General features: G+C 37.9%; 13 protein-coding genes and 4 pseudogenes across 22 annotated transcripts in view; 11 read left to right on the top strand and 6 right to left on the bottom strand.

Annotated features, from left to right (window-relative positions):
- Positions 1–1,147: 1,147 nt before the first annotated feature.
- Positions 1,148–11,572, top strand: LOC113686214 (ribosomal protein S6 kinase alpha-5). 2 transcript variants are annotated; one of them, XM_027203811.2, is made up of 17 exons: positions 1,148–1,311; positions 1,430–1,504; positions 1,640–1,858; positions 2,200–2,315; positions 2,689–2,799; positions 2,883–2,966; positions 3,554–3,657; positions 4,407–4,551; positions 5,169–5,330; positions 5,821–5,946; positions 6,292–6,362; positions 6,782–6,838; positions 7,078–7,165; positions 7,473–7,643; positions 8,225–8,425; positions 9,267–9,417; positions 10,268–11,572. In XM_027203811.2, the coding sequence occupies exons 1-17, from the start codon at positions 1,257–1,259 to the stop codon at positions 10,603–10,605; spliced, it is 2,274 nt and encodes a 757-aa protein (XP_027059612.2). In that variant the 5' UTR covers positions 1,148–1,256; the 3' UTR covers positions 10,606–11,572. The 2 variants fall into 2 exon arrangements, with proteins under 2 accessions (XP_027059612.2, XP_027059611.2); XM_027203810.2 differs by having other exon boundaries at positions 4,407–4,557.
- A 2,466-nt stretch (positions 11,573–14,038) lies between these two features.
- LOC113686216 (prolyl-tRNA synthetase associated domain-containing protein 1) lies at positions 14,039–15,711 on the bottom strand. The gene is made up of 2 exons (XM_089211383.1): positions 15,582–15,711; positions 14,039–15,490 (listed from the first exon to the last, which is right to left on the bottom strand). The coding sequence occupies exon 2, from the start codon at positions 15,421–15,423 to the stop codon at positions 14,923–14,925; it is 501 nt and encodes a 166-aa protein (XP_089067509.1). The 5' UTR covers positions 15,424–15,490; positions 15,582–15,711; the 3' UTR covers positions 14,039–14,922.
- Positions 15,712–15,733: 22 nt separating this feature from the next.
- LOC113686211 (translation initiation factor IF-2, mitochondrial) lies at positions 15,734–26,929 on the top strand. The gene is made up of 18 exons (XM_027203805.2): positions 15,734–15,883; positions 16,320–16,433; positions 16,630–16,698; positions 17,466–17,532; positions 17,866–17,925; positions 18,329–18,410; positions 18,686–18,831; positions 19,668–19,847; positions 20,865–20,914; positions 21,856–21,945; positions 22,464–22,588; positions 22,821–22,899; positions 23,212–23,337; positions 23,819–23,996; positions 24,545–24,682; positions 25,122–25,237; positions 25,683–25,869; positions 26,441–26,929. Exons 1-18 carry the CDS (start codon positions 15,848–15,850, stop codon positions 26,608–26,610), a joined length of 2,013 nt encoding a protein of 670 aa, XP_027059606.2. The 5' UTR covers positions 15,734–15,847; the 3' UTR covers positions 26,611–26,929.
- A 687-nt stretch (positions 26,930–27,616) lies between these two features.
- On the bottom strand, positions 27,617–32,252 carry LOC113686209 (CUB domain-containing protein 2). Its single transcript, XM_027203803.2, has one exon. The coding sequence runs from the start codon at positions 31,939–31,941 to the stop codon at positions 30,001–30,003; it is 1,941 nt and encodes a 646-aa protein (XP_027059604.2). The 5' UTR covers positions 31,942–32,252; the 3' UTR covers positions 27,617–30,000.
- Positions 32,253–35,116: 2,864 nt separating this feature from the next.
- On the top strand, positions 35,117–42,102 carry LOC113686210 (uncharacterized). The gene is made up of 6 exons (XM_089211354.1): positions 35,117–35,364; positions 36,596–36,849; positions 38,503–38,640; positions 39,048–39,389; positions 40,645–40,956; positions 41,247–42,102. Exons 1-6 carry the CDS (start codon positions 35,157–35,159, stop codon positions 41,547–41,549), a joined length of 1,557 nt encoding a protein of 518 aa, XP_089067480.1. The 5' UTR covers positions 35,117–35,156; the 3' UTR covers positions 41,550–42,102.
- Positions 42,103–48,070: 5,968 nt separating this feature from the next.
- LOC113686207 (uncharacterized) lies at positions 48,071–51,961 on the top strand. Its single transcript, XM_027203801.2, has 2 exons — positions 48,071–48,295; positions 51,424–51,961. Exons 1-2 carry the CDS (start codon positions 48,287–48,289, stop codon positions 51,760–51,762), a joined length of 348 nt encoding a protein of 115 aa, XP_027059602.2. The 5' UTR covers positions 48,071–48,286; the 3' UTR covers positions 51,763–51,961.
- Positions 51,962–53,763: 1,802 nt separating this feature from the next.
- On the top strand, positions 53,764–58,448 carry LOC113670580 (uncharacterized). The gene is made up of 6 exons (XM_027186745.2): positions 53,764–54,223; positions 54,923–54,967; positions 55,449–55,624; positions 56,309–56,645; positions 58,226–58,270; positions 58,370–58,448. Exons 1-5 carry the CDS (start codon positions 53,884–53,886, stop codon positions 58,267–58,269), a joined length of 942 nt encoding a protein of 313 aa, XP_027042546.2. The 5' UTR covers positions 53,764–53,883; the 3' UTR covers position 58,270; positions 58,370–58,448.
- A 3,012-nt stretch (positions 58,449–61,460) lies between these two features.
- LOC149043131 (uncharacterized) lies at positions 61,461–62,950 on the top strand. Of its 2 annotated transcripts, none has more exons than XM_089211376.1 (2): positions 61,461–61,815; positions 61,978–62,950. In XM_089211376.1, the coding sequence occupies exons 1-2, from the start codon at positions 61,590–61,592 to the stop codon at positions 62,307–62,309; spliced, it is 558 nt and encodes a 185-aa protein (XP_089067502.1). In that variant the 5' UTR covers positions 61,461–61,589; the 3' UTR covers positions 62,310–62,950. The 2 variants fall into 2 exon arrangements, with proteins under 2 accessions (XP_089067502.1, XP_089067501.1); XM_089211375.1 differs by having other exon boundaries at positions 61,942–62,950.
- A 1,303-nt stretch (positions 62,951–64,253) lies between these two features.
- On the top strand, positions 64,254–91,328 carry LOC149043128 (uncharacterized). 2 transcript variants are annotated; one of them, XM_089211364.1, is made up of 7 exons: positions 64,254–64,559; positions 65,302–65,612; positions 70,058–70,102; positions 70,715–70,890; positions 71,197–71,521; positions 72,688–72,732; positions 91,125–91,328. In XM_089211364.1, the coding sequence occupies exons 2-6, from the start codon at positions 65,315–65,317 to the stop codon at positions 72,729–72,731; spliced, it is 888 nt and encodes a 295-aa protein (XP_089067490.1). In that variant the 5' UTR covers positions 64,254–64,559; positions 65,302–65,314; the 3' UTR covers position 72,732; positions 91,125–91,328. The 2 variants fall into 2 exon arrangements, with proteins under 2 accessions (XP_089067490.1, XP_089067489.1); XM_089211363.1 differs by lacking the exon at positions 91,125–91,328 and adding an exon at positions 73,707–73,910.
- LOC149043130 (translin-associated protein X-like) lies at positions 72,677–75,978 on the bottom strand (annotated as a pseudogene). Its single transcript, XR_016188156.1, has 2 exons — positions 75,135–75,978; positions 72,677–72,770 (listed from the first exon to the last, which is right to left on the bottom strand). The product of XR_016188156.1 is annotated as a translin-associated protein X-like (transcript).
- LOC113682824 (DNA helicase MCM8) overlaps positions 76,073–106,126 on the top strand; it is an 80,021-nt gene continuing 49,967 nt past the window's right edge. For 3 of the 5 annotated variants that reach the window (XR_016188154.1, XM_089211341.1, XM_089211342.1), the window contains exons 1-4: positions 104,248–104,492; positions 104,577–104,699; positions 105,140–105,222; positions 105,538–105,598. Coding sequence is in view for 4 of the 5 variants with exons in the window: in XM_089211341.1 (XP_089067467.1) it covers positions 104,396–104,492; positions 104,577–104,699; positions 105,140–105,222; positions 105,538–105,598 (364 nt within the window). In the remaining variant the exon portion in view is untranslated. Of the gene's footprint in view, positions 76,309–76,392; positions 76,516–76,958; positions 77,042–77,326; positions 77,388–104,247; positions 104,493–104,576; positions 104,700–105,139; positions 105,223–105,537; positions 105,599–106,126 lie in introns of those variants that run through there. The other 2 variants (XM_089211344.1, XM_089211343.1) reach the window with 1 other exon arrangement.
- Positions 77,413–78,169, top strand: LOC149043129 (translin-associated protein X pseudogene; annotated as a pseudogene).
- On the bottom strand, positions 79,338–84,916 carry LOC113682825 (uncharacterized). The gene is made up of 7 exons (XM_089211360.1): positions 84,616–84,916; positions 83,555–83,871; positions 82,799–82,843; positions 82,010–82,185; positions 81,383–81,707; positions 80,083–80,127; positions 79,338–79,541 (listed from the first exon to the last, which is right to left on the bottom strand). Exons 2-6 carry the CDS (start codon positions 83,856–83,858, stop codon positions 80,084–80,086), a joined length of 894 nt encoding a protein of 297 aa, XP_089067486.1. The 5' UTR covers positions 83,859–83,871; positions 84,616–84,916; the 3' UTR covers positions 79,338–79,541; position 80,083.
- Positions 85,944–91,328, top strand: LOC149043127 (uncharacterized). The gene is made up of 7 exons (XM_089211361.1): positions 85,944–86,050; positions 86,795–87,111; positions 87,823–87,867; positions 88,481–88,656; positions 88,959–89,283; positions 90,539–90,583; positions 91,125–91,328. The coding sequence occupies exons 2-6, from the start codon at positions 86,808–86,810 to the stop codon at positions 90,580–90,582; spliced, it is 894 nt and encodes a 297-aa protein (XP_089067487.1). The 5' UTR covers positions 85,944–86,050; positions 86,795–86,807; the 3' UTR covers position 90,583; positions 91,125–91,328.
- LOC149043126 (translin-associated protein X pseudogene) lies at positions 93,025–93,992 on the bottom strand (annotated as a pseudogene).
- On the top strand, positions 96,317–102,095 carry LOC149043125 (uncharacterized). Its single transcript, XM_089211359.1, has 7 exons — positions 96,317–96,446; positions 97,202–97,518; positions 98,236–98,280; positions 98,886–99,061; positions 99,368–99,692; positions 100,869–100,913; positions 101,896–102,095. Exons 2-6 carry the CDS (start codon positions 97,215–97,217, stop codon positions 100,910–100,912), a joined length of 894 nt encoding a protein of 297 aa, XP_089067485.1. The 5' UTR covers positions 96,317–96,446; positions 97,202–97,214; the 3' UTR covers position 100,913; positions 101,896–102,095.
- On the bottom strand, positions 102,960–104,183 carry LOC149043124 (translin-associated protein X pseudogene; annotated as a pseudogene). Its single transcript, XR_016188157.1, has one exon. The product of XR_016188157.1 is annotated as a translin-associated protein X pseudogene (transcript).

Below are 106,126 nucleotides of genomic sequence, written 5' to 3'. Positions count from 1 at the left end.
TTCCCTTTCACTGTTCACCGTTCACCGTTCCCTCTTCAGTGAACTGAAAGTATGGTATTTTGCGGCTTGCTCGCAAAAAGAATCGCAAAAACCGGACACTTGTGTCCAAAATAAAAAGGAGAGCACACGCCTGTCTGCATTTTTTGAAGTTTTTTTAGTCAACATTACAAACAAGATCATTTGTATTCATTATGCTAGTAGCATGTCTCTGTTGTTCGTAATTCTTCGCTCCCACAAATACACATTTATCATTCATCGCTGATTTAAATATTTTATTCGTTATCCATTTTTTAGCATCTACGACGAGACAGGGTCAGTACTTAATCGGATCGATCTAGACGTAAGCTCTGCTTCTTTTAACAATCATCAAAACATAGTTGTGGAATAAATACTTAGAAAAGATAGTAAAGTTGTGGTTGTAATCGTTGTATTTATTTTTCATCGTGGCTTCATGTAGTACTTCTGACAGCCCGATAAAGTCACTCATCATGACTTCTTCGAAACATTTTCTTTTGATTAGAAATTCAGCAGACTTTCCGCGATTAAAAAATGAAACAAAAAGAAGGATGGTACGGGAAACTACCCTGTAATGTGTTTATTTTTAGTAATAAGGCAAAAATAGAGATAGACATTTTGCGCACCATCTCACAACATTAAGTTGTGACTCATGAACATCTCGATCAAGCGTAGAAGTGTTCTGAGGTTAATTTTCTCTTGAGATAGTAACAAATGAAAATAAGTTGGTTTTTGCCAGAGTTTCAAATTTGCATCATCGTAATAGTTTTAGCTACTTGAAAATTCGTGAAGAAGAATCATTACTTCAGACCGGAAACCAAACAGCTCCAAGTTCCGTGTTCATTTACGCTTCCGTAAGACTTCAGTAGTAAGAACATTCCAGCAATTTGTTACTAAAAGTTGTTTATCATTTCCATGTTTTGTTTTTGTTTTCTGCTGTTCTTTTCTCCTTCGGTAATTTGACGATTTGAATTGAATTATTTTCTCTTAGCAATTGAGATTTGATTTAATTTGTAAAAAGAGAGAAATTTAGCGAAAATGACCGGAAGTAGTTGTGAAATTTGGGGAAAGGGGGAAATTATTTTGTCACGTGAGCCAAATATATTACAATTGGTAAACCAATCAGAGGGTCGGAAATAAGATTCGGGGATTGCTACCGAAACCGTCTATGTCGGGCGAACTTTGTGTAATTTCTGCTTTTTCGCTGTTGAAAGCCTTTTAGGCTTCAAAGCGCGGCAAAAATGGTGGAAAATGGCTATGAGAACACGAAACTGATTCACCACGAGCTGAAAAACGGTACAGATTTCGTACAGTTGCTGTAGCGAAGTTAAAATAGTCGGGCATTTTGGTGGTCTGAACATAAACAATTTACTGGTGACGATCAGTTCTGCATAACTTTTTGTTTTTCCCGTAGCTAATTTGACAGCTCATGAAGACGAAAAGGTTGGACTGGAGAATTTTGAGCTTCTCAAAGTTCTTGGAACGGGAGGTAAGGAACACCCGATTTAGTTTCATTCTTTGAGGGATCCTGTTCTGCGCAAAACCTGCGTAAACTCAACTTGCTTGAGTTTTCGTGCTCAACCCCTCGAGGAAATGTTGACTCAATTTTTTTTCTCACGTACAGCATATGGAAAAGTTTTTCTCGTTCGTAAAAGAGGTGGCTACTTCACCGGGAACCTATACGCCATGAAAGTGCTGAAAAAGGCTACGATCGTTCAGAAAGCGAAGACAGCTGAACATACTCGCACTGAGCGACAAGTCCTGGAAGCAGTTCGCCGGTGTCCATTTCTTGTCACATTACACTGGGCTTTTCAAACAGAATCAAAACTACATTTGATAATGGGTAAGTTTAATGTCATTTGTGTAAGTTTCTCTTCGCTTTTTTATAAGTCTGAAGAAACCCTTCATATCGAGCAAGCGAAATCACGACTTGAGGAATCATTTCCGTCAGGTTTAGAATTTCGTACAATCTTCAAATCGTGTTTTTTTATTTAGCAATGTCACGTTTCTAGAATGGTTCGTGAGTTTGGCGTATTTCTCTACGAAACTTCCGTGCTTTAGGTTTCGTTTTTAAATAGGCCTTGTAAAGACTTGATTCAATATCGAAATATTAGTAAGCTCAAATCTTCTTCTAAGTTTCATTTAATACAATCATGATATTTGTTATTATTGTGAATCCCGCAGATTATGTGAATGGAGGCGAACTTTTCACCCACTTGTATCAACGAGAGAAGTTCACAGAAGACGAAGTTAGAATATACATTGGAGAAATTATTATTGCTATCGAACATCTTCATAGGGTGAGTAAAACGTTTTATTTAGACTCTTTTTGTCCGGTTTTCGACAAAACCTGTCGGATTTTACGCCTAATTAGATCTCCTCAGCTTCATTGGTCAGAGTTTACAAGGGATGTAAATAAAAATAAACAAGGTCCAAAATTGGTGACTATAATCGTGTATTTTTACGTCCATATTCTTCAAATTTGGTTGTTTGTGTGGGGCATTTTTATTCAGGAGAGTAAACATTGAACGTACACTCTCTGAAAACTCTGACAGATTGCGCAATGTTTCTCTTTCTGCATTATTTTATTGCACGCAATCTATCTAAACAGTAGTTTAGGAAGGTGACCATGCAAACAACTCGTTGACGAGACAAACTAATTTTTGCTTTCAGCTCGGTATAATTTACCGTGATATCAAATTAGAGAACATCCTATTGGACTCTGATGGGCATGTGGTGATCACAGACTTTGGGCTGAGCAAGGAGTTTTCAGCGCCTAACTCGGTAAGCACGACGTTTTTGGTGTGTAGCAGTTTTCTACCAGTCAAGTAACTTTGTAAATCGAATTTTTTATTAATTGTTTTTAGGGCGAGAGAGCTTATTCATTCTGTGGAACAATTGAGTACATGGCCCCTGAAGTTGTCAAAGGTGGTAGTAGAGGGCATGATAAGGTACAACACAGATCGAATAAAATATTGAAATAAATGTTGTTTTTTTTTGTCGAAGTGAGCAATTTAGATTAAAAAGATGGAGTTGATTCTGGTGGGCAGATGTATGTTTTGGGCCCAATTTAGCCTGCAAATTTGTCACAATGTGTGATAAAGTGATGATAAATGTTATTCAAATTGTGGTGGATATGAAATATTTTAAATTAAAAAAAGCTTCAATCAGCACAAAAATCCTATTTGCACTTCCTTTGTCCTTAGTGCTCTGCTTGCAAATTGTGTCACAATGTGTGACAAAGTGATCAAAACAATAATTTGAAATATGGTAGACATGAAATATTACTGTAGATTACAAAAAAGTTTCAATCAGGACAAAAATCCCTCTATCACTTACTTGGTCCTCCGTGTTGTGCTTGTGAATCTCATCATCACACTCACTACCTCAAAGGAAATAGAGGTCAATGTAAACAGTGCATTTACAGAGTCCTTAATCTTCTCCATTACTCTACTCTCTTTTGAAGAGTAATATAATTAAAAAATAACTTTATTTGCTCTTAAATATTACCCATTTTTTCTTTTCTTTATCCTTACAGGCAGTGGACTGGTGGAGTCTGGGTGTTCTCATGTATGAATTGCTCACGGGAGCCTCACCTTTTACTGTTGATGGCGAGAAAAATAGTCAGTCTGAGATTTCTAAGTAAGTATAATATGTGGCTGACTGTATCAATTGATGCTTCAAATTATGATTCAGTTACACAAAGAAATGATCTCCTGGTAACCACAGCATATTAGTGTCAATGTTTGCTCCAAAATATGGGAGGAGGAGGGGGGAGGGGGTGGGTAGAACTCTTTGAGGCTTGCTTTACCCATTTCACTCCAAATTCTCCTTACTGACTGCTGTACAATTCTTATGATTTTAGTTGTGATAATTTGTCACTGGATCAACTGATAATTGCCTAATTGATATTTCTTGTTATTCTCATCACTTGTCTGCTTGAAATTGTATGGATATTGTAGGGAGAAATTCTGTCCTGGTCAATCAATGCGTGAAAGGGTTAAGTATACTGGAGTGCCTAATCCAAATCCCCTATTGCTCCAAAAATTAACCCTATGTATTCTAACATCAGTATGCATTTTCTCTCTACTGTTCTGTACACATTCCCTAAGGTACTGACAAGAAGAATATCTGTAAGAATCAAGAGCTCCTGTTTTTGGTGATCATTTCCTTTATTCTTGTGACCTTAATTTGTGATGTAGGGGTGATATTGTAAGGAGAAATTAGATGCTAGTTACTCTCAGGGATCATATCATGATTTGATCTGATCAAAGGGTTTACAAAGCTGCGGCAAATGTGCTGTGTAACTAACTAAGTGAGAAAAAGCCACATGGTACTCCCATGTGAGATGAGACTAGATTTTTTAACTCTAGAATTTCTTTACTCTGTAGACGAATTCTGTATAACAACCCGCCCATGCCAGCAGACATTTCAAGAGAAGTTGTGGATTTACTTCTAAAGCTTTTGCAGAAAGATCCAAAAGTGCGACTCGGAGCAAAGGGAGCCCAAGACATAAAGGATCATCCTTTCTTCAAGGTTGATGTAATGCAAAATATTTTCCGTAAATGTTTTGTTATAGCTTCGATTAATTTGTTAAGAGGTTTCCAAAAAGGTTCCTGGCAACCAATCATTTGAATCATTTATTATGGGACCTTTCCCCTGACTAACTCTGTCACCAAAGCAACATGACAAGCTCATTGACAGTCACTTCTCCATGCCTGTAACTCTACAGTAAACTCATTTATTTCATTCCTTTCAAATTAGCTGCCTGGACAGTGGCACCATTATGAGAAAAAAAAATTGTGCATGAGTTATGCCAATTAAAAACAGTGGTTAGTGATGAAAGTACTTTCTGATTGGCTGCTCAAACTTTACATATCCTTTGCTTTTCACCTCTGAGCAATGTGCACATGATTTGTGCCTGAAAATGTTGTAATTGTAAATCAGTTAAAATCATCTTTTTGTGCTGTATTAATATTATCTCACTGTCTAAGTATTTACTAAAAACAATTGTTCACCTCAGTGTTGGTGGCCAGTGGCAGATATATTTACCTTGCTGCTTTGCAGCTTGGGAAATATCCACTTTTAGCCACCTCAACTTTACTGAAAAGTTCTTAATTATTTACTTGCTTTCATCATTGAATTAATTTAAGGCAATTGATTGGGGGCTGTTGGCTGAGAGGAAGATTGCTGCTCCCTTTAAACCTCGCATTGGATTTGAAACTGATGTGAGTAACTTTGCAGAAGAATTCACAGACATGGTCCCCACATATTCACCAGCAGCCATACCCAAGACTGCGGATAGAATTTTCAAGGTAAGACAGATAGCAAGGCTGACACAAAGTATTGAAGCAGCCATTGAATAGGAAATAACCTGTGTAACTTTGTAATACATGCCCAGGTGTAACTAAACAGTGATTGACCTCTTCACTCACAACATCAAGGATACTCAGCTGTAACAGGTGTTACAGCTCACAGCCCTTAGTGATAGCCCTGGATAGGTCACTATTTGGACAGTTTTAAATTGTATGGTCTGTCTTTTAATATGCCTTCGATGATTTAAAAACGGTCAATTTTAAAATGTAATTCCATAAATTAGGTATAAAAATTTGGGATACTTTCTTGCCAATAAAGATAACAATTTTTTTTTCAATCTGTGTCAGAGTTTTCCATTGGTGGTTTTTGTAGTTAATATCTTGGTGTACTTTGTAGAAGATTATCAACATTACACTACACTGTGGCAAAATTGCACAAAACAAGTAAAATTCTATTGTTACATTCTACTTTTAATATTTTTTTGTCCAGGGTTATTCATTTGTAGCACCCTCAATAATATTTGGAGAAAATGAATTTACCAAGCATCTGGTGGCAAACAAACCCTCAGAGCACAGGCCAGCTCCAGGTGCTGTAGATTATGCAGCTTTATTTGAGGTAACAATTCATTTGTATAATCATGTAGATTAAAATGATTTTAGACAGTTTATTTTCAGTAATTGGTTCTCCCAGGAGAGAAATATTCATGATTTAACAGTGTCATAATTGGGCAAACTGATCTCTCTATCAAATCACTAAGAATACTCTTTCATTTAATGAGAGTGTTTTTACTGGTTATTGCAGACTTGGTTTCCATGGATGTAGAACTTTATGCTCCGATTTGCATCTCATGGCACTATCATCATCTAATTTTGATAAATTTTTCAATGATTTTTTTGTAACTTTTGAAATAATGTCACAGTGGTTCTCATTTGAAAATTTTATGGTCATTCTTTTCTTCAGGATTCTCCTTTTTTTCGAAACTATGCTATTAGTGATGAAGTTCTTGGTGATGGAAGCTTTTCAACTTGTAGGTAATGTCACACTGGGTTCCTTGCTACATTGATTGCAATCTTTGAAAAGAAAAGCCTGAGCATGGGGCTCCAAGCTCAACTAATTTCAAGCTGCCATTTAACAACCCAAAGTGACAAAATTAAAAAGTACTCATTGGCCACCGTTTTTGTTCTGCAATTGAGAAATATAGCTGTCAAGTTTTCTTCCGACCAGAAACATGAAGTAACAGATCTAATCTAATTTTACTTTTATCCAAAAGATTTAGCAAACTAGACAATTAAGTGTGAAAAATGTTATATTCTGAGCTCATATGGAAATCGTGCCTTTCAGTTTAAAATGGTGGGCCATAAAAAATAGTAAAAATATGATATGATAAAAAATATAAAAATGGAAATTACACGTATGTTAGGTTAATGTTAGTCAGTTTTTTTTTTTTTAGAAAATGTGTCCACATTAGAACTAGGGTTGCATATGCAGTGAAAGTTGTGAGCAGAAGGTGAGTAAAATCTGGTACTTTTCACAGTGTGTTAGACTCACCTTTATGCTTTACTTTTTGGTGATTAATAAAGTTATTATTGTTATTATTATTATTATTATATTTGGCATCAGTGATGGCACAGTAGCTGTGTAGATTGATTATTATGCAAAAGTGTATTTTCCTGTTGTGAAACACGTTGATTAGAGAAACAAGGCTCTTATGAGGAATTCACATCTTAATTTACTGTGTTTTTGCAGGCGTGATCATATCCGGGAAGAACAGTCTCTAAGAATCTGTCAAGGGCATCCTAATATTGTGCGACTGCAGGAGGTGTTTCAGGATGATGTAAGTGCACTCATTTAAACTTTGAACTACAAGGATGTGATTCATACTTTTCCCTATTAACTGTTATACATTTCCAGATCAAGTAATATACAGAATTTGGTCATTCTTTGGTGGACAGATTTGTCCATCCTCATCATGAGTTTTCTACGGCAAACTGGCCACATATGATTTTGTAAGAGAAGTTAGCATACAATGAAATGTGAAACTACTTCCTTATGTTTTTAGCAGCAAAACTTTTAACTTGATTTTGTCATCTATGTGTAAAACAATTTTTTTTTTCATTTGGATTATTTTCTTTAATTTGCAGTTCCATACCTATTTAGTTTTGGAATTACTTGGAGGTGGAGAGCTCTTGGAAAGAATACGGAAAAAGAAAAATTTTTGTGAAGTGGAAGCAAGCAACATAATTAGGAAATTAGCCTCTGCTGTGGAATTCATGCATGGCCGAGGAGTTGTACATAGAGATTTAAAACCTGAGGTGTGTGCTTGAACCCTTCAATCCCTAAGAGTGACAAGGTTCTAGTTTTGCCTCGCAATATCACCCTGGAATCAATGTTTTAAGTTACAAGAATAAAGGAAATGATCCGCAACTGACAAAGTTCTTGATGGATTTACAAATTCTCCCTGTTAGAACCTAGGTATAGTATAGAGAACAGTATGGAGAATATGCATAAAGATGTTAGGGTGTAAAGGGTGAACTACATCTCATTCTGTGTGTGGTGTTTATGAATAAACAGTAGCTTCTACTTGGTGCAAAAATATACTCAGATATTTGTCTTCAGACTTTATTCTTTGATCCTACCTCCAGCTTTTAAACTAGTTATGAGAATTTGGGGAAAGATCAAGATAATAACATCTACTTGATTAGTTTGAGTATTCTCATTACCTGTACACTGGATAACTTGATACAGTATTGGATGTAACAGGGAGAAGTTTCGTGATAATCACTCCTGGGAGTTGAGAGGTTAAAAGGAAATTTCAAAGCAGAAAAACTGTGAAGAGAGTCATAAATTTAGTTGTTACTAACAATGATTTTGTTTCTGCACTTGCTTTCTTCAGAACTTACTGTTTGTAGATAATTCAGAGGATGCTGAACTAAAAATTGTGGACTTTGGCTTTGCAAGACTTAAGCCAGAAAATCAACCCTTAAGGACGCCTTGCTTCACAGCGGCTTATGCTGCACCTGAAGTAATCAGCCAAACTATGAACAGAAGTGGCTATGATGAATCATGCGACTTATGGAGTCTTGGAGTTATAATGGTGAGCAGAAGAGAAATTGCTCCTGTCAGGTCTTTTGACTGATAAAAAGTTTTTTTTTTTCCAGACAGGGTGTCCTGAAGAATCCTTTTTAATATTTAATAAATAATTATGATTATAAAGTTTTACAGGAAAGACAAATTTTTAGCTGGTAACCCTTTAACTCCCATGAGTGACCAAGACAGAATTTCTCTAATACATTATATATATACAATATCAACCAGATAAGTGATGAGAATAAAGAAAAATATCAATTTGGGGATAATTAGTTGATCCAATACTAAATTCTCTGAAATAAGATTATAAGAATTGTATGGTTGACAGTAAAGAGAATTTGAAATTTGATCTGGGAGTCAAACAGTTAAGCTGCAAATTTGGTACTGAGTTTTCATGACCAGAGTTAGTGTAGATTGGGTGAAGGTTGATGTCATCTCATTAAATGGGCTTTTAGCCACAATCTACGATTCCTAAAAGTGTACTTTAACCCTTTCACCTCCAAGATCTTGTTTAGTAATTCTCCTTACATTAATGCAGGGCTAGTGCTCAAAACATCAGCTTAGAAACTCTTTACGTTGGCTAATTTATGTAAACTGATCTACTCAGTTGATGATACCAGATTACCTTGTACTTCTCCTTACCCTCTGCCATACTATTTTTACGATGCTCATTGGTATTGGATCAACCAATAACCCCCTAATTAGTATTTTTCTTAATTCTAATAATTTGTTTGTATCTCGGTCACTCATGGGAGTTAAAGGGTAAATAAAAGTCGTAACTATTGTTATCACATTGTGTCTGATTTATGAATGAAGTTATAAGATACTTTTCATGTTTTTCACCACAGTACACCATGTTGTCTGGTCAGGTACCATTCCAAAGCAGTCGTAGCTTTAGATCTTCAGATTTCATCATGCAAAGAATAACACATGGTGACATCAGATTTGAAGGGCAGCAGTGGGAGTCAATATCACCAGCTGCAAAAGACCTCATCAAAGGTTTGTTGTCAGAGTTTATCAGTTCATTGAAGCTTGATCCTCCTATGCAAGTCATAATATTTTTATTCAGTTTCTTAGGTAGTCATTTATGTAAATAATAGTACTAATTATATCTATCAACTAGCTAGTGAATGTATTTTGATTGGTCAATTTAGTGTGCCGCATTTCCCTGTTTGCTCCACTCGTTTTCTCTGTCTGTACTGTTAGTTATGGAACCTCGTTTTTTTTCAATCAGTCGGTAAACCACAGTATATAACTCAAACTTACTTTAAGTAAGAGTTATTTATTAACTGAGTTGGCCATGGGGTACTAGACAGGAATTATTTTTCTTGAAGTCATGAAGTACAGACTGATTGCAGGGTAGCGAAGGTACACCTGCCAAATGTTTTCTTCTCCAGCCACACCTGCAACTGTAACTTAGTCAACTTAACAAACAAATTCCAAGTTGCCATGCATCTGTTCAGTAATAAATCACAGATGACGTCAATATGGGGTAAGAACAAAAAAGTGGCACATGAGGTGCAGCCGAGTGTGTCACTGATGTTCTTACCACATTTTGACATCCTCTGTGATCTATTACTGAACAGACGCACGGCAACTTGGAATCTATTTGTTTTATATAATAAAGAATTAAAAAAAGTTTTAATGATGACGTCATCTATATGTCTGTCCTCCAATAGATCATAAGTGAGAACCAATCAGAATGTGTGCGTAACTGAGCTTATTATATAAAAGTATTTTGACTCATGACTACTTCTCTTTTTGTTTTTTGTCTGGCATTTTTCTATCCAATCATAATACTATAGTTAGCTAAATTTAATGTGTGTGTGTGTCTCTCTCTCCTCTTCAGGGCTTTTAACAGTGGATCCAAGCAAGAGATTAAAAATTAGAGAAGTTGTGAACCACGAGTGGCTTAGGGGTGGTACATGTCTGCCCCATACCCCTCTCATGACCCCAGGAATTTTGGGCAAAGGACATAAAAGGACTTACGTGGAGTCTGCATTAAATGTAACATATGATGCTTTTAACAGAGCACATAAGGAGGGATTTACCTTAATGGATGTGCAACAAGCACCACTTGCCAAGAGACGGAAAAAGAACAAGACAACGTCAACAGAGAGTAGGTCTACCACAAGTAGTGATCTAAGCAACAGTGGAGGAACATCCCCCTTATTAAATCCAAGATGACACTGGTCACTCAAATGGTAAATTTTTTTTGAATAATTTCGAACTTGTTACAAATGGAGAAAAACTGTAGATATGGCACACTGTGAGTGATGCAAATACCGTGTAAGAATGAATGAATTGCAGTTTGTATGACTGATAGTATAATTTGTTAATAAAATATTTTAAGAATAATAGCAATATTAAGTTCACTTGGAAATGTAGTTTGAAGGTGGATGTTAAACAATTTGCTGTTGTGGTGAGAATGAAATTTTATAATTTATTGTGTGATATGAGTTTTTGTAGTGCACAAGGTTGCATTTTAACAATTTTTTTTTAGAAAACACACTCAAATAATTTGCGATACATAATGACAAGATTTTGGGGTACTTTATAATTACTAGTCAAGATTGGTTGGGGACACAAATTTCTTAAAATTGTAGTGTATATAACAGTAAGTTATTATTTCTTGTAATAGGACTGAAAGTAATGTTACAATGGCATCCATTGGAATCCTCATTATAATAGTTATTAGTAATACTTGTTCTTATGACTATGCTGTATGTCCATATAAAAGCTCTTGTCAAAATTTTTTTTTCAAATAAATGTTTGGGCACACAGTAGAGCAAAAAATTATATAGAGGTATTGTAGATGACCTGAAAGTTATGACTCACCAACTGGTAGAAATTGCTAGCCTTTTCCCTCTCTTCAGAAGTTCTTGAAATGGAATTCTTTCCCTTTCCTGCCCAAGGGAAATGCCAAATTTTTTCTAAAATGAGAGTAATGAACCACTAGATATAGACCATGTATAATATATCATTTTATAGGTTTTTTTGGGGTGCATGCTATAAAGGACACCAACAGATGTAGAGGAGGTAACTGAAAGACTGTCTGAGAAGTGTCCAGAGTGTAGAATAAATAACCTTGAAATTTTATGTTTGCCTTGTACATGTAGTGTATACCAATAAACTATAGGCTAAATTGCAACCCTCAGAGCATTGATTGTGGTGAGATATCACCTGAACCAAAACAGTGCAAAGACAAAAAGTTCCAAAAGTTGCAGGAGTGGTAAACCAAGTCTTATATTGGAGGGGGCCATGATTTTATGCCTTCAATGTGCAGATCTTTCAATGACCTTTTGGTTGCAAAAGTTTCAGAAAAAATGAATAAATATTTAGCATGTAATGGCATCCTGTGCTATATGGTACTCTTGAGCTGGAAAGGGTTAAGAAACTGAACTGATGTTAAAATAATTGGCATTCATAGATACCCATCTGACTGTACAGTGATCATAAAAAATTTCTTTTTTCAACACATCCTTCTCTCTTTAACTCCTAAGATCTGATTGTTAATTCTCCCTTCTAGCCACCACATATTTCTTTGTGAATTAGTTACGAGAATTTGATTTTAGATCCAAGTAACAACTTAAGCCTAAGCCTAAGTTTCAGTATATTTATTTCCTGTTTGCAAAATGATGTTTGAATATCATGAGAAGTCACATTAATTTTTAATGACTTTTGGGAGTCAAAGGGTTAAAAAAGCCCTAATTTTATAGCATGCAATTTTGAATTTTTTTTTTATTTTAAGCTTACTTTCCTAATAAGCCATTTTACAGTTGTGTTCTTAATTGCCAAGCCTTTGATTTGGAGTGAGGCTGAAGGTGACCTTGTGATAGAGACCAATATCTAGTAAGCATGATAACAAAGTAATTTACATTTGAAAAGCAGCAACATTTTTATCCCAACAAGGTCAATCTTAGCAGCCTCACTTCTGTTCAAAGGCATGGCAGACAAGTTGGCAACTGTTAAATGGATTATTATTAATAATGTCTGCAGTCAATTTTTGTAATGAAAATGTTTCTCTCTTCTGGAGCACCAAGTAGCCAGGGTTTTAGATATATTTGGGTAACCCTACTTTGTTAGTTTTTCTGATCACCAAAGTGTTCTTTTTTTATTTGGTAAGGAATTTGACTTCAAGAAAGTTTCACAGGGAGTTTCACTTTGAGGTGATAATGGGTAATATTGACCTGTTTACTTACCTTGTGCTAACAAACAAAGATCTGTTTTCACAATCAGTGTCTGTAAAATAAATGCTTGCACTCAGTATTAATTGCAAAACTTGAAATAGGTCTACTGTACTGTAATTAAACAATGGTAGTGGTTAAAATTTTTGTCATTAAGAACACTAATAGTAAGTAACACAAGCTTTTTTACAAACCACATGAATTGCGAATTTTGTTTTGTTTTGTTTTGTTTTTCATTATGAGCCTGAGAAGTCTTCCAGATCTTCAGGAAAATTGTTTGAAAGGCTGAAAATCAAGGCAACATTATGTCGCATCACTAGTAAATATTAACTGTTATCGACAATACATAATGGTCTGCATTTTTATGCCAAACGCATGTTTTTTCCTTTTTGTCTGAAGTGTAGCTATTTTCAAGGAGTGAGAACAGACAATGTAAGTATGAGGAAAGACAAGTAAGGTTGGAAAGATAATCGATTAATGTAATTACAGGTAGCACAAGTTGACCAGATTAAATAATAAATGAGGCTTTTAAAAAGTTTCAAAATGTAGACAGAATTTCACTGATTGTTTCCAGACTGATGTTAATTTAACGATTAAGTTGGATGAGCTTGGGTCCTGTTGTACAGAGTAGGAAATGTTATCCAGAATTAGGATAATATTTTAATTCTATTAGTTACATACACTGCAAGACACTTTTGGAATAAAATTTTAACTCTCTCATAACAGCGTTACTTTACAACACTATTCATCTTATTTCAAATCTTTGCAAAAGCAGACTTTAATTTCATCTTACAAACTCCATAAATCTGTGCAGGAAGAGTAGCCACCATCTTGTGTACATATTTCATGGAATTCCAACCACTGACCTACATTCCCACAGACAGACAACAAAAACATGGATTCTCTACGTAATGGGGGCAAAAAGCTGCTAATGGTAAACAAAGCCCCACATAACCTGGGGAGAAGGAAAGAGGAATGAGGGGTGAGGAGTGAGTACTGTAATTTCCGTTCATTTACCCGTATGGCAGATTACCCGCATCGGTCAATTTTTGCAATAACGAGAAAAAAGTTTCAACAGATTACCCGCACTGGCAGATAACCCGCACCCAAAAACAAGAGGAAATCGTCGACTCGCACAAAGTTCCTTCATTGATTTTGCTAACATACCTTTAGCGTGCAACTAATAAATTTTCACACTTTTTGTCTTTGCTTTTTCATTGAGAATGATACCACTTGTAAAAATCTGTTCTAAAAAAATCGATATCTCAAGATCTATAAGTCGAATAAATCCCTTGAAACGGGAAATTAGTCTTTCACTCAAGGCAATGCCAGCCAAGAAATTTCACTTGTGCGTCAAAAATTATCTCGCGTCATTAATTATGCGGCGCCACGAAATGAACATGTCGCATCATTTTCCGTGTGAATTGCTCAAATTTTCACAATTAAAGTCTTTTAATATCAAGTTCGCTTCCCGTGTAAGTGAGAATTGTTTTTTGAAATTAAAGAAGAAACAAGTTGTGAAATTGACAAGGTAAGAAAGTAAGAGTACAAACAAGATAAAACTTTGAATCGAGTTTTGTATGTTTTCGATTTGCATCAGCTTTCATCGAGAGTATTAAAGTCTCTTGTTGTAACGTGCAATCTGCACGAAATAAACGAGTTATTACAGAGGTTTTTTAAAGAGTATCTTTAGCGCATCTTATCATCTCTGGTTTTTTCCTGCTTATAGTTTTAAGACTTATAAGCTTTAAAAATTATCGTATTACCCGCACCTTCCTATAACCTGCACTAACAACTGTTTGTGGAAAAATTAACAGATTACCCGCGGGTAATCGGCCTGAAATTGCAGTATTTACTTTGACTAGTGCACTAAGTACATGACAAAGTAGTCTTCTTTCTGGATTTCAACTAAGAATCAAAATGCTACCATAATTTTGACGATGTTTATACATGTCTGTAATACAAGGACTGATTTACAAATAGATTATTTGAAATCCCTCTTTCCCAGTATAACCTTTGGAGTAAGTCACTAGTTCAGCAGTCATCTGCGAAATTATCATTATTATAGTCTAAGAAAGATTCCCAGTTAGTGTCACATTTGTTCACGTGCCTCACTCCTCTAAGGCACGGTTTTTTGCAAAGAAACTGCCTTTTGCCAATTTTATGACCCCATGCTGAGGATTGCGCTGAAAGAGAGGGACTGCCTCATGGTTCAGATACACAAGTAATCCTAAATAATACTTTGATGACGTCACTTTTGTGTACACGTAACAGATTTCAAACACATTTTGTAACAACGTTCCCACAAACAGTGATTCTAGAAGTGCACAATGATTGGTTCATGCCCAGTTGCTTTGACAAATTTCATGAAATCTTCGGGTTTCATGCTTGTTGTTGCTTCGTTAGTCATCGGATGGAAATGCACTTTCTCGTGATTATCCTCCACAAAACTTGCGTCTAGTAAGAACGTGACTTCTTGATGGGTGTCGTTGAACAGAGATAGGGGTGTCACGCAACCCTGTCCGACACCAAGTTTTTCCAACATAACTGCTTCATCTGCAAACCGAAATCCTCCACTTGCTCCGACTTTTTTGGCAAGATCGTTCAAGTTGATCTCGCGAGTCGCCAAAGCCGTGAAGAGCCATAAGCGTTTTTTCTTCTTGTCCTTCAAGAAAAGATTCTTGCTGTGCGCTCCTGGGAGATGGCCGATATACGGCATCATGGCTTCCACGGTGAAAACTGCGGGATGTTCCACCGTTTCTGAAGTGATTCCCAAGTTTTCAAGGTATTCCATGAGTTCTTTCCGTCCACCGGCCATTTCAAAATGTTCAAAATGTTCCAAATGGAAATGCGAAGGCAAGACGTGCAGAGAAGCAAACTTACCCCTACGTCGTGTAAAACAACATTTTGTGTATTATTGGAACTGACAACCATTTCAAGAAGCGGTTTTAGACAAACAAATGAAACAAAAATTACCAAAATGCACTTATATCTTTAGATCCTCTTCAATACGTGTACTAGGCACGTTCAAAATCTTCTGCAATCATTATTTAAAAACCGCCAACGCCGTTCCCAGCATACAAGGACATTTTGTTTCACTAGATATGTCGTGGTGTAATACCGCTGACCTATTAAAGTCCATATCATGGCGCATGAAACAGACGAGAGAAATCTTTGCAATTTCCAAATGACCTCTCTAGCGCGTCACGCTTAATTGTGTGATATTATGACGCCCCTTTACAATGAATAGGACTTTAAGAGTTTCTCTAAGGAGCCAGGTAAGAGAAAAAATCGGTGTAGCCGGTACTTTTGTCATTTGCTTCAGCGCCGGTGGTGGCGAGGACTGCTCTTGGCAACTTGTCACAGTTGAGATCACGACGAGTTCCACGTGAAGTATTTTGTTTACGGTGTTCCACTAGATAGATGAAAGCTAGGTCGCATCATGTGAACTCTCTACTGTAAGGGTGATTTGAATGTTTGAACTCTTTGTCGAGTACATTTGACTGACAATATGATAGAAGCCGGTGAAGCAATATTGTCTTCAGAAAATAATTATGTAACATACTTTCAGTTAAAAAACTCATAGTGGTTATGTCGATTACCTGAGTTCCTCTTGAAAAATAACTCCCTGAATCTTTGTTGAGGAAAAACACCTAAACTTTGTACTGAGAGAAAACTGCAGTTTTAAATGGATGAGGAATGTTTGCTTTTCAGATCATCCACCACATTTGTGGCAAGTACTCCTTGCAGTTCACAAGGCCAGTTACTTGTGTATGGAAGCATATTGAAAAAAGATGTAAACATCAAGATTCTTCAAATGCCTTTAAGGTACCTTTTCTTAATTTTCTGATTTGATAAAACTTTGTCTTTTAACTCCTTCAAACCCATTGCCACATCTTGGAGATCCAGTAGTCTTGCTTTTTTCAGGAAATTAGGGTGGTATTTGTATTTTTACTGAACAGTATTTGTTTTAATCTAATTTTTAATATTCATATCCTGTTCCTTTTTCTTTTTTTTATGACAGTTTCTGGGCCATGCAAGGACAGCACTCCACAGATGGCAGCATTCCTTACCACAGAAACCTGGTTCACAGGTACACTGTAATTTTTTTTAAGACCACCCAAAAATTTTGTCACATATTATATACCTGTCACTTGTTATCTGAAATGCAACATTTGCCGCACAGCCCAGCAATTAAAGGTTCCCAGCATTGCACATATAGTTAACAGAATTGTGTTGTTTAACCCTTGAACTCCTGTGAATGACCAAGACAGAATTTCTCTTTACCATATCAATACAATATCAAGCAAACAAGTGATGAGAATAAAGAAATTATCAATTAGGGGACTATTATTTGATTTCACTATCAAATTCTCCATACTAACATCATATGATTTGTATGACAGAGAGTAAGGAGAATTACTAATGAGATCTTGGGGGTGAAAGCTAGGGTTAAGGTTTGGAAAGAAACTTTTGGGGAATGTGGTTAACATGGAGTAGAGGTCATGCAGCTCTCAAAAGGGTTATCCACCATCTGAAAATAGTTACATTTATTTGGATTGTGGGACATTTTACTTCTTATGACAAAATCCATAATATTACACAATTATGACTCCAGTAACTCAATGTTTCATTTGAAAGTGGTGTCTAAAGAGAAGTACATGATAACAGGATTATCCATGGATGGTTTGATATTGTTAAGTAAACACAAAAGTTTAAGAAAAAGACAATCTTTTACCTTGGATTTCAAATTTAAAATATTGGTGAAAGTTTCATGAAGCCATGCAGTTGAACACCAATTATATGTTTATTGATGTGTTCCGAAGTAAATTTTTTTTCACTCTCGTCTTGATTTTTCAGTTATATATTGCATTAAGACCAGGTATGACCATTAGACAGCTTGCTGCTGAGATGAGTTGTGATCCAGGTAATGTGCAAATAAAATTTTATGTTATTAGTAACCAGTAAATCATTGTCTTCAGATGATTTCAAAATCACATGTTGAATATTACTAAAATTTAACCCTTTAACTCTCATGAGTGGCCAGGACAGAATTTCTCCTTGCAACATCAATATGATATCACACAGTCAAGTGATGAGAATAAAGAAAAATATCAGTTAAGCTACCAGTTTATTAGTTGATCCAATGGCAAATTCTCTGAACTAACATTATAAGAATTGTATGGCAGACAGTATGGAGAATTTACAGGGATTTTGGGAGTGAAAAGGTTAATCCAAATTAATTTGAATGCTTAAACAGGTTCTCTAGCTGACATACTGGTTGAACTTGGCGAAGAATTGCCCAATGGTCTGCTCACAGGTACATGGAAATGTCTTTTCATTGTAGAAAACAGTGAAATATTTTAGAATCATGTTTTTGTGTATTTTTTGTTTTATTATTAGTAATTACTTGAAAATTCCAAAACTTAGCTCGTGAAAGAGACAGATTTACTGAACCCTCCAATCCTTAAAAGTGACCAGCATCTAATTTCTCCTTACAGTTGTACACTATAAGTGCAGTATGAATAATTCCCACCGATCGTGGGAGTATTTAGGAAGGGATCACCATACTGAGAAGCTTTGATTGTTAACCAAATTCTTCTTGTAAGTACCAGGGAGAATGTACAGCAAAGAGTACAGAGAACACAGATCTGCATTAGGGTGTAATGGGTTATTTAAAGAGACTGAAAAAAGTTCATGTTCTGTGGTATTTTTATGCACAGTGCTTTCACCAGACCAAGCCGAGCTGTTGGTGATGGAACACAACATGACTCCTGTTCACCGAGATCTCAAAACAGAAACAAGGTGTGAAAAATGGTTGAAAATATGATTCTTGATAGTTAATGATAATAAATAATATCAAGGATCTCAAGTTCCCTTATATTCAAGTTCATCATTTTGACAAGATCCAGTTGTCTTTAGAATTTATATTTACACTGTCAATTGAGTGTATTATGTGCTCAATGCATGTAAAGTGCTTTGTATAAATTTATGTTGATTGTAAGTAAAACTTAATATTACTTTCTGTAATGACTGATAATGTTTTTTTCATTTTTGCTTCACTTGAAAAAAAAAAAAAGCCATTCCCTTGAATCAAGGCCTCCTGTAGTGACAATTATGGGTCATGTTGACCATGGCAAAACCACTCTACTTGACACACTGAGAAGAACATCAGTAGTGGCCGGGGAGGCTGGAGGAATCACACAACATATTGGCGCTTTCTCAGGTAATAAAAAAAGACTAAATTGGTGTGCGTAGTTATAGAATTTCTCTTCGAGTGTTGAATTAGGTATCTTGCAGGTGAGGGCAGGAAACAAGTAAGTTATTAAGGTGAACTATCTACAAGTAACCATGCATTATTTTGTTTATGACATAGACACCATGGGCCTATTCTGACAAAAAAAGTTGACTTTATTTGCGACAGGTATGGGAAAGATCAGTGACTTGTCAGTAGCTGATTGGCATAATCAAACACATATAAAGAATTATGGTAGTTTTACTAATGTGCAGTGATGGCTTTTCTCAGGGCTGGAAATCCTTGTAAAACACTGCAGTTAATATCAATAATAGCAAAAAGTAGTTTTTATCACTCCTAGTCCTCCTTAAATTGGTCTCTTTAAGCTGTCAGGCTAGCTTCATTCCTATATTAATCCTTTAACTCCCAAAGATCTGATTGTTAATTCTCCCCTCTAGCTGCTACACATTTCCTTGAAAATTAGTTTTGAGATCTTGGTGCTATATCAAGATAGCAGCGTCTACCTGATAAGGTTGAATATTCTCATTACCTGTTTTCTGAAGAATGTGTGGATATTGTAGGGAGAAGTTTTATGTTAATCACTGCTGGGAGTTAAAGGGTTTAAAGAAGCATATATACAAATAAAAGTAATGTTGCCGGGATATCAAAACAAGGCAGTGATCACCAGAGTTTTGCTGGCTACTTGATAGCATGTCACTGGTTACTCTGGTCAAAATAAATACCTTTTGGCCCTGAATGAACTTTTCACAGCTTTTGCAGAGTCTACTGCAAAACATTTTGAAACCCTTGTTGTCTTCCTTTTGCAGTTAGCATTAAAGGAACAGACAAGACAATTACATTCATTGATACACCCGGCCATGCTGCATTTGAAACAATGAGGGCCAGGGGGGCTAATGTGACAGACATTGTTGTACTTGTTGTGGCAGCAGATGAAGGTGTGAAGCAGCAGACAGTAGAGTCCATAAGACATGCCACCAGAGCAAAAGGTATGATGTCAATCAATATTATTGTATAAGACTGTGTGCATGTTGCCATCAGATTTTACTTGCTGGTAAAAATATTTCTAGTTACAGTAGGCTGAATTTTATTATTTCTTGATACCTCCTAGCCCCTCTTAGAAGGAATCTAACCCTGTACCTGCTAACCCTTTAATTCACATGACTGACCAAGAAAAAGTTTCTCCCTTTACTATCAAATTATCAAATACAACATCAAGCAGACAAGTTATGAGAATAAAGAAAAATGTCAGTTAAAGGATTATTACTTGATCCAATCAACTTATAGCAATAAGAATTGCATGGCAGGCAGTAAGAAGAATTACTAAATGAGATGTACTGGTCAAAATGCAACGAAGACTTTCATTCATTTGTAAAACTGAACAATTTGGCTGAAATTCATGAAGTCCATGCCTTGAAGTCCTCTGAGACTAGCCACAGGCCAGAGCAACTAAATGCAGATCACCTTTCTTGGTGTACATGTAGTTTCTATAAATAACTCTTAGCAGTCAAGTTTGCTTTCTGTGTTGCTAAGATACACACCAAGTTTTTTCCACTTGGATAAATGGCCCATGCTCTATTGAGCATGTGGGCCTTAAATCTGAGCTGAAACAACATGGTTCTGTAACTTGCAGTACAAAGTAAGGAAACGAGGGTAGTAAGATATGTATTATGATTAAATGTGCGGGTTCAGATAGAGGGGGGAAGATTTTAATCCAGACAAGTCAAAGCAACTTCTAAATTTAGCAGGCTGTATGATGAAATATAGCCCATTCAGTTGACCAATCATAGCGCAGTACATGCTAACTCAAACTGAGAGATGTGATGATATAATGTATTTCAAGAACTAGATTTGATTTGATTGATTTGCATTCCATTTGGTCACTGTTCTGAAGAAGAATCCAACATATACCTTTGGTTCATTTCAAAATTATTGAAATGCAAAATGTGAAATTGTAATTATTGTTTTTAATTTAACATGCTAATGCTGATGTTTCTCACCTGCAGTTCCAATAATTGTTGCACTCAATAAAATAGACAAGCCCAGAGTTAATGTGGTATGTTTTTTCTTATTTTTTATGTAAAATTGTCTAATCTTTCAGTTGCTGCAAATTAATTAACTAAACCCTTAGCCTCTAAGAGTGACAAGCATCTAATTTCTCCTCACAGTATCATTGCTAAATCAAACATAAAATTCTTGAGAATTAAGGACCAAAGTGATCATCATTTTAAGAAATTGATCCTTTGTTGTCAAACAAATTCTCCCCTTCAGTGCCATTGGAAATATATAGAGAATGGTGTGGAGAAGATGCATATTGATCTTAAGGGTATAGGGTTAAAATGAATGGTTACCGCTATACTAGCATTAATATTGTGGACTGCAGATATTTAACTTACTTCTAATGGTATTTGTTTCCAAAAGAAAATTACTGACAAGCAGATTCAGATTGGGTTTACTTTTAATTACTTGTTATCAGTAGTTTCCTGTCTAACTTTTGGTGAAAGTTCTACAGACAAACCACAGAGAATAGAATAACCAGGACAATTAATCCCCAATTACCTTAAAGTGGGTCACTCAATCGACATTAGCCCTACAGTGTAGCACTGACATGTTAGAATGAGAGGGATTTATAGAAAACAGTTTAGAAAGCAGTGTGGCTGAATGCTTTGGCTGTTAGACTTCAAATCTGGTTTTCCCAGGTTCCAACAGGTTCCTTCTCACTTAATTTTTGTTCTTGGCTGCCCAGCAATGTCAACTTCTTGGCTACACTTTTTATATAGCCAACTGGTCAGTCTCCTGCCAGTCAGGATTTTTAAACACTGTTTTATTTACAATGTTTCCAATTTGTTTGTATTGGGCCTGAAAATCCCCACTGGCAGAGTAGTCAAGTAAGTGTACATGACACATGTACACAGTAAATTACAAATTATGATGAGTTCTTTGTTATCAAATCTGACAGAGTCTTTGTTCTATTACTGTTTAAATAATTTTATGCAGGAGCAAGTCAAAAAACAGCTTCTGCAATATGGAATTCAACTAGAGGAGTTTGGAGGGGACATCCAAGCTGTAGCAGTGTCTGCCTTAAATGTATGAATGATTAGTCAGTCAAAATGATAACTAAAAGAATCATTCTACATGCAATGAGTGCATTCTGACCCATAGCACAATACCTAATGGTCAAGTTATTAATATTTATTAACTTTTATTTAAAAGATAAAGTTTCTTTTAAGGGAGAAGTGCAAATGGAAGGGTAATTCATGAGAAAGAAAAGAAGAAAAAAAAATATTTTGGCCAAAATCCTTGGACCCCTGAGAGTGACCAGCATCTAATTTCAGTTGATACAATATCACCCCTGAATCACACATAGTCACACATGGTCATGAGCATAAAGGAAATGGTTACCAACTAAAGAAGCTCTTTACTTTAACTATAAACAAATTCTCCTTGTCAGCACCTTAGGAAATATGTAGAGATCAGTATGGAGAATATGCATACTGATGTAACTGTGAAAAGGGTTGAAATGAAACCTTAAATTTTAATGATCTATGATCACAGCTTATTTGAATAACGCTTTTGTAAGGAAAGTAATCTCTCTCATGTTGAAGGGAACCAATTTTGATGAACTGCTGGAGGCAATCCACACTCTTGCAGAGTTACAAGATCTAAAAGCCAAAGTAGATGGGCCAGTGGAAGCAATTGTCCTAGAGTCAGGCAAAGACAAAGGAAGGGGGTATGTCTAATTGTTCTTAAAAGTATTTGCAGTAGTTATATTTTATCCTAGTTGACAATTTTCACTATAGTGTAAAACAGTCATGTCTGGAACACCCTTAATTGACTTCAAATAGACTAATTATGAATGTCTTGGGGAGATTTTGTGTGTCATATATGGCTATCTGTACAGTTGATTATGGGTGATGAAGGTAGACTCGTTTTAATTTAATCATGGACAAATTTTATTTCAGCTCCATTGCAACTGTTCTTGTGAATAGTGGAACACTGAGGATAGGTGATATTCTGCTTTGTAATCAAGTATTTGCAAAGGTAAACTTCTTGCTGACTTGAGGTTGTTAAAACCTTTCTCTAAATTAAACACATTTGAATAAATGGACTGGAAGGGTATAGAGAATAAGTAAATTGCCCAGAAAATTGAAAAATTTTGTTTACAGCAAAAATTTTGGTCATCTCAGAGTATAAGAGTTTCTTCCTACTAAATACAAATAGATACAACAAGATTTTTAGCCTACAAAATTCCCATGGTACAAAGTGTTCCCAGTTCAGCCATCATTATGGGTTAGAAATTGTAACTGTAATTTGATGATATCATAATGGAGTTTGATTATTTTGGACCTCAAGGTGCGTCTCATTCTTAATGACCATGGTCAAACTGTGACAGAGGCCATGCCCTCAACTCCAGTGGAAGTAGTGGGTTGGAGGGACACTCCTTCTGCAGGAGATGAGGTTATCCAAGTTGAAACAGAGGTAAATTCTACAGATTTATTAGTTAACTTAACTCTTTCACTCCTGCAGTCTCATTAGTAATTCTCCTTACTGTCTGCTGTACAATTCTGTTGGTGTAAGTTTGGAGAATTTGGTATTAGATCAACTAATAAACCCCTCATTGATATTTTTCTCTATTCTCATCACCTGTTTGCTTGATATTGTGTTGATTTGGTAAGGAGAAATTCTGTCTTGGTCACTTGTAAGAGGTAAAGGATCAGTTAGCAATAATTCAAAAAGTGGATAGAGCAACAGACAAATTACTAGATTAAAGTAGTTTACTTTTACACAGTGTAAGACAACAATTATTTTTAAATACTACTTCTTCTGTTAAATCTAAAAGTATAACTTGTTTCAAAGTTAGACACGCCATCTTCATTTTTCATAGCTGGAGCTACACCATTCTTGAAACTGTCCTTGGAAATCAATCATTCAACATCCTTCTTACAAAATATGTTTGTAGGAAGAAGCTAGGGATGCTGTAGAGAAGAGAAAGGCAGTATTACGGCAAAGGAAACTACTTTCAGAAGATGTGCATAATGCCCTACTGGATGTAGAGCTGAGCTACAGAAAGGAACCAGCTCCCAAGCAGCCTAGCAGTGAATATGACTGTAAAGACAAATTAAATATTATCATTAAAGGTTTGTGCAAAATGATACAGTTGTTAGAATTCAAGGTTAAATGGGCCTGCTAAACATTTTCTCCTTGTTAGCACCTTTAGAAAAGCAAAGAATGTTAGGGGTAAACAGTTAGGATCTCCTAAAAATGATCTGACTGAACTCTTTCCTAATCAGAGATCTAGCTATTCTGCTCTTCATTGTTGTGATGCTGTAAATTGATGTGACTGATCATGATATGCATTAATTTAGAGGTCACTGAAAGAAGCGATTCCTTACAACACAAATGTTATTCACAAAATTTGAAATTTATTTTCTTCACAACCTGTAAAACTATATAAATTTACCATCAACAACATAACTTGTTTGTGAGTACTATGGCCTCACACTTATACTTTTATAGTTTATCATATCATCAAATAAAGTTAACTGTCTCAGGTGTAAATACACTATATATACATCATAACAATCAATTTGAGGTCTCTTCTTGAGTAATTGAGAGTGAAGCTGTTGTGGTCAAATTTGAATGTGGGTGCAGAGTTGTTGACTTTTCTTCAATCCTTGCCAAACAGGTGATGTTGATGGTTCCTTAGAAGCAATCAGCGACGCTTTAAAGACATACAAATCAAAGATGGTGAAGTTGACAGTTCTATCCAGCCAAGTTGGAACTGTCACTGAAAGTGACATCAAGCTTGCAGAGACTTTTCATGGTAAGAAAACTGAAATCTATTTTCTTTTCTCTGAACTGCAAATGTTTATTCACACTCTACCTATGTACAAGTCTGTTCACAATTATTCTGGATCATCAAAATTGTTGCAATTGGTGCTGTTGTTGTTGTTGTTTCTGTCATTGTCAATTTACCATCATTGTCATCATTACTGTCACTATCTTTCCTTTCCACCTCATGCCAACTACGTCAAATAGGTAGCAGATGTCCTTCCCCATTCCAGTTCTTAAAAATGTCAATTACAGCACCACATAAATACCTTTCAGACTAAGATTTAGTTGAGATGAACTTATGCTCCAACCAACTACATTACAGTAACTTACACCCAGGAGCAAATGCCATAAATTAAAGGAATAGTAATTTTAACCTGATGATGATTTCAGAATCTTTTATTTCCCTCTGTACTTGCAATTAATTACAGGTATAATTTTGGGCTTCAATGTGAAGATTACAAAACAGATGTTGTCTTTGGCTAGACAGCGTGGTGTGGATGTGAAACAGCACAGAATAATTTACAAGCTTTTGGAAGATGTTAAGGTATATCGAATTAGTATGTCGTCTCAACTTTCCAGCCAGATTATTATTCTGAAAAGGTTAATATGTAAATGAAATTATCTCATCTGCTATGTTCCACCAGTTTTATTAACTCAACTTGGTCCTGGTCTCCCTCTCTCTTTCACTCTGACGTTAGTATTGTGCCATTTACTATTTTGCTTCATTTTAATGTAGTGAACACCTGGAACAAGCCACCTATAGCACATGTCTACTGGGTGCAGAACGAATTATAATGCATCTTAAATCACAGTAGCAAAGCAAACAACCTTAAAATTTTAATAGAGAGCACTAAAAAGCTCATAGTATTTTTATTAGAACCCTAAATTCTCTGATGCTGTTAGGTAACTATTTTTGTGCCATTTGTTTTGTTATGGATTTATTGGGTCATTAATCTTACAGTTGTAATTATCTTGCATTGCACTTGCAGGCTGAACTAAACAAGAGAATCACTCCTATTCATGAAGAAAGCGTTACTGGTGAGGCAGCAGTTCTTAAAGTGTTTAAACTTACTGGCCGACGGAAGGCCACAGTAGCTGGTTGTCAGGTCAAGACTGGGACACTTGATCGCAAGAGTTTGTACAGAATAACAAGGAATAAGGAAGTTGTATATGAAGGTGATGTCTTGTTTAATTTGATTTGGGTTGATAAAAATAATCCTGTTTTTATGTATTTGTCTGTATTTTTTGATGATAAAACTGGAAAGGCTCTGATTTCACTTATTTTTCAGCTAGCATACTTATTCCTACTTATATCCTGTCCACAACTTTCAATGCTGTTTCCCCTCTTGAAAAGGGTGAGACTTGATGCAAGCAATGCTTTTTCATAAAATCATTTCACCCTAGGATAGCAACTTAATGATGAATATGTAACTTGCTGTAGTTGACACCGTTGATGTCAAGCAGCAGAGAACAATTAGACAAAAGAATGATAAAATCAATGAAAGAGATTTTGGCAGTTGGTTTTCTCTTGCCACATGTTCTGTGTTTTCTCCACAAAAGAGCTGTAACTTTCTCCTGCAATTTCAAAGCTTGTCAAGAGACTGGAGAGGGGATTTGTTTTTCTTATTTTTTACTTTGATGACTTCCCCTTAGAGCTATTGGTTAAAAAGTCCAAAAATAAAGACTGAATCAAATTTGTTTGGCTGTCTTGGTAACTAAATGTTTCTAAACTGACTTTTTTTACCAGGACGACTGGCCTCCATGAAGCATGGTGTTGATGATATAAGCCAGGCTAAAAGGGAAACAGAGTGTGGCTTGTCATTTGAGAAGTTCTTGGATGTCCAAGAAGGAGATGTGGTTCAATGTTACACTGTGAATGTCATTAAACCAGAAATTGATTGGGATTGGGGTTTCTGATATATCACAAAAAAAAGATAATCTCTTCATGTAAAATACTTATAAATTAATCTTGTCTTGGGCTTTTTAATATCAATGATAGGTGGACTTTACAATGTAATAGGTGGTTAGCTTCAAATTTTATCAAAAATAATGCATCAAGGTTGTATATGATCATTGCGCTTAAGCTGTCTTCCCATTTGTAAAAAAAAAATGGAAAACATTTGAGGAATTGTATCTATCAAGAGAAATAAAGCAAGTAAACTTTGAAATTATTATTTAACTTTATTTGTTCCCCCTAAAAACAATTTTAATAAAAAAATTTTGATCATGGTGAAAATGGTACAGTTGTCATCTCTCATGTTTTTATCTAACACTAGTGCAGTTCTGTTACCTCAAATTTTAAAAATAAAGGTAATACCCTCAGGTTTTTTCATGATAATTATTATCTAGTGGTATTGCACATTATTTACCCCTTTCCAAATGTTTTGTTACATGCAGAAATCATTAGGTCAACTTTTCACCTTAGTCAGAAAAGCTCTTTCTTGTCAAAACGTCACAAAGGTGGATGTGTTGTGAAATTTTGTTTTTCTTTATGTTTTCAGGGGTATTTAGGCCGAAAAGTTGGTCTTTTGTACTTTAACACATAAGAGGTTGATGAGCATCTGCAGAAGAAAAATCAATAGTTCAAAGACTTTTCAGTTTAAAATTTTATAACTCTTCATGGACCTTGATGTATGTACAAGAAATGAAACTGGTCAGGGATGCAATGAGTTTGTGGGCTCTATCACTGCACTCGCACTTCAGTCTTTTCCATTCTTTGGTGTTCATACATCAGACCAAACTTATAGTTAATATTGCAAAGAGTGTTGAAAATAACAGGATACTACTACTTATAAGTATAATCAAAATTTTACTTGTTTCAAGGTTGCTCACTAATTTGATTCAATCAAAATTTGTAGCTGTGAATTTAATTTAGAGGTCACTTACAGATTGAGTAATTACAACAAAAACGTTATCCACAAAATTTGAAATTGAATTCAATTTTATTTCCTTCACAACCTGTAAAACTATATTTACCATCAACAACACAACTTGTGTGCAAATACTTCATGACCTTGCACCCAAACTTTTATAATTTACCATATCAAATAAAGTTAACTGTCTCAGACATAAATACACTATACATTGTAATGGTCTATAAGAGTTGAACATGGTAATAACCAAGACTTCAAGAGGTGACCTTAGTTTTGACACTATAAATCAAACTGATCAGTTCAATAGTCATGATAATCACAAAATGTTTGAATTGTGAACTTCATGAAAAGGGATAATGTGAAAAAACTAATGAACCGACAAAACATATATAAAAGGAATCAACAAGGAAAACTCTCTTTTGAAATCATAAACCTCTAATTAAATAATGGCATATCAGCTACTTCCAAACAGTGTTTAAATTCAACTAAACACGACAATCAAATAGAGTAATATTATACATCAATGTTTTAAATAATTGCAAGACCACTGACTTACTTATTGTCACATGTAAATATGATAAATACCACTTAAAAATAATATAATTTATACGTTTTCAACCTGACTAGACTTAATTTATTACTTAAACCTAAAAATACAATATCAATAAAAATGAAATTGCTGAGTTTTGTATGAGCACACACACGCTTACCCCCCATTCCCCCCCCCCCATTAAGGGTTCAACATATACTATTTAATCTCATTTCTCTCTATGCAAAGGGAAAGAGGATGCATGTAGCATGTAGCAGTAGGTTTCTAATTCTCCTAAAACAGCAGAGATTGTATCAATCTCCTTATGAGAAAGTTAACCTTTAAAGCCCTAAGAGTGACAAGCATCTATTTCTCCTTACAATGTCACCCCTGAATCAAACATTAGGATCACGAGTCAGAATAAAAGAAATGATGACTTATTCAATTGTAGAAGCTCTTGATTGTTGAACAAACTATCTGTGTTAGCACCTTAGGAAATGAGTACAGAACAGTATGGAGAATATGCATACTGGTGTTAGCTTGTAAAGGCTTTTAAAAGTAAATTTGGTGTTGAGTTAAAATAGAGACCTCTAGCCAAGCTAAACTTCTAAACCCTAAGACTGACCAGCATCTTCTTTCTCCTTACAGTAATACTGCTGAATCATTCATTAAGATCATGAGAATAAAAAAACTGATCACAAACCTACAAAGCTGTGATTGTTTAGCCAATTGTCTTTTTCAGTGGAGAAAAGAGTAGGAAAGACTATGCAAAATATTAATATTGATGTTAGAGTATAAAGGATTCAGCTCATATATACACAATCCTATCACCTTTGAGCAAGTTGAGGAGAAATTCCAAAAAGCCTGACATTAATATTTGACTGGCAAAACAATAACAGAACAACAATTTTTCTAAGGTGCACTGTAGTTAAATATGTATATTCTGTCCATCTTCTATGTAAATAATTATATAACAAATTTACAAATCCTTTTTTTTTGTCATTAACTAGAATTAAATAATAGTAATAGTCACCAGTTCTAACCTTAAAAAACTTGCTGCTCTGTTTGTAATGGTTTTTTGTTATATATTAATTATCTTTTGATTTCAATCTTCCACCACATTTTCTGATTCTTTGAAACCTTTTTTGTACCAGGCAAATGTCCATAATTATCATTAGTGTTGAGTAGCCTCCCAGACTTTGGATCAAATTTTTTCATTTAGAGGGAGGCAAGTAAAAAATTATGATTAACCCTTTAACTCCCATGAGTGACCATGACAGAATTTCTCCTTACAATATCATTACTGTATCAACCAGATAAATGATGAGAATACAGAAAATATCAATTTGGGGATAATTAGTTGATCCAATACTAAATTCTCTGAACTAACATTATAAGAATTGTATGGTTGAAAGTAAGGAGAATTACAAATTTGATCAGGGAGTTAAAGGGTTAACAAAGAATAGACTTGGAGGATGTTTAAAAATACATTCCAAAGTAAGATTATGTGGTGTTAAAAACCTGTATTTTAACCTGAACAACCAGGAAGACACTTTGGGCATCAACGAGGAAACTGAGCCCTATCATATTTTTTTGATTACTGTTCACTCTTGAAACATTGGCTGTAAAGACATGAGCATGGTTTTTGATTGAAAGAACACTATGTGGTAAATGTAGCAGGAAAACATTGATGAACAAGTAAAACAGACACTATAAATTGAAAAAAAAATGCAATTTTACACATCATAGGCTATTGCTAGGCTTGTGGGAGAATTAATCACTCAAATAGAAGTATCATGAATCTACCCAATCATTATTAATAAATTATATAAATACATAAAAAAAAAACTTACCAACTCTTTTTTCCTCAATTATGGAGGTTAATAAAGCATATGATTTTATCATTTAAAGTTCAATAACACTTTCAGATCGGTGAATGAGAGGAGCAGTGTCATTCAATGAATTAATAGACTCTGAAGGGGAGACTGTTCCAATGACTTCATTACCATAAATGCCATCCCTTCTTTCTTCTTCTTCTATTAACATCATAGCCTGGATTTCTTGTGCATTGGTCTGTTCACTGTTGTTGATCATTTGTTCTGTTCTGACATTTGCAGAAGTATTTTCTTGGCTGCTGTTAGATAAAACCTGCTCTGGGGCTTGAATCCTTCTGCTGTTCTGAAATGCACAAGGACTACCTCTTTGTGGGGAAGAATTAGTTAGGTGCGGTTGAATGAAAGACACCCCGTAGCATGCATTTTCATAAGGAGGTGGAGGAGATGATGGTTCATCTGTTAAGGGGGCATCACCAGAAGATGAGAGCCTTGAACGCCGTGGTCTTCTAAGGTTGTGTCTTCTTCTTGGTCGTACAGTGCGCTTCCTTCTCAAACGATCTATCATAAACCCAATGCATACAATGGACAAACAAGAACCAGTAATAGAGAGAATGACAATGACATAGTTGCGTATATCACTACTTGACTGGCTGGTAGGAGTTGGTGTAGGTTTACAGAATAATTCATCTGATGCATCTGTGCAATCGTTTGTACCATCACATTTCCACTGGCATTGGATCCTCTGTCCATTATTGCATGTAAACAACAGTTGCTGGTCAAATAAGCTGCATCCTGCAAAGTGGCTATAGGGATCCATACCATAATAACTGGCTGAAAAACCATCTCCTTCATTTCGGAAACTTGTTTTTAGTTTTACAAACATCTGTCTACCACTTGAGCGCACCATATCAGTAGGTTTATTATTGACAGTACAGAATTTTCCCAAGGAGGGGTCATCAGAACTGGTACCATCAAACAATTCTACAAAATCATCTCCACAGTCTCCAGAAATTGAAAACATCCCAGTGAAAGAATCGACAGCGAAAAAATCAAACCTCAATGACACTATCTTCTCCTCTGAGACTGTTATAAGCCAACTGCAGGTTCTGTCCATTTGCCGCGAACCGGGGTAACCCGGAGAAGTGAATCTTCCGTAATCACCTTGCAAGAGCCCATTGCAATGAGAAACTCGAGTGTACTCAGCCTTAAATCCCCGTGAATTGCTTTCTTTGTATGATTTGAACTCCAGGGACATTTTGTTATCCGTTGAACGAACGGGAGTCTCCTCATTAGGAAGTCGCGTGGTACAGAAGTGCCCTAACTCAGTGGAATTAGTATTAAAACCATCTTTCACTCTAACATAGTCAACACTGCACGGATACATTCCATCCATTTGAAAGTCCTTAAAACGAAGCTCGATTACATAGTCTGATGGTACTCTTATCTGCCACAAACAATGAATATCTGCTGGAAATTGATCAGGATAACTTGGGCTCTGAAGAAGACCTACAGCATCCGTGAAGAACCCACCACAAGAGGCATAAATTGCACTAAAACCACTTTGATAAGTGAGAGCCGTGCTCTCTGTTGTTCGATTATGCGACTTAAAAACAACTTTTAAGATGTTGCTCTTAGAAGTTATCTGTCTTGGGGGTAAATTCCCCGCACAATATTTGCCTAAAAGACCACCTTGCTCATCGTAAACTTCGACAAAGTCACCTCTCTCGCAGAAGAAGTCCCCTGAAGGCGAGTTCAGGTTGAAATGTTTAAACACAACAACTATAGTTTCAAACAACGGCATTTTAATTTCCCATGTACATTCAATGTCCTCTGGATATGGCTGGGGATAGCTCGGGCTGAGAATTTCCCCCGAAGAGTCAGTCTTGACAAAATTGCAAGTTCCTCTTGAGTTTGAATCTGTAGTTGATGGTTTCGCCGCGACTAACAGCCCACAGAAAACGAAAACGTACCTTAAACAAGCCACACATTTTCTCCATTGCCTTTCTACCATTTCTCTGCTGTAAACAAAGCCGGAAAAAGACCCACTTAGATGTTACGAAGACGCGAAACCGAAACCACAAACGAAAGAAAATCGGTCTTTGAAGAGTTAACTTTCTGCTGAACAAAGGTTGCGCTCAAACAGAAGCTTGTTTCTCGTCAGAACGTGATTACTGAACTATACCCCTCCTCGGTGAGGTCAGAATCGTTAATAACTTCCTATAAGCAAACTTAAGTCTCAAGTGAAGCCTCGCGATTTAAGTGCGCGGTAAATGCAAACACCGTCTCACGTAATCACCAGCAATAGCGGAACAAAAACCACGAGCCTTCCAGGTTCACACCTGTTCTTTTTGCTACGTCACTTCCGTTTCGCGTGATTGATCCCATTATTTCGTGCAGGGAGTTTGTTTACTCGTCGCTACGAAAACAAAAAAGCATATTTTGACAGATCAATCGTATTTTTCATATTTTGGACAACATTCCTTTAAAATTTTGATATTAGTGAATTTTTTGAAAGAATTCCATGCAAAATTATCGTATTTCAGACAGTGCTGTCTGAAAAAGAATGTCTTAATGAATTCGAGAGATACTAATTTTTGCGGTACTCAAGTTTTAATTTTGACTGATTTAAAGTGTTAAGACGCGCTCTCACGTAAAAATCATGCGCAATCCCCCCGATGGTTTAAGTTTTTTCCTTAATGCCTTCACAATGATCGTCATAAAAAAATATTTACATTTTGAATGATGAAGTTGGTATTTAGCTGTGGTAAAGTTGATATCCAATATATTTTACCCAATATTATGAAGAGTCCCTCTAACAAGCTAGGCTTTAACATATCTCTTTTCCCGTCAAATTGCTGCAGTATTACTCAGTGTTGATGGTTAAACAGCGCCCCCGATCATGACAAGTGCGTAGAAGTACAATGTACAATGTACAATGTACCACTTTCTGGTAATCGATTTTCAATTTCGAAAACGTGATCGAATGAAAGGACCGGTACTGAAGTGCCTTCCGGTTTGAAAGTAAAATAACTAAGAGTTACAATTTGATATTAAGTCATGGAAAACACTACAAGTGAAAGAAATAACAGAAAATTATTTGGAATGTTATCAAATAAGGGGTTGCCGCAACAAGATCACCTGCTGGTAACGTGCAGATTTCCGAAAGATCATTTGACTGGTCACACATTTGAAGACTATTTGTTTCGTTCCATATTTAGATGTAGAAATTAAATAGTCTTTTTCCTTTGTGGCTAATAATTACTAATGATAGTTCATAAGAGCTTCCGAGTCGTTTTATTCGAGAGACAAGGTCAGAGAGACATTTCGCGTAAGCGTGAGCAAATTGGTCAATTGAGGGACATTCTCTCATAATGAGGTGTTAGGATCGTGGAAGATATCCCTTTGTAGGGGTCATCTACGTGTAAGCCATTGTTCATTCCTGGTAAATAACAGAATTATCCCTGACACTTTTCTTAATCCTGCCAAGATATAAATGGCATGTTTATCATATCTCCAGGCCTGCATATCTCACAACTGAGATATAGACACTCAAGCCAGCAAAATACAAGACGAAAACAACTAACGAGACATCGTGTCAAATCAAATAAAAACATAAAAAAGGAGGGCAAAAAGGAAAAAAACAGTTGGAACATTCTTTCGGTGATATGAAGTTATTTAAAAAATGTAATAGTACACCGAGATTTCAACTTTTCCTGTTCGATAACGAGAAAAGGAAAAAGGAAAATTTTTACAGGAAGGAGAGTAATGTACAGGAATGTTCGTTTTCATGGAAATGACGACGGAACGTGCATCATCGGTATGTTATGAGAGGATTAAAACGCTTTATTTATCCCAGTCCGCGTGATAAGGAATAAGAACGAGATCTTTCTAGGTAAGTGAAGAGGGGATAACAGAGTTCACCGTGGTCATAGGTCATGCATGTGACTGCCGTGGCTTCTTTAATTTTTTTCCACTCACAAATTGAGTTGTTGTCTAGGGCGGTGGAGCCGTAAGGGTCAGAAGGGATTCTTTGACGGAAAATTCCTGAGGATGTGATGGGAATCGAAAGAGAGCCGAGATCTGTAGTATGTCGGTTTTCAATGCCTCGAGTATATGCTTACAGCTACATTTTTTCGGCGCTATGGCTAAATGCCTGGCAGCCGGGCACGGTCTCAAATAGGCTTATTACACGGCAGTCGGAAATTTTACCAGAATTTCTACCGGATGGTTATTTCAAACTTCTTAAGAATATCAAATGGTCGTTTAGAAATGTTAAGTGATTCCGACAATTATTTCTGCATACTTTTTGGTGGACAAATTCTCCGAGCTGGAGTGTGCCTTAAATTTTATTTCGCTCGGTTGTCGCTTGTACGCCTCTGATCAGACTTCCGGGAATGGTCTTGAATGGACTAAATGCCCGGCAGTTATAAAATTTTTACCAAAGTGCCACTGAAAAGTTCCTGGAAACTTTTAAAGAGTACCAGATTTTGGTATATAAATGTCAAGCGATTCCAAAAATTAATTGGGTTATAAGATGACAATTTTTGTGAGCTTGAGCATCCTAAAATATATATCGCTATATCGCTTGGTTCTCGACCTCAGAAATTGTACGCTTCTTATCAGACTGCCAATACGTCACAGCGTTTTTTTTTTTTTGATCTTAACTGAACTTAAAAGTTCAGTAGCAAAAGTTAAAGCACCAGCTACGCACACTTGTTATTACGACCTCGCATATCACACGACTAATGATGTACACGAAAAAAATTACGCGCTTCCAATCGGCTGAAAACAGTTGCATTCTCGTGTAACACGAGTGCAATATACAATCTTTCAAAATTTCGTTTGTCCTGACTCTCTGTGAAGTTTTTCATGTACATACTAACCAGTGATAACATGATTTCTCTTGCAATGTGGTGCGATAGGCACTTGTAAATGTTTCGAAGACTACAAACTGCACTTGCCATAAGGACTCGTACAATTTTGTTGTCTTTGAAAAATTTAATCGCGCTTATTGTCACCAAACTGCAATCGAAATCATTTTATTGCCCACAAAAATTCCCCAACCGAACTCGAGATAACACTTCCTTAGCGTCTAATTTTACTCAGGCCTGATCTCAAATCGCTTACGAACTTTGAATTCACGACCTTGAGTAGAGACTGGAAGCGAGTAAACAATGCCCTCCCCATGCCCCGCCCTCAACCTCTGCCTCCCACCGCGTTTGTAACATGTCGGCAGATGTGGATACTCTTTGTGGTGACATTCGACGGCCTCTAGATCCCGATAAATGCAAGAGAGGGTGGGAAACTCAAAGGGAATACTGCTACTGGATTCCCAAAGCAGATATAGTCGGCGAAATACCGAAAGATTTGCGAGGAACTCTGTTTCGCAATGGCCCCGGTCTTCGCGAAGTCTATGGCACTCAGTTAAAACATCGTAAGTAAATATCTAACAAAGCTAGATACAGCTCAAAGTTGTTGATACAATTGTGCGTGGAAACTCTTGCATGTTGTAGAGAAGCCAAAAGAATGAAAAAAACCCATAACGATGAATTGTTTTCTCGTAAAACTTTGGAAGCTTTGAAAAAGGTCAAAGGGCAAAAAATTACAATTGCAGTGCACGTTTTAAAGCTTAACGACAGTGAATCGCATTAATGTTCCGGAAATTTTTTCCGTGAAAGCTGAACGTACTCAGATCGTATTAGACAAAATAAATAGCAAAACGAATTTAAAATATACCTTAAAGTTAACAAGTTAACATTAAGGCGAAGATGTTTAGTTAAAAGTAACGGTAGATGCCGGAGTCGATTACGGCTGTGCCAAGACGCGTACAAAGCTGAACGTACTCAGATCCTATTAAACAAAACAAACAGCAAAACGAATTTAAAGTATACCTTAAAGTTAACGAGAGAACATTAAAGGCGAAGATGTTTAGTTAAAAGTAACGGTAGATGCCAGAGTCGATTACAGCTGTTTCAAGAACTAATCGTAACAGTAAACGGGACAACCCCGAAAGGTATGCTGGTTATTTTTTTTTACGTCACCGGCGATTCCTTGCTTTCAGAGAAATCTGAGAAAATTTTACTGTTAGGATGAGCCATTACAGGTTTGATGAATTAGTTTATTTATTTCACTTACTAAATTCATTGGTTACGGCATACCCAGATTAGCTTTTTAGATTTTTGCCTGCACTTTTGTCCCTTTTTTCAACAATATTTTTCGGGAAAACTACCATTGCCATGTCATTTTGTATATCCAGGCAGGTATTGAAATATGCATGAAAATAATTGCTTCAGTGATAATAGAGGTGCATGTGCTCTGATTGGTTAATGATTGCATCATATCTTGCTAAAAAATATAAATTTTACCTTACAATATCACCCTTGAATCAAACATTAAGGTCTTGAGAATAAAGGAAATGATCACCAACTAAAGAGGCTCTTGATTGTTAAACAAATTCTCCCTGTCTATGCCATAAGAAATTGAGAGAGAGAACAGAATATGCATACTGATGTTTAAATGCCACACAAAGCAATCAGCCTCAAGCCCTTACAGAAATGGGTATCTGAACTTTTAAGACAAGATCTAACCTTTAATATCTCAATCAAATAAATTAAGATATCAATAATAAGTAGTTTAATTTTTTAATTTTATATTTTCCATTTAAGCAATTGATGGAGATGGAATGCTTTGTGCTGTGACATTCCAAGATGGTCAAGTGCATTTTCAATCCAAATTTGTAAACAGTAAGCATCGGCAGGAAGAAAATGCCAAGAAACAGTTTCTGTATCAAGGTCAGATGGGAACAATGCCGTCACATTCAACTTTAAAGGCCTTTGGAACTCTTTTGACATCCTGGAGATTTTCACCAATCAAATTTCGCAACCCGTCCAATACAAATTCATTCTACTGGGGTGGCAAGGTATACTTCAATTTTTTTTTATCATATTTCAAATACAAGTTACAGACATAATTAAAATTACTACACAGAAACAAGGAAGTTTGGCCAACAACAGCAGTGCAATTACTATTATGAGCATTTTCACCAAAATTAAACATTACAATTGTTCTAAAACAATATTAATTATATTAACAATAATAAGACATTTAAATTACTGTACAGTCTCACTATTACAATGAAGTGAAATACAGTTACTATTGGGAAAACTAATACAATAATAATTATTGTATTATTAATTACTAATTATTACTAATGCAAAGTGAAAGAGAGAAACACCCAAGATTAGAGTGGAATGTTTTTAGTCCATTTCTTATAGAAAGTTTCCAAGCCTTTACTTTTTGAGGAAAGGTATTTCGCTATTTGATAATTAATTTTGACTGTTAGTTTGAAACCTTCTACATTTGGATGTGTATGCATCCTTTTGCAATCCCAGATATAAGGTATATGTCAATAGTGACAGTTAAATTGTCCTTATTTGTGATTAGCTTTAGAAATTCTGCTTTGAACCCTTTATTACTTCCACAAGTGATTAACATGTAACTTCTCCATATTGTATCCATACATTATCCAGCAAACAGGTCATGAGATTACTCAAACTTATTAGGTACAAGATATTATCTTGATGGAACATCAAATTCTCGCAACCAATTCACAAGGAAATGTATAGCAGCTAGAGGAGAGAATTTATCAATCACATCTTGGGAATTAAAGGGTTAACTGAGATTTATTGCCTAGTACATACGTAATTATATTAAGTGATGTGATTATTTGCTTTTAAGACAGAGAGTTATGACTCAAATTTAATGCACTACAGCAATCATGTCATCCTACATATGTTTTTTTCTGCACATTCAACCAAAATTTTGAATTGAAATTAAAATTCAATAGTAGTTGGAATTAAGTTTTTTTGTGGGAACATTTGCTGACCACTTCAGTTTTCTTGTTCAATCTGTAACTTAACATAATTCCAGGTGCTTAAGACACATTAAGTTTCTCAGACGAGCATAAATCACTGGCCAGAGTTTCATCTGCCCCACAGCCCACACATTGAAACAAATGTTTCTCAATCATATTTCTGCTTGATGAACAAGTAGGAACTGTACAGTCTGGTGTGTTTACCCCTTCCTCTCCCCTCCTCTCCCCTCCTCTCTCCTCCTCTCCCCTCCTCTCCCCTCCTCTCCCCTCCTCTCCCCTCCCCTCCCCTCACCTTCCCTCCTCACCACTGCCTTGACACAGGGTTCATGAAAATTACTCACCTGACTGACTGTAACTTACTATAATTCTGGTTTCCTGTCCAAATTAAGTGTTTTTCCTCTTGTTGTTTACGGTATGGAAGAAACCTTGTATGACCAATCTTCATTTGAGCTTTTGATGGGGCTTAAATAAAATTACAATATGAAGTTCTTCATTTTGGTCAAGAGCAAGAATAATGAGGAGTAAATAAGTGGGTAGACAATTGCTGATTTTCTTGCACCCTCCAGAGAGGTGTACTCCTGATTTTGCATGGGATTTAAAATCCAATTATACCATCTGCACATCTGCACCAGTTAAATACATTTTGCATGATCCTTTGCAAATAGTCTGTATGTATGATAATATTTTTTATGTTCTAAGGTACTGACAAGTTACGAGACTGGAGTTCCCTACTGTCTGGATCCACACACACTGGAGACTCTGGGTCCTGACTATCTGAATGGTCATTTACAGCTTGGATGCTTTGCTGCTCATTTTAGAATTGATTCAGAAAGAAAGGTGAACTGGTTTTTAATAATAATGTAGAAATTTTTTAATTTGTTTTAATTCAAAATTGCAATAACAACTACAATTAAAATTGTCATAGTCTCTCTCTCATAGTCACCCAGGAGGCAAGGGAGACAGCTCCCCCCCCCTTGCTTATTACATTGTATTATTATTATTATTATTATTATTATTATTATTATTATTATTATTATTATTATTATTATTATTATTATTCCAAGTATTATTGTGGTGTTTTTTTTTGCGTGACCCGCGCCATTTTTTCGGATGCTTGCTTTTTCCACCGACCGAATGCCTGGTTCAAGTTAGCTAGGGGGGGGGGGGGGAATGGACCCCGTCTCCCCTTCCCCATGCCCTTACACATTCCTCATTTATATTTGAGCTGTATTCTCTTTTTTCAGCGACTTGTGTGCATAAGCCACCGTCCAGGATTTTCACAGAGGCCCAGTTTGGCAGTGTACGAGTTTGATCCGTCATGGCAGCTCTGTCAGAGGCAAATCCATCACATTGAAGGACTGAATTACGCTCACGATTTTATCCTTTTGCCAGACTACTATGTGTTCCACATGACGCCTTTTGTGAAGGGAACATGGTGGACCCAGGCAAAGATTCATCTTGGGTTGAGTTCCCCGGGGGAGGAAATGCGATATTACCCAGAATTGCCTTCTCGCTTTGTCATCATACCACGACATGGCAGTGGTGATAGAGCAGGTGTAATACTGGTTGATACGGATCCCTGTCACGTAAGTTTCTATCTTTGGATTTTCCATATCCAAAGCATGGGCAATTTTCAATGGAGCATCAAAGGAAAGCTAGGAAAACATTGGTTTTGCTTCGTGGCACTCTGTGATTGGTCTAGAAAACTGAGACTTCCCGTTCAACTAATCAGATGCTAAGCTATAAGAGGGCTTTCCGATTGAGCGTCCTAACTACTACGGGATTGCATCGATTTTGCTTAATTTGCTCTGTGATTGCTTCAGAAAACTCACGCCACTTGCTTTACTAATAATCAGATGCAAAACTAAAAAACCAATCACAACTTGCTCGTCCGCGTTTTCCCGTGCTTTAGCAGTTTGGTTGTTTTTACTTTACATTTTAATTGGCTCTCAAAGGCTTTCCCCTTGATATTGATTGGCCGTTGAGATTACACTAAATCGATGGGCGCTCAAAAACCAATTATAAATTGTGTTTTACCGCGCTCAAGGCGGTTTTCATGTGTCGAGTCTGGTCCTATAAGATTCTCTCGTTTGTCCGCTAAGGTTATTTCCTTTTTTTCCGATTGGATGTCATGATTATTATCGGTTTTGGTTCTGTGGCTCTCCGTCCCTTTCGTAACCTTATCGAACGCAAATCCATGTCTCAAACCTTAGCGCCGAAAAAAATTGTAGTGAAATGGGTTTAATGCCTGTTTGTTCTCAGTTCTGCCAAACCTGGACCCCCTTTGTCAATCGGGAGTCCTTTTTATCCTTCCCAGACTCCGCTCGGACTAGGGGAGTGGGAGGAAAGCAGGGGAGAACACTTAAGGAAACATTTGAGGACTGGACAGACAGATATTCCTTTTCACAGCGCGCGAAAAGCATTATTCCGTGAGCTTTTAACAGAACAGAAATCAAGTTTTTTGATGCATACTAGTATCGAGAAATTGAAAACAGGTCTAATGAAATAACAAACAATGTAAATTAAAATATATTAAAGTTCACACGGCAACCAGGTGGACAATCAGACATGGTTTGATGCTACTCTGGTTTACAGATTTAATGAATGTAACCGAAGAAGTCACAATTCATACGCCCAACGTTTCGACACTCCTGTCTAGTGCCTGACCCTACCCCTGATGAAGGCATTAGACAGGAGTGTCGAAACGTTGGGCCTATGAATTGTAACTTCTTCAGTTACATTCATTGAATCTGTAAACCAGAGTAGCATCAAACCATGTCTGAATGTAAATTAAATTTTTAAGTAGGATTAATAATGAAATCTGTTTATATCATGCTACAGATTTTCCATTTTGGCACGGCTCAGCAGGATGGGAACAGAATTGAGTTCTCCGCGGTGTGTCTGGACACAAAGTTCGACATGACATTTGATAGCGAGATTTGGCTCAGCAACACCTCAGTCTCCCCGGGTCTCGCTTACAAATTCACCATCGACTTGGACACTAAGCGCTGTACTCGAACACAAATTGATCGTGCGAGCGTGGAGTTCCCTTCCACGCATCCATACAGGCATGGCATGCGAGGCACGCGTTATAACTACTTCATGGCGTGCGACAGGCCAGGGTTTAACCTCCCTTATAGGGATGTGGTGAAGGTTAGAATTAAATTTTCCCTAAAATCGCGACAAAATATGTTGTCACTGTATGTTCACAAGAATAGAATGGCTTTACTTCGCAAAATATTACCAACCGACATGAAAAGAAAACCTTCTCTCCCTCCTCCCACTAACCAATAATGACCTCGCTTAAGTTAGAAATAAGAATACCATAAAACAGCTTAGTTGTCTCAAACGTTTTATCCGCGGTTGTGGGACACCAATTTTAGCGTTAAACTGTCTTCGAGAGTACTCGAAAACAGTGATTTCTTTCTTATTGTGATACGCAGTTGAATGCTGAAAATGGGGAGCGTCAAGTCTGGTACTCTCACGGTTGCCTGGGCGAACCTGTGTTCGTGCCCCGACGAGGTTACGATTCGTGGCGAGAAGGCGACGAAGATGATGGCTACGTCATCGTTCAAGTGTACATACCGGAAAAGCACCTAACCGAGTTCTGTGTGCTGGACGCAAAGGATGTTGGGAAGGGCCCCTTGGCACGTATCAAACTGAAGCACCATGTACCTTATGGTTTCCATGGCACCTTTACGCCAGAGGTTTTCAGGAACGGACTCAGGCAAATCGCTAAGTTGTGATAGAATATAACAAATTGCAAAAGCAGGCTTCTAAAAAACTTGAAGCTTGATGCAGTAAATAATTAAATTATTTTATGCCTACACGGTAATGTAAAATTACCCGTAGAGTTCAGCTAATTTTCATCGCATGGTTTTGATTATAATTTAATACATGTGGTAAATGAATGAAGGGGTAAGTTTCTAAAGAAACTGTGGTGCTGCGTCGGTGGGAGAGTATAGCAGGTAATTTAGTGTTAACAACTGGGTTGAAAACGTAAATTAGCCACCGTAAAGAGTAAAAAAGCTGACGTTTCGAGCGTTAGCCCTTCGTCAGAGCGATTGACGAAGGGCTAACGCTCGAAACGTCAGCTTTTTTACTCTTTACGGTGGCTAATTTACGTTTTCAACCCAGTTGTTAACACTAAATTACCTGCTAATACATGTGGTAGTTGTGAAATACATGTGGTAGTTGTGAAATACATGCGGCGACGTTGCCGGATATAACGGCATTTGATTGAGGCACTTTAATTAAAATTATAAATTAATTAATAGAATTAAAAACTTTGGACTATCCCGTTTTGATAACTCAATGAGTGTAATCGTCCGAACGCTCGACAGTTATACTGAGCTTCAGATGCGTAAAACTAAATTTTTATCATGAAAACTTTTCAATTTTCAACCTTTCCGACTTCTTGTTCGCCATCTTGGATATGCACTGTCCCCAAACGAGCCCATAGTGTTATTCGATGATCGTACAGTGCATAGGTTCGTGGTAATCCGCGCAACGGGCTGCTATCGGCGCAACTCTATCCTGACGCATGCGCCTGATAAGGAGCTAATTTCTCCGATGAATAGACAAAGAAGTGACGTCGGCATTTTTTGTAAAAATAGGTTTTCAAAATGTTTTCCTTCTTGAGGAGCAGCGTTTTAAATTCACCCGGCCTACAGAGCATTAGTTTTCAGAAGATAATTTCTCTGGATTACTTTGGACGTGAGGGTTAATCCGTGGAACAAAGTTGTGTTTTCAACTTTCTGAAGCTTGGTGATGGCACACTGATATTATATCATTAAAATCATCGTTTGATTTTCGTTTGGATGTGTTCCCCAGTTTGTTTGTTTGGTATTTCCAGTTAAGATTCTTATCATAATAAATGGTCACATCTGCTTCCTTTAACTATAATTTACGCAAATGAAGAGAGAATCCTCCAATCATAGGCAATCATGAAGGTAACGATTTACTAAAGGAAAGTATTCCATACGAAGGTGAGAAATATCTTTGGATTTGAAGAGGCTAAAGCTATTTTTTCAGCAGAAAGTTCACATTTTACGGCACCGTTTCTTGTAAACTAAGAACCGATAGAAATTTCGAATATGCCCCTCTACTTAAGCATCTTTGTAAAAAAAATAATTTGGCTTGAACTCTTTATTAGCGCCGAGCCACTAAACTTGTGAATTTACTTGTCTGACTTAAAAGTGCCAGTTATTTAGCGGTAGATCTATGCAGAGATATATAATTTGGTTTGACAGCATGCATTTGGTGTTCTTTTTAGCTAATTGATGCAGCTGATTTAACAGACGATTTGCTAAAAGAGAATGATTCTAACACGATAGTGCCTGTTTCTTCTGGCTCTAGGGTTACTCTCTTGAACGAAAGTGTCTCTTGTGTGACCGCAAGTTGTATGTGCAGTGCAAAGTCTTGCTCAAAGAAATTTGCATCGAGCAGAGAAGTAAATTATGGTTCAGAAATTTTCAGGTTTTTTGTTTCGTTTGTGATCGCCAAGTATTTGTATTAATGAATGCAATTTACGTGTCAAAAACTTCTTATCTCAGACAGAGCCGGCTAGTTGCATAAATTCATTTTTATTTCGAGGAACAACTGATCACTAATTGGGCGTCCATTTCAAAGTGTGCAAATTATTTTAATTCACAAGACTTCGCTGGCCTTTAATGCTTCATTCGGTAAATTCACTTGATGTCTAACCCAGCAACAAAACAGCTTTTTACGTACTGTTTTGTTCATCTTTCTATACTATAAGGGGAACTGATTTTCCTACTAAAGACTTATTCCGAGCCAGTGTCGAACAGTCGAAGGACAGTTTAAGTGCTGGGAACAAATCACTCTTCGTTGAGGTAACTACTACGTTCATGCCCATAGCCAGTCAGTTTTAGTTCAAATATCAGGTTTAAATCGCGAAACAAGTTCACTTCAAAGCAAACTGAAACAATCCTGTCAGCCTTTTAATTAGCGCTTTCCAGAAAAAAATATAAGCGTAATTTGTTCATCATTTGTGAATTCTTAGTCAGGTGCGTGAACGAAACCTAGGAAATTTAAACGGCGGCAAAAATCTTTAATGACAGACAAATCTCCACATGTGGAGCTAAATATTATAGAAAGAGGTTAATGGTACGTTCAAAACTTGAAAAAAAAAAAATATAATTGGCTGAAGGGTTTTGAACTTCCAAGGTCATAAACAGAGTGTTATGTCACTTAGACCATGCAAGCTACTTAAGATTTAGACATACATGTGAAGCCCCACAGCCATGCAGAACCTCTAAATAAGTTAGTTTCGGAGCGCTGATGGACAAATATCTTGAAAACTTCGTATACACTATTTGACTTGTCCTAAAACCGTGATATCCAAAAGATAGTGCCCAATAGAGAAGTAGCATTACAAGAAGGGAATAAGTCCTACATGTCTTTATAACCAGAAACCGCTGAATCAAAGTCATCACAGGTACTTAAAATACCTGAGAGATTTTTGATTGATGTTCAAATCAGTTTCGTTCCCAGAATATTTTTCTTAACTTTGTAATTGATTCACTTCACCAAGTTCCAATTTGATAGCTTATTAGGACGCCTGACCTTCGGAGAATATAGCTTTCTGTTTTCTCATTTGCGAAGCGGTCATCATCTGCGTAGCCTTGGAAATTGAAAAATCTTGCAATTACTGTATAAAAAAAAGGAAGCGCTATCAATGATAAAGGCCATTTCCGATATTCCCAAAATCAATCTATTTCAAGTGCAAATACAAAGCGTTTTTTTCATTCTTATGTAAATAACACTTACTTTCTTAAATAAAGTTTTGCGAGTGGTCCTATTTTGAAAACACGGGTTTTTGGAACTCGGTAATTGATGTCTTAATGTGTTGCATCTGCTCTCTAATTGAACACATTAATTTGTTCACTTGCTTTAGAGCAGTTTCAATTAAGTGTTAAGAAACCAAAACCAAACTTATTCCAGCTACCAATCGGAAAAAAAAGTTTTACATTGCCATCAGCCAATGAGAGCTCAAATTAAAAAAAAAAAGAAACCAAAATGCGTGAAGCGTCGAAAAATGCTAATGACCAAGCCGCAATTTTTTTAGTTTAGCGTCTGATTGGTTGGGAGCATGGTGCGAGATTTCTGGACCAATCATGGAGCAAAGTTAAGTAACACCGAAGCAATCTTGCATTATTCAATTGAGCCACTAAATTTTGTTTTCAACACCATTACACTATTTACAATATATGGACTATCTTGCAATACATTACTCACAGTACATTTCTTCCAACGCAATCCATCACAAACTTGACTAAATACAAGATGTTTTTCGTCTTGTCACAAGTGTGAGACAGAGAATTTCTGAGTCTTCACTAGAAACTAAACCACAGACCTTCGGATTCCGCGCTTCGATGCTCTACCCCTGAGCCGCAGGTGAGCAGGGCCAATGCAAGGTTCTTATGTAAAACGCGTCCCGCAGACCGCAAGGACGCATATCCGCGTTACATAACCTTTTCTCTTTAAAGGCACCTTATTCTAACAGTGACTGTTACTTAGGCAGTTTTAAAGTTTGAGTGGTGTCCGTTTTAAATAAAAAAAAAAGCATGTTTGTTTAATTGATGAAAAATGATTTTCCAATCTCTTCTCTCAATCCCTTGCACTTAGCAGTGTTGGTAATCTGTTTACCTGTTACCTAAGGCCACGCCGAGCATAAAGATTGTAGAGATTGACCTCGAATCAATTTAAAATGATTTTGTTCGATTCCTTTCAATGTGTATATAATAATGATAGCAGTGATCAGCACGTGCATTGATAAAATGGCCTCGTTTTATTTCTCGCTGGATCTCAAAGTTGGACAAATCGTCAGTTACTTGTGTAGCAGTGTGGCGCCAAACCCGCCATTATTATTTATCTTTTCTCCTATTTTGATGACGCATTATTTATTTTCTTGCGAAATGAGTGTCAAGGAATTATAATATAAAGAATTCCTCGATTGCAGTTTTTTTCGGGTCTTACTTTATTGAGTAGCGTTCATCACTTCACGGGTTTATATCCTACCAACACAATGACCAGCTCCCAGTTGGCATGTTAGTTCAGTTGGTAGAACACTGCACCGGTATCGCAGAGGTCGTGGGTTAAAATCCCGCACAAGCCTGAATTTTTTTCAGGCCTTATTTTCACTACTGCTTAAGTAGCGTCCATTACTGCGAAGATCGCCTGGATATTCATTTCTTTAAAACCGTAGTTCACATGTATGATTTTCATATCTTCAAAGTAATTGAAGAATATAAGAGCTTCTAAACTTGAGTACTCACGTTTTCATTTCATAATTCTTAGTTCTTGCAATTTTTTAAAATGAAAAAAAAAAAAAAAACCGGCGAAGTTTCTTTTTCAGAGGAATGATCTTCAAACCGTCTTTCACAGAAAGATTACAATAAATCATCTTTCCTTAGAGGGAAATGGAAGGGCATGCATTCTTTACTTCTTATTTTTCGTTCCTTCGAGACCAAAATCGACCCCGGTGACGACAAATGTTTGAAAACGTTTCGTGGCGAGCAACCATTTGAAAGTTTCTTCCCTATTTTTGCATTAATAGCAGATCAGTGATTCTCTTGTATGGATTTACTTCGCTGCTTTTTCGAAATATTTTTACTTTATAGTTTATGGTTATGATTAGAATAAACTTGCCTAAAGAAAGAACTCTGAAATTGTTCAAATTCAAATAGCTGAAAGATGATTTGTACCATGCCAAACTGTTTTCTTCAAACATGTCGTTTTTGTGACTTACTGACGACTTCCGAACTAATTTCTAACGTTCACCAACGGAGTAACTGCAATTTTATTCACGTAAGCGGGCGTTTATTTTACTAATTTCACGAGCATACATCAGATATGGATAATGTATAAGTCGCTGGTTTTAGCGGAAATTGTTGGATCAAATTATATATTTAATTTCTTCCGCTAAAGCAAGCATCAATTTTTCGCTCATGGAGTCGGTTAAATTCATCACGGCCTGTCCAGAGTGTATTCTAAGAGCTCAGGGACATCATATGCAGAGTTTGTTTCTTAAAAAAAATTTAACACTTCCAACGTCCATCGCGAATAATATTATAGATTGGTTATATTTGTTTATCTTTCACGCGTATACCCGTGAGGTACGCGTACGCTTTAAGCGAAAACCAACTCACTGTTACTACTTTCCGTGCGCGGGCACAGCGGACATCAGTTAACAAAAACTACCATAAGGTTAAAAAAACAAACAAAACAACTAAGGTCCGTAGGCGGCCCACGGAACTGGATCAAGAATTGAGTTGAAGCCTTGGTTGAAACGAACTTTGGTATCTAAATATATATTCAAATCACCTCCTGGTTTGAAGTTAAAATTGATTCACGCGATTTGCCTAATATGCGTCGAATCATATCGCTCTCAACAATAAAGATAACAGATCTGCAACCTCCGTCACAATCTCCGGCGAAATTTCCGACGAAATCTCCGCTCCCACCTCGGAGTGCTGTTAAAACAACACGATCAAACTGGGAATTAAGAACTTTGTTCCTTCATCAAGTTTCACTGTTAAAAAACGGAAGGGTATTGCTGAAGAAATATGACGAAACCTACGACATATTCTTGCAGACGTACCGAATGGTGCGTATAGAACAGTGTCTTTGGATGTCCAAATGAAACGCAGGTGGAAAGTGACGAATTGAGATCAAGCAATAAAGGTTTCTTTATTTTCACACCCGTCAATCAGTCAAGCCTTTCTCAGTTTAACATTGTAAATTGAAGATCTTGAGTTGAAAAATACATTACCATGTAAAAAACAATGTTGAGACTATTATCAACGATCCCTTTCGTGTTAGTAGGCTTGAAATGAAGATGTTTCTCTTTGTAACCACGCTAGAGTAATAATCAATGGAGCCAATTACATTTGAGTTTATAACCCGCGTACTATTACTGCAATTAAGGGCATCTAAATTACTCACCATGAATGAAGAAATCAATGGTTAAATTGCTCGATAATACTCAATAGTAAATGTATTCTTTACGGGTTCTCCCGATGTGGGAGGCCGTAACACTTTGTAGTGTTTCATGATTTTAACAGAATGTATTCAAAATGTCATAAATAGAGTTAGAGATGAGAAGATAAGACGAAACAGGTGAGATGACAGATTGCTTTAGCCGGATTTTTTAATGAAATGAAAAATTCTCGCCATTATCGCGCACAATACCTTTCAAATCAATTTTAACAAATAGCGCACAGGGAAAATGAAATGAACAACAAAAAAGCTAATTACATGCATGCCACAATCCAACAGACCGGTAATTAATTACTCTGCCTTTGTGTTTTCTTCGGCGTAAATGGTGGATGAACTGACAACAATAAAAGCGATAAATGTACCAAAGCTTCTCTATAAAAGAATCACTAAGAGAGACAGCTGAACAGTTTCTACAGTTCCTTAGGGCAACTGAAACCTGGAGTCACTGACCATCTATTCGATGACCAGGGTAAGTTTGTTCTGCGAGAACACCTCTCGCTCAAAACATAAAGCTTTTTCACGCGACGTCGCGGATTATATTCAAGGTTCTTTCACCTTTTTTACGCCAAATTCTGGGTAAGGAAGTGTACGGGCCACGATTATGGAAATGCTGAAATCTCATTTTACGGACAAATAAGTAAGGCCAATTAGGGCTCACGGAAAAATGCTGTGGAAGCTTTAAGAATCAAAAGTTCACTTAGATACGCTAGTTTCAAGACTCACGCTGAAATTGCTCGTTCCTTTCAGACTCTTTAAGTCTGATATTTCTTCTTCTCATGTTTAAAAACTTGATTCCTTGGGATAAGTTTAAGTGAAATGAAAGCATAACAAAAACTAGATTTCCTAGTTGTCCTGGTGTTCTGTATTTTTGAGATAAATTGTCTGTAGGTTATAGAACATCATGAAAACAAATGCTATGCGGTGATTAAGAGTTGGAAAATTTAGTCTTCTATGAGAACAAGTTAATTTGCACTGAACAATGACTGGGGAATTAAAATTGAAGCCATTTTCTGATAATTTTATCATGTTGTTTATGTTAGATATAAAACGAGGATGATATACTGTGTCGAACTCATAAGGCATTATAAACACATCAACAATTTATTCAGTTTTAATGGAGACTTAGAGGTTAAAAAGACAGTTTCATTAAAAACAGTAGTCGCAACTTATGAAAAATTCTATGGCTGGTATCTTAGGCCCGAAAATGGCGGTAATTTATGTTTTATCATTCGGAAAAAAATTCAAATTAAAACGACTTCACACGCCTAGAAACGCATTTGGGCCAGCGAGTTTCATACTTTTAAATTAAATAACGTTAAAAATTAAAAATTTTCTTTTCAACCCTTACTAATCAAATTATGAGTAAAAGTTTATAAGATAGAGCTCATCGAGGCAATTTCTTTTCTTCAATGCATACTTGTACACCAAACTATTTCACTGCATAGTAGTCAGTTTCACTTTGGAAAATTGAAAATTGAATTTTAAAAGGCCGTGATTGAAACCTTAGTTTAGAACTGATTCCTTCTTGTCAAGATCTTAGACTAAAAATTATCGTGCCAATAAAACCAGATGTAATTAATTGTCATTAAAAAAAGTGATGATCCACGATTATGATCGCAATTTTGAGCCAGACAGTCTCAAACGGAAGCCCCTCAAACAGCGAAATCCGTCGAACGCTGTCAGGTTTGACTTGTCTCGCCTTGATTGTCAGAAAAGCTCCTTAACCCATCAAAAGAAGATGAAAATGTTGACACTTAGACAGGAGCAAGACGTGAGATAATTGACTTTCCAATTTTTAATTTCTTTGTTTTCATTTTGAACAGGATAAGCCGGTATATTAAATATGGAAATATAGCATAAGCTTTCCTGTATATTCGTCGTAAAAATGAAATTGGAGAACTGCGTCTGTAACATAGACAGCTTTATGTATTTTTATGAACTAGGCTCTTGCTTAAATTCATGAATGAAAGTCTTCCGTTTTCTCCGTCCATTTACCGATACGGTCTATCAAACAAACGGGTGAAGAAAATAAACCGATCTATTGATTGAATATGAACCTGATTGTGTTATTGGCTTATTTACTCACACCACGTGTATAGACGGGAACGTGACTCAAACAAAAAGGTGTTTCCAATTAAAAAAAAAATGCTTTTCCGTTGATTTTAATCTTAGCAAAACGCCTTTAGTCGAGACGTCAGGAAACGAACTATTCTGCTGAAACAATTTTAACATAACAGTGGCAGGTATTGACTCGTGTCTAAGGAAGTTAAGCGATTTCCTCTTGCACAGTCTCACAGCTTCAACAACTATCGGAAAACGGGGCGTCCTTATCCGCGAGAGTTAGGTTAATTTTCTTGAACACTAAATATTTTATTTGAAAAGTGTTCTTTTCAATTGGTGTTCGCTCTTGACTGCAATTATTTTCTTTGGCGGGACTCCTTGCATATAAAAAGATAAAACGAAAAAGGACAGTCGCTGTGTCAAATTTAGGAAAATGATCGCGTTACCCTCATCCGCGTTCTCTTCGCGCCCGGCCACAAAATTGCGTTGATCACGCAATCCGTAACATAACCTTTCTTAGTTGGTTATTAATTCGGAAAATCTGCTGTATTGCACGGTTAATCCAAATGTTGTAAATATGTGTCTCCGCTGGAAAACGCCAGATAAATGACGCTTTTTCCGTAGGCTAAGAGCATTGAGTAGACAGTAGTCGTAGAGATATGTCAGGAAATGAAAGAACTTTTTTCAAAGAAACAAACGCATAGCTAAACTTTCTGTCGGGGTAGCAAAACGAAGTCTATGTGAAAACACAAGTTGGACTACATTTCTTCATCGATTCGCAGAAAATTCACCAGTTTATGTTTTCATTACTTTTTGCGAGATTAAAAGAACAAAATTATATCTTTCAAGTAGCTGTGTACATAAAAATATTTTGAGTATTTATCCAGCGTTAATAAGATGGCTGGATAGAAAGCTAACACGAGCAAACTTTTCTGTCACAAATTATACAAGCGTGTGGTGTCTCGTGGTCATTTCTTGTTTGGAACGATGGGGCCTCTTGATTTTTGCCACAATCCTTGACAAATTTATTACGATACCTAAGAAAAACCTGAATTGATACTGAACACATTTAAAACTTTGAAGCTAACCGTACCATCTCTCTACAAGCTTGGCAATAATCTTGGAACATTTAGAAAATCTGAAGTTGTTTTCAACATTGCTTGGAGCGTAGAGTAATCCCAGGGACCAATCAGAATAAAAGTTTACACTATCATTAGCCAATGAGAACTCAAAGTAAAAAAACAATCGAATAGTTGAAGCGCGGGAAAACGCGGGCGACCACTTCGCGATTGTTTTTAGTCTTGCATCTGAGTGGTTAAGAAGATGGTGCAAATCTTCTGACCAATCACAGAGCAAAGTAAGTAAAACCAAAGCGGTCTCGGATTACCTTAGACTCTCAATTGAAACTGAATAGCTCCAATAACATGTGTGCACAGATTGGTTACATTAAATCAAAAATATTCTCGGTTCATCCTCTTCTTTTTGTTTGTTTGTTTGTTTTTTGCGTTTTTTAATCTTAAACTTTTTACATTTCAGATGCATTCCGTTTCAATACTACTCATGGTCCTTATCCTGAGTTTCGCAATCCTGAGGTCTGGAGCCGACTACGCGGCCTGTGCTAATAATTGTTACAGTACTTACAGGCAATGTGTGGGAATCTGCAAAGTGCAAGCGGATTGTTTCAGTTGCTCAAACAGTTGGAGAAACTGCGATGCAGGATGTCGAAAGAAGAGAGAACTAGCGGCAAATTTAGGGACTGGGGTCTATTCTAAAAAAGACGAAAAACTGTCGGAGTTTAGTTTGAAAAAGGCTGCCAGTGAAAAGCAGAAGAGAATGTGGAACCTCCTATTCTACCGCAGGAAACGAACAGCATAAATATCAGGATTAGCTTTGAGGGAGTGAGGGAGGCTTAAATGTTTATGTTAACCCTAGGTAGTAAATTGATAATTCCATTTACGAATTTCAATCGTATTTTTCTTTGCATGGTAGAAATTTCTAAAAATGAGATAAACAGGCTGAGAGTAATTATATTACATTAGTAGAAACTAATAAAGTTTGAGATTGAAAAAAAAAATGGTCGATATTTGTAAAATGAAGGAGAAGCCAATTCTCCAAACTCATTCAACGTTAACGCAATGGTCACGCACTGAAAGAATCGTTTTATCTTAAGTCAATATTGCGATTAAAAAAAGAAAAAAAAGGCAAAAAAACAAATGGACAGTGGTCAAGTATGGTCTATACTCTTATTGACCGCGATATTCGTCATCACACTGGTCAAAATGTTGTGGACTTACGAGGCGCAGTCAATCAGATTGCGACATTACTGCCATTACGTAAAACTGTTAAATTGTTGAATAATCCCCGAGAAAAAGTCGAGGAGATTATTAATCACTGTTCATTGAGCCTGAGGCAACTAGTTTTAGTTTAATTGCTCAGGTGCTTCCGAATTCTGTTGTAAATTCTATAGATAAAGAAAGCATCGCGCATATTTTGTTGATTACCCATATCACGATAAACAGGCAGTTAAACAAGTTTACTTGATTCAATCAGCAAAAACTTCGCGTCTTACTTTGAAAAGTGTTTCTCCAAACTCAGAAGCATTTGAATTTTCTTCTAGCACGTTTTGCACTTCCTCGCAAGCAACGTATTGAAATTTAGCGCCCCTGCTACAATCACCTCGCGAGAGGTGATCATTACGAGATATGACGCAGTCCTGAACTAATCACCCTAAGAAAAGCATGCACTTCATGCTTTTGTTGCCTGGAAGAAATCGAGTAGATAACTGAGACTTTAAATCTTAATTTTTTTATTTAAACTTGGTATAAAGATGCTCTTTCATGTTAGTCGAAATCTGTGTTTCATGCTAAGCATCACGTCTTGCAAGAATGATTGTCGATGAAAGTAGAGACATTTAAAAAGAAATGAAAGCCTTAGGGCACCTGAGCCAATCTCTTCTCGATAATGATAGACCTAACGTTTCTCCGAGTTCTTACAATGTTAAATAGTTTCTACCTCTAATAAATACAAATTCTTTTTTATGCGAACATATCTTATAAGATAATTGAGAGATCGTAAAGTAGTGAGTAATGAAGACGCCAAGGAATTTACTGAAAAGGGGTTAAGCCCTTTAAACACGTCGAATTTTCGAGTTCTTTCACTTCTGGGTTAATATGGTGATTTATGGTTGCTGGGCCATAAAAATTCCTGATAGAATAAGTTGAAAAAACAATTTCCTAATATGCTATTGAGTTTTTCAGTTTATCGGCTGGAAACTCACTCTCTCTCTCTTTCTTTCAAACTCAAAAAGATCCATAGTCAGGCTACAAATGAGACATCGACTAGTCAGGAATGAAAAGCAAACATGTAATCAGTTTATGAATAATGAATGACATGGAAAATTTTGGCCACTTGCCGTATATTCATGTATTTTACTTAGCTTGATCATGACAAATAAAAGATGATTGAAGCACATTTCGAGAAAACTTTTACACTTTTGATGAAACCGTTGCAATGTTTCCTGATCAAACAAGTCTGTCTGTGCTAAGCATGATTAATGAATCATTATCATTTTTTTTTTTGCAGCGTTATTTGGAAAGAAAACATTAATTTTCATTGTTGCAATGGCATGACAAATCCTCTCAGATTATCGTAAGTGAGGGCGCCCATTTTCATGTTATGAATGATACAAAAAATTGTGTCTCTATTGTTTTAAACTATGACATGACAAATCATCTCATATACCATCCTAAGCTTGTAAAAGCCTTTTCTGGTTGAGAAACTCAACACGTATGTTTTCAGCCTCGAGTCCGATTTTTATTTGGACTAAAGCTGTGTGATTTCAGCCTCGAGTCTAATTCTAACTTGGACTAAAGCTGTTTAAACACAGCTGTGTACGTCATGAATACTACATTCGGTCTAAAATATAATTGTACGTTTTTCCCTGCTAGATCATTGTGCTGAAGTGAATCCTGTGAGTCATCCTTGTGCTGAACCGCAATGAAACGTTTTTCCCAAATTCTGTGCGTAGCCTTTTTGGTGGCGCAAGTAAGAGGGCAAAATTGCGTTGAGGAGACGTTAAACTGCGATGACCCCGTTCCGACCATCTTTAAGTTGGGTGATCAATCGTGTGCTTGCAACAGCGCAGGTCATGCCGGAGCACTGAAATTCTTAAACGGCAAGGTACAAGTTTGCTTGGGAAACGAGTGGAAGACCTTTCAGTTTGTAGAGGACATCGAATACGGCACCGAGAAGAATCCTGGTTCATCCTGTAAAGATATCAAGGATAAAGCTGTTGGAAAACAGCTTAGCAATGGAGTCTTCTGGATCAAACTGCAAGGTATAGTCAAGATTTCAGATTTATTGTCCTTTCAGCCTCGAGTACAGGTCCCAACTATATCTTTTAAAGGTTAAGGGCATTGAAATCTAGGGAATCTTAAAATAAAATAATACACTGATCAGTGTGATTTGTTCCTAGGTTCATGCCTCATACCGCGTAAGGCTAACTCTCGAGCCTTCATTTGAGAGTTTCATGGGTATTTGAATAAATAGTACCTGTCTTACTGACTCTCTCATTTCGGTATCCTTTATTGTATAAGCACAAATCCAAAATTGGCTTTTCAGATTTGTAAAGGCCATGCGTTTAGTATCGTTTAGTATCGGAGCAGTTGCTAGCTCACTCTTTATTGCTGTGTACTATACATCTTGGCGAGATTGACTCAGCAATTATTCAAGTTTTACTCTGAGGTTGTTTTTTATGTTATTTAAGTTTTCGAGACTGCACTCTTTTCATGATTAAGTATTTTAAGTTCATAAGTCTTGCAAAAAGTTTACTGCTTGACACATTTTTAGCGAGATACCTAAGATACGTAACACTCCAAAAGCATAATTATCATTCATTATCAGCGACTGAATCAACTTAGCTACATTGTTAGAGAGTAATCAAACATTTTTTTATCTGTTGTAATGAATGCATGAGCTCTAACGTATTCTCTAGCGACCTATTTTTCACATCCTTGGCATAATTTTTTTCCAATAGGCGTTTCGGGCGCTTTTCCAGTTTATTGCGACATGGACGCAGGAGGTAAGCGTATTCTTGTGGCACCGAATAAGTTCTATGTAAAATAATCGGTGATGAAAACTGAAGAAAACAATCGTAGAATCTTAGGGTTTTGTCAAATATCAGTGGGTTTTGTTAAAAATTTCTCAACGTAGCGTTCACAAACAGCTATTACTTTGTTTATCGCATAGAACTGAATTGGCGAAAAAATTATTTTTCGCGTCATGCAGCTCTTTCAAAAAAAAAAAACCAAAACAAAACAAATATTCATATTAGCGTGCCGCTAATATCAATATTTGTTTTTATTTTTATTTTTTTTAATTTTTAATTAGGAACTCTGGAAAGTCTGGCTTGCCCAACGGACTTCCGCTTTAGTCTGTTCCTTAGATCATGATACTTTTATAGACGGAGATAAAAATCATATGATTTCTGGAGGCTCAAGGTTCAGATTCAGTATTCCAAACTTCGGGCAACCGGCCATATATTTGATGTTATTCATTACTAGGTTGGACCTTGGTATTCAAGGCAGTGAGTGGTGTTGATAAGAAGATCTGGGACACGTATAACTCGGCCCAGACCTCTTCCGAGTCAGTTGATGCTGCCCTTGATGTCACAAACCAGTTCAAAGATCACTACAAGAATAGGGTGGTGTTATACTGGAGTAGCTTCAATCCATCTCAGGTTATGAAAGTCAAAATTTTTTTACTTCAGGCTTAAACTTTGTAACAGGCTTAAATAGGATTCAAAACCATTGAACCAATCTGCAGTACCCAAACATCCCCCTGACCTCGCCCAATAATCCTTTACGCATCAATGAAAGCTTTATTTTGACATTCACTTGGAAAAGAGCTCGCCTTTCGGAATAGAAGATGTCTGCGTAAAAATATCTGAGCATACAATTGGAGGCTTTGGTGCATTTCTATAAAACTTCAAAATTAACATCCACGACACTCGAAGGCGCAATGCTATTCATACCTCCAAAATTTTATCACGAACCTGTTTAGCCCCAATTTTCGCTAAAACTTTTATTTATTTTGACATTTCAATTAATCAAGTACTCTTAACCCCTAAATGATTTTTTTGAGAATTATCATTATGTATTTTTTGAAACTTAAACTTCGTTCCACCTGTGGAATGATGAATTCGATTTGCCCCCCTCAGATAGCATTTTAGTCAAGTTTTTCACTAGCAGTTTTAAAAGTGTTCTTTTTTTTTTTCAATTCTGAACTGGAAGAAGGTCATTCATTCACCGGTTCATTCAATCATATCTTCCATCCATCTGTTCATTCAATTTCATTCATTCGCTCACTCACGTCATGCAATCGTATATTTCCCTCATTCTATTTCATTCATCCATTTATTCAGGCAAAAGTGGTCCTGTACACAGGTGCAGCCAGTCAAAAGGAACTCCTTTTTGACGCAGTTGGAACGGACAAACTGAATTGGTTCTCCGTGAATAAACTTGTTTCCTCCTCATGGACTGATATCAAGAGCGAACCAAGGAACTACTTTTCAATTCAGGGAGGATGCAGTGGCGGAAATTGTCGGAGCTTTTTCGTTAACCGGAACTATGGCGGGTGTGGGGTGGATGCTGGATGGCTGGTAACCGCTGGCGTGTGGTGCTCGTGGGAAACCAATGCTGACCACACCAAAAGAGTCTTGTACAGCAAGCTATCTACTTATACCGATTGGAATGTTAAAAGTAAGGACTCCAAAGTCATTCATTTATTGATTTTTTTAGCTTGTCTTATCATGTGACTTTTTCAGAGGAGCCCAGAAACTGGAGACATTTCAAACACAAAGGTTATCTAATTACCGGTTTCCTGTTGATGAAGGTTTTTCTTTTGAGCTTTATCAAAAGAGTCGTACGGTTTTAATGAAAACAACGTGATTTAATGGCTTGTGCGAATTAGTATAACTCCTGTAAGACAACTTGGCTCCAACAGCCTAAAGCATGCACACCATATCGCCATTACAACGTTCGCACAGACGTTTGACCTCTATGTGGGGCCAGAAGTTTTATATTAGAACTTTAAGGCGTCATGGACGGCGCGTTTACAAGCACAGAAACATTGCCGAACATTTTTGTACGATGAGATCGCGAAAACAGATCTGATCAACTTGATTGTGTTCGTATGAAGAAGCTTAAAAACGAGGGACCAAAAATGGAAAAATAGAATTCTTGCAATATTCATTTTCAGCTTAACTCCTCAGGTGATAAAAGGAATGTGTGTTCCCTTAATGGTCATGGATTGGTTGATATCTTATGAGTCTATAACATCCATAGTAGTAACCCGTACAAGGTGATTACGATACCGAAGAAATACTTTCAAGAAAATTTTTTCTCCTCTTGTCACGAGTATGGAACGAAAGAAAAAATTTCTTGAGTCCACTACGAGAAATCGAAAACCAGACCTTAGGATTCCGCGCTCTAATGTTCTTTCACAATGAGCCTCAAAGTCAGGCCATCAGTAGCTTCATATCTGATACGCGTCCTGCGCACTGCTATAATTAGCAATCAAAATTTGCGCAGTGTAATTTCTTTTCGATCCTGAATAAGTAACGGAGGACGTTTTTACCCACCGTAGGAAATCATCATAAGAAAACAGATCTGTTTCCGGACAAGAGAACATTTTTGAGCAACAGTTAAAGATGGCTGATAACTTAGAGTAACAATCACTCGTTCACCTCTTAAGTATTTTCGTTATTGCCTGTCTTTAAGGATCTTAAGCAAACCACGACTGCGACGGCAACGAGGATGTATGAAAAACAAAAGATTTATTAGGTAGAACAATAGTTCAGCTCGTTCTTTTTAAAACTTTGTACATTTCCTCGCATTTCTCTGGAAAACAGCAACGTGAAATCACCAAAATATGCGTCTAAGGTCTAAGGACAGAAATCTCGACGGTAGATTATTCAAGTTTCCAGTTGGAACTCAGCGCTTTTTGACATACGTTCAGTGTTGAAGTTGGCGTGTGTCGCTGTAAGAGACGGTAAACAAATCCAGCCATTGGCGAAATTCTTGCCAAAAATATAAATTCATTTTTAATCGAGGTTTTCCTCGGCGTTGCTGTCCACCTCGCTTGCAAAAATGGTCCCTACTGTTAAGGAATGCTTTGTATCTCTGTCCCTTTTGAGTCTCCCCGTTTTCCTCAAATTGTTGGTCTCTAAAGACACCGAAACTGTTCTGAGAAAACAAACACTTAAAAAAATAAAAACTTTGAAATTATCACCCCAAAACCAGTTTCTGAACTAATACATATGTTTTCTCAATATCACCAGACAATGTAGGAGTTGCTGATGTACTGGCCGTTTTCCTGATGTGAGGTAAAGTAGCGCTTCGAAACATAAAAATGTCAACGTTGATTCGTCCCTTTTTTTTTACCAAAAATCCTTCTGGAAATTAAATTTTCTTTTCATTTTCAGACTGATGGACAGTGAAACACAACAGTAAGGATTGATGACTTCAATAAAAGGAATTAAGAAACGAAATGTTTCAGTTTAATTTGTCGCGTTTTGTTCACTTTTTGAGAAATTCTCGCTCGAAGGTCGATAGTCATTCAGAATTGCATAAGGGTTTTGCTGTTTTTCGCCAAGTCCCTGCTGTTTTCAGTTGTTCGCCTTTCGCTCTTAGCACAAAGAAAGAGTTTATATTATCTTGGGCAAACTGTAGCTTTTATTTTCATTTTTTGTTTTTCCATGTCCGCAACTTGTTGCCAAGCCCCTTTATGCCTTGAGAAAAAAATTAAGGCTCCAAACGCCTCTTTTTTTTGTAACCATTGGCGGTGCATATATAATTTTTGACTTTTAAGATTAACCTTGCCGTGTGAATTATTTGCTATGATTCGTCACGAGAACATGAGGATATTGTGGCCATATTTTCGTGAACAAGGCGTGTTTCTTTTAAAGACGAGACCGACAAGAATCAGTAACGTAAATTAGCTGCGTATGCCCTTTTGGTCCTTCTCTTCCTTCCAAAAAATATTGAATTTCTTTATGGAGATAAATGATTGGTAACCTTCGTGACAAGATTCGGAGCGTCTGGGGAATTGGAGTTCATCCGTTTGCATGCGCGTCGCGCTTTTTAAATGCCTTTGATTTTGTGACGATAGGTTTTCCGCACTAACTGGAAATTGCGGGGAACGCAGCAATAACGGGGGAAAATAGTTCAGTAGAGGCCACTTGCGACGGGAACTGAAATTCGTCACGGTTTCCTGAAACACGGAGACTTGCTTCAAGCAAACTGCTACGGACGTCAAGGATTAGACAGCGTTTGATTCCACAGTAACTATATTTGAGTTCATGTCGTTCCCTCGCTTCCGTTTCACCGTCGGGGGAGGGTACGGCTACACGCGCATAGGCTAGCACAGCAGCAGCTGAAATGAATTGAACGTTAATTGAAGTCAATTAATCAGAGAGACGACAGCTCGGGTAAACAGTCGGTAATTTACCGGACGCAAGAGAAAAATCGACCTTGGCATTATCTCTTGGTATTAAAGTCAAAAGTCTAAGTTCAGTTACGAATTCAATTAATCAGAGAGACGACAGCTCAGGCAAACAATCGGTAATACACCGGACGCAAGAGAAAAATCGACCTTGGCATTATCTCTTGGTATTAAAGTCAAAAGTCTAAGTTCAGTTACGAATTCAATTAATCAGAGAGACGACAGCTCAGGCAAACAATCGGTAATTCACCGGACGCAAGAGAAAAAATCGACCTTGGTATTATCTCTTGGTATTAAAGTCTAAAGTCTAAGTTCAGTTACGAATTCAATTAATCAGAGAGACGACAGCTCAGGAAGACAGTCGGTAACTCACCGGACGCAAGAGAAAAATCGACCTTGGTATTATCTCTTGGTATTAAAGTCTAAAGTCTAAGTTCAGTTACGAATTCAATAAATCAGAGAGACGACAACTTAGGCAAACAGTCGGTAATTCACCGGACGCAAGAGAAAAATCGGCCTTGGTATTATCTCTTGGTATTAAAGTCTAAGTTACAAATTCAAAATCAGTTTAAAGTAATTATATAACTCTGTCTGTGAGAGTTCCTTCATCCCCTGCTGATTGAGTCAGCAGGTTTCTGCATTTTTTCTAGTTAAAACTAAAAGTTAACAACGGAGTAATTAGCATTGCAACACTTGCTGCCTTAATCCAGCAAGGTGGTTATCATCTTTGCTATACAAATAAAAAATAAATAACGAATTTATTTTATGTTCATGCAAAAGGAAGCCGGCTGACATATTTGGTGTTGGAAAAAAATTAAAAAACGCGCCAGGGACCTGTACTTTTAAAGCATAGAACCTGTAGCCGACAATTCGAAATGGGTTTTATACGTTTATTGATCCTTCAACAAATTCCAAACGCGCAAAACACTGAACACAAACTCGCGTGACACTGAAAACAAAGGCAATTGCCCCAAGCAGACATTTATACCAAAAGCATTACCAAAAGTATTATGCTGATGTCGCCCTAAGAGATGATAAACAAAACCAGACATTCGCAAAATTCATAAGAAATATATGAGTTCGTTTTCTAATCGACGTTTTCCTCGGCGTTGCGGTCTTGACTGGTCCCTGGCATGACGAGCTTTGAACCACTTAATCCTTTTATGCAAATGAGCTAATGCGAGCTTCAATCTCGCACAAAGCTCATTTGCATAGTAACCAGATACTTCTGACTCACACAGGCGACTTCCAAATGATAAACTAACGAAGTGTGAATTAGTTGTACGAATGCCTCATTCTTCCGGAGACGTCAATCAACTGTGCTTTTAATCATAGAACCGTTCAAGAATGCGCAAAATTTCACTAGGGCATTTTTACAGGATTTCCGAAATCTCCACCAAGTTTCCAATCAGACCGTTCGTCCCCAAAAGAAACGTTTTCTTGAGAAAATGTTTAAAATCAATTATCAAAAAGTATTTTAGAAGGAAATATTTTGACTGCTCGATTAAAAGGTGAGCGTTTTCAATAAAATGAAATAAGCTTTGATAGATATTTGTATTCCTTTGTTATAGGTACTTTGTTGTCAGTAACTTGAATTAAGCAGACAACACTGCTTGTCTGAAACAAGCCGAAGGAACTAAATAGTTACATTGATCAACAAAAAACTAAAAAGACAGAAACGATTGTTTTTTTTCCTAAACGTTTTACTAGCAATCCATGATTTCGCAGTTATCCATAACAACATTTTACTTAAATCAAAACAATATGTTGACCAGGTATTTCAGTTCTGGAAGTATGGTATGCTACCTTTAAATCCCCGGTTTGCCGTAACGACTCGATAAAACGATCGCGCCTCTCTTTTTGCCTCTCTTCAGCTACTCTTGCTTTCTTCCTTGCCTTCCATTGCTTTATCTTGTGTTTCTTTATATTCTTTGACTTCTGCTGATAAGCCGCATCCATAATTCAACTAAATTGAGCCACGTTTGGAAAGGCGTAAAAGCTGTTTGAAGGAGTTATTCGCATGCTGATATGCTTGATCAATCTATAACATATTTAGCTAATTAATACACGTAGTTAAACTTTGGAAAGCAAGTTTCCATAGCTAATCAAAAAGAAACTTAAAAAGGTGCTAATAGAGCTTGCATCTGTAGCGCCCTCTGTTACAATATGACTTCGAAAATCTACAAGGTTTCGTGCCATAAATGCGAAACCGTTTCAACACAAGCTTCGCTCTAAAACAGCACCTAGTTAAGTCGCATTCAATTAGAACTTTACCGGAGAGAATAAGCTTTGTGAGTGAAGGAATCGAAGCGCCACTTCCAAAACCACAAAGAATAAGCAAGAGGGCCGGACCGTATCACGCTTATAAAACATGGAGAGAAAGTATGCTGAAAGGGATCAACGATGCCCACCACCCAAGAACGCGAGGTAATTTTGAATATCATGCGTCTGTATATCATGTTTTACATGTTTGTGTGAGCGTCGCACGTAGTGGTGCTGTGTTTTGAGGAGCTTGAGGTTGCCATTGATTTCACTTTGTTCTTTAACATACAGCAAAATGGCCTAAACAGGAATTGAATATCGTTCCAGCTGAGTTCTTCAGACAGTTTCTAGCCGATCTGGGCAAGCCAACAGTGTACTCCGTCAAAGACACCAGTCACTGGAGAGCTCCTATATTCCATACAAGTACGAGACGGATTTCTTTCAAGATGTTTGAAATGAAAGCAATTCGATCTGCGTTAGTGGAAATACAGAAAGCACAGGCCTGGTGCGTTAACAGAGCTATAAACGATGATGATGAAAATGAGTTGGACGACATCAAAACGGCCGAGGACGCCATTCATGCAGCTATTAAACGTGCCAGAATGACCAGAAAGCGTATATCGTCATTCGTGCAGAAGCCTGTTACACGTCAGTCGTGAGAGTCGGCCGTCACGAGAGTTCGAAGTGGTCTGGTGGCCGGACATGTATGAGAGCAGTGGCTACGGCAAAATGTCATTGCGGTATTACGTTGGGAAAGTATTTCACTAGTGAACCACTAAACTGGGAATCCCCTCTGAAAATTTCGTTATGTTATCTTTACATGCTCAACCACAACTTCGGCATAAAGTTGATTTCACATGGAACGACTTATTCGTGTCACTTATTAGCGCGGACAATTCTTAACAAGGATACTGCGGGCAAGTTTTCTCAGCACGCTGCCACAACAAAAATAATGAGTGCAAGTGGTCGTCAAAAATTATATGGTGTAACATCACTTTAAGCTGTTAGAATATTTTCCATTGCAATATTTCATTTTGTTGAGAGTTATTACAAGTTTTCGATCAATAGCTTGTTTATTCCACAGCGCGTGTACGAGGGCAGTTCTGAAAGCGCGTGAGTCAGACGTAACAAATTTCGAGAACGTGGCTCGTGTCGCTCGACGCAAACGGAGTCACATTTACATTTATTTTATTATAACTAAAAGCGGACACAATTTTAAGACACAACTTTTAAATGATTTCCTTCTTTTAACAAATTTGCAGAATTAGTATAACTACATCTGTTTACTCCTGAAAATATTAAATTCACGTTACGCGTTCCATAATTTTTGCGTTTGTCATATTATTTCGAGATCTATTACTAAAGCCGGGGCCGAGCTATCAACTTAGTCCCTACAGTATTGCCTTAATGAAACGAATTCACGCCGAAATACAGGTATTCTAAGCACCCAAGCATCTCGGTTGTTTACGGGTAGTGAACCTCAGGCATTTAACTTAACATCAACTTAAAATCTTCTTATCAGAGTACCCTTGTAAACACCAGGTGAAACGGATTCACACCAAAATACAAGTGTTACAAGTACCCAAATATCTCAGTTGTTTAAGGGTAGCGAAATGTGGCATTTCAAAGCTCGGGTCAATCTAGTAAATTTCTTGTGAAAATACCCTTGTAAACACCAGGTGAAACGAATTCACACCGAATTACGGGTGTTCTATGCACCCAAGCATCTCTGTTGTTTACGGGTAGCGAGGTTGCGGCATTCGTTCAAATTAAAAACTTCTTGTACATTTCAATTTTTCTAGTTCGAGCTCAAGACTTTGTCAAAAAGAATTTTTTTTCATTATTTTACTTCATTTGAGTTTTTTTCTGGGGTGGGAAAACAGGTTGCTCGCTTGCAAAGTCCGCAGATTTTGTGAACTATCCCATTGCAAGATCTGCCGTGGGTTATTATTTCATGAAACGTGCTAATTGATATTTTGTTTATTAAACGTGTTAATTGATTTTATCCAACAAAAGTCAATAAAGCCATAAGTATAACTGACAGGAGTTAACGCCTCGAGTAGATGGTGGGGGGCCGAATTCTTTTGGTGTTCAAAGCTCGTCATGTTGACAGGATTATTTTTAAAATCGGGATCACGAATTAAATCACGCTTCACGCAAATATTTCAGCGGATCCCGAGGTGAAATAAAATTGTCTAGCTTAGGTACAATTTTCATCCAGAGGGATTCTAAAAATAACAAAAATAGCAATTCATAATAAAAAGGTAGGATAATTTCATTTCACTAATTATGCTTTTACTACTAACGAGTGTTAAAAATATGATCTGTTTGCAAACGAATAACCCATGCTTCCTAAGAGAGCACTTTATTGGCATTTATCTTTCGCCTAATTTAATTAGTTTTAATTAGTTTTTATTTTGTACAGGATCGTTCTTTACATTTTTGGTGAACATGCCTTGTTTCTTGGAAATAGCTCATAGCAACCTTAACAGAACCTTGTGGGGTGTTGTTGTATTTGATTGACAATGTCTTCCGGTGTTGGTTTGTATGAAACTCAATAGCAATGCGATAATCGTTTATTAGAAGTTCTTCGCCGAGAATTCAGTCAGAGCACACTCAAGGTAGGTTTCATTTCGTCTCAGAACACTGAGGAGACTTACCTTAAAAAAGAGACCAAGCTCTGGGACCTCCCTTACTAATTATTTTGTATAGGATCGTTCTTTACATTTTTGGTGAACATGCCTTGTTTCTTGGAAATAGCTCATAGCTTCCTTAACAGAACCTTGTGGGGGGTTGTTGTGTTTGATTGACAATGTCTTCCGGTGTTAGTTTGTATGAAAACTCAATAGCGAAGCGATAATCGTTCATTAGAAGTTCTTCGCCGAGAATTCAGTCAGAGCACACTCAAGGTAGGTTTCATTTCGTCTCAGAATGCTGAGGAGATTCACCTTAAAAAAGAGACCAAGCTCTGAGATAAATTAGTGCTCTCCCTTCTCTCGAAACTCTCTTTAACCAATATAATTTGCTGAAGATTCTTTTTACAGAAATTACCCTTTCCTTCTCCTAAAGGTTTGCCCTCCCCACATGGAGACGCCAGTCAAGTTTTTCCCATCACGTTTAGATTAGCTTCATGTTTCCAGTTAGTTTGCTGTTCAGCCAGAACTTTTACATATTGTCTACCAGATTAATGAATTTTTAGACTCTGAAATTAGATGTCGTCAGTTGTCTACGCATTCCCAAAGGGACTTCGCTTTACTGTTTCGCGTATATATTTTGAATAGGCTGCCTTGCGAGTTTCCCCTCAATGATCCAAAAAAAAAACTTAATCTTGCTGAAGTAGATGTGTAACAAAGCCTCTCTGTCTATCGATACTCTTAAATTTTCCGATAGCAACGTTAATTGCACATTGTTGCATCGCTAGTGAGGGACAAATTTACACCCATTTGACAAATTTCCGTGGACAATGAACATGCAGGGGTGGAAATTTTTTGAACTTTAAGCTTGCTTAATGCATCACTTTGCTACAGTAAAAAATTTACTCCTATCACTAAATTTTCTGAGGATTTAAAAATCCCATATTGATAAACAACTCGGTGTTCCACCAGAGCACAAATTCATCTTCGTATTAAACGCTTTCTGCTCTCTCTTCAGATAAACCGTCAACATGAGATATCTGGTCGTTCTGGGCCAAATCTTGATCAGCACCGTGCTTTTCACATCGGCTGGCAAGAAATGTGGTCCCATTGTTAAGAAACACAACTGCGAGTGCCAAGCCAAATCAGCGGGTCGATTGAAACTTGAAGATGGGAAATTGCTGATGTGTGATGGCAGTGAATACAAATCTCTGCAGTTTAAAATGCCTACTCCCAAAAATTCAAGGGCGAATCCAGCTTATTCGTGTAAGGAAATCATGGAGGAAGATTCCGCAGCCGACGATGGAATTTATTGGCTTACGTTCAAGAGTAAGATCAAAAATATTTTTAACTTTAATTTCTGGAAGCTTTTTAAGTAAACTCTGTTAGTCATGTAGAGAGGGCGAATGGTAAAATTTAAGTCTCGTCAAAACGTCCTGACCTCGGTTTGAAAGTTCGAGAATAAATAATGTTGGCTAAACAACTTTTCATCATTTAATAACCTCGACCCACTCAGATATATTTTTCAGATATTATAAATCGCTGTTTAGATTGTCAAACCTCTCTCGAGTTTGTCTTGGCAATAGATCTCTGATTAAAAATTGCAAGTCAGGTCAGGTACATCTTTTGCCTTCTACTGGTACCCTGTAACCCAATACTACCTGCCGCAGAACCACCACTGCCTTGTGGTGGCTTTGGGAGAAGCGAAGGCTATGGGAGTAAACCCTGACAGAAAATCCGGAGTGGAGCCCCGTAGGCGGCTGGTGGAACAAATGTGAAACCTTTCGGCAACTCCTGCAGCTGCGCTGGCACCGACCGTATCGTCCGTCGGACCCTACCAGCAGCGCCGAGAGGGGGATCCTGGCGACTGGGCACACCAGGATTTCCATGTCTTCCGCCCAGGCCTGCACCTGGAGAGGTCACTCCAGCTTCGCTGACCAGCTTAGGCACAACACGGAGAGCAGCAGTCTACCGGTTATAAGTCCAGGCTCGTTTGGCGTACAGCCGTGCGCCAGGGGTTGCTCTCGACGGTGGGAGGGGTCTTCGAGCCCCATTGGGTAGCTAACACCCGCCTCAAGCCGGGCAGCCCCCGAACAATTGAGTTGCTACCCCGCCACGACCTGCTTGCTCCATTGGGAGCTTGGAGCTTAGGCAAAACCGACAGGCAGGTTGTAAAGCTCCCGCACCAGGCAAACAACAAAGAAACAAGAAGTCACCAGCCTTACAGCTTGCCACTTGGAACGTCAGAACAATGTCTCCTGGCCTCTCTGACGACCTCCAGCAAATCCATGATGCCAGGAAAACCGCCATCATCGACCGTGAGCTGTCCAAACTCAAGGTTGACATCGCCGCCCTTCAGGAGACATGCCTCCCCGCAAGTGGCAGTCTCAAGGAGAAGGACTACACCTTCTTCTAGCAGGGACTCGAGCCAGAAAAGCGCCGCCTCTATGGGGTCGGATTCGCAGTGCGCAACACCCTCCTGTCTTCAATGGAGCCTCCCTCTCAGGGAACCGCAAGGATCCTCTCTCTCCGCCTCTCGACCCCCTCAGGACCAGCAAACATCTTCAGCGTCTACGCCCCCACACTCTGCGCTACAGCCGAGGCTAAGGATGCATTCTATGAGGAGCTTGAGGCCAAGATCAGAGAAATCCCACAGAAAGAAAACCTGTTCCTACTTGGAGACTTCAACGCCCGGGTAGGCTCAGACCACAACTCATGGCCGCGATGCATAGGACACTTCGGAGTGAACAAGCTTAACGAGAACGGACAGCGGCTACTTGAACTCTGCACTTTCTATGGTCTGTGCATCACCAACACCTTCTTCTCCACTAAACCGCAGCACAGAGTGTCCTGGAGACACCCCAGATCCAAGCACTGGTTGGACTTCGTCATCACCAGGAGGTCCCTGCTCAACCACATGCTCATCACTCGCACCTACCACAGTGCCAACTGCGACACGGACCACTCCCTGTTCTGCAGCAAGGTGCGTCTCCAGCCCAAGCGCATTCATCGCTCCAAACAGCAAGGACGCCCCCGTATTAGCACAGCCAGAGTTTCACTCCCAGGACCGCGTGAGCGCTTTGCCGAGACCATGGAGAAAGCCTTAGAGGACTGCCCAACTGACAGTGCCACAGCGCGATGGAACTACATCCGAGACGCCGTGTATGAGGCGGCCTCAGACGCCTTCGGAATGCGGGATAGAAAAAGTGAATACTTGTTCGAGGCGAGGATCAAAGAGATGGAGCCCGCTATCACTGCCAAGAGCACCGCACTCCTCGAGCACAAGAAACAGCCCTCCAAGGAAACACTGGCTGCCTACAGAGCTGCTCGCAACAACGTCAAGAGGATGGCTCGCAAGTGTGCAAATGACTACTGGCTCGACCTGTACAGTATCCACACAGTATCCAAATCGCCTCGGACTGTGGCAACATCCGCGCCATGTATGAGCGCATGAAGAAAGCGTTCGGCCCTAGCGCCATCAAGATTGCTCCCCTCAAGTCCACCACAGGCGAGATCATCACAGACCGCGGCAAACAGATGGAGAGATGGGCGGAGCATTACCAGGAGCTGTACTCTAGGGAGACCACTGTCACCAACACCGCCATCGAGAACACCACCCTACCCACCATGGAAGAGCTTGACACACCACCCACAGTCGACGAGCTGAGGAAAGCCATCAAGTCCCTTGCCAACGGCAAAGCACAAGGCAGTGATGGCCTTCCCCTCGAGATTGTCAAGCTAGCAAGTGAGAGTTCTCTTCTCGGCCACCTGCACGATCTCCTGCTCCAATGCTGGGAGGAGGGCACGATACCCCAGGACATGCGGGACGCTAAGATTGTCACGCTCTACAAGAACAAGGGCGAGCCCAGCGATTGCAACAATTATCGTGGGATATCCCCTCTCAGCATCGTAGGAAAGGCCTTTGTTCGCGTCGTGCTTAGCAAACTGCAGTTGCTGGCTGACTGCGTTTACCCAGAGTCGCAATGCGGGTTCCGTGCAGAGAGATCGACAATCGACATGGTATTCTCCCTCAGACAGCTTCAAGAGAAGTGCCGCGAACAGAGACGCCCACTTTACCTTGCCTTCATCGACCTGACCAAGGCCTTCGACCTGGTGAGCAGAAACGGTCTCTTTGCCCTTTTGGAAAGAATTGGGTGTCCGCCAAAGCTTCTGAAGATGATCACATCCTTCCACGACGACATGAATGGTACAGTCCAGTTTGAGGGATCATCCTCAGACCCCTTTCCAATCAAGAACGGCGTGAAGCAAGGGTGTGTCCTGGCCCCGACACTTTTCGGTGTGTTCTTCTCCCTTCTCTTGTGCTATGCCTTCCGCGAGTCTAAAGATGGCATCTTCCTCCACACCAGGAGCGACGGGAACTCAGCGGCTCATCACACGCTTTGCAGAAGCCTGCAATGACTTTGGCCTAACCATCAGCCTGAAAAAGACTAACATCATGGGCCAAGATGTCAGCGTCACCCCACACATCACCATTGACGAGCACGCCCTATTGGTAGTCGACAACTTCGCCTACCTTGGCTCCTGTATCTCCAGCAACGTATCCCTGGACTCTGAGCTCAATGTTCGGATAGGAAAAGCAGCAACGGCAATGGCTCGCCTTGCAAAGAGAGTTTGGGACAATTCCCTGTTGACCATCAACACAAAGATGAAGGTGTACCAAGCCTGCGTACTGAGCACCCTTCTCTACGGCAGTGAGACATGGACCCTCTACTCCCGCCAAGAACGCAGGTTGAATGCCTTTCACATGCGCTGCCTTAGACGACTCCTTGGCATCACCTGGCAAGACCGCATCACAAATGCAGAGGTCCTATCACGGGCAGGTCTACCCAGCATGTATACCATGCTGACCCAGAGGCGACTGCGCTGGCTCGGCCATGTATGCAGAATGGATGATGGACGCATCCCAAAGGACATCATGTACGGTGAGCTCGCCACAGGGACGCGGCCAACAGGACGACCAACTCTGCACTACAAGGATGTCTGCAAGCGTGACTTGAAGACCTGCAACATCAGCCCTGGAAACCTTGAGTCAGCAAAAGCCGACCGTACACTCTGGCGATCGACTGTCAAGGCCGGCGTCAAACAAGCCGAGTTGAAGAGGGAGAGCCAGTGGGAGGTGAAGAGGACTCGCAGCCGACAGAGGCTCCAGTCTGCCCCCATTCCACCAACCCCCACAAATGACTTTACCTACGCAAAATGCCAGCGGGTCTGCGGCTCCCGCATTGGGCTTCACAGCCACAGCCGGCGGTGCAGCTTGACGTGATTTTACTTCTTAGGTGCAGATTTCCATTGTCTTCCGAGACAGACGGTTGCCAACAACAATTTTCAAACGGCATGGATGAAATAGAGACTTTCCACATCCACAACCATAACCCTAAAAAACTTCAGCTGCCCTGTGAAACTTTGAGCCTCATCGCAAAGGTTGACGCGATTTCACGTCTGGATAAAACATTTGCAAGGCCCAAGACCGATCAAGTTTCTAGGTGACATTCGCCACAGTTGTACCAATGGCTTATCATAGGTCTATCCTCGCTTGAAACAAATTTGCAAACGGATGCTCACTGAAAGGGTGAATTCATTTCACTATTTTGAACACAGGAAGTTCACCTTTGATTGTTTTTAATTGATTAAAAACGCTTGTTTTACAAGTGATCTTTCAAACAGAGGGGCGTAAGCACAATATGAGTTTTAAATCAGTTAGGAATGAAGTTCACCTATTCCAAGTTTTAACAAAATTTTCGTTTCATATTCAGGTGATCCCAGTGTTTTTCCAGTTTACTGTGACATGTCTAATGGAGGTGAGTTTAAAGTTATTTTGAGTTTAGCTTGACTTGAGCACAAAAAGGATATCATGTGCTGACAGTTGAGCATCTGCTTCAGGCCTTTTCACAATTTTGCATTTCTACAGTTTGCTAGTGCTTCTTTAACACCCCTTTTCTTTTATTTTGAAAATAACGATCTTGCAGTTTGCGTTGTAAGGTCAAACTGATGTTTTAACATCTGGAAAAATTTTCTACTTTTCCTCAGCGTTATTCCTTGTGATTGAGGGTAGAACATAATATTGAAATGTTGCTAAACGAGCAATTGCATTCCTTCATGGGATTCTGCGAGCAAGCTTCTGGCATGACAGGTTATGGTATACAAATTATAAGGTCTTCAAAAAAAATCTTTAGGAGTATTAAAAAAAAAGAAAAGCCTAATTATAAAAAATTTTTTATAACGAGGTAAGAACAGAAGGAGAATAGTTCTTGGGAAGCACTGGTCAGCAATTAAATTTGTTTGTCAAAAATGAAAATAGCATTTTCATTTTGTCACTGCGTAATTTGGGTTTGTTACCGTGGTACTGAAATACCTTTGACAATAATATGTAGACTAATTTTGTTTATTACCTGTTCTCCTGTTTTCACAAGGATGGACCATGATATTCAAAGCGGTGTCTGGGGCGAAGGAGAGAGCTTTCAACACTTTCAATTCGGGTGAAACTCTCGCTGAGAATGACATGAGCGCTCTCGACGTCACTAACCAGCACCTTGGCGACTACAAAAACAGGATAATCCTGAAGTGGGCTGAGTTTGCTGCATCTGAGGTAACAAGGGTGTTAATAACGTTAAACATGAGGGCCATAAGAAATCTTGAGGTGCATAGGTCTGTCATGTACCCGTTGGGTGATAAAAGTCAGTTGTAAGAGGAGCGCTTCTCTAGCTTCTCGCACGTGTCTCACATGCAGGCAAAGGTACATATGACATGGTATGACACGAACCAGAAATCACGATGAACCGGATTAAACTCAACCGTAACGGTAGCCAAACAAGATATAATTTACACAGGGTTCATTGGGCAGAAGTTCTCTAAAGGAAACTAGGAGCGATAATTATCTATTCTGCGTTTACAGGCCAAAGTTGTCCTTTACGAAGACGGGAGCGCTGTCAAGAAGCTTTTCTTCGACGCCACGGGAACGAACAAATTGAACTGGTTTACAAAGTACCGATTGAAGGAGCCCTTGCCATGGCGAAATGTGAAAACAGAGGTACAGAACTCCTTTTCCATCCAAGGATTGACCAATCGGAACTTCTTCATTAACAGGAATTATGGTGGCTGCCATGTTGATACCGGCTGGCTGTGTATTACCTCATTTCCTTGTAAATGGGAAAAGCGTTATGGAGAAAACGCTGTGTTGTACAGCAAGTTGGCTATACACACCAACTGGAACATTGAAGGTGAGTATATTGACGTTACAAATTAACTCCCAGTCTAGGAAGAGGAAACTGAACAAGACCGCCACGCTTTTCCTTTGATAAAACTAAAATGCAAAGCTGATGAGGCTGAGAGAGGGAGAAAAATTATTAAGCTTTCGCTCTCTGCTCAGCATTGATTATTGATTATCAGTGGGCCTTACTTGAATCCCTTCATATATTAGGGCGCTTTGGAATGAGTGTTGTGATACCAAAACCAACATTATCACAACAGCCAATCAATTGATGAGTAAATATTACAAGAAGCCAATGAAAGTAACAACTAGCAAACGGCTTGAAGCGCGAAAAAACGCGGCTTGCCGAACTTCCACTGATTTTTATTTCAATCTTATTGGTTGAAAATTAATGTGGCACATTTTTCTTTTGGACCAATCATGTACAGGAAAGAAAAATTGAGAACCTAATTCTATCTTGTGTCGTCGTAGTTCAGCTGGAAGCAGCGTCCAAACAGTATCTGAATGCGGATCCAAGCTCCATCGAGGCTTCAGCTTTTCAAGAGTTTATTTTTGCATTTTATCAAATTGCTAATTACTTTGGAGCATCATACACCTAATTGAAACCTAATTAAAACCTTATGAATCCTATTGTGGAGCAAGTATATAAAATAGGCCATACCTTTTTTAAGGGTAGGGACCTCCCTTTCTTGTTCCTACACAGTTTTTGTGTTCATTACAGGGAAGATCACTCTCATATTCAATGAAAGAAACAAAAATAGAAAAGGAAAAAGCTCAGTTGGAAGTGATTGGCACATAAAAGTACTGGCTCTGACCATAATCTCTCAACAGGAAAATTTTCACAGAAGTTCCTATGAAAAATTCTCTCAAACTTCTGGAGCGTGTCAGATGTCTGTTTGGAAATTTAACGCGGTTCCAAGAAGGCAAAAAGTAAAAATCATATGCTAATGTCATATGACTATGCTAATTAATCTGAATTTGGCTTTTTTCTTTTTTCCTCTAATTTCCCTGTTATTGCAATCAGGGATATAGCTTTTCAGTAAAAATTGATTTGATGAATTAAAAAATAATGATCATAAGAGTTTTAGTTACAATCATAATAATGATGTGAATTCCGCAGCATTTTGACTGGTTTTCTGAAAATTGAGATCCTCTTTTTTTCCTGTCACTTTTCAGCTAACGTTGCTAAGGCAGATGTTCTGGCGGTTTTCTTGCGCTAAGGTAAAAATTGAAATAAAAACGTCGCTGTAATTTATTCCCTGTGTGAGATGAAAAGTATAATGTGTTAAATAAACAGCTAAGGTGGAGCAAGTACTCAAATTAGGTCACACACTCTCCTAAGGAGGAGACCTCCCATTCTTGTTCCTAAATGGTGTTTGTGTTCTTGGCTAAGACATGTTACTCACCTAGTGTCTCTCTCTCCCTCACAAGAATATAAATTAGTTCAATTGGACTTTCAGGAAAACCTGACAAAACACAAGGGAGGGGGACAGGGTAGAGGCCAGGGAGGTAACCTGGGATGGACAAGTATCCCATCCAAGGGGTGTGGATGTGGCTATGTGGCTATACTTCAATGCACCTCCTGCTTCCAAAACTGGGATAAGTTGAGAGACTGTTATTAACCCTTGTAATGTACTTTACCTTTATTCCTTGGGGTAGGTATAGAGTGGGAGCTTAAAACTCCTAAACTGGATTGAAGAACATTTAAACAAATGCAATTTCTGATGCAAAACTTTAGTGGACAGAAAGTATGTCTGAAATAGCTAAAAATGGAGATTGTGTAAAAGGCATGAAACAACCTACAATTGTCCCTCAATATTAAATGCTGGAAATCACCCATCCCAGGACCTAAATTTCAAAATTTCCAGGGGGGGACACCCCTGACCCCTGTGCCCTCAGCAGACATTTATCGGGACCCCCATTTACTATATCTGCGATCTGCCCCAGAACTCTTCTTCACCAGAAGCCTTGAACAGAGAATGGCCTTTTCTCTTCCTAGGTAATGTGTATGTTCTGAAAATTGTTGTTAAATTTAATTCTTTAATGCTCATCTTAACATGCTATATGTGGTAAGTCAAAATGTAACACATTTTTTATATTCTGTTACTTTAGACAATAATTTGAGTTTAGCCTAATAAATGATGAGTGACAAAAAGCCTTCAACATTAAATAAACTGCCCAACTTTTTGTTTCAGAGTTGACTGCCACTGAATATGCACAACATCAGATGGCAGAAAATCAAGGCAGTAGATTACTTGCTTTTTCTGCAGGGTTTCTTGTGAAGGGATTCGCTGATGAACCAAGCTAATAGGCGGAGATTTGAAGTCTCTTGCCCTTACTAAAGTTTAGAAAAAATATGGCCTCGAATTTAAATCCAATAAAACAGTATGTTAATTTGAGGAGCTGTATCAGTTTCTGACTTTGTAATTTCCCTTATCTTAAAGTTGCACTTGCACCTAATTTGAAAGCCAGCATAAGGAGAACTTGTCTAAAAACTTAAAGTTGCACTCATGCCAAATTTGAAAGCCAGTGTAAGGAGACCCTGTCTGACCTGAAGTGATACATTTTGGTCAAGTCAGGCTACAGACAAGAAGGTCAATTTTGCCAGAGGTGCTAGAGGAGAAACCACCAATTTTTCTTTTATTCTTACTCCCCCTTGGATAGTATGCCAGGACATGCAAGGTCATCTCCCCACCACCACCCCCCACCCTTTCCCAACCCAACAGCAATTTGCCATCTTTCCTTGACAGGCTTCCATTCATAATTTTTGACATTTCTGCCTCTGAACAAAGGAATAGACTTTGAGAGTTAAGAAAAATAACAAAATGGTCCAGCTAGGACAAGAACTAGGGCTCCTTGATACATGGTCAGGGGCAACAATCACTCGAACACTATATCCCTCTAACTGAGGCATTTAGGTGCTAAAGAAGTTGAAAGTCTAGTTAAAAATCCAAGCTGACAAAACAGAACATTCGCATGGCATGGCCATAAGTCACAAATGTAAAAATGATGGTTAAAATATCTGCTAATGTTTCAGCTCTTGTAAAACTGCTGAATCACACATTAAGATAATGAAAATAAAGGAAATGATCACTGATTAGAAAAGTCTGTGATTGTTTACAAATTCTCCTTGTCAGCTTATTAAGAAATGTAGAAAGAACAGTATGGAGAATACTGATATCCATGTTAGGGTGTAAATGATTGAGTAAGATAAATGCCTCACAAAAACACAACTGTATTACCTGCCTTCGAACAACATAGTATCAAATGACAGAAACAATTTAATTGCCAAAAGGTCTGGATAGAAGCAGATATGTAACAAATTTAAGAAAATGAATGACACTTTTTAAAGACATGTTTCGACAGTTCTTCCGTCATCCTCAGTTCTGAATAATACAAAGTAAAGTTGAATTTATAGTGTGTTTTGTCCAATCAGCATTTTGTTACACACTTTAAATTCAACGTTGTACTTTGTATTATTCAAAACCAAAGATGACAGAAGAACTGTTGAAACATGTTTTTAAAAAGTGTCATTCATTTTCTTCAACAATTTAATCTTTGAAATAACTCTCCTTTTTTCAAACAGCTTCAGTTTTCTCAAATAAATAAATTTAACCCGATACCTGACTTTTGAAACAGCTAAGGCTATAGCAGTTTTCAATTAAAATCCCTTTCTTCAGAAGTAAAGTCTCCACCCAGTGCTTCAGCCAAAGCAAATTGAGGAATTTCTGAACCCCGAACTTTCAAAGTGTAACAAGCGACTTCCACCTTATTCATACTGGCCTTCAATACTCTCAATTTTGAGGCAATCTCCCTTGAAACATTCCCGAACGCCACGAAAGCGTTGTGAATTTCCCGCAGAAAGCTGCACACCTCAAAAGGAGTGTTTTGGTCCCCGCTCGACGCACTGTTTATGCAGAAACGCATGAGCTCTCCCGTCAGATCCGCGATTCCAAGTACGTAGTCGAACGGATTTAAGCTTAAGCCAAGATCTTTACCATCCTCATTTGAAAATTTCAACTCCGCTTCAACTTGGTCGAAAGAAATCAAAGTTTTTCTCTTGAGAAAATGCGCGAAAGACAATGCTTCGATGTATTCCTGCACACCAGGAGAGTACGCTCGGGTGAACAAGAAAGGGTCTTCTCCCTCTAACTCCAAAGCTATCGTATTTAGGAGTTCTTTAACCGTTACAAACTTTTCACCTGCTTCTTTGAAGATCTGCTCCGTATCACTCGCTCCGGCTACTCGCTGAAGATTAAAAATGATCCTTTTGCTTGCAATAGTAACATCTCTGCTACATTTAACTAAACGCTCGTGTTTGTCATGCCGAGAATCCAGCTCTTGCCGATGATTTTTAAATGATAGTATTACTGGCGAGTTCTCATCGACTTTTCTCTTCAGAGGGCTGCTCTCTTAAGCTTGAGGTCTAGGACGTTTCCTATTTCGTTGTTTCACGACAGCCGCCATGTTGAAAATTTGGAAAAGGAAATAGATGCGCGACGTTGATTGGCTCTTTTTTTAAGGAACTAAACCAATTAAGTACAGCCTTATAAGAGAGCTCATGGATCTTTGGAGGGAAAATGGCGGCAGATTTGAAATTTATCTAGGCGCCCAAATGAGGCTTGTTTTAACATTATTTATCGATTCCAAGGGTCGTGCGTCACAATAATTCATGAAAACATAAATCCAATTCACCCACTATGAGCTCCGGGAGAGCAAGAGGTAACTTCTGGAGAGGAAGAGGACAGAGGTTCCGAGGAAGAAAGAGTGCTCGAGGAACGAGCCAGACAGGAAGAGGTGGAATTGATGGAAATTTCTGTGTTCCACGCTTGTGACTTGACGAAAAAATTTGTTAGTAATTTCATGAAATTATCGCTTTAGTACAAAGGGGTTCAGACCAGGGAAGTTCATGTCCTCAAGTGGAACATCAAAGAGCACGGCAAATACAGACAAGCTTAACGCCGTGTCCCTTCAAGAAATGGAACTTATACTTTCCTGACATTGGTGAGTCGGTAGTTTTGTGGGATTAGTTTGTAACCAGGTGCATTTTTCATCCGTGAACACCTACCCTTTACCCTTTCACTCCCAGAAGTGATCAACACATAATTTCTCTTTACAGTATTAAAACTGTATGAAGCAGACAAGTGATGAGAATAAAGACAAATATCAATTGGGGGATTATCATATGATCCAACACCAAACTTTTAGAATTTCAAAAAAAAAAATTATTAGGAAGGCAAAGAGTTTTAATCAAGATATTGGGAGTGAAAGCACAAACATAATTGTAAGGAAAAGTTATGTGTTCACCACTTGTGGAAGTTAAGGGTTACAAATGGTACACTTGTCTAGTATTAACTTGAATCCCTTACCAGTTGACTGGATATATATTTGATTTAATGTCTCTTGACTTTAAGGAATTATCCATTCAAATAATTATTCTTCTGAAGTTTATAACCCAGACTCATCTCATGCAACCAAAGTTAAAGCCATTATGAAGTTTGTGGAATCACATGCAGCTCAACTTTCTAAGGTAAAAATAGAAAAGCCATAGTAGTTGTTCAGTTACTTCCAGATTGTGTGCATTATATTTTGTCAAGTCACCCTGTCACTCATAAGATCTCATTAATAATTCTCCTTACTGTCTGCAATACAATTCTCATGATATCAGTTCTAAGAATTTGATATTGGATCAACTAATAATCCCCCAACTAATAATTATCTTTATTTAATTCTCATCTCTTGTTTGCTTGATACTGTCAGGAGAAATTCTGTCTTGGTCTGACTCAACAGTGATCTGAATAATGCACTTTCTTAGGATGAGATTGAAAGCAAAGCAGCTGTGATGTTTGACTATATGGATCTAATATCAGATACAGGTAATCATGTTATGAATAGAATTAAATGCAGAGTTACAAACTTTTTAAATGTTTTAAAATCTAGAGAGAACATACAACTTTGGTGATCAAAGCCCATATTTAATTGAAAAGTTTGTAAAGGTTAAATAACTCCTAAATACGATAGCTTTGGAGTTAGAGGGATAAGACCCTTTCTTGTTCACCCGAGCGTACTCTCCTGGTGTGCAGGAATACATCGAAGCATTGTCTTTCGCGCATTTTCTCAAGAGAAAAACTTTGATTTCTTTTGACCAAGTTGAAGCAGAGTTGAAATTTTCAAATGAGGATGGTAAAGATCTTGGCTGAAGCTTAAATCCGTTCGACTACGTACTTGGAATCGCGGATCTGACGGGAGAGCTCATGCGTTTCTGCATAAACAGTGCGTCGAGCGGGGACCAAAACACTCCTTTTGAGGTGTGCAGCTTTCTGCGGGAAATTCACAACGCTTTTGTAGCGTTCAGGAATGTTTCTAGAGAGATTGCCTCAAAATTAAGAGTATTGAAGGCCAGTATGAATAAGGTGGAAGTCGTTTGTTACACTTTGAAAGTTCGGGGTTCAGAAATTCCTCAATTTGCTTTGGCTGAAGCACTGGGTGGAGACTTTACTTCTGAAGAAAGGGATTTTAATTGAAAACTGCTAATGTTATTATCCATTGATCATAATTTATTAATTTATCTGATAGCCTTAGCTGTTTCAAAAGTCAGGTATTGGGTGAAATGTATTTATTTGAGACAACTGAAGCTGTTTGAAAAAAGGAGAGTTATTTCAAAGATTAAATTGTTTAAGAAAATGAACGACACTTTTTAAAAACATGTTTCGACAGTTCTTCCGTCATCTTCAGTTCTGAATAATACAAACTACAAAGTTGAATTTAAAGTGTTACAAAATACTGATTGGACAAAACACACTATAAATTCAACTTTACTTTGTATTATTCAGAACTGAGGATGACAGAAGAACTGTCAAAACATGTCTTTAAAAAGTGTCATTTGTTTTCTTAAATTTATAATTATTACACATCTGCTTCTATCCAGACCTTTTGGCAATTAAATGGTTTCTTTCATTTGATATTGTGTTGTTTTAAGGCAGGTAATACAGTTGTATTTTTGTGAGGCATTTATCCTACTCAATCATTTACACCCTAACATGGATATCAATATTCTCCATACTGTTCTCTCTACATTTCTTAATAAGCTGACAAGGAGAATTTGTAAACAATCACAGACTTTTCTAATTAATAATCATTTCCTTTATTCTCATTATCTTAATGTGTGATTCAGCAGTTTTACAAGAGCTGAAACGTTAGCAGATATTTTAACCATCATTTTTACATTTGTGACTTATTGCCATGCCATGCGAATGTTCTGTTTGGTCAGCTTGGATTTTGAACTAGATCTTCAATTTCTTTAGCACCTAACTGCCTCAGTTAGAGAGATACAGTGTTCCAGTGATTGTTTCCCCTGACCATGTATGAAGGGGCCCTTGCTCTTGTCCTAGCTGGACCATTTTGTTATTTTTCTTTACTATCAAAGTCTATTCCTCTGTTCAGAGGCAGAAATGTCAAAAATGGTAAATGAAAGTCTGTCAGGGAAAGATGGCAAATTGCTGTTGGGTTGGGAAAAGGTGGGGGGTGGTGGTGGGGAGATGACCTTGCATGTCCTGGCATACTATCCAAGGGGGAGTAAGAATAAAAGAAAAATTGGTGGTTTCTCCTCTTGCACCTCTGGCAAAATTGGCCTTCTTGTCTGTAGCCTGAGTTGACCAAAACGTATCACTTCAGGTCAGACAGGGTCTCCTTACACTGGCTTTCAAATTTGGCATGAGTGCAACTTCAGGTTTTTAGACAAGGTCTCCTAATGCTGGCTTTCAAATTAGGTGCAAGTGCAACTTTAAGATAAGGGAAATTATAAAGTCAGAAACTGATACAGCTCCTCAAATTAACATACTGTTTTATTGGATTTAAATTCAAGGCCATATTTTTTCTAAACTTTAGTAAGGGCAAGAGACTTCAAATCTCCGCCTATTAGCTTGGTTCATCAGCGAATCCCTTCACAAGAAACCCTGCAGAAAAAGCAAGTAATCTACTGCCTTGATTTTCTGCCATCTGATGTTGTACATATTCAGTGGCAGTCAGCTCTGAAATAAAAAGTTGGGCAGTTTATTTAGTGTTGAAGGCTTTTTGTCACTCATCATTTATTAGGCTAAACTCAAATTATTGTCTAAAGTAACAGATTGTAAAAAATGTGGTACATTTTGACTTACCACATATAGCATGTTAAGATGAGCATTAAATAATTAAATTTAAAAACAATTTTAGAAAATACACAATACCTAGGAAATGAAAAGGCCATTCTCTGTTCAAGGCTTCCGGTGAAGAAGAGTTCTGGGGCAGACCCCAGATATAGTAAATGGGGGTCCCGATAAATGTCTGCTGAGGGCACGGGGGTCAGGGGTGTCCCCCCCCTCTCAGGAAATTTTGAAATTTAGGTCCTGGGATGGGTGATTTCCAGCATTTAATATCGAGGGACAATTGTAGGTTGTTTCATGCCTTTTACACAATCTCCAATTTTAGCTATTTCAAAAATACATTCTGTCCACTGAAGTTTTGCATCGGAATTAATACTTTTCATCTCACACAGGGAATAAATAACAGGGACGTTTTCATTTCAATTTTTACCTTAGCGCAAGAAAACTGCCAGAACATCTGCCTTAGCAACGTTAGCTGAAAAGTGACAGAAAAAAAGAGGATCTCAGTTTTCAGAAAACCAGTCGAAATGCTGCGGAATTCACATCATTATTATGATTGTAAATAAAACTCTTATGATCATTATTTTCTAATTCATCAAATCAATTTTTACTTAAAAGTTATACCCCCGATTGTAATAACAGGGAAATTGGAGGAAAAAAGAAAAAAGCCAAATTCAAATTAACTAGCATAGTCATATGGCATTAGCATATGATTTTTATTTTTTGCCTTCTTGGAACCACGTTAAATTTCCAAACAGACTTCTGACACGCTCCAGAACTTTGAGAGAATTTTTCATAGGAAATTCTGTGAAAATTTTCCTGTTGAGGGTTATGGTCAGAGCCAGTACTTTTATGTGCCGATCACTTCCTACTTTGCTTTTTCCTTTTCTATTTTTGTTTCTTCCAACAACGTTAATTCATTGAATATGAGAATGATCTTCCCAGTAATGAACGCAAAAACTGTTTAGGAACAAGAAAGGGAGGTCCCTACCCTAAAAAAGGTATGGCCTATATTATATACTTGCTCCACAATAGGATTCATTAGGTTTTCATTAGGTTTTAATTAGGTTTCAATTAGGTGTATGATGCTCCAAAGTAATAAGCAATTTGATAAAATGCAAAAATCAACTCTTGAAAAGCTGAAGCCTCAATGGGGCTTGGATCCGCAGCATTCAGACACTGTTTGGACGCTGCTTCCAGCTGAACTACGACGACACAAGTTAGAATTAAATTCTCAATTTTTCTAAGATAGAACAACTTTTCACAGAGTGTCTAGAGCAATTGGTTTGGATTACCTTTTCTTTGCTGTACATGACTGGTCCAAAAGAAAAATGTGTCACATTAATTTTCAACCAATAAGATTAAGATTTTCAATTAAAACCATTGGTGATTTGGCCAGCCGCGTTTTTTCGCGCTTCAAGCCGTTTTCTAGTTGTTACTTTCATTGGCTTCTTGTAATATTTAATCATCAACTGATTGGCTGTTGTGATAATGTTGGTTTTGGTATCACAACACTCATTCCAAAGCGCCCTAATATATGAAGGGATTCAGATAAGGCCCACTGATAATCAATAATCAATGCTGAGCAGAAAGCGAAGGCTTGAAAATTCTTCTCCCTCTCTTAGCCTCATCAGCTTTGCATTTTAGTTTTATCAAAGGAAAAGCGTGGCGGTCTTGTTCAGTTTCCTCTTCCTTGGCTGGGAGTTAATTCGTAATGTCAATATACTCACCTTCAGTGTTCCAGTTGGTGTGTGTAGCCAACGTGCTGTACAACACAGCGTTTACTCCATAACGCTTTTCCCATTCACAAGGAGTTGAGGTAATACACAGCCAGCCATCATCAGCAGGGCAGCCACCATAACTCCTGTTGATGAAGAAGTTACGATTGGTCAATCCTTGGATGGAAAAGGAGTTCTGTTCCTCTGATTTCACATTTTCCCATGGCAAGGGCTCCTTCAATTTATCCTTTGAAAACCAGTTCAATTTGTCCGTTCCCGTGGCGTCGAAGAAAAGCTTCTTTACAGCGCTCCCGCCTTCGTAAAGGACAACTTTGGCCTGTAAACGCAGAATTGATGATTATCATTCCTAGTTTCCTTTAAAGAACTTCTGCCCAAGGAACCCTGTTTAAAATATATCTTGTCTGGCTACCGTTACGGTTGAATTTAATCCGGTTCATCGTGATTTCCGGTGCGTGTCATACCACGTGATATGTACCTCAGCCTACATACGAGACGCTTGCGAGAAGAGACGCGCTCCTCTTACAATTGAAATTTATCACCCAACGAGTACATGACAGACCTGTGTACCTCAAGATTTCTTATGGCCCTCATGTTTAACGTTATTAACACCCTTGTTACCTCAGATGCAGCAAACTCAGCCCACTTCAGGATTATCCTGCTTTTGTAGTCGCCAAGGTGCTGGTTAGTGACGTCGAGAGCGCTCATGTCATTCTCAGCGAGAGTTTCACCCGAATTGAAAGTATTGAAAGCACTTTCCTTCACCCCGGACACCGCCTTGAATATCATGGTCCATCCTTGTGAAAACAGGAGAACAGGTAATAAACAAAATTAGTCTACATATTATAGTCAAAGGTATTTCAGTACCACGGTAACAAACCCAAATTACGCAGTGACAAAATGAAAATGCTATTTTCATTTTTGACAAACAAATTTAATTGCTGACCAGTGCTTCCTAAGAACTATTCTCCTTCTGTTCTTACCTCGATATAAAACATTTTTTATAATTAGGTTTTTCATTTTTTTTAATACTCCTAAAGATTTTTTTTTGAAGACCTTATAATTTGAATACCATAACCTGTCATGCCAGAAGCTTGCCCGCAGAATCCCATGAAGGAATGCAATTGCTCGTTTAGCAACATTTCAATATTATGTTCTACCCTCAAACACAAGGAATAACGCTGAGGAAAAGTAGAAAATTTTTCCAGATGTTAAAACATCAGTTTGACCTTACAACGCAAACTGCAAGATCGTTATTTTCAAAATAAAAGAAAAGGGGTGTTAAAGAAGCACTAGCAAACTGTAGAAATGCAAAATTGTAAAAAGGCCTGAAGCAGATGCTCAACTGTCAGCACATGATATCCTTTTTGTGATCAAATCAAGCTAAACTCAAAATAACTTTAAACTCACCTCCATTAGACATGTCACAGTAAACTGGAAAAACACTGGGATCACCTGAATATGAAACGAAAATTTTGTTAAAACTTGGAATAGGTGAACTTCATTCCTAACTGATTTAAAACTCATATTGTGCTTACACCCCTCTGTTTGAAAGATCACTTGTAAAACAAGCGTTTTTAATCAATTAAAAACAATCAAAGGTGAACTTCCTGTGTTCAAAATAGTGAAATGAATTCACCCTTTCAGTGAGCATCCGTTGGCAAATTTGTTCCAAGCGAGGATAGACCTATGATAAGCCATTGGTACAACTGTGGCGAATGTCACCTAGAAACTTGATCGGTCTTGGGTCTTGCAAATGTTTTATCCAGACGTGAAATCGCGTCAACCTTTGCGATGAGGCTCAAAGTTTCACAGGGCAGCTGAAGTTTTTTAGGGTTATGGTTGTGGATGTGGAAAGTCTCTATATCATCCATGCCGTTTGAAAATATTGCAATTTTTCATCAGAGATCTATTGCCAAGACAAACTCGAAAGAGGTTTGACAATCTAAACAGCGATTTATAATATCTGAAAAATATATCTGAGTGGGTCGAGGTTATTAAATGATGAAAAGTTGTTTAGCCAACATTATTTATTCTCGAACTTTCAAACCGAGGTCAGGGCGTTTTGACGAGACTTAAATTTTACCATTCGCCCTCTCTACATGACTAACAGAGTTTACTTAAAAAGCTTCCAGAAATTAAAGTTAAAAATATTTTTTATCTTACTCTTGAACGTAAGCCAGTAAATTCCATCGTCGGCTGCGGAATCTTCCTCCATGATTTCCTTACACGAATAAGCTGGATTCGCCCTTGAATTTTTGGGAGTAGGCATTTCAAACTGCAGAGGTTTATAATCACTGCCATCACACATCAGCAATTTCCCATCTTCAAGTTTCAATTGGCCCGCTGATTTGGCTTCGCACTCGCAGTTGTGTTTCTTAACAATGGGACCACATTTGTATTTCTTGCCAGCCGATGTGAAAAGCACGGTGCTGATCAAGATAAGGCCCAGAACGACCAGATATCTCATGTTGACGGTTTATCTGAAGAGAGAGCAGAAAGCGTTTAATGCGAAGATGAATTTGTGCTCTAGTGGAACAACGAGTTGTTTATCAATATGGGATTTTCAAATCCTCAGAAAATCTAGTGATGGGAGTAAATTTTTTACTGTAGCAAAGTGATGCATTAAGCAAGCTTAAAGTTCAAAACATTTCCACCCCTGCATGTTCATTGTCCACGGAAATTTGCCAAATGGGTGTAAATTTGTCCATCACTAGCGATGCAACAATGTGCAATTAACATTGCTATCGGAAAATTTAAGAGTATCGAGAGACAGAGAGGCTTTGTTACACATCTACTTCAGCAAGATTAAGTTTTTTTTTTTGGATCATTGAGGGGAAACTCGCAAGGCAGCCTATTCAAAAAATATACGCGAAACAGTAAAGCGAAGTCCCTTTGGGAATGCGTGGACAACTGACGACATCTAATTTCAGAGTCTGAAAATTCATTAATCTGGTAGACAATATGTAAAAGTTCTGGCTGAACAGCAAACTAACTGGAAACATGAAGCTAATCTAAACGTGATGGGAAAAACTTGATTGGTTTCTCCATGTGGGGAGGGCAAACCTTTGGGACAAGGAAATGGTAATTTCTTTAAAAAGAATCTTCAGTAAATTATATTGGTTAAAGGGAGTTTCGAGAGAAGGGAGAGCACTAATTTGTCTCAGAGCTTGGTCTCTTTTTTTAAGGTGAATCTCCTCAGCATTCTGAGACGAAATGAAACCTACCTTGAGTGTGCTCTGACTGAATTCTCGGCGAAGAACTTCTAATGAACGATTATCGCTTCGCTATTGAGTTTTCATACAAACCAACCCCGGAATACATTGTCAATCAAGCACAACAACCCCCCACAAGGTTCTGTTAAGGAGGCTATGAGCTATTTCCAAGAAACAAGGCATGTTCACCAAAAATGTAAAGAACGATCCTGTACAAAATAAAAAGTAAGGGAGGTCCCAGAGCTTGGTCTCTTTTTTTAAGGTAAGTCTCCTCAGTGTTCTGAGACGAAATGAAACCTACCTTGAGTGTGCTGTGACTGAATTCTCGGCTCTCTGATTAATTAAATTGAATTAATGAAATGAATTAATTGTACGCTAAACGAATCGTGATGTCGCCCTAACAGATGGTAAACATATTTCTTATGAATTTTGCGAATGTCTGGTTTTGTTTACCATCTCTTAGGGGGACATCACGATTCATTTAGCGTACAATTAATTCATTTCATTAATTCAATTCAATTAATCAGAGAGACGACAGAGATGGTAAACAAAACCAGACATTCGCAAAATTCATAAGAAATATATGAGTTCGTTTGCTAATCGACGTTTTACTCGGCGTTGCGGTCTTGACTGGTCCCTGGGTTTGACAGGATTATTTTTAAAATCGGGATCACGAATTAAATCACGCTTCACGCAAATATTTCAGCGGATCCCGAGGTGAAATAAAATTGTCTAGCTAAGGTACAATTTTCATCCAGAGGGATTCTAAAAATAACCAAAATAGCAATTCATAATAAAAAGGTAGGATAATTTCATTTCACTAACTCTGCTTTTACTACTAACGAGTGTTAAAAATATGAACTGTTTGCAAACGATTAACCCATGCTTCCTAAGAGAGCACTTTATTGGCATTTATCTTTCGCCTCATTTAATTAGTTTTAATTAGTTTTTATTTTGTACAGGATCGTTCTTTACATTTTTGGTGAACATGCCTTGTTTCTTGGAAATAGCTCATAGCTTCCTTAACAGAACCTTGTGGGGGGTTGTTGTATTTGATTGACAATGTCTTCCGGTGTTGGTTTGTATGAAACTCAATAGCAAAGCGATAATCGTTCATTAGAAGTTCTTCGCCGAGAATTCAGTCACAGCACACTCAAGGTAGGTTTCATTTCGTCTCAGAACACTGAGGAGACTTACCTTAAAAAAAGAGACCAAGCTCTGGGACCTCCCTTACTTTTTATTTTGTACAGGATCGTTCTTTACATTTTTGGTGAACATGCCTTGTTTCTTGGAAATAGCTCATAGCCTCCTTAACAGAACCTTGTGGGGGGTTGTTGTGCTTGATTGACAATGTATTCCGGGGTTGGTTTGTATGAAAACTCAATAGCGAAGCGATAATCGTTCATTAGAAGTTCTTCGCCGAGAATTCAGTCAGAGCACACTCAAGGTAGGTTTCATTTCGTCTCAGAATGCTGAGGAGATTCACCTTAAAAAAAGAGACCAAGCTCTGAGACAAATTAGTGCTCTCCCTTCTCTCGAAACTCCCTTTAACCAATATAATTTACTGAAGATTCTTTTTAAAGAAATTACCATTTCCTTGTCCCAAAGGTTTGCCCTCCCCACATGGAGAAACCAATCAAGTTTTTCCCATCACGTTTAGATTAGCTTCATGTTTCCAGTTAGTTTGCTGTTCAGCCAGAACTTTTACATATTGTCTACCAGATTAATGAATTTTCAGACTCTGAAATTAGATGTCGTCAGTTGTCCACGCATTCCCAAAGGGACTTCGCTTTACTGTTTCGCGTATATTTTTTGAATAGGCTGCCTTGCGAGTTTCCCCTCAATGATCCAAAAAAAAAAACTTAATCTTGCTGAAGTAGATGTGTAACAAAGCCTCTCTGTCTCTCGATACTCTTAAATTTTCCGATAGCAATGTTAATTGCACATTGTTGCATCGCTAGTGATGGACAAATTTACACCCATTTGGCAAATTTCCGTGGACAATGAACATGCAGGGGTGGAAATGTTTTGAACTTTAAGCTTGCTTAATGCATCACTTTGCTACAGTAAAAAATTTACTCCCATCACTAGATTTTCTGAGGATTTGAAAATCCCATATTGATAAACAACTCGTTGTTCCACTAGAGCACAAATTCATCTTCGCATTAAACGCTTTCTGCTCTCTCTTCAGATAAACCGTCAACATGAGATATCTGGTCGTTCTGGGCCTTATCTTGATCAGCACCGTGCTTTTCACATCGGCTGGCAAGAAATACAAATGTGGTCCCATTGTTAAGAAACACAACTGCGAGTGCGAAGCCAAATCAGCGGGCCAATTGAAACTTGAAGATGGGAAATTGCTGATGTGTGATGGCAGTGATTATAAACCTCTGCAGTTTGAAATGCCTACTCCCAAAAATTCAAGGGCGAATCCAGCTTATTCGTGTAAGGAAATCATGGAGGAAGATTCCGCAGCCGACGATGGAATTTACTGGCTTACGTTCAAGAGTAAGATAAAAAATATTTTTAACTTTAATTTCTGGAAGCTTTTTAAGTAAACTCTGTTAGTCATGTAGAGAGGGCGAATGGTAAAATTTAAGTCTCGTCAAAACGCCCTGACCTCGGTTTGAAAGTTCGAGAATAAATAATGTTGGCTAAACAACTTTTCATCATTTAATAACCTCGACCCACTCAGATATATTTTTCAGATATTATAAATCGCTGTTTAGATTGTCAAACCTCTTTCGAGTTTGTCTTGGCAATAGATCTCTGATGAAAAATTGCAATATTTTCAAACGGCATGGATGATATAGAGACTTTCCACATCCACAACCATAACCCTAAAAAACTTCAGCTGCCCTGTGAAACTTTGAGCCTCATCGCAAAGGTTGACGCGATTTCACGTCTGGATAAAACATTTGCAAGACCCAAGACCGATCAAGTTTCTAGGTGACATTCGCCACAGTTGTACCAATGGCTTATCATAGGTCTATCCTCGCTTGGAACAAATTTGCCAACGGATGCTCACTGAAAGGGTGAATTCATTTCACTATTTTGAACACAGGAAGTTCACCTTTGATTGTTTTTAATTGATTAAAAACGCTTGTTTTACAAGTGATCTTTCAAACAGAGGGGTGTAAGCACAATATGAGTTTTAAATCAGTTAGGAATGAAGTTCACCTATTCCAAGTTTTAACAAAATTTTCGTTTCATATTCAGGTGATCCCAGTGTTTTTCCAGTTTACTGTGACATGTCTAATGGAGGTGAGTTTAAAGTTATTTTGAGTTTAGCTTGATTTGATCACAAAAAGGATATCATGTGCTGACAGTTGAGCATCTGCTTCAGGCCTTTTTACAATTTTGCATTTCTACAGTTTGCTAGTGCTTCTTTAACACCCCTTTTCTTTTATTTTGAAAATAACGATCTTGCAGTTTGCGTTGTAAGGTCAAACTGATGTTTTAACATCTGGAAAAATTTTCTACTTTTCCTCAGCGTTATTCCTTGTGTTTGAGGGTAGAACATAATATTGAAATGTTGCTAAACGAGCAATTGCATTCCTTCATGGGATTCTGCGGGCAAGCTTCTGGCATGACAGGTTATGGTATTCAAATTATAAGGTCTTCAAAAAAAAATCTTTAGGAGTATTAAAAAAAATGAAAAACCTAATTATAAAAAATGTTTTATATCGAGGTAAGAACAGAAGGAGAATAGTTCTTAGGAAGCACTGGTCAGCAATTAAATTTGTTTGTCAAAAATGAAAATAGCATTTTCATTTTGTCACTGCGTAATTTGGGTTTGTTACCGTGGTACTGAAATACCTTTGACTATAATATGTAGACTAATTTTGTTTATTACCTGTTCTCCTGTTTTCACAAGGATGGACCATGATATTCAAGGCGGTGTCCGGGGTGAAGGAAAGTGCTTTCAATACTTTCAATTCGGGTGAAACTCTCGCTGAGAATGACATGAGCGCTCTCGACGTCACTAACCAGCACCTTGGCGACTACAAAAGCAGGATAATCCTGAAGTGGGCTGAGTTTGCTGCATCTGAGGTAACAAGGGTGTTAATAACGTTAAACATGAGGGCCATAAGAAATCTTGAGGTACACAGGTCTGTCATGTACTCGTTGGGTGATAAATTTCAATTGTAAGAGGAGCGCGTCTCTTCTCGCAAGCGTCTCGTATGTAGGCTGAGGTACATATCACGTGGTATGACACGCACCGGAAATCACGATGAACCGGATTAAATTCAACCGTAACGGTAGCCAGACAAGATATATTTTAAACAGGGTTCCTTGGGCAGAAGTTCTTTAAAGGAAACTAGGAATGATAATCATCAATTCTGCGTTTACAGGCCAAAGTTGTCCTTTACGAAGGCGGGAGCGCTGTAAAGAAGCTTTTCTTCGACGCCACGGGAACGGACAAATTGAACTGGTTTTCAAAGGATAAATTGAAGGAGCCCTTGCCATGGGAAAATGTGAAATCAGAGGAACAGAACTCCTTTTCCATCCAAGGATTGACCAATCGTAACTTCTTCATCAACAGGAGTTATGGTGGCTGCCCTGCTGATGATGGCTGGCTGTGTATTACCTCAACTCCTTGTGAATGGGAAAAGCGTTATGGAGTAAACGCTGTGTTGTACAGCACGTTGGCTACACACACCAACTGGAACACTGAAGGTGAGTATATTGACATTACGAATTAACTCCCAGCCAAGGAAGAGGAAACTGAACAAGACCGCCACGCTTTTCCTTTGATAAAACTAAAATGCAAAGCTGATGAGGCTAAGAGAGGGAGAAGAATTTTCAAGCCTTCGCTTTCTGCTCAGCATTGATTATTGATTATCAGTGGGCCTTATCTGAATCCCTTCATATATTAGGGCGCTTTGGAATGAGTGTTGTGATACCAAAACCAACATTATCACAACAGCCAATCAGTTGATGATTAAATATTACAAGAAGCCAATGAAAGTAACAACTAGAAAACGGCTTGAAGCGCGAAAAAACGCGGCTGGCCAAATCACCAATGGTTTTAATTGAAAATCTTAATCTTATTGGTTGAAAATTAATGTGACACATTTTTCTTTTGGACCAGTCATGTACAGCAAAGAAAAGGTAATCCAAACCAATTGCTCTAGACACTCTGTGAAAAGTTGTTCTATCTTAGAAAAATTGAGAATTTAATTCTAACTTGTGTCGTCGTAGTTCAGCTGGAAGCAGCGTCCAAACAGTGTCTGAATGCTGCGGATCCAAGCCCCATTGAGGCTTCAGCTTTTCAAGAGTTGATTTTTGCATTTTATCAAATTGCTTATTACTTTGGAGCATCATACACCTAATTGAAACCTAATTAAAACCTAATGAAAACCTAATGAATCCTATTGTGGAGCAAGTATATAATATAGGCCATACCTTTTTTAGGGTAGGGACCTCCCTTTCTTGTTCCTAAACAGTTTTTGCGTTCATTACTGGGAAGATCATTCTCATATTCAATGAATTAACGTTGTTGGAAGAAACAAAAATAGAAAAGGAAAAAGCAAAGTAGGAAGTGATCGGCACATAAAAGTACTGGCTCTGACCATAACCCTCAACAGGAAAATTTTCACAGAATTTCCTATGAAAAATTCTCTCAAAGTTCTGGAGCGTGTCAGAAGTCTGTTTGGAAATTTAACGTGGTTCCAAGAAGGCAAAAAATAAAAATCATATGCTAATGCCATATGACTATGCTAGTTAATTTGAATTTGGCTTTTTTCTTTTTTCCTCCAATTTCCCTGTTATTACAATCGGGGGTATAACTTTTAAGTAAAAATTGATTTGATGAATTAGAAAATAATGATCATAAGAGTTTTATTTACAATCATAATAATGATGTGAATTCCGCAGCATTTCGACTGGTTTTCTGAAAACTGAGATCCTCTTTTTTTCTGTCACTTTTCAGCTAACGTTGCTAAGGCAGATGTTCTGGCAGTTTTCTTGCGCTAAGGTAAAAATTGAAATGAAAACGTCCCTGTTATTTATTCCCTGTGTGAGATGAAAAGTATTAATTCCGATGCAAAACTTCAGTGGACAGAATGTATTTTTGAAATAGCTAAAATTGGAGATTGTGTAAAAGGCATGAAACAACCTACAATTGTCCCTCGATATTAAATGCTGGAAATCACCCATCCCAGGACCTAAATTTCAAAATTTCCTGAGAGGGGGGGGACACCCCTGACCCCCGTGCCCTCAGCAGACATTTATCGGGACCCCCATTTACTATATCTGGGGTCTGCCCCAGAACTCTTCTTCACCGGAAGCCTTGAACAGAGAATGGCCTTTTCATTTCCTAGGTATTGTGTATTTTCTAAAATTGTTTTTAAATTTAATTCTTTAATGCTCATCTTAACATGCTATATGTGGTAAGTCAAAATGTACCACATTTTTTACAATCTGTTACTTTAGACAATAATTTGAGTTTAGCCTAATAAATGATGAGTGACAAAAAGCCTTCAACACTAAATAAACTGCCCAACTTTTTATTTCAGAGCTGACTGCCACTGAATATGTACAACATCAGATGGCAGAAAATCAAGGCAGTAGATTACTTGCTTTTTCTGCAGGGTTTCTTGTGAAGGGATTCGCTGATGAACCAAGCTAATAGGCGGAGATTTGAAGTCTCTTGCCCTTACTAAAGTTTAGAAAAAATATGGCCTTGAATTTAAATCCAATAAAACAGTATGTTAATTTGAGGAGCTGTATCAGTTTCTGACTTTATAATTTCCCTTATCTTAAAGTTGCACTTGCACCTAATTTGAAAGCCAGCATTAGGAGACCTTGTCTAAAAACCTGAAGTTGCACTCATGCCAAATTTGAAAGCCAGTGTAAGGAGACCCTGTCTGACCTGAAGTGATACGTTTTGGTCAACTCAGGCTACAGACAAGAAGGCCAATTTTGCCAGAGGTGCAAGAGGAGAAACCACCAATTTTTCTTTTATTCTTACTCCCCCTTGGATAGTATGCCAGGACATGCAAGGTCATCTCCCCACCACCACCCCCCACCTTTTCCCAACCCAACAGCAATTTGCCATCTTTCCCTGACAGACTTTCATTTACCATTTTTGACATTTCTGCCTCTGAACAGAGGAATAGACTTTGATAGTAAAGAAAAATAACAAAATGGTCCAGCTAGGACAAGAGCAAGGGCCCCTTCATACATGGTCAGGGGAAACAATCACTGGAACACTGTATCTCTCTAACTGAGGCAGTTAGGTGCTAAAGAAATTGAAGATCTAGTTCAAAATCCAAGCTGACCAAACAGAACATTCGCATGGCATGGCAATAAGTCACAAATGTAAAAATGATGGTTAAAATATCTGCTAACGTTTCAGCTCTTGTAAAACTGCTGAATCACACATTAAGATAATGAGAATAAAGGAAATGATTATTAATTAGAAAAGTCTGTGATTGTTTACAAATTCTCCTTGTCAGCTTACATTTTGGTCAAGTCAGGCTACAGACAAGAAGGCCAATTTTGCCAGAGGTGCTAGAGGAGAAACCACCAATTTTTCTTTTATTCTTCTCCCCCTTGGATGGTATGCCAGGACATGCAAGGTCATCTCCCCACCACCACCCCCCACCCTTTCCCAACCCAACAGCAATTTGCCATCTTTCCTTGACAGGCTTCCATTCATAATTTTTGACATTTCTGCCTCTGAACAGAGGAATAGACTTTGAGAGTAAAGAAAAATAACAAAATGGTCCAGCTAGGACAAGAACTAGGGCTCCTTGATACATCGTCAGGGGCAACAATCACTCGAACACTATATCCTGAGGCATTTAGGTGCTAAAGAAGTTGAAAGTCTAGTTAAAAATCCAAGCTGACAAAACAGAACATTCGCATGGCATGGCAATAAGTCACAAATGTAAAAATGATGGTTAAAATATCTGCTAATGTTTCAGCTCTTGTAAAACTGCTGAATCACACATTAAGATAATGAGAATAAAGGAAATGATCACTGATTAGAAAAGTCTGTGATTGTTTACAAATTCTCCTTGTCAGCTTAATAAGAAATGTAGAGAGAACAGTGTGGAGAATATTGATATCCATGTTAGGGTGTAAATGATTGAGTGGGATAAATGCCTCACAAAAATACAACTGTATTACCTGCCTTAGAACAACACACTATCAAATGACAGAAACAATTTAATTGCCAAAAGGTCTGGATAGAAGCAGATATGGAACAAATGTAGGAAAATGAATGACACTTTTTAAAGACATGTTTTGACAGTTCTTCTGTCATCCTCAGTTCTGAATAATACAAAGTAAAGTTGAATTTAAAATGTGTTTTGTCCAATCAGCATTTTGTTACACACTTTAAATTCAACTTTGTACTTTGTATTATTCAAAACCGAGGATGACAGAAGAACTGTTGAAACATGTTTTTAAAAAGTGTCATTCATTTTCTTCAACAATTTAATCTTTGAAATAACTCTCCTTTTTTCAAACAGCTTCAGTTTTCTCAAATAAATAAATTTAACCTGATACCTGACTTTTGAAACAGCTAAGGCTATAGCAGTTTTCAATTAAAATCCCTTTCTTCAGAAGTAAAGTCTCCACTCAGTGCTTCAGTCAAAGCAAATTGAGGAATTTCTGAACCCCGAACTTTCAAAGTGTAACAAGCGACTTCCACCTTATTCATACTGGCCTTCAGTACTCTCAATTTTGAGGCAATCTCCCTAGAAACATTCCCGAACGCCACGAAAGCGTTGTGAATTTCCCGCAGAAAGCTGCACACCTCAAAAGGAGTGTTTTGGTCCCCGCTCGACGCACTGTTTATGCAGAAACGCATGAGCTCTCCCGTCAGATCCGCGATTCCAAGTACGTAGTCGAACGGATTTAAGCTTAAGCCAAGATCTTTACCATCCTCATTTGAAAATTTCAACTCCGCTTCAACTTGGTCAAAAGAAATCAAAGTTTTTCTCTTGAGAAAATGCGCGAAAGACAATGCTTCGATGTATTCCTGCACACCAGGAGAGTACGCTCGGGTGAACAAGAAAGGGTCTTATCCCTCTAACTCCAAAGCTATCGTATTTAGGAGTTATTTAACCGTTACAAACTTTTCATCTGCTTCTTTGAAGATCTGCTCCGTATCACTCGCTCCGGCTACTCGCTGAAGATTAAAAATGATCCGTTTGCTTGCAATAGGAACATCTCTGCTACATTTAACTAAACGCTCGTGTTTGTCATGCCGAGAATCCAGCTCTTGCCGATGATTTTTAAATGATAGTATTACTGGCGAGTTCTCATCGACTTTTCTCTTCAGAGGGCTGCTCTCTTGAGCTTGAGGTCTAGGACGTTTCCTATTTCGTTGTTTCACGACAGCCGCCATGTTGAAAATTCGGAAAAGGAGATAGATGCGCGACGTTGATTGGCTCTTTTTTTAAGGAACTAAACCAATTAAGTACAACCTTATAAGAGAGCTCATGGATCTTTGAAGGGAAAATGGCGGCAGATTTCAAACTTATCTAGGCGCCCAAATGAGCCTTGTTTTAACATTATTTATTATATACTCAACAAAATATTGCGTTTCTGATTGGTCAATGATGAATGCATAAATAGGTTATAGAGTGCAATAGAGGTTATAGAGTGCAATACGGAGAAGTTGCCATGGAAACACCGGGGAAGCGCCAAATTTGAACACCAAATTATAAAAAAATGGCTGACAGCCGGTTTGCTTTGTCAAACCAAAACATCGTTGAGCAACTTAAAGAAAATGCGAAAAACAAAAACACGTTGAAAGCTACACAGACCTGGTTAAATGTCTGGCAAACATGGGCGACTCAACGAAAAGTAAACCCAAAAATGGAAGAATACGAGCACGAACAACTCGATAAAATGTTGGAGTAATTTTGTCGAGAATTTAATAAATAAAAAATCGTATGAACCTGCTCGTGCATTTCGTGATTTATGGTCACTCGTGATGTTTTGAAAGTTCTCAAATTGCACTCGCCTACGACTCGTGCAATTTTGAGAACTTTCAAAACATCACTCGTGCCCATAAATCACGAAATGCACTCGCGTTCATACGATTTCCTATACTTATCGATTCCAAAGGTCGTGCGTCACAATAATTCATGAAAACATAAATCCAATTCACCCATTATGAGCTCCGGGAGAGCAAGAGGTAACTTCTGGAGAGGAAGAGGACAGAGGTTCCGAGGAAGAAAGAGTGTTGGAGGAACGAGCCAGACAGGAAGAGGTGAAATTGATGGAAATTTCTGTGTTCCACGCTTGTGACTTGACGAAAAAATTTGTTAGTAATTTCATGAAATTATCGCTTTAGCACAAAGGGGTTCAGACCAGGGAAGTTTAAGTCCTCAAGTGGAACATCAAAGAGCACGGCAAATACAGACAAGCTTAACGCCGTGTCCCTTCAAGAAATGGAACTTATACTACCCAGACATTGGTGAGTCGGTAGTTTTGTGGGATTAGTTTGTAACCAGGTGAGGGACTTGTATTTTCAAAGCATAGAACCTATAGCCGACAATTCGAAATGGATTTTATGCGTTAATCGATCCTTCAACAAATTCCAAACGCGCAAAACACTGAAAACAAACTCGCGTGACACTGAAAGCAAAGGTAAATGCCCTAATCAGACATTTATAGCAAAAATATTAAACGAAAAAAAAACAAGACACTGAACGAATCGTGCTGTTTTTGATTCTTCGTTCGCATTCGCAAGTAGTTTACAGGTGAACCACGGCGGCGAAGGCAAAGTAAGTAAAACAAAATATTTAACGAGCAGAACAAAAGCTCAGCACGCGCTTTCTTAAATTCTGTTCATGTTCCCCGCAAAACTGGAGCGTGAAATTATCAAATTTGAGTAGTAAGTGAAAAGAAACCCCGACTGGTCCAATTGGCATAATACTTATACCCCATTCACACCAGCAAAACATGTTTTGTTAAACTGGTTTTCATTGAATGAAAATTGTAAACAGAGAACTGAAAAACTTGATTTTCCATTGGATTCAAGTACTTGCTAACTTGCATTTCCAATGTGCTACATTCAAGTCAAAAATATTCGGCTAAATAGTTTCTATGAAGAAAAAAAAAATTAAACTGTGTTTAACAAAACAACTTTTAAACATGTTTAAGCTTTGGTGTGAATGGGGCATTAGTTTGTTCCCATTTGGAAGCCAACGCAGCTCACATGTTGTGCCGAACAGAGTCGGGGTCTGGGCCCTAAGAGACGGTAAACAAAACCAGTTATTCGCAAAATTCATAAGCAATGTAAGTTTTTTTTTTTTAATCGACGTTTTCCTCGGCGTTGCAGTCTTGACTGGTTCCTGGGTTTGACAGGATTATTTTTAAAATCGGGATCACGAATTAAATCACGCTTCACGCAAATATTTCAGCGGATCCCGAGGTGAAATAAAATTGTCTAGCTAAGGTACAATTTTCAACCAGAAGAATTCTAAAAATAACAAAAATAGCAATTCAATAAAAAAAGGTAGGATAATTTCATTTCACTAATTCTGCTTTTACCAATTACGAGTGTTAAAAATATGAACTGTTTGAAAACGAATAACCCGTGCGTCCTAAGAGAGCACTTTATTGGCATTTATCTTTCGCCTCATTTAATTAGTTCTAATTAGTTTTTATTTTGTACAGGATCGTTCTTTACATTTTTGGTGAACATGCCTTGTTTCTTGGAAATAACTCATAGCTTCTTTTACAGAACCTTGTGGGGGGTTGTTGTGTTTGATTGACAATGTCTTCCGGTGTTGGTTTGTATGAAAACTCATTAGCAAAGCGATAATCGTTCCTTAGAAGTTCTTCGCCGAGAATTCAGTCAGAGCACACTCAAGGTAGGTTTCATTTCGTCTCAGAATGCTGAGGAGATTCACCTTAAAAAAAGAGACCAAGCTCTGAGACAAATTAGTGCTCTCCCTTCTCTCGAAACTCTCTTTAACTAATATAATTTGCTGAAGGTTTTTTTTTTTTTTTTAATTACCCTTTCCTTGTCCTAAAGGTTTGCCCTTCCCACATAGAGATGCCGATCAAGTTTTTCCCACCACGTTTAGATTAGCTTCATGTTTCCAGTTAGTTTGCTGTTCGGTCAGAACTTTCACATATTGTCTACCAGATTAATGAGTTTTCAGACTCTGAAACTAGATGTCGTCAGTTGTCCACGCATTCACAAAGGGACTTCACTTTATTGTTTTCGCGTATATATTTTGAATAGGCTGCCTTGCGAGTTTCCCCTCAATGATCCAAAAAAAGAACTTAATCTTGCTGAAGTACATGTGTAACAAAGCCTCTCTGTCTCTCGATACTCTTAAACTTTCCGATAACAACGTTAATTGCACATTGTTGCAACGCTGGTGATGGACAAATTTACACCCATTTGGCAAATTTCCGTGGACAATGAACATGCAGGGGGGGAAATGTTTTGAACTTTAAGCTTGCTTAATGCATCACTTTGCCACAGTAAATTCTGCATTTTTGTACTCCTATAACTAGAGTTTCTGAGGATTTGAAAATCCCATATTGATAAACAACTCGGTGTTCCACCAGAGCACAAATTCATCTTCGTATTAAACGCTTTCTGCTCTCTCTTCAGATAAACCGTCAACATGAGATATCTGGTCGTTCTGGGCCTTATCTTGATCAGCACCGTGCTTTTCACATCGGCTGGCAAGAAATACAAATGTGGTCCCATTGTTAAGAAACACAACTGCGAGTGCAAAGTCAAATCAGCGGGCCAATTGAAACTTGAAGATGGGAAATTGCTGATGTGTGATGGTAGTGATTACAAACCTCTGCAGTTTGAAATGCCTACTCCCAAAAATTCAAGGGCGAATCCAGCTTATTCGTGTAAGGAAATCATGGAGGAAGACGCCGCAGCCGACGATGGAATTTACTGGCTTACGTTCAAGAGTAAGATCAAAAATATTTTTTAACTTTAATTTCTGGAAGCTTTTTAAGTAAACTCTGTTAGTCATGTAGAGAGGGCGAATGGTAAAATTTAAGTCTCGTCAAAACGCCCTGACCTCGGTTTGAAAGTTCGAGAATAAATAATGTTGGCTGAACAACTTTTCATCGTTTAATAACCTCGACCCACTTAGAAATATTTTTCACGTATTATAAATCGCTGTTTAGATTGTCAAACCTCTCTTTCGAGTTTGTCTTGGCATAGATCTCTGATTAAAAATTGCAATATTTTCGAACGGCATGGATGGTATAGAGACTTTCCACATCCACAACCATAACCCTAAAAAACTTCAGCTTCCCTGTGAAACTTTGAGCCTCATCGCAAAGGTTGACGCGATTTCACGTCTGGATAAAACATTTGCAAGACCCAAGACCGATCAAGTTTCTAGGTAACATTCGCCACAGTTGTACCAATGGCTTATCATAGGTCTATCCTCGCTTGGAACAAATTTGCCAACGGACGCTCACTGAAAGGGTGAATTCATTTCACAATTTTGAACGCAGGAGTTTGGTCTTTGATTGTTTCTGATTGATTAAAAACTCTTTGTTTTACAATTCATCCTTCAAACAGTGGGGTGTAAGTACAATATGAGTTTTAAATCAGTTAGGAATGAAGCTCACCAGCGGTACCAAGTTTTTATAAAATTTTCGTTTCATATCCAGGTGATCCCAGTGTTTTTCCAGTTTACTGTGACATGTCTAATGGAGGTGAGTTTAAAATTAGTTCGAGTTTAGCTTGATTTGATCAAAAGAAGAGTGTCATGTCCTGACACTTGAGCATCTGTTTCAGGCTTTTATACGATTTTGCATTTCTACAGTTTGCTAGTGCTTCTTTCACGCTCCTTTTCTTTTATTTTGAAAATAACGATCTTACAGTTTGCGTTGTAAGGTAAAACTGATGTTTTAACATCTGGAAAAATTTTCTACTTTTCCTCAGTGTTATTCCTTGTGATTGAGGGTAGAACATAATATTGAAATGTTGCTAAACAAGCAATTACATTCCTTCATGAGATTCTGCGGGCAAGTTTCTGGCATGACAGGTTATGGTATACAAATTATAAGGTCTTCAAAAAAAGAGTATTAAAAAAAAAAGAAAAACCTAGTTATAAAAAATGTTCTATATCGGGGTAAGAACAGAAGGAGAATAGTTCTTAGGAAGCACTGGTCAGCAATTAAATTTGTTTGTCAAAAATGAAAATAGTATTTTCATTTTGTCACTGTGAAATTTGGGTTTGTTACCGTGGTACTTAAATACCTATGACTGTAATGTGTAGACTAATTTTGTTTATTACCTGTTCTCCTGTTTTCACAAGGATGGACCATGATATTCAAGGCGGTGTCTGGGGCGAAGGAAAGTGCTTTCAATACTTTCAATTCGGGTGAAACTCTCGCTGAGAATGACATGAGCGCTCTCGACGTCACTAACCAGCACCTTGGCGACTACAAAAGCAGGATAATCCTGAAGTGGGCTGAGTTTGCTGCATCTGAGGTAACAAGGGTGTATATAACGTTAAACATGAGGGCCGTAAGAAATCTTGAGGTGCATAGGTCTGTCATGTGCCCGTTGGGTGATAAAAGTCAGTTGTAAGAGGAGCGCTTCTCTAGCTTCTCGCACGCGTCTCACATGCAGGCAGAGGTACATATGACATGGTATGACACGCACCGGAAATCACGATGAACCGGATTAAACTCAACCGTAACGGTAGCCAAACAAGATATAATTTACACAGGGTTCATTGGGCAGAAGTTCTTTAAAGGAAACTAGGAGCGATAATTATATATTCTGCGTTTACAGGCCAAAGTTGTCCTTTACGAAGACGGGAGCGCTGTCAAGAAGCTTTTCTTCGACGCCACGGGAACGGACAAATTGAACTGGTTTTCAAAGGACAAACTGAAGGAGCCGTTGCCATGGGAAAATGTGAAATCAGAGGTACAGAACTCCTTTTCCATCCAAGGATTGACCAATCGGAACTTCTTCATTAACAGGAATTATGGTGGCTGCCATATTGATTCCGGCTGGCTGTGTATTACCTCAATTCCTTGTGAATGGGAAAAGCGTTATGGAGTAAACGCTGTGTTGTACAGCACGTTGGCTACACACACCAACTGGAACACTGAAGGTGAGTATATTGACGTTACGAATTAACTCCCAGCCTAAGAAGAGGAAACTGAACAAGACCGCCACGCTTTTCCTTTGATAAAACTAAAATGCAAAGCTGATGAGGCTGAGAGAGGGAGAAAAATTATTAAGCTTTCGCTCTCTGCTCAGCATTGATTATTGATTATCAGTGGGCCTTACTTGAATCCCTTCATATATTAGGGCGCTTTGGAATGAGTGTTGTGATACCAAAACCAACATTATCACAACAGCCAATCAATTGATGAGTAAATATTACAAGAAGCCAATGAAAGTAACAACTAGCAAACGGCTTGAAGCGCGAAAAAACGCGGCTTGCCAAATCTCCATTGATTTTTATTTAAATCTTATTGGTTGAAAATTAATGTGGCACATTTTTCTTTTGGACCAATCATGTACAGCAAAGAAAAATTGAGAACTTAATTCTATCTTGTGCCGTCCTAGTTCAGCTGGAAGCAGCGTCCAAACAGTATCTGAATGCGGATCCAAGCCCCATCGAGGCTTCAGCTTTTCAAGAGTTGATTTTTGCATTTTATCAAATTGCTAATTACTTTGGAGCATCATACACCTAATTGAAACCTAATTAAAACCTTATGACTCCTATTGTGGAGCAAGTATATAAAATAGGCCATACCTTTTTTAAGGGTAGGGACCTCCCTTTCTTGTTCCTACACAGTTTTTGTGTTCATTACTGGGAAGATCACTCTCGTATTTAATGAAATAACGTTGTTGAAAGAAACAAAAATAGAAAAGGAAAAAACTCAGTTGGAAGTGATTGGCACATAAAAGTACTGGCTCTGACCATAATCCCTCAACAGGAAAATTTTCAAAGAATTTCCCATGAAAAATTCTCTCAAACTTCTGGAGCGTGTCAGATGTCTGTTTGGAAATTTAACGTGGTTCCAAAAAGGCAAAAAATAAAAATCATATGCTAATGTCATATGACTATGCTAATTAATCTGAATTTGGCTTTTTTCTTTTTTCCTCTAATTTCCCTGTTATTGCAATCAGGGATGTAACTTTTCAGTAAAAATTGATTTGATGAATTAAAAAATAATGATCATAAGTTAGTTACAATCATAATAATGATGTGAATTCTGCAGCATTTTGACTGGTTTTCTGAAAACTGAGATCCTCTTTTTTTCCTGTCACTTTTCAGCTAATGTTGCTAAGGCAGATGTTCTGGCGGTTTTCTTGCGTTAAGGTAAAAATTGAAATAAAAACGTCCCTGTAATTTATTCCCTGTGTGAGATGAAAAGTATAATGTGTTAAATAAACAGCTTTGGTGGAGCAAGTACTCAAATTAGGTCACACACTCTCCTAAGGAGGAGACCTCCCATTCTTGTTCCTAAATGGTGTTTGTGTTCTTGGCTAAGACATGTTACTCACCTAGTGTCTCTCTCTCCCTCACAAGAATATAAATTAGTTCAATTGGACTTTCAGGAAAACCTGACAAAATACAAGGGAGAGGGACAGGGTAGAGGCCAGGGAGGTAACCTGGGATGGACAAGTATCCCATCCAAGGGGTGTGGGTGTGGCTATGTGGCTATACTTCAATGCACCTCCTGCTTCCAAAACTGGGATAAGTTGAGAGACTGTTATTAACCCTTGTAATGTACTTTACCTTTATTCCTTGGGGTAGGTATAGAGTTGGAGCTTAAAACTCCTAAACTGAATTGAAGAACATTTAAACAAATGCAATTTCCGATGCAAAACTTTAGTGGACAGAAAGTATGTCTGAAATAGCTAAAAATGGAGATTGTGTAAAAGGCATGAAACAACCTACAATAATTGTCCCTCAATATTAAATGCTGGAAATCACCCATCCCAGGACCTAAATTTCAAAATTTCCAGGGGGGGGGGGACACCCCTGACCCCCATGCCCTCAGCAGACATTTATCGGGACCCCCATTTACTATATCTGGGATCTGCCCCAGAACTCTTCTTCACCAGAAGCCTTGAACAGAGAATGGCCTTTTCACTCCCTAGGTAATGTGTATGTTCTGAAAATTGTTGTTAAATTTAATTCTTTTAAGGCTCATCTTAACATGCTATATGTGGTAAGTCAAAATGTAACACATTTTTTATATTCTGTTACTTTAGACAATAATTTGAGTTTAGCCTAATAAATGATGAGTGACAAAAAGCCTTCAACATTAAATAAACTGCCCAATTTTTTGTTTCAGAGTTGACTGCCACTGAATATGTACAACATCAGATGGCAGAAAATCAAGGCAGTAGATTACTTGCTTTTTCTGCAGGGTTTCTTGTGAAGGGATTCGCTAATGAACCAAGCTAATAGGCGGAGATTTGAAGTCTCTTGCCCTTAAGTTTAGAAAAAATACGGCCTCGAATTTAAATCCAATAAAACAGTATGTTAATTTGAGGAGCTGTATCAGTTTCTGACTTTGTAATTTCCCTTATCTTAAAGTTGCACTTGCACCTAATTTGAAAGCCAGCATAAGGAGAACTTGTCTAAAAACTTAAAGTTGCACTCATGCCAAATTTGAAAGCCAGTGTAAGGAGACCCTGTCTGACCTGAAGTGATACATTTTGGTCAAGTCAGGCTACAGACAAGAAGGCCAATTTTGCCAGAGGTGCTAGAGGAGAAACCACCAATTTTTCTTTTATTCTTACTCCCCCTTGGATAGTATGCCAGGACATGCAAGGTCATCTCCCCACCACCACCCCCCACCCTTTCCCAACCGAACAGCAATTTGCCATTTTTCCTTGACAGGCTTCCATTCATAATTTTTGACATTTCTGCCTCTGAACAAAGGAATAGACTTTGAGAGTTAAGAAAAATAACAAAATGGTCCAGCTAGGACAAGAACTAGGGCTCCTTGATACATGGTCAGGGGCAACAATCACTCGAACACTATATCCCTCTAGCTGAGGCATTTAGGTGCTAAAGAAGTTGAGAGTCTAGTTAAAAATCCAAGCTGACAAAACAGAACATTCGCATGGCATGGCCATAAGTCACAAATGTAAAAATGATGGTTAAATATCTGCTAATGTTTCAGCTCTTGTAAAACTGCTGAATCACACATTAAGATAATGAGAATAAAGGAAATGATCACTGATTAGAAAAGTCTGTGATTGTTTACAAATTCTCCTTGTCAGCTTATTAAGAAATGTAGAAAGAACAGTATGGAGAATATTGATATCCATGTTAGGGTGTAAATGATTGAGTGGGATAAATGCCTCACAAAAACACAACTGTATTACCTGCCTTAGAACAACACAGTAACAAATGACAGAAACAATTTAATTGCCAAAAGGTCTGGATAGAAGCAGATATGTAACAAATTTAAGAAAATGAATGACACTTTTTAAAGACATGTTTTGACAGTTCTTCCGTCATCCTCAGTTCTGAATAATACAAAGTAAAGTTGAATTTATAGTTTGTTTTGTCCAATCAGCATTTTGTTACACACTTTAAATTCAACTTTGTACTTTGTATTATTCAAAACCGAAGATGACAGAAGAACTGTTGAAACATGTTTTTAAAAAGTGTCATTCATTTTCTTCAACAATTTAATCTTTGAAATAACTCTCCTTTTTTCAAACAGCTTCAGTTTTCTCAAATAAATAAATTTAACCTGATACCTGACTTTTGAAACAGCTAAGGCTATAGCAGTTTTCAATTAAAATCCCTTTCTTCAGAAGTAAAGTCTCCACCCAGTGCTTCAGCCAAAGCAAATTGAGGAATTTCTGAACCCCGAACTTTCAAAGTGTAACAAGCGACTTCCACCTTATTCATACTGGCCTTCAATACTCTCAATTTTGAGGCAATCTCCCTAGAAACATTCCCGAACGCCACGAAAGCGTTGTGAATTTCCCGCAGAAAGCTGCACACCTCAAAAGGAGTGTTTTGGTCCCCGCTCGACGCACTGTTTATGCAGAAACGCATGAGCTCTCCCGTCAGATCCGCGATTCCAAGTACGTAGTCGAACGGATTTAAGCTTAAGCCAAGATCTTTACAATCCTCATTTGAAAATTTCAACTCCGCTTCAACTTGGTCGAAAGAAATCAAAGTTTTTCTCTTGAGAAAATGCGCGAAAGACAATGCTTCGATGTATTCCTGCACACCAGGAGAGTACGCTCGGGTGAACAAGAAAGGGTCTTCTCCCTCTAACTCCAAAGCTATCGTATTTAGGAGTTCTTTAACCGTTACAAACTTTTCATCTGCTTCTTTGAAGATCTGCTCCGTATCACTCGCTCCGGCTACTCGCTGAAGATTAAAAATGATCCTTTTGCTTGCAATAGTAACATCTCTGCTACATTTAACTAAACGCTCGTGTTTGTCATGCCGAGAATCCAGCTCTTGCCGATGATTTTTAAATGATAGTATTACTGGCGAGTTCTCATCGACTTTTCTCTTCAGAGGGCTGCTCTCTTGAGCTTGAGGTCTAGGACGTTTCCTATTTCGTTGTTTCACGACAGCCGCCATGTTGAAAATTTAGAAAAGGAAATAGATGCGCGACGTTGATTGGCTCTTTTTTTAAGGAACTAAACCAATTAAGCACAGCCTTATAAGAGAGCTCATGGATCTTTGGAGGGAAAATGGCGGCAGATTTGAAATTTATCTAGGCGCCCAAATGAGCCTTGTTTTAACATTATTTATCGATTCCAAAGGTCGTGCGTCACAATAATTCATGAAAACATAAATCCAATTCACCCATTATGAGCTCCGGGAGAGCAAGAGGTAACTTCTGGAGAGGAAGAGGACAGAGGTTCCGAGGAAGAAAGAGTGCTCGAGGAACGAGCCAGACAGGAAGAGGTGAAATTGATGGAAATTTCTGTGTTCCACGCTTGTGACTTGACCAAAAAATTTGTTAGTAATTTCATGAAATTATCGCTTTAGTACAAAGGGGTTCAGACCAAGGAAGTTCAGGTCCTCAAGAGGAACATCAAAGAGCACGGCAAATACAGACAAGCTTAACGCCGTGTCCCTTCAAGAAATGGAACTTATACTTCCCAGACATTGGTGAGTCGGTAGTTTTGTGGGATTAGTTTGTAACCAGGTGCATTTTTCATCCGTGAACACCTACCCTTTCACTCCCAGAAGTGATCAACACATAATTTCTCTTTACAGTATTAATACAGTATAAATCAGACAAGTGATGAGAATAAAGACAAATATCAATTGGGGGATTATCATATGATCCAACACCAAACTTTTATAATTTCAAAAAAAAAATTATAAGAAATGCATGGTGAAGAGTTTTAATCAAGATATTTGGAGTGAAAGCACAAACATAATTGTAAGGAGAAGTTATGTGTTCACCACTTGTGGAAGTTAAGGGTTACAAATGGTACAGTTGTCTAGTTTTAACTTGAATCCCTTACCAGTTGACTAGATATATATTTGATTTAATGTGTCTTGACTTTAAGGAATTATCCATTCAAATAATTATTCTTCTGAAGTTTATAACCCAGACTCAGCTCTTGCAACCAAAGTTAAAGCCATCATGAAGTTTGTGGAATCACATGCAGCTCAACTTTCCAAGGTAAAAATAGAAAAAGCCCTAGTAGTTGTTCAGTTACTTCCAGATTGGAGTGATCTCCACCAATCTTAAGAGTGTGCATTTTATTTTGTCATGTTTACTTATATGACCCTTTCACTCATGAGATCTCATTAATAATTCTCCTTACTGTCTGCAATACAATTCTCATGATATCAGTTCTAAGAATTTGATATTGGATCAACTAATAATCCCCATCTAATAATTATCTTGATTCTTATCTCTTGTTTGCTCGATATTGTAAGGAGAAATTCTCTCTTGGTCTGACTCAACGGTGATCTGAATAATGCACTTTCCTAGGATGAGATTGAAAGCAAAGCAGCTGTGATGTTTGACTATATGGATCTAATATCAGATACAGGTAATTGTGTCATGGATAGAATTAAATGCAGAGGTACAAACTTTTTAAATGTTTTAAAATCTAGAGAGAACATACAACTTTGGTGATCAAAGCCCATATTTAATTGAATAAACCCCCAGCTCTACATGTCAAATGAGCCCCAATCTCTCAAACAAGTGTCCTCTTCAAATTAGTACACTGCTCCTCTCTCACAAAAACATGTTTTATTCCCACTTTATCCATAACTTTTTAAGCTTCAACTTCAGCAGAATAGGAGTGTAGGGGAATGATGAGCCCCCCTTCCCATCCTTGATAAGGTGCCCTCCTTCTTTTTAAGTGTTCCTTGTTTTGGGCAAAAATTTGAAATAAGCTCCTACACTGTAGGTGATTATTCAAGGAAATACAAGATACATTGGGACAGAAATTCTCAATGAAGTAGCTAAAAGAAAAAAAAAAGAATTTGCATCAAGTTGGTGTCTTCCTTTTTATTGTTCTCACTTAGTAATACATATTTTCAGATTGCCTCTTTGGGTTGAATTCTAAATGTTC

The sequence above is a fragment of the Pocillopora damicornis genome, chromosome 7, assembly GCF_964200805.1.
Source record: "Pocillopora damicornis chromosome 7, jaPocDami1.2, whole genome shotgun sequence".
Classification (NCBI taxonomy): domain Eukaryota; kingdom Metazoa; phylum Cnidaria; class Anthozoa; order Scleractinia; family Pocilloporidae; genus Pocillopora; species Pocillopora damicornis.
This window is presented reverse-complemented; position numbering and strand designations above follow the sequence as displayed.

What these genes read in the sequence shown, in the direction of transcription:
- LOC113686214 (XM_027203810.2), top strand. Translation starts at nt 1,257, where the DNA reads ATGGTGGAAAATGGCTATGAGAACACGAAACTGATTCACCACGAGCTG. An exon ending in CTATCGAACATCTTCATAGG is followed by an intron (nt 2,316 to 2,688) that starts GTGAGTAAAACG and finishes TTTTGCTTTCAG; the next exon opens with CTCGGTATAATTTACCGTGA. An exon ending in AGTTTTCAGCGCCTAACTCG is followed by an intron (nt 2,800 to 2,882) that starts GTAAGCACGACG and finishes AATTGTTTTTAG; the next exon opens with GGCGAGAGAGCTTATTCATT.
- LOC113686216 (XM_089211383.1), bottom strand. Translation starts at nt 15,423, where the DNA reads ATGGCCGGTGGACGGAAAGAACTCATGGAATACCTTGAAAACTTGGGA.
- LOC113686211 (XM_027203805.2), top strand. Translation starts at nt 15,848, where the DNA reads ATGAATAGGACTTTAAGAGTTTCTCTAAGGAGCCAG. An exon ending in GGCAAAGACAAAGGAAGGGG is followed by an intron (nt 22,589 to 22,820) that starts GTATGTCTAATT and finishes ATTTTATTTCAG; the next exon opens with CTCCATTGCAACTGTTCTTG. An exon ending in ATTAAATATTATCATTAAAG is followed by an intron (nt 23,997 to 24,544) that starts GTTTGTGCAAAA and finishes CTTGCCAAACAG; the next exon opens with GTGATGTTGATGGTTCCTTA.
- LOC113686209 (XM_027203803.2), bottom strand. Translation starts at nt 31,941, where the DNA reads ATGGTAGAAAGGCAATGGAGAAAATGTGTGGCTTGTTTAAGGTACGTT.
- LOC113686210 (XM_089211354.1), top strand. Translation starts at nt 35,157, where the DNA reads ATGTCGGCAGATGTGGATACTCTTTGTGGTGACATTCGACGGCCTCTA. An exon ending in CATTCTACTGGGGTGGCAAG is followed by an intron (nt 36,850 to 38,502) that starts GTATACTTCAAT and finishes TTATGTTCTAAG; the next exon opens with GTACTGACAAGTTACGAGAC. An exon ending in CTTATAGGGATGTGGTGAAG is followed by an intron (nt 40,957 to 41,246) that starts GTTAGAATTAAA and finishes TGTGATACGCAG; the next exon opens with TTGAATGCTGAAAATGGGGA.
- LOC113670580 (XM_027186745.2), top strand. Translation starts at nt 53,884, where the DNA reads ATGAAACGTTTTTCCCAAATTCTGTGCGTAGCCTTTTTGGTGGCGCAA. An exon ending in CTTCTGGATCAAACTGCAAG is followed by an intron (nt 54,224 to 54,922) that starts GTATAGTCAAGA and finishes TTTTTCCAATAG; the next exon opens with GCGTTTCGGGCGCTTTTCCA. An exon ending in GTAGCTTCAATCCATCTCAG is followed by an intron (nt 55,625 to 56,308) that starts GTTATGAAAGTC and finishes CCATTTATTCAG; the next exon opens with GCAAAAGTGGTCCTGTACAC.
- LOC149043131 (XM_089211375.1), top strand. Translation starts at nt 61,590, where the DNA reads ATGCGAAACCGTTTCAACACAAGCTTCGCTCTAAAACAGCACCTAGTT. An exon ending in CCACCACCCAAGAACGCGAG is followed by an intron (nt 61,816 to 61,941) that starts GTAATTTTGAAT and finishes TTTAACATACAG; the next exon opens with CAAAATGGCCTAAACAGGAA.
- LOC149043128 (XM_089211364.1), top strand. Translation starts at nt 65,315, where the DNA reads ATGAGATATCTGGTCGTTCTGGGCCAAATCTTGATCAGCACCGTGCTT. An exon ending in TTATTGGCTTACGTTCAAGA is followed by an intron (nt 65,613 to 70,057) that starts GTAAGATCAAAA and finishes TTTCATATTCAG; the next exon opens with GTGATCCCAGTGTTTTTCCA. An exon ending in CTGAGTTTGCTGCATCTGAG is followed by an intron (nt 70,891 to 71,196) that starts GTAACAAGGGTG and finishes CTGCGTTTACAG; the next exon opens with GCCAAAGTTGTCCTTTACGA.
- LOC113682825 (XM_089211360.1), bottom strand. Translation starts at nt 83,858, where the DNA reads ATGAGATATCTGGTCGTTCTGGGCCTTATCTTGATCAGCACCGTGCTT. An exon ending in TTACTGGCTTACGTTCAAGA is followed by an intron (nt 82,844 to 83,554) that starts GTAAGATAAAAA and finishes TTTCATATTCAG; the next exon opens with GTGATCCCAGTGTTTTTCCA. An exon ending in CTGTGACATGTCTAATGGAG is followed by an intron (nt 82,186 to 82,798) that starts GTGAGTTTAAAG and finishes TGTTTTCACAAG; the next exon opens with GATGGACCATGATATTCAAG.
- LOC149043127 (XM_089211361.1), top strand. Translation starts at nt 86,808, where the DNA reads ATGAGATATCTGGTCGTTCTGGGCCTTATCTTGATCAGCACCGTGCTT. An exon ending in CTGAGTTTGCTGCATCTGAG is followed by an intron (nt 88,657 to 88,958) that starts GTAACAAGGGTG and finishes CTGCGTTTACAG; the next exon opens with GCCAAAGTTGTCCTTTACGA. An exon ending in CACCAACTGGAACACTGAAG is followed by an intron (nt 89,284 to 90,538) that starts GTGAGTATATTG and finishes GTCACTTTTCAG; the next exon opens with CTAACGTTGCTAAGGCAGAT.
- LOC149043125 (XM_089211359.1), top strand. Translation starts at nt 97,215, where the DNA reads ATGAGATATCTGGTCGTTCTGGGCCTTATCTTGATCAGCACCGTGCTT. An exon ending in TTACTGGCTTACGTTCAAGA is followed by an intron (nt 97,519 to 98,235) that starts GTAAGATCAAAA and finishes TTTCATATCCAG; the next exon opens with GTGATCCCAGTGTTTTTCCA. An exon ending in CACCAACTGGAACACTGAAG is followed by an intron (nt 99,693 to 100,868) that starts GTGAGTATATTG and finishes GTCACTTTTCAG; the next exon opens with CTAATGTTGCTAAGGCAGAT.